The sequence below is a fragment of the Carassius carassius genome, chromosome 24 (assembly GCF_963082965.1).
Source record: "Carassius carassius chromosome 24, fCarCar2.1, whole genome shotgun sequence".
Taxonomy (NCBI): Eukaryota; Metazoa; Chordata; class Actinopteri; order Cypriniformes; family Cyprinidae; genus Carassius; species Carassius carassius.
Window position 1 is genome coordinate 3,348,902 of NC_081778.1, and position 144,179 is coordinate 3,493,080.

The 144,179-nt window shown below is 38.5% G+C and overlaps 5 protein-coding genes across 7 annotated transcripts in view; 2 read left to right on the forward strand and 3 right to left on the reverse strand.

The window, feature by feature from the left end:
- Positions 1-6,086: 6,086 nt before the first annotated feature.
- LOC132103550 (transmembrane protein 158-like) lies at positions 6,087-7,974 on the reverse strand. Its single transcript, XM_059508663.1, has one exon. It carries the CDS (start codon positions 7,794-7,796, stop codon positions 7,134-7,136), a length of 663 nt encoding a protein of 220 aa, XP_059364646.1. The 5' UTR covers positions 7,797-7,974; the 3' UTR covers positions 6,087-7,133.
- A 14,270-nt stretch (positions 7,975-22,244) lies between these two features.
- On the forward strand, positions 22,245-82,216 carry lars2 (leucyl-tRNA synthetase 2, mitochondrial). Its single transcript, XM_059507348.1, has 21 exons — positions 22,245-22,416; positions 26,256-26,445; positions 37,057-37,185; positions 41,515-41,606; positions 41,707-41,767; positions 43,277-43,366; positions 43,460-43,603; positions 54,038-54,145; positions 54,422-54,581; positions 55,379-55,483; positions 56,213-56,328; positions 56,413-56,696; positions 66,128-66,226; positions 67,409-67,546; positions 68,774-68,877; positions 73,058-73,240; positions 74,566-74,735; positions 75,588-75,665; positions 75,766-75,877; positions 78,111-78,238; positions 81,828-82,216. The coding sequence occupies exons 1-21, from the start codon at positions 22,322-22,324 to the stop codon at positions 82,005-82,007; spliced, it is 2,766 nt and encodes a 921-aa protein (XP_059363331.1). The 5' UTR covers positions 22,245-22,321; the 3' UTR covers positions 82,008-82,216.
- A 3,054-nt stretch (positions 82,217-85,270) lies between these two features.
- Positions 85,271-112,120, forward strand: limd1a (LIM domains containing 1a). 3 transcript variants are annotated; one of them, XM_059507349.1, is made up of 9 exons: positions 85,271-85,514; positions 85,813-86,988; positions 93,381-93,482; positions 105,284-105,351; positions 106,494-106,556; positions 107,686-107,816; positions 110,660-110,711; positions 111,680-111,748; positions 111,942-112,120. In XM_059507349.1, exons 2-9 carry the CDS (start codon positions 85,923-85,925, stop codon positions 112,068-112,070), a joined length of 1,680 nt encoding a protein of 559 aa, XP_059363332.1. In that variant the 5' UTR covers positions 85,271-85,514; positions 85,813-85,922; the 3' UTR covers positions 112,071-112,120. The 3 variants fall into 3 exon arrangements, with proteins under 3 accessions (XP_059363332.1, XP_059363335.1, XP_059363333.1); XM_059507352.1 differs by lacking the exons at positions 85,271-85,514; positions 85,813-86,988 and adding an exon at positions 92,799-92,821; XM_059507350.1 differs by lacking the exons at positions 85,271-85,514; positions 85,813-86,988; positions 93,381-93,482 and adding an exon at positions 97,721-97,796.
- Positions 112,121-129,206: 17,086 nt separating this feature from the next.
- Positions 129,207-132,224, reverse strand: mecr (mitochondrial trans-2-enoyl-CoA reductase). The gene is made up of 10 exons (XM_059508664.1): positions 131,946-132,224; positions 131,777-131,874; positions 131,153-131,284; positions 130,935-131,078; positions 130,761-130,863; positions 130,485-130,587; positions 130,282-130,355; positions 129,702-129,762; positions 129,502-129,574; positions 129,207-129,395 (listed from the first exon to the last, which is right to left on the reverse strand). Exons 1-10 carry the CDS (start codon positions 132,140-132,142, stop codon positions 129,232-129,234), a joined length of 1,149 nt encoding a protein of 382 aa, XP_059364647.1. The 5' UTR covers positions 132,143-132,224; the 3' UTR covers positions 129,207-129,231.
- Positions 132,225-134,528: 2,304 nt separating this feature from the next.
- Positions 134,529-144,179, reverse strand: part of LOC132103552 (protein lin-28 homolog A-like) — a 16,407-nt gene continuing 6,756 nt past the window's right edge. Inside the window, exons 3-4 of the mRNA XM_059508666.1 lie at positions 138,910-139,094; positions 134,529-134,990 (exon numbers count right to left, since the gene is read on the reverse strand). Coding sequence (XP_059364649.1) covers positions 134,780-134,990; positions 138,910-139,094 — 396 coding nt within the window. The 3' untranslated portion in view covers positions 134,529-134,779. The remainder of the gene's footprint in view (positions 134,991-138,909; positions 139,095-144,179) is intronic.

Below are 144,179 nucleotides of genomic sequence, written 5' to 3' on the forward strand. Positions count from 1 at the left end.
CTCTTTATATTCATTTGTGAATTTGATATATTTTTGTGAATCTCGTTACATTTATTTGTGGATCATAATCTATTTATTTGGAATAATGCAACAATTCTAACCCCATAATTTCCATTCTGATTTTCGCTACCTGACAATTTATCATCAGAAAAAAGTCCTTCTTGTTGGGAACTTCCTCCAATCTCATCTCCTTTCTCAATATTTAGCGACTTAGCTTCCCCACTATTATTTCCTTCCAACACTGGATTATTTGTTCTCTCACCCGAAACACCACTCGGGCCAGCCTCATTGCCTACTTCGTTTCTGAAGGGGCACGACAATTTCACGTGTCCAACTGAGTTGCATTCATAGCATCTCATTTCCCCAGCGCTAGCATACACCATATACGACTTACCATCAAAAACGCACCTAAATGAAACCTTTAAATTCGGTGAATTCAAAAACATATACACATGTCGTCTAAACGACAACACATGTTTCAAAGCCGCATTCTTGCATCCAAGCGGGACCATTTTAATTCCACTTGCGAACTTCCCAAAACGTGAAAGTTCCCTTTCTATATCCGCATCGGGAATGAACGGCGGAACATTAGAAATCGTTACCCTTGTTGTTGGAGAAACCAAGGGTTGTACTGGAATAAAATTCCCACTTACCGAAATTCCCCTTTCAACCTAACGATTAACGAGTAGTTCGTCCTTCAGGAAAACCACAACGGCCTTATTCATCCGAGAAGCCGATACAATATTTCCATGTCCCACTCGTTCTCCTACATCCACTAGTACATCCTCAACCGCAACTCCCGCGTTAGTAACACATCTAACCCCGTGTCTGACCCGCCCAAACACGAGGCCAGGTACCAAAATTACAACGAGCTGAGAGTTAGATTCAAACTAATTACAAAATCTCTTTTAGGTGCAATTTAAAGAAAACTGAAACAAAGATATCAAGCAAAAGAAAGCAATTTTTTTTTTTTAATTCTCACCACCACCTGACCCCCTTGTACTAACTCCCCACTTCCCAGCATGCAAAGCGAGAGAGAGAGAGAGAGAGACTTTACTATAAATTTTACTATATAGTTATCTTAAGATTTATCTTGAGATTTTACTATAAATCCAGAGAAAATGTTTACTATTGTTTAACTGTGGTAACCAAAAATGTAAAATTATTTTACAAATTTATTTATTCAAAAATAAATACAAATAAAAAACAAAACAAGGTTATTGTATTTTTATATAGGCTAATAAAAGCATGGTCAATTTTTGTAAAGGAAAAACATGACTCGTGTACAGTATTAGGATTTTTCTATAAACATATTGTAGTATTGTAGAGTATTGTATTGTATGTTTCAGGAGTTTATTACACAGAATATGACACATGCTTATTAGATAACTGTATTTGAATTGATATATATGCTTTTATTTTTTATTATTTAATTTTCACAAATTTAGTAATCAAAAAGTACTCAAAAGTAATTAGTTACATTACTTTAATAAAGTAATTGAAAAAGTTACACTACTATTACATTTTAAACAGGGTAACTTGTAATCTGTAACCTATTACATTTCCAAAGTAACCTTCCCAACACTGCTAAGTAGCAACCGGCGTGCAGGCTGAAGCACGCTGGAACCGCGCTCAAAGAACAGTGATGACAAACAGCATGGCTAAAAGCTAAAGCTAAGAAGCAAAGTTAAAAGCAAACTAAAAGCAGACATGACTAATAGCAGAAGCATAGCTAGAGACTAAAAGCAAGATTTTATGGTGTCCTGGGTATTTAAACTGGCCTGTTGGCCACACCTCAAATGTTGTCTTGACCAATCAGATATTGTCTTGGCTCGGGGGCATCATAAATCATATGTTTATCTTACCAAGCATGTGGTCCGAATTTTCCCGCTCTTGTAGGGTATAATTTTGGACATGATTCCTATAACCAGAATATGATACATTTGATCTAAAAGATCAAAAGATCTTGGTCAAAAGATCTTGTGTAGTACTCTCATGGGTTTACATGTGATGTCTGGCGTTGCTTATCAATTACGAACAACAAATTTGACAAATCTCTTCTCCGAATTGAAATTGTCAATAATTGTTCTAGTGGTGTTAATGTTGAAAGCTGTTGTGTGAAAGCTTTGGTTGGTTGGTTATCTTGCTTGGGACTTGTGGCACAGAATGTTTTATGACTTCCTGTCGCCTTACTGAGGAATTCAGCTCGTGTTTCAGCCACAGCCCTGATCGACTCTTTAATTTGTCTGATTCGAGTCATTTCTGCTACAGAAGCTTTGTATCATGTGTTGTTGACTTGTACATGTATGCATTTATTGTGATGCTAACTTTTATACATTATTTTAATCATTTAGACATGTTTTTTTGTTGTCAGTAAATAACATAAATATTTTATCCATTCATGTATTAATTGCTTGACTGAAAATGGATGTATTCACATCGACTGCATTTATTTAACTAGTATATATTCATGTATAGCGTTGTCACAAAAGAAAAAACATTTGGCTTCTTTTACTAAAATGTAATTTTAAGAAAAAAAATTATAGAATTATTGGTTGGCATTTATCGTTATTATTGCATGTTGGGGTGGGCAAAATATGCAATTCATTATGGGGTAATGTTAATTTTCGAGTAGTAATACTTACATTTTTAGAGTGTCAAATCAACAATCTTCTCCATATGTGCAGATATCGCAGAGTCGCTGTGAGGTGTTTGTGCACCTTACCCTCTTTCTTATTGTTATTGCCAAATTATTTAATAAAAGATCATGGTAAGACGGTTGTATCTAACAATAAACAATCATAATGCCATAAAACTAAATAAAAAAAAATCATGTTTTCATCATAGTATGAGATGCTATACAAGAAAAAAAAATTTCACGTAAAATAATTGAAAAAATATTCAAGAGATGATGAGAAATGATTTTGGGTTTTCAAATTATAAAAAAAAATGCTTTAAGGATAACACTTGGTCACATTAGTGGAGTTAAAAATATAACAAATTAAAATCAACACTATTGGCTATACTACAATCACAAAATAAAAAGGCAGCCGTTTCTGAAACATGTTCTTCATTATCAAGATAATTACAAATACATTAATTAAACCTGTCACTTATGTCTTTTACGTTTTTGTGCTTGTTTTAACTTTGTAGGTCACATGATCAACATAGCAGATGATGATATACAATTTGCATTCATACTTCATACATACGCATTTAGGCTGTAGAGTACGTACTCTTTTAGCACTCGTTAAGTTAGTACTTATTGAAATTAAGTGCCTAATTAAAGGGTATGCGGTTTCAAACGCATCCCGACAAAGTCTCGTTTTGAGGTCTCACGTGGTTCTGTGTGATTTGAACAACTTCAAGTTACGCCTCCTACTTCAAGTTACGCCCCGTCTTGCAGTCTGCAGACAGAAGGTGTTTCTCAATGTCAAGGATCCTTCCTTGGCAGGACGTGTCCTTCCAAGTCACTTCCTTCAGAGGCTAGGCGAGACTCCTCTTAAGCATTCGGAGAACACGTAAATGGAACAGGCTTGCAAGTGCACGTAATTGCGTCATTACGTCAGTGAAAAGGTCTGTTTGAATAACGATGTATCGTTAAATTACTTTGGACAACTTAACTAGTTATTTATAAAAGAAATGCCGATGACGCAACCAATTGTTAAATGACAGGTCCGGTTCAGTTAACCATTTGTATTTGTATAATTTACAATATCAATATGGTAGTAATTTGTACTGGCATTTAAACGTTAAACTTTACTTATATTTACTACAGTTATAACAAATGTTTGGTAACGTAAATAAAAACCGTTAACGCTCTGACTCCGCTAACGTTCGACATTTTTGAATTTTTGAACAAGATAGCAAAGCTGCACGCATAGGATTGTGGGTGATTAGAGAGCGCGAAGGATACACATATGCATCCTTTCCTGTGTATGGGATATTCTTCGAACAAAGGACTCAGTCCTTGGTTAAAATTCCGAGGATCCTCGACATTGGAACAGTCCTTCGACGGATGTCGATGACGTAGCATCCTCGAAATACTGGCTTCCGAGGATCCTTCCTTGACATTGAGAAACACCTAGACCCTTCTCGACTCGTGAGGAAAGTGAATCTTTCGCTGCGTGAGGAAAGTGAATCGTTCGCTGAGGAAAGTGAATCGTTCGCTGCGTGAGGAAAGTGAGTCGTTCGCTGCGTGAGGAAAGTGAATCGTTCGCTGAGGAAAGTGAGTCGTTCGCTGATTGGCTTATAAGTAAACAATCCCCCACGTGGGGTGCATTCTTGTGATTGGCTAAAACAAGGGAGATATCTGATTGGTCGCAGATCATTCCTTGTTTAAAAAAAGGCATTTGTGTGTGTTGAGCCAAGTCGGCGGAGACTCAAAATTCACACACAAATGCAGTGAAGTTCACAGACCGCAAGCAGTTTGTAAATCAAGATATATGTGTGTGTGCATCAGAAATACATTTCTGAATCTTGTCCTGTGCATTTGTGAATCTTGAGCGCATTTGTAAATGTTGTTTGCATTTCTGAATTGTGTGTGTATTTCTGAATTTTGTGTGCATTTCTGAATTTTGTATGCATTTGTGAATCTTCTGTGCTTTTTAAATTTTGTGTGTGCATTTGTGAATTTTGTGCGCATTTGTGTATCCTGTATGTGTATTTATGAATTATACGTGTGCATGTATGAATCCTATGTGTGCATATGTGAATGACATATGTGAATGTGAATTGAGACTCTTTTGGCTCCATAGAAATACATTGCTGTTTTTTTGTCCTGTATAAGAAATGTAACCAACTATGTTAGTGAATGCAGTGGACAAGAAAAAATCTATACACAGCAAAGGCATTTGAAAGGTAGCAAACATACATTCACTGCAAAGTAATGCCTTTAACCTTATTAAAATTCAACATGCAACAAGACAATAACCCTAGCAGTTCAGAGTTGAATTATAATTACAGTTGAGGTAGTGATTCAAGGGCATTTGTTATGTCATGTAATGTAGGCTATGTAAACTTTGTTTTTATTCATTCCTACTCCCTCCATTGGTATTATTTCATTTAATCATGTTTTATTTTAAATCTTATTAAAGGATATTTGTCAAAGCATTGCGAGGATTTAAGCCACTGTGGCATAACCCATTTCGTCTGATTTACATATCCTCTCAATGCAATGTCAAAACTTAATGAAACTTGACGTGCATAGACAACAGCTCATTCTATAGAAGCACACCAAATGACGTCACAAAATGTCAATAGGGGGCGCTACAACTGAAAACCTCTCACAACTCTGTAACAGTTTAATCAAGGAAAATCAAATTTCGTCTTCAGGACCAGGGCTGGCACGTAGGCGACGTAGCTAGTAAAGTAAGGAAAGTAAATAAATAATTTTAGTACTGATCAATCATCAAACTCATTAAAATAATGTTAGAATAAAATAAAATTGACGTCAACGAAAAATCATAAGATTTGATAACATGTCATGTTGGACTAATTTAAACACTTTCTGCATGATGAGAATAATACATCATCATAATGCATAATACCATATATGTGCTTTTAAAGTATTATTTCTAAAAAATGAGGGAAAAAATAAAATTATCAGGGCACAAGGCAGGAAGCAATGCAAAGAAGAGGAGTTGAAAAAAAAATCAATGTAGAGGTAAAAATCACAAGTTGATGACTGTGTTTGCAGAAATCTGAAATCTCGTCTAGGGCACCAACTGAGCCTGGACCGGCCCTGTTCAGGACACTTGCTTACCAAATTTGGAAAAATCAGTTGTACAGATCAACAATTAAATTATCAGGAGTAGCCAAATTTCAGCAAGTTCGGCATGAATTAAGGTTGATTGGAACACCTTTTTCCAGTCATTTTAATTGCAAAAAGTGTCCCAATAAACCTGAATTCAGATATAAGGTAGCCATGCAATCCATATGAGCCATTGGTGCTGCTTGGACCCCAATGTTTGCCACTTTCTGCTTTTATTGTGGATTTCTGTGAAATTCTAAGAGAGAGAGAGAGAGAGAATCTGACTATACTGAGCTCTGCTAAATAAATAAATAAATAAAAACCTCCACAAAGGAATATTTGATGCATTTATTGATAGGCCAACTACAAATAACAATTATGACAGTCTATAAAGTATAAACCTTATACAAATTTGTTTACTTTTTACAAATGGATTGCCTCTCATGTTTGTCTCTCAAGCTATTGAGAGTTTTCCACATTAACGAAATGTCTAATCACGTTTTTTTAATTTATACAAACAAATACAATCCACAAAAAAGGTTGTAGCGCCAGACACTCGTCCGAAAATCCAGTAGGCAAAAAACATAAGGTGCGTAGATCCCCAAAAAAAAGAACTATTTTTGGAGTCATGAGATCCTTTATTGGTATATATGTATATTTTGTTTATATAGTTGTATATGGATCATTTGGGATGACTTGTAAATGTATATGCTGTATTTTGTTATAGATCTGAGATGTGTATCTGTTTAAAAGATACTAGGAGTATTACGGTAAAACATGTTTCAATGAGCGCAGGCGTTGCTTGGTAGCACATGGCACTGAGGAAGGGTTAATAATACCCGAAAAAGTTATGCACGTGCACTTCTTTGCACATATTTTTGTGACGTCGAGTCTAAGCAATAAATGAAATAAGTCTTCTGAGCTGTATTTGGAAGAGAGCGGATCTCTTTCATCTTTACAAACGAATACAAACACATGAAGTCTCTCTTCAAACACTTGAGAAACACTGGAATGTTCCTGCGTGTTTTCGTGTTAGTGTACCAACCAGCTAGCCTCAAAATGTCTTCACGCACATTACAAAAGAGCTTTTTGTCCTGAGACATACTCCCTATTTTTAAATAAACACTAGAAATGGTAAGATAAAAACATTACAAACATCTGAATATCACATATAATGCATTTCTGTTCAAATCAGTTTATAAAAACAAATGAAATCTAATAAAATACCTCAATCCGTCAGGAGATGTAGCTATAACAGCAATTTCAAACACGAGAATAGTTCACGAAGCGCATAAGCGTGTGATGTTTGGCAGGTCAAAGGTCAGCTAGTGTAGGATTCCTTCATTAGAAGCTCATTTGAACTCGATCCTGTACTGTTCTATTACCTCTGCCGTCTCTGCTCCATCCCATTGGGCAGAAATCCCGCGATAATGGGAACTGGCCATATGAGGGCAGCGACGCTCCATATGATGATGACTAGAGTCATGAAGCACGCCACCAGAGTGGACTCGATGGGTTTGCGGTTGAGCCTCCAGCTCCGGTCCCCCTTCAGCTCGTCCAGGGCGAAGTCCACGCAGCAGAAGTCCACCGAGTCGCCCGTCTGCTGACCCTCTGACCTGCCCCGTCTGAATCTCCGGTACCGGGACAGCCCGCAACCCACGCACAGTCTGAACTCCTGCTGGCCGCCCGTGACGCCCAGGTGCTCGATGTAGACCGGCGAGATCGCCCGGTTGAAGGCGGCGGAGAAGAACGCCTTGCCGTGGCTGTTGGTGGTGTACATGAGCACGTCGCACTGGAAGCCGAAGTTGCTGTCCCAGCGCGCCACGAGTTTGGTGGGGAGCCTCTCCACGCTCACGTTGCACTGCGAGGAGGCTTCGGGCTCCTCCACGGATCTCTTGGAGTAGCCCACATCCACCTCAAGGCTGGCCAGGAGTCTCCCGGAGGAGTTGATGGGCGGCAGCAGCAGGTCCTCGTCGCTCCAGCTGTGGGCGCAGCGGGCGGCAGCGGTCAGAGCCAGCAGGAGCGCGAGGGAGAGGCTCAGCATGGCAGAGCGCGCGGGTCCTCCAGACTCATGGTGGTCTCGCACTCGCTCTTTATTCCGTCGCAGCTGCTGAGCACTCCGTCGTCTATCTGCTCCATCAGTTACGCGTGTGTCCTGTGCGCTTCCGTGGACGTGCTGCTTCTGCCTGTGCGCGCGCGGAGAGCGAGGGGACCGCGCGCCACCGCTTCACTTCAGTGAGTGACTGTCTGTCTGTGAAGCAGACTTGTGCTCCTTTCCCCTCACCGCCTCAGCTGCTGGCGTGCTGAGATGTCCTCGTCGATAGGGGTAGGAGGATTCTCAGCTGAGTCTTCATATGAAAGTGTGATAATGTGGGCTCATGAAGATCATTTCACACACAGAAGATGTATCTCATGCATTGGAGAGACTGGGGCAAGTTGTCACACGTGGAACTTCCATATATCAGTAACTATAGAGTCTGAATGCCAGAAGTGTAGCAGTGGTCTGCACTTTGGTTTCCAACACTTGATAATTCTTAGTGCTTGTTATTATTTGTTTAAAATGATGCCAACATCATCTTATTTTTGTCATATCTTTTAGGTAAGAAGTTTTTTTTTTACAGTTTTATTTTAATGGTGAATTTCATTCTGAAATTTTACATATAGTGTGACACCATACCCTTACTGGAGGGGTCAGAAAAGGTCAACATCATAAAAATATCAATGGTGTATTGTCTACAGATTCTCTCTGTAATATAATTTACTGTTTAATGGTTTTCATATCACATGAAAACAAAATGCTATGTTTGTTACATCACATCGTATCATGATAATTTAAGACTTTTCTTTTAGAGAAAAAAAAACAATAAAAATGTGACATCTGCTTTAGACTCACCTGTGTCCTGAGGGTACATCTAACCAAATATTAATATATATTTATGGACCTGTCATATGAGGAATAAAAATAAACCCTTTGAAGTTCAGAAGATGTGATTCATTTTAAAGGAATAGTTCACCCAAAAATGAAAATTTGCTGAAAATGTTCTCACCATCAGACTTTCCAAGATGTAGATGAGTTTATTTCTTCATGGGAACAGATTTGGAAACATTTAGCAATACATCATTTGGTGACCAATTGGATGCTCCGCAGTGAATGGGTGCCGTCAGAATGAGAGTCCAAACAGCTGATAAAAACATCACAATAATCAACAAGTAATCCACAGCACTCCAGTCCATCAGTTAATGTCTGGAGAAGACAAAACGTGCTTGTTTGTAAGAAACAAATCCATCAAGACGTTTTAACTCAAAACCGTTGCTTCTGGCTAAAATACTAATACTAATAAAAAGTTGTTGTCTGAATAAGTAGAAATATGCACAGATAAAGCATTACAAGTCAATCATTAATAGATTAGAGTCATGTGGATTATTTGTGGATTATTGTGTTGTTTTTATCAGATGTTTGGACTCTCATTCTGACGGCACCCATTCACTGCAGAGCATCTATTGCTGAGACACTGATGCAGTGCTACATTTCTCCAAATCTGATGAAGAAACAAACTCATCTGCATCTTGGATGGCCTGAGGGTGATTAAATTTTGAATATATATATATATATATATATATATATATATATATATATATATATATATATGTTTTTTTTTTGGAAGGGTGAACTAGTTCTTTAATACAATGAACTTTTCAGGCAGTTTCTTTACAATTATGCTTATCAACAACAACAAAAAAAACATAAGGTACTAAAGTACATTTTATTTAATGATAATATATCAAACATCTGTCAATAGTTGTCTTTAGTCGATGTTTAAATGGCTTAATTAGTGCTTGAATACCACCTCCCGTTTGAAGCGAGAGCCAACTAATGCATCATACATATTACCTTCCATTTGCACCTGAAAGAAGAACGTCTGCCCTGCACCGGATTTAAAAGCAGAACAGATTATTCATCCTCTCACCTTACCTTTCCTTTTCCTTCACACACCGTTCAAATTCCCAAATACTGGACCCTAAAATAAAATATGCTTCACACAATATGGCAGTGAACAGAGGACAAATGTAAATGACTTGTTCATTAATTATGCTATAAAAATGTAAATTGCTCCAGTGCCAAAAATGCTAATGGGACCAAGATAAAAGCCTCCTTTGTCAAAGCAGAATTTATGAAAGATTCAGAATATTTCTTTTCTTTTTAAAATCAGGAAAAAGAGAGAGACGTATTTGAAGAACCCCCCTTTTCACTTTCAAAACACACACACACACACACACACACACACACACACACACACACACACACACACACACACACACACACACTTACACCTGAGTTACTGTAATTAGGTATTGGCTACCAATTGTTTTCCCCTGCCAGTTCTAATTCCTGTGTAGATTAGGCTTTAGATGTTTCATTGATTCCTGGTCTTGCATTTCCTCATTCCCACTAAAGACTGATTGTTCCACTGTCCACTGAGTTCTGCCACTGTGTTGTGTCTGCTGTAATACAGTTTTAACTGTAATAATAAAATTAATACGGAGTAACCTAAACCAAAGTTTATTACTTAAAGCCCTGATATACTTACGACCATGCTTTTTGTCGTTCTTTGATTAGCGTACTATTATCGAACATCCCAACGCCACTCAAATGAATCTTTTCCTCTCAATAATAAAATAAACACACAACAAAGATGACAGTAGTGAGAAAACAGCAGTTAAGACAGCATGTGATTATAGAGATGTGGATATGTTTAAGGCAGGTCTGCAGTTCACCACTTCTGTCAAAATAGTCTGGTCACATTTATTAATATTGCACTTTCTACAATCATTTTTTTAAAGCAAGCAGCTTTACAGTATTCAACATGAAAAGTTTCAGGATTGCTTTAAGTCAAAGTTACAGCTTAAATTACGAATATGAAGCAGCTCTCTAATATGTTCATGTTTTTACTTGCATCTGATCTTGACAGACTGAACTGAAGAAATTAACCAAAGAAGATTTCCCAAGTATAAGAATAAACGCAGGACTTAAACAGACTAAATTAATCAAAGAAAGAACAGCAGGTATGCAAATTAAACAATGAGTAACCAAGAAAACTATATGAAACTAGGTCACAGAAGAAACATGCCAACCATTCAAAACGAAAACGAAGACAGATGAGCCACATCTCATCTGGCCGAACACAGGCCATTGTGGAATCCCCATCATAAGATCCAGGACGCAGACCCAAGGTGGAGTTGAGAGAGGAGGTGACTTCACATGTGAACACAGGGACGACTGGCAGTGACAGAGCCAATGGAGGTAAGGACCCAGGCGAAGCTGAGAAGACAAGAGACCCAAGGTGAAACCGAATGACCTGAGAGGGCCAAGGTGGAGCCACAGACTCGCAGGACCGATGTGAAGACAGGACAGGGCGATGCCAGTGGGACAGAGGAACAAGTTGGAGCTGAAGGGATGGAGGGACAAGGCACAGCCAGAGGATTGGAAGACCAATGTAGGGGCAGGTCAATGGACAAGGGACAAGAAAGCCCAGAGGACTCCGGTGGAGACGAGGTAATGTGTTTAGCCAAGGATAAGCTGAAGGGTCGGAAGGTCAATGTGGAGTCCAGAGCTTGGAGGTACCAGTGGAGACAGGAGACACAGGGAAACATCCTCTTCCAAATAAACAGCAGCGGGAGTGTGGGCTTGGCTCCACTCCATGCCCTCAAACTCCACGAGCATGCCCACTGGAGCACACAGTGTTGCCGGCTCACACACCTGGTCAGACTCTCTGGGAGGCTCATTTGTCTTCTCTGGCTCATTCATCATAGTAGGTTTAGGCTCTCCATTTGTGGTGAGCTCTGGTTTTGCATTCGCTGGGATGGTGGTAGCTGTGACTGGCACTTTTGATATCCTTCTCATTCTCGCAGCTTGTGAAGGAGTACCCACTCCACATACCCTATTAAAGTCCCTAGAGGCTTGTTTCTGGGCAAGTGAAATCTTGTTTCCATGTTGAGGCTTGTCTGGAAAACCACACAGGCAGTTGTCATCTTAAGGGATGTGATTGCAAAGGTCTGGAAATTCGTGTGTGCCTCTTTAAGGACTAGGGATGTCACTTTACCAAAAATTTAATAGTGTGGGACTGATAACACCAAATATACACAATACTCAACACCCCAGTCGATACCATGGTAAAAAACAAAAACAAAAAACAATACTTAAACATTGCCTCCTTTTAACATTACAAAATACAACATAATTGACATTTGGCCTTCAAATAATAAATAAAATGAAATAGTTTAGCATTATTAAAAACATGTGCAATGCAGTCAACTTTTTAAGGCACAGCTTAACTGTTGCAGTACCCTGTCATTTTAAGTCATGGCTTCTTGATAACCAGTGGTGCATAGCACAATGCTGTGCTTAGAATTAAAATTACTGACAGACATTGCAGTATCAAGACTTGAAAACGTAAATTAAAAGGTAAACATATATAGCTTAGTATGTAATCCACCAAATAGACTCCAACTACTAAGTCAGGATCTTGTATATAGTCTTAATATAAGAAAAGCACAAGAGAAGTCAAGGAACTGAATGAAATGTCCAACTCAAATTGTAGTGGTGTCCACAAAACCAGAAATAAGACAGAATACTAGTATGGCTGATGTGCTAACATTTTTGTAGATGCTGGAATCAAACAAGAATGTCATCACATGTCTTCTTGAACTTTTTCTTGACCAGTTCAAGATTCTGGAAAAGCACACCAACAAATCTGTTGTCTTGGGTCAGTCTTGACAATCATCCATGAAGTACTGAATACGCTTTCAGAAGCACAACTTGATGCAGCAATGCAAAGTCACATTCGGGCAAACTTCTGATTGCAGAGATAATGTGCTCCCATTAGATTTCCACCAGGAGATTGGATCCTCCTCAGTACTGAGTTCTGGCATTTTGCTGTATACCAGAAACTCTCCATTTAAACAGTCACTTGTGGAAAGGCCTGGAGTACTTGTGGAATAGCTGTTGCATTACAGCCTTTCTTTTCTCCTTGGATACTCGAAATGAGACATCTTAGATCATTTCACAGACCACTTCGTAGATGGCCTGTCTTGGCTTGAATCCTCTGATCCTTTTGGCACATGGGCTCCACCTCCAATCACCATCATCATCCCTTATTTTATCCAGAATAAGGATTCTTTGACTGAAGAGATTTTTGGTATCAAACATTGCATCACTGACGAATTACTGGCCATCACAAACACTCTATGGAGCATAACATTGTCCCAGCAACAATGCTAATTGCCTCAAACAAAGTGATAACATATAGGGCCTGTTTCAGGCAAAAAATCCAGAAGTTTTACAGTTTGTATATGATGCTTATATGACTTGAAATTCACCTTGAATTCATTTAAAAGATTGGGGTGCCTGTCATTTGGTGCTTCGCCAGATTTGAGGTGTTACCTCCCTTGATTTGTACTGTGTGGTTTCATTGCATACTGGCACAAGAGCATCAATAATAACTTGGTGGTCATCGGCCTCGAATGTCAAGTACTTCCGGATTCTACTCTTAGCACCTTTCTGGCTAACGAGTCAGGGCAGACCTTAACGCGTAGTTCTTCCGTTTGCTTATAGGCATTCTCTTCTTTACACTTTTAGGACCGACTTAAACATTTCTAGGTGTAAGTACTGCCCCCATCAGTTCCGGAAGAATCATTGCCTCACTACAATACCATCAGTACTTACTCTATTGTAGAAAAACAACTACTGTACCATCAGGATTTTTAAATGTTGCTTCCAACTTGGTACTGAAGTATCAGTTTTCATGACATCCATGTTAAAAGGTTCAGTTCTTCTAGGTCACAGAGCAAACATGTGCCAACCATTCAAAACCAAAACAAACACAGATGAACCCTGACATAAACTAATGCCATTGGTTGACGGAGATTTGTTGTGAACAGAGTTCTGTTGTGAAAGTCACATTTACTTTTACACTTGGTCTTATTGTGCTTGATTTACTGGTGTGTGTTGCCTTTGTAATCTTTTATATTATCTTCTGTCTGACATCACAAATATATTCAATATATTCAATTTGCCACATCAAGTCCCACCTTACATCATGTTATGTTGAATATTCATTTGGAAAATAAGTCACATTATGGAAATTGGTTGCCAACACAATTTCATGTTGACTTTAAAATGGGATATGAGAAATGATCTTCACTGAAAAAATGACACACCTGACCTTTCTTGATAGTGTTGCCTGAATAAAATGGCTAGAATCGGGAAGCTGAGTCAACATCACAGGAGTCTTGGGACACATGATCATCCCCTTGTGTGCACCAGCTCTTTACCACATCTTGGAGGCAGCCAAATGATCAGGATGCTAATTAGAAATATGAATTAATGAGAAGCAGGAAAGGGCAGAGAGATGAGACTGATGCACACACAGGGGACTGAAGGAGCTGTCAGCATGATAATCCACAGGAACTGTGATGGGAAACATCAAAAACACAGATCACACAATCACAGGACAATCTCCTGTTTGGAGACTGCATTGAGGAGGGCCATGTTTTTATAATTCTTTCATATTTTGTTTTGGATGATCAGAAAATCTTAGGGCTTTGATAGAAAATGTTTTACAGAACTACCCTTTACTTTCCATATAGACTCAGGCTGCATTTCTGCTAGTAATGTTGCTGACAGCCATTGATTTTTATAGTATTTTTTTTTCATGGACATCAATGGCTAACAGCAGCTGTTTGGTTACCAACATCCTTCAAAAAATCTTCTTTTGTGTTCAACAGAAGAAATAACTTTGAAATAACTTGAGGGTAAGTACATGACGACAGAATTTTCATCTTTGGGTGAACTTACCTTTTAAATGGTTAGTTTACCCAAAAATTAAAATTAGCCCATAAATTACACACCCTCAAGGCATCCTAGGTGTATATGACTTTCTTCTTTCAGATGAATCCAGTCGGAGTTCTTTCAAGCTGTTTAATGGCACTCAGCAGGTGTTGCAGTGCATCAGTCCAAAAGAAGTGAAATAAAAAGCTGTGTTTCCGTGTGCGTCACTTCTGAGCGGCGCATGCCCAAAGCTGACCTCATACGTCATTCCCCTGGAACTGCTTCCATGTACAACAGTGAGCACAAGCCAGATTAAAGTGATTAGATTTAGACTTTGATTTTAGATTTATGCTTTAAATATGGTTATTTTTATTATTCCGTCTTAAAGGGATAGCGTTCCTACCTATCCGTGTCATTAATGTTAACCAACAAAAGATGTTAAATAAATATTTTAAGTAAACCTACTGTATCTGATTTTTTTTACATTTGTATCTCTTTTTATTCTGCTTTTCCAAAAATTATAAATTATATATATATTAAATATATTATATATATGAACAACTATAATTTTTATAAGTTGCTCACGTTTCACTACTGTTAAAGGGATATTTCACCCAAAAATTAAAATTGTCATCATTTATTCAAGTTTTTCCAAATTTAATCCGTTTCAAAATTATCATAAAATAACTACCAAAATAAATGTTGGTAACTGCAGCTTGACTAAAAGCAATGATTAAAAGTTGACAAAAATGCAATGACTTTTAAAACTATATAAGACTCATATGACAAAAATGTGACTAAGACTATTAAGCATTTTCGTCTCAAGATAAAGACTAAGACTAAATCAAAAATCCCTGTCAAAATTAACACTTGTGAACAAAATATGCTTGTAAGTGTATCGTAAGTTTTGATAATATATTAGAAAGTTTGATTGCTTGCAGATTAATGGGTGAATTTCAGGTTGATTTTCCCCCCAGTCATTTCCATGCCAAAAAGTGTCCCAATTTACTTGATTTGTGTACTGCAAACCAGGGACGTGCACAGACATTTTGAGTGGCAGGGGCTTAAGTGAAATAAAGGGCACTTCTCATAATAAGTTTTTTTTTTTTTTAAACAAAAAAGTATATATATATATATATTAACGCAACTCTGACTTCCTTTTAAAAAAAATTTTTTTAAAAAAAATTTAAAAAGTTAATTATTTTTATCTTCCTCAAACTCACGCAATTGTTTCATTTTCAAAAGATGTCTACAAAATAATCAGTTCACAGAAACCATGGTCTCCTTAGTATTCACTAGGTTTATAGAGCAGCAAAGGAAACATTTTGAAAACATTTTCTATGCTACTAGTTTCAAGTATATATGAAGAGTTCAGATGCAAAAGCCTCTAAGTGCCATCTGAAATTTTCTTATGAGCTTTTTTTTTTCAAGCTCGTATTTAAGTTCAGTAATTTAACTTAAATGACAATTAATAGGTAATTTTCATTGCCAGTGATGTGAAATAAGTGAACATAAACATACAAGCTTGATAAAAATGATCATTATTGAAGGAAATTTCAGATGGCACTTAGAGGATTTTTCATCTGAACTCTTCATATTTAGAATAACCTAAATAACTGCATCAAACAGAGGGGCGTGTTTTACTAATAATTTGTTTATTTTTGCACAAGGCACTTCATCGTTTTAATTATTTTGGTGTTATCAGAATACATAACACTTTAAAATTAAACTTACCAAAATAATTGAGTAAAAATTCAATAAAAGCCAATGTCATGTATGTATTTGTGGTGGTATGGAATACTATTTTATAAAGGTTTCGAGGAAATAAAACAAGTTAAATTACTTAAATAGTTAATTTATAAATATTGTTATTTTTAAAGTTTAATGCTAACTTATTTGTACTCAGTTTTATTTATTAGATGCAGTTACTCAGATTTATTACATTTTTTAGAGTGTATCCTCCATCTGTTTGCATCTGTAGATTTCTTCTAAATTCACCAATTTAGATTTCTAAATTTCAGGGGGAAAGACTCTTGATGTCAGTCAATAACTGGGGACGTTCTGTATGCAAATTAGGCGTCAACTAGTTAAAATGCGCACATTTGCATCTAATTGACAGGGAAATGCAGGTAAATAGGATAAACAAAATAACTAAAGCATATCACCTGGTGGTGATATATGCTTATTTTATTAACTTATTTTATTACATGGCTTGGTTGAATTCCAATGTAGAATTGTGCGGAGTATAACAGACCGTTGCCATGAAAAACAGAGCGTTGCTATGGACTCGGAGCGGACTATTTTCTTTAGCGGAAGCAATACAATCGGGTTTAACAATAGAGGGAGAGGGAGCGCTTCAGAACTCCTGACCTGATATTTAGATACTATATTTCAATAAATATATTTGTTTGACAGTGAAGCAGTGTGCAAACAGAAATATATATTATTTTTTTTCAAAAAAAAAAAAAAAAAGCATCCCAGAAAAAAGGGCACTTTCTCTCCAGGAATAAAAAGGGCAGGCGCTCAAGCCCCCTTTCATGTCTATGTGTGCACGTGCCTGCTGCAAACATGTTAAACTAGAATAGAAAGATAAGGACATATAGGAAAGTGCACACATAGAAATGAAAAACAATTTAATAATATTCAAATAATGGAGCATTTAAAGTAAAAAATTCAGCATTATGAAAATGCAAATGGCTGCTTTTAGAACCAAACGTGTTAGTAATTGGGCTAAAAAAACATTTGGGGTTTTGGGACCACAACGAAATGTAGTGAGAAGCCTTATGATGCATGATGTCTCCAAGCTCTTGTTTTCTGAGCTCCCTGCAAGTGTGGCATGCTTTGTGAGCCATGTGTGAGTGTAGCATTTTATCAGGCTTCATGTACGATTACCTTAATCCTTGATTGTTTTAAAAAAAATGTCCGTTTCTGTACAAATCAGAACAAATCGTGCAAATTCATACGAAATCAGCACCTCGTAAAACACTTGTGTTTTCTCATGAGATGGGGTTACAGAGGATGATAATGGTGATCTGTCACTACAAACACACAGCTAAACAGGACAAATAGGAGAGGAAAGTGAAGGAAATGAGAGAGGGAGATTTAATCTCAGATGTTGACTTCATTGTTCTGAGCCCGAGGCGCCACTGAGCATCATTCATCAGAGAGAGAATCACACAGATGCCTGGGGCACGAGAGGAGACTGCAATGAGGAAATGGGATCAGGGAAATGGACATTTCACATAATTATAACCAGTTCCTGATTAAGAGATCTTCATAACATTGAGATCCAACCACATCTGTAGAATGTATGCATGTTGCTTCTTTATTAAGTTATTGTTCAGTATGCAGTATATGGGGTTTCTTTTAATAATTTAAACTACTACTTCTAACACTAGGCAACAGAAAAGTGTTACCTCAGCAAACATCACCAATAAAATGAACGATTATCTTTACTCTTGACTTAGTGCTTATACTGTTTCCTTTTTTTATTAAGCAGAGGAAATTATGCTGGGCAAAATTTTATTTTTCTATTTTTTCTTTTTATTTTTGGTTGTTTTTGTTTCAGGATTAATATAAATGCCCATAAAATTACTGGATAATGTCCCAGCAGAAAACTACAAGTGATTTCTCTTTTTTAAAATTGCTATTCATTTTTTTATTACAGTTTATGTTTGTCATTTATATTAGCTTTTATATAAGGTTGATATTATTGAATTTGTTTTTATTTTTAAGTTAAAGTTTTAGTAATTTTGTTCTGTTTTTGTATATTTTATTTCAATTTAGTTTTTATATTTTCAGTTTCAGTTTTAATTATTTTAATAGGATACTACTTCAGTAGACAAAGCTAAATTTGTTACATTTTTTGTTTTTTTGCTAAAAAGTGTTGCTTTGGATTCTAACTAAAATTAAGTTTAAGTTTTCTATATTTTAATTTATATCAGCCATTTTTAAATATATATTTTTTGTTTTAGTTGACAAATTCAACAATGTAGACACAAAGGTTCGCAAATTTAGTTTGTACTATTATCTGAAAGAAACAGACGCCTTCAGTTTGATGTGAAACAACAGTAATCTAATCATCAGATGCAGTTTCACCACAGACAGATTTTTAAAACATATGCCAGAGCCTTTGGGGATGAAGATATGACTGAACTTCAGTGACCTTACAGTAAAGGAGTGAATGCTCTGTTTGTATCATTTGGTGTGAAAGAGAGCCTGCTTCGCTCTCGATTGAATGCTTCAACAGAAAAACAATCTGCTATTGAGAGATAAAAGGGTTGCTAAGGTAACAGGGAAAAGCATCCAGCACTGAATTTTCAATCCTGGCAGCTACTGTAAGAAGGATGCTGTGCCACTCTTTGTGATGCTCAAGTGTCAGATTCAAAGACTGTAATAAAAAATACAATTATAAAAATATAGCCCTCTAAGAGGCAATCATTGCAGGCCAAGCAGGAGTGGCTCATGTGAACGATTATGTGATACAGTTGAAAGGTATCTTTTCAAATACAAACCTGATTCCAAAAAAGTTGGGACACTGTACAAATTGTGAGTAAAAAAAGAATGGAATCATTTACAAATCTCATAAACTTATATTTTATTCACAATAGAATATAGATAACATATCAGATGTTGAAAGTGAGACATTTTGAAATGTCATGCCAAATATTGGCTCATTTTGGATTTAATAAGAGCTACACATTCCAAAAAAGTTGGGACATGTAGCAATAAGAGGCCGGAAAAGTTAAATGTACATATAAGGAACAGCTTATTAGGTCAATTGGCAACATGGTTGGGTATAAAAAGAGCCTCTCAGAGTGGCAGTGTCTCTCAGAAGTCAAGATGGGCAGAGGATCACCAATTCCCCCAATGATGTGGTGAAAATAGTGGAGCAATATCAGAGAGGAGTTTCTCAGAGAAAAATTTAAAATAGTTTGAAGTTATCATGATCTATTGTGCATAATATCATCCAAAGATTTAGAGAATCTGGAAAAATCTCTGTGCGTAAGGGTCAAGGCCCGAAAAACGTGAATTACTGGATGCCCGTGATCTTTGGTGCCTTAGACAGCACTGCATCACACAGTTCAGAAGCCTGCATCTCTGATGATACTGTATGGGGTTGCATGAGTGCGTATGGCATGGGCAGCTTTCACATCTGGAAAGGCACCATCAATGGTGAAAGGTATATCTAAGTTCTAGAACAACATATGCTCCCATCCAGATGTCGTCTCTTTTAGGGAAGACATTGCATTTCCCATCATGACAATGCCAGACCACATACTGCATCAATTACAACATCATGGCTGAGTAGAAGAAGGATCCAGGTACTAAAATGGCCAGCCTGCAGTCCAGATCTTTCACCCATAGAAAACATTTGGCACATCATAAAGAGAAAGATGTGACAAAGAAGAACTAAGACAGTTGAGCAACTAGAAGCCTGTAATAGACAAGAATGGGATTTTCCCTTAAAATTATACATTTTCTCAGTTTAAAATTTTGATATGTCATCTATATTGTATTCTGAATAAAATATTGACATTTGAAGCTTCCACATCATTGCATTCTGTTTTTATTCACAATTTGTACAGTGTTCTAACTTTTTTGGAATCGGGTTTGTATTTTTGTGGATTTTACAGCAGTCCATCTTGAATCTTCACCAATAGTCAGGGTTTAATGAAACCGGTACAGTATTAAACAAACAAAACTGACCTCCAAATCACTCCAAAGTCTATAAACCGAGGGTAAACTTAATCATTCAGCTGAATAAAAATTTCAGATGTAGCCTGAAAGAGCACGGATTTCAAAGAATATTCTCTTTAACTTCTCAGGAAATATCTAGCTATGATTTGACCCATTTAGTGGTGCCCAAATTATAATTTAAACTTGACGTTCTCATTGACATTAATGTGAAAGAAACATAGTAAAACGCACACACTAAAAGCACCGAAGCGATAACGGACTCCCATGAGGTAGGTCAGTGACGGTAACAAAATGGCACATATTGAGAGTGAGGAGTCACGTGCAGATTTGGGTTGATTTGGGAGGGGTCTGAGCCGGTCGGCCATGATGATATGACACGCTATCGGTTGCCAGGGGCAACGCCTTCAGAACTTCACAGAGGCGCGACTAAACATTTCAGAGCTATTTAATTTTTGCGCATGTATTATGTTGGCGGAACAGAGACGGATCTACGAATACGAGAAAGGAAGGAAGAAAGTAAAGCAATGCAAAAAGATAAGGCGAAAGAAAGGGGACCTTACAGGAACAAGCTCACACCAAGCGCAAAGTGTTTGGAGAAGCTCTCAGGCATCCAAAATATCGACCCATACGAGCTCCCTGCAGCGGCACAGAGACCTGGACCATTTACCTCCACGCACACATATGGACATTGTGAATTATATTGTTTACGATGTAAGTCACCTTCCATTTACGCTGTTAATGGCTTTAATCTAACCAGGACATTTACATCTTGCAATCACAGATTTAACTACCCTAGCCAACCCAGAGCTGGTGTGTCCACTTTGCAGCCCCCAACACAAAAACCTGGTACAATATGTGTCGTTGGGCTAAAATCTAATTATAACTATACACAGCTTTAGCCTACATCAAAACATGTTGGAAACGTTTGCGTACATTGAACATCTCGTTACAATCTAGTGTTTACGAAACAGTCGCAGTTATTTAAGTTACTTTGTCATTTTGGTCAAGAAGTGTCTGCTAAATGCAATGTAACTAATGTTACAACACGCTAAAACGCATGTGAAGAAACTTACTTTGGCCAGTACAACGCAGTTTTCACCACCTGGAGGCTTGAGATGGACCCAGCCACAGCAGAACGCCTCGTAACTTTCCAAAGACTTGTGGCTTTTAAACTCCTGAGTTGTGTAGTAACTTACTCCAAAAACAAGATAATTCACAATGTCCATATATGTGTGCACGGAGGTAAATGGTCCTGGTCTCTGTGTCATTCCGCTGCGGGGAGCTCGTATGGGTTGATATTTTGGATGCCTGAGAGCTTCTCCAAATATCGCTGTTTTGCGCTTGGTGTAACCTAAAAAAAACTGTATTCCATTGTTCCTATGTGTTCCATATGTATCGTGTGAGGTACTGGAGCAGTTTTTAACGCAGCAGTAACTTCCAGGCACGGTAAAACAGTGCGAAATTGCGAGAACCTCCTCTACTAGCGAATTAACAACACACGTAAACAATCATCTTTCGCTGCTGGTGTCCTGCCAACATGGCGGAGACTGTGATATCGAGGGGAGGTGCTCTGTGCTATGACCACAACTCCTCACTCTCAATAGTAAAAGTCAATTCGGCTTTACATACATAGACGCCAGTCCGAATTTCATTCATACTGCCCATATACTGTTTTTAACGGTCACAAATTAAGTTTCAAAGTCAAATTTACTACCTAATCACACCGAGGATTTTTTTTGATTATACATTTTTGGGTGAACTATCCCTTTAAGTGCGTGAATAAATTATTCGTTTACTGTCCAAAAGTGCATTCTTCACAAAAATAAAAATAATAAGAGCCCAAAGGAAGCATTTCCAGCATGTTTGGAAGAGAACGCCAGTGAAGAATGCTTAAGGTTATATAATTACTGTTGAAGTCTACTGTGTGTGTGTGCATCGTTCCTCACGCGCGGGTGTTTAAATAAAGTTTGAGTCATTTGAACAGTATGGCGGCGCCCGTGTGGCGGTGTGAATCTGTCATATGCTGAGTGTCTCGTGTATTAATGAGGCTCGAGAATGAAGCTCTGAATGGATATTTAATATCGATCACACTGAACGGATCGCAGTACATCTGTATATACGTCCCGCTGTTTGTCGTGTAAGTAGAATGTGATCCATGCTCTCTATTCTTCAGCTGCAACCATTTGACATCTGACGTCTTTATATTCGCACATCATGTGCTGCTAGAAATACTGGCTTTATTACTGATTAAAACCGATTGATAACGTTGTGAAGAACGACCTGAGGCTACATTACACATCTAAACGCATTCGACCTGACAGTGGCTCTCCTAACACTCATTATCTCACTGAACATTGTGCTGCCTTCATCAGCATGAGTCTTCATCACTGGGAGGTGTGTAACCATAGCGACGAGACCCTGAGTGTGTGTGAGCTCACAGAAACACCTCCTCTTCCTCAAGAGCCTCTTCATCTGCGTCTGATCAACTGCTGCTTGAAAAGATGCCCAAATATCAGATTAAATGTTAATAACTTGCATTAGATAATGCTGCATTAACGCATTTAAATATATTTTGGGACGAGGGGCAGAGATTAAACTGGTCTTGGGCTACAAAAGACACTGAAAATATTTAAATAGTTAGGGTGAAAAACTAGTAATGAACTGCTGTTTCATGAAGACTGGTCCGATATATTAAAATTACTCTAGAAGAGAGTTTATTCTTACAGCTTGTGCATTATTTACGGCTATTTCAAAGTTATTATTATAATATTTTTTAATAAGCAGTGTTTTTATTTATTTATTTTAATACAATAAAATGCCCTCATAAAGGTAAAAAATAAAAATAAAAATCTTTTATTGCCCCTTAATAAAAAGTTAATTTCAGGGACCGCCTTAATACTAGAAATAAATTTTAACTATTCCTGTGTACTAAATCATGACACAGTTACGGTGAAAAAAAAGAAAGAAAAAAAGGCTAGCATATAAAAGATACAATGATTTAAACTAAAATACCTTTGAACAATTCAGTTTTAATACAGTGCTGATTTTTATTATTAAAATTAGAGATCGACCGATATGGGTTTTTCTACAGCCGATGATATATATATATAAGTCAATCATTTATAAGTCAATCATTTACATACAAGTTTTAGGGCATTTATCAAGCAGAAGTTTTTAAGTTTGTAGGAACATAAATGTAAACTTAAATATACATTTAATTAAAATGAAAAAATAAAAATCAATTAAACTGAAAAATATAAAATATAAATAACAGTAGTGCTGAAAACACACTAGCAACCAGCGTCATTTGTGTTTGGTATAAATGACACAGAACATCTAAAGTGCATTCTAATTTCAAACTTACATCACAGTCTGTTTATTATTAAAATAAAGTACAGTCAACCAAACATATAAAAGGTTACACTGATCAGTTTAAATAGACGTTAGGATACCGGTCCACTCTGCTGTGATGCCAAGGACGTTTTTGCTCATGTGAAGAGGATGATCTTTTCCGTCTAGTTTACATAAAAAAAAATATTATAGTTTAACATTCAGATACATTGCGAATATGGAAACATTTGGATATGTGCAGAACGAGACGTGAGCAATAACCTCCAAATACATCTAGTCAAACCCGCGCTCGCTCGTCCTCGTATGCAAGCACGCATGCACTAATGCACTAATTCACGATGTAATGCACTGTAAATTAGAGTGGCCATTCGTGCCATTTTCGGAGGACACGTCCTGGCCAGGATTTCTATATTGCCAAAAATATCCATGTTTTGGCTTTGTTTGCACTGCACAGACCAATGGCTTCTTGTGCTTTTGAATCACTTTCACGTTACTTTGATGTCATACACCGATCAGTCTGCTCAGTGCTGCTTTCCAGTCCAACAATAAAATGTACACGTATTTGCATCGCTTTGACCGTTCTCTGTAGATCTCACGCACCATGATTGGTCGATTTACATACAATGGCTGCAGGTTATTGGTCAAGTGATCATTACCGTCATTAATTATGTAAACAGGAAACCAAAGTCAAAACCTGGATGTATAGAAATCCTGGCCAGGACGTGTCCTCCGAAAATGGAACGAAAGGCCAACCTACTGTAAATGCCTGTTTTTAAACAAATAGGTTTAGCGGAACACAAAAATTCTAAATCGAATATTTTGCAGAACAGGATCAAATAAAGTACTGGTCATAATACTTGCATAAAATGTTTGATGTGAAAAAAGTGGTTCAGTGACTGTGCAGCACAGCCACAAGCGCCACAGTTACGTTTGGGATAATTTTATTTTTAATACTAGTGTCATTTGAAAGCATTGCAGTTGCGTTTTAAAATACAACAACGAGCATCACGAAACCATTTAAAGAGGCGCATTCAGCGGTCTGCTTGACGGAAAACACACAGCAAAGTAAAATGATCTCAAACGTCTCTTCATTTTATCAAATGATTATAATCTATGATAATCACATCTATTAATTTTACAGTCCTGCTACTAGCATTTTATTCAGAGTAAAACCCCTTTAATTTGGGTGAGAAAGCTTTTTTTCCAAGTGGCTTTTGCACATAATAATAATAAGTTGGAAATGATCGAATATTGACAACCCTAAATGCAAATGAGTTGGATGGAAACCTGGTTATTGTCTGCATCAAACCATGCTTCCGAACAAATCTGATTCACCATTCTGGGCAGCTCCAGGACAGCTGTCTCTCCGAGTGCGGTGCTGTCTGTGAGCGGGGCGGAGTAACGTAGCCCTCAATCACGCTGAAGTGTTTGTGAGAGCTGCCAACTTTTCCACCCCATTTACAGAGTGAAATTCTCTGACTACCTTTATCTCCCAGGACTGTTGTTGAATCTTCCAAAAGTTTTGGCTTGGGGTCCTTCACATGCGGCAGCAGCACTTTCCACCGCACCGTCAACGTGCCTGACTTTAAATCACTACTAAACACGGATATCGGCCGATGCCGATATATATAAAAAAATGACAAATATCGGCCCGATATATCGGTCGACCTCTAGTTGAAATGGTTCATTTAAAAAGGGAACAGTATAATAATCCTAAAATAATTTTAGGATTGACAGATAATCTGATAAATTTTTTTAAGGCGAAACGTTAAGTGCCATTTTCAACATGGTGCATTTTCTGATTTTTGAACCATTAAAAGTGGATTTTTTCTGTCAACTATTCTGAAAGAAAACAGGTTACAGTCTTCTTTCAGACTAGTGGACAGAAAAATCAGATTTCTGATGTTTTTCAGAAATAACTTATAGTGCAGATTTAATTAGAAAATGCCTCATTTGCATATTTAAACATAACATCTCAGAAACGTTGTAATACAAATGTACTGTGATTAATCATCTGCGTGAGTATGGTGAGATTTTGTACTCTATTCATGTAGTGTCTTGCCTTGAAATATAAAAAAAGAGAATAAAGAAAAGCAAACGTATATATTAAAAAGTATATAAAACCTGGATTGTTGAAGCCATTTTATTTTATTTTATTTTTACAACCATTTATATGAAGGACCCAAACGACACAGATTTATTAGAATGAATTATAATGAGATCATTTGTCATGAGAAAATCAAAAGGAAAGTACCTCTTCTTTTTCTTTATTTTTCGAAACATTCTGCGAAACCTCCTACATGATTTGTCTTTGTACTGGTGCTGGGATTATACCAATGTTTAATGTGACCGATTTAGAGGTTTTTGTAGGTGTTAAAACATTTGTTTCCAAGGGGACAGGTTTATTCGCACCTTATACGATCTCACATTGCCATAGTTACAGCACAGATCAGTTTGTTTCTCTAACAGAACACAATACACCATATATCTGCCCTCTCAGTTCAAATGAAGGGGCATTCATCATCCTTCCATGCTGCTGTTCTTCTCTTTTTGACTGTGTGTGCACAGCTGTAATCTTGTGATCTTTAGTTTATTGAGCTGAATCTCTAACCGTATGCTCCACAGAGTAATGCTGCTCTCTGTGTGCTCGCGGAGGCCGCTGCTTGATGCCTGTCTGATCAGGCTCAGCGTCCGCGGTCTGTTCAGTGAATCGGGGGTCTGGGAGCGCGACTATAAGGTGGAGACGCGGCGTCGGGTTGAGCAGTGGTGGCACGGCCGCATACAGGAACAGTGGCAGAGAGATGCAGCAGATCAGGTAACTCACTGACTCATGAGGCACAGCAGATGATGCTAATATGCAAAGATGCTCAAAACGCATCAGCTAACGGACAACAGACAATGTTAACCTTTTTTTAATCTAATCATGGAGATCTAAACTTGTATGAATATTTTAGATAACTGATAATCTTCCCCTCCACTGAAGCTGGAGAGGAAAGAGGGGAAACAAATAATATTAACTTAGTTTCTCTTTTGCATTCAAACACTTGGAATTAAGTGAAATCCACTTAAGTCCTCTTAAACAACGAGACTAATGGTGTGCTCAAGTCATGCCAGAAAGATTGCATTTACTAGTTGAAGACACATGAACGCCGCCACACATTAAGCCCCAAGTTTCTGAGTTGGGTTCATGTCACAGAGAAAACACGGTGGATGCAATCTACGCAACATCTGTATTGATGGTAAATTTGTTGAATTTGATCAAATTCTTATTTTTTTGCCATTTACAGTAAGACTAAGCTAAGTTGCATGTAAAACAAATCTGTAGTACTGTAAAATTACGATGCAATACATAATGATTCAATTATCAGCACCTTCATAATGTTATAAAAACAAAAAAGCACAAACACTTGTGATGCACAATCTTTATTCATCATTTTGTAGAAGTTGAGTTATTTATTTATGTTTTTTGTGGAAAAGGTACACTATCATTTTGCACTGATCACAGTGACTTGGGTGCATCTGATATCCGGACTCATAAATACAAACTTCCCAACAAACCACGAGTGCATGAAGCATAGTCAACCGTCAAACATGAAACACTAACATGTCTTTTCCTTTCTCTCAGTAGTACATGAAAAAACCCTTTATTTCAAGATTTAATCTTCCAATTTAGTCCCCTGCAAATAATGCCAGGAACTAAAAATCCACCCATGCAGTTTCAGTTAATGCAATAAAAATGATTCATGAAGTCCTAACAAAAAATGTATTAAGTAAAAATACATATGAGAAGTGGACTGAACACAATGAAACAAAGTTGAAGTTGAAAACGAAGTGATAAGCTCTTTAGCAATTTGCTTTAGTTAAGTAAAATAAGATGAACAAGCAGCAAAAATATTCTTTTTCAATGTGGGTGACATAGACAATTCACTTTTATGAAGCACTTCTAGTGTTTTTTTGACAGGCGTTATCAGTATGAGAGTCTTTGTATGAACAAGAGCAAGGTGAAAATGCATTAAAATTCTCTTTTTAAAGGCGAGACGAGGGTATTTTCTCCCTGCAGCCTGTGCAGTTACAGTACGCCGTGTTTTACTTTGAAGTGTCTCTCCCTTGAGATTTTCATTCAAAGAATCCCTTCCACCTCACTCAGGAAAACCTTTGTATGTGTGAGAAAAGAGACGTCTGGCTTCTGAAGCGTTAATCTTTTACAGAGAAGCGGCTTTTTGTTGGGGTTTGTTGGTTGGTCCCTGTTGGTTTTTAAGCCTTGTAGTTGTGTTCTGTAGGAGAGAGTGGTCTGCTATCATCTCTTCATCACGTCTCTCACTTCATGTGTTTGCTGGAGCTGCATTTATTAATAGAATCATTCAGAGACTGAAATCTCAGTTCTAGATGGATCAGATATTATCCAAACAACCAAGCAGCTCAGAAATGAATCAAATTACAAGCAATTTAATTTAATATCAGTAACATTAGACAATTTGATTTGAAGAAAATGTTTAACTAAAAGACAAAAGTACAGGCCCTGCTTAAATTCATTTAAAAGGGAATGGACTGCTCATCAACATTGTGAATGGAGTAATTGAATCAGAAATGACAAAACAATATGAAACTGTTGACTGTTGTCATTGATTGCAAGCAGGATCAGAAATAATTGAATTTTTTTTTTCATCAAGGGGCAATGTTTACCAACTGGAACTGATTTTCTTACCTCTTTAGTGACAGTGTTCATAATAACCTGTGCTGTCTTGTATGTCAAATACTTAAATTTAATCCACATTTCAGTAAATCAGAATACGAAAGACTGTCACCAATAAAATGTTATCAACATAAACATTTTTATACTGCAGATGTGGAACAGAAGCTTCACAGACTGTTTAACGCTGCTCGAAGGTGGCAAATACAATCGCATAATGTAAACTGCATATTAAAAAAAAAACAATTTGATGCATTTTTGTTAATATTTGCCCCACGACCCTGTTAGTTAAAAGTAATCTGTAATGTTTATTCCAAAATATACTTCATATATGGGTCAATGATGAATAAGAATGTATGTGATAAAGGACAAATGTAGTTTGTAGTAAAACACTTGTCAAGTTATTAAAGGTAGAAATGTATTCTTTATATTAATGTTAGTTTCTTACTGTTTTGAAAAACTTTTACTACAATTTCAAGAAAAGTTTCAATGTATTAAAATGTCATGTGGTGTAACCATTATGGGGTGCAGGATATATATCGGCCGATGATTAATGCACATCTCTTCAGTAAAGCCGGTTCTCTAATCAGCGGTAAATTCCTTCAGGTGTGTGATTTCACATATGTGCCAGAGCATGTGCCAGAGAGGCTCTATGTGAAATCACGCACTTGATGGAATTTACTGCTAATTAGAGAACCTAGAGTCTGGAGGATAGTTACTTGTTGTATGTGTTAAGGGGGTTCGCTTTGTTGTCGTTGAAAGGGGGTTTCCCGAGGTTGCTGTTTGGCTGGAAGTTCAGTAGTCGTTGAAGTGACGTCTTGGGAAGCCCGTGGTTGGGCGTTGGCTGAAGACGCGGAGCTGTGGGCTGGTTGAAGTTTTAGGCGGGCGCTCGAGGTCAGACTCAGAGACACGGCGTTACAAAACTTAATTCAGAACACGAAACTCTCAACAGAAAAGAAAAGAAACTAAAGGAAAAAACCAGAAGTAAAGTTTGACGAGACTAGGTGGTGTTTCTTCTCATCGTGGCTAAGTAGCAGCAGGCCGAAGCACACTGGAACCGCGCTCAAAGAACGCTAACAGTGATGACTAAGAGCATGACTAATAGCAAAAGCTAAAAAGCATAAGCTAAAAGCCAAATTTTATGGTGTCCTGACTATTTAAACTGGCCTTTTGGCAACACCTCAAATGTTGTCTTGACCAATTAGATATTGTCTTCAATATCTCCACCCCCATAGATAAATCATATGTTATCTTATCAAGCATGTGGTCCAAATTTTCCCGCTCTTGCAGGGTATAATTTTGGACATGATTCCTATAACAAGAATGCTACATTTGACAAATAACTTATGGTCAGAAATGTTTCAAGCAAGAAGATTCAAACACACACATACTAAACATGAATATGAATCCTTAAGCAGTTCAATAGTTATTAAAAAGACACACACAATAAGTGATTATAAACATGATAGTCGAATGTGTGGGTTACATATATGATATGGAGTCAAGCAATGGACTGGTATTCGTTTATAAGTCTTTTTGAGTTCGTTTTGGTGCATCTACATCTGTAAAAGACAGTTTCTGTGCCATTCTTTGACATAAGGACGTTTTGTGGAGACCAGAGGTTAAAAGGTTGCCTTAGGAATTTCAGTCTGGTTCTTTTCTTCTAGGTGGGGGAGTCCCTCATTTTGTTACGTATTTGAAAGTGAAAGTGACGTGACATGTAGCCAAGTATGGTGACCCATACTCGGAATTCATGCTCTACATTTAATCCGTCCAAAGTGCGCACACACAGCAGTGAACACACACGCACACCGTGAACACACACCTGGAGCAGTGGGCAGCCATTTATGCTGCGGCGCCCGGGGAGCAGTTGGGAGTTCGGTGCCTTGCTCAAGGGCACCTCAGTAATGGTATTGAGGGTGGAGAGAGCTCTGTACATTCACTGCCCCAGCTACAATTCCTGCTCGCCCGAGACTCGAACTCACAACCTTTGGATTGCAAGTCTGAATCTCTAACCATTACGCCACAACTTAAAGAGTGTTCTGTTCCTTTGTCTGGTGTATTACGTAATTCAGTGTCTCCTGCATTCCCAGTGTCCCCTGCCTTTTTGTTTGTCTGTTTGTTTAAGTTTACTCCTGCATTTCCTCATCTCCTTGCTCCTAGCTCCGAAGGATCGTGACAGAACACTGAACCCGAAACATACAGTAGGCGGTGCCCCTTCTCCCCATTTTTTTAAAGTTAAAGTTTTTTAAAGTTTTTTAAAGTTTTTCTTTTCCCGTTCCCTGTGGGTATTGAAACCTAGCTCAGAGGGACCTTTCATTTGTGGAGTTCACTCAGGAAATCTGCTGGCTTGTCGTTAAGATGACATTGGATGATGCCACGCTTAATTATTTGTTCTAGAATGGGACCAATTACCATCGCTCCGTGGACCTCATTCATATTATGAATGAACGGTCTTGTTGCTATATCTAAACATTTTTTGCTTCGGCTCAGAGAGAACAAAGATGATAGCAAATAAGTAAAGCTAACGTCAGCAGCCATGGCACTGGATGAGCAATCGTTATTATGATCCATGGACAAACAGTCTATATTATTATGCAGGTTGAGATAAAAAAAAATGCAAAACTGCAAATTTGCATTTGTCATCCGACACCGTGACAGCAAATGAACTTTTGAAGCTGGAATAATGAGTGGATTAAGCATTTCAGTTGGCAAGAGAGGAATAACATGGATGGAACTTTCTTGGCAAGGAGAATTGTTTGCATCACAGTCAGGTAACGTTACAAGGGAGAAGACTTCTTACATAAGGTAAGACAAAAAGTAAAAAAAAAAATTATTTAAGTTTAATAACTTTTTTTTGGACTTGTTAATAGCAATTTGCTGTGGAATATGTGCCTTTCCGGTCCAATCGGGTCTGTGTCTTCCCAGCCGGGTTCGGGTCCAGCTTTCAAATAATTGACTGTGCATGTCGGTACCGGGTAGTAAATTTTTTGACATTTCTCGGTTCTGCAAGGGCCCGGGTCCAACTTTCTAAATAATAGACGGGTCCGGGTCAGTTCGGTGAAGCACATTTACGGGTCTCTTTGGGTTCGGGTTCGAATTTTTGGACCCGTGAAGATCTCTAGTACTCAGCAGTTGTCAGGTCTGCTGGGCAATTCACTCCAAAGCCCTCAGCTTACATCAGCTCCCTCACCTCGAACCAAAGGAGAGAATATTAGGAGAAAAAGACTGTCTGACCCCTGAGTCTGCTCCAGTGTTGGGTCCAGCTATCGAGTCTACTCCAGAGTAGTTCCTGAGTTAAGCCCTGAGAGGGCTCCTGTTCGCTAGTTAAGCCCTGAGAGGGCTCCTGTTCCCAAGTCAAGCCCTGAGAGGGCTCTTGTTCCCAAGTCAAGCCCTGAGAGGGCTCTTGTTCCCAAGTCAAGCCCTGAGAGGGCTCTTGTTCCCAAGTCAAGCCCTGAGAGGGCTCTTGTTCCCAAGTCAAGCCCTGAGAGGGCTCTTGTTCCCAAGTCAAGCCCTGAGAGGGCTCTTGTTCCCAAGTCAAGCCCTGAGAGGGCTCTTGTTCCCAAGTCAAGCCCTGAGAGGGCTCTTGTTCCCAAGTCAAGCCCTGAGAGGGCTCTTGTTCCCAAGTCAAGCCCTGAGAGGGCTCTTGTTCCCAAGTCAAGCCCTGAGAGGGCTCTTGTTCCCAAGTCAAGCCCTGAGAGGGCTCTTGTTCCCAAGTCAAGCCCTGAGAGGGCTCTTGTTCCCAAGTCAAGCCCTGAGAGGGCTCTTGTTCCCAAGTCAAGCCCTGAGAGGGCTCTTGTTCCCAAGTCAAGCCCTGAGAGGGCTCTTGTTCCCAAGTCAAGCCCTGAGAGGGCTCTTGTTCCCAAGTCAAGCCCTGAGAGGGCTCTTGTTCCCACGTCAAGCCCTGAGAGGGCTCTTGTTCCCACGTCAAGCCCTGAGAGGGCTCCTGTTCCCACGTCAAGCCCTGAGAGGGCTCCTGTTCCCACGTCAAGCCCTGAGAGGGCTCCTGTTCCCACGTCAAGCCCAGAGAGGGCTCCTGTTCTCACGTCAAGCCCAGAGAGGGCTCCTGTTCTCACGTCAAGCCCAGAGAGGGCTCCTGTTCCCAAGTTAAGCCCAGAGAGGGCTCCTGTTCTCACGTCAAGCCCAGAGAGGGCTCCTGTTCCCAAGTCAAGCCCAGAGAGGACTCCTGTTCTCACGTCAAGCCCAGAGAGGACTCCTGTTCCCAAGTTAAGCCCTGAGAGGGCTCTTGTTCCCAAGTTAAGCCCTGAGAGGGCTCTTGTTCCCAAGTTAAGCCCTGAGAGGGCTCCTGTTCTCACGTCAAGCCCAGAGAGGGCTCCTGTTCTCACGTCAAGCCCAGAGAGGACTCCTGTTCTCACGTCAAGCCCAGAGAGGGCTCTTGTTCCCAAGTTAAGCCCTGAGAGGGCTCTTGTTCCCAAGTTAAGCCCTGAGAGGGCTCTTGTTCCCAAGTTAAGCCCTGAGAGGGCTCTTGTTCTCACGTCAAGCCCTGAGAGGGCTCCTGTTCTCACGTCAAGCCCAGAGATGGCACCTGTTCTCACGTCAAGCCCAGAGAGGGCTCCTGTTCTCACGTCAAGCCCAGAGAGGGCTCCTGTTCTCACGTCAAGCCCAGAGAGGGCTCCTGTTCTCACGTCAAGCCCAGAGAGGGCTCCTGTTCCCAAGTTAAGCCCAGAGAGGACTCCTGTTCTCACGTCAAGCCCAGAGAGGGCTCTGTGGCGAGTGGGGCGGGGCCGAGGGACGTGGGAGCGAGGCCGGTGGAGTGATTGGAGATGAACTACACCTGTTCGACCCGCCGGTCTCGAGGCCCACGGAGGAGATGGAAGGATATAAAACTGGAGCGACGACAGTGAAGGACGAGAGAGGACCAGGCCTGGGCTTTTAGTTGTGTTTTGGTTTTTATTTGAGCGCACCAGTCATCCGTGAGGGGCTGGTGCGCTGTTTTGGGTTTATTTGGAATTATTAAAGTTTCATTTTGATTGTCCGCCGGTTCCAGCCTCCTTCTTCCCGAAGATTACAAAGGTTGTAACTCATTACAGGCTCCTGTTCCCAAGTTAAGCCCAGAGAGGGCTCCTCTTCTCACGTCAAGCCCAGAGAGGGCTCCTGTTCCCACGTCAAGCCCAGAGAGGTCTCCTGTTCCCAAGTCAAGCCGAGATAGGGCTCCTGTTCCCAAAGTTAAGCCCAGAGAAGGCTCCTGTTCCCAAGTTAAGCCCAGAGAGGGCTCCTGTTCCCAAGTTAAGCCCAGAGAGGGCTCCTGCTCCCACGTTAAACCCTGAGAGGGCTCCTCTTCCCAAGTTAAACCCTGAGAGGGCTCCTGTTCCAAAGTTAAACCCTGAGAGGGCTCCTGTTCCAAAGTTAAGCCCAGAGAGGGCTCCTGTTCCCACGTCAAGCCCAGAGAGGGCTCCTGTTCCCACGTCAAGCCCAGAGAGTGCTCCTGTTCCCACGTCAATCCCAGAGAGGGCTCCTTTTCCCAAGTCTGGCCAAGAGAGGGCCCCTTTTCCAAATTATGGCCCAGGGAAGGCCACAGTTACCAAGTTTAGCCCAGGGAGGGCTGATGTTTCTACGTCAGGCCCATGTAGGGCCTCAGAACCCAAAATTACCCCTAAGGAATTTTTTGGTCTGCTCTGCTATGACTTCCTAGTCTGCCTGCTCCACCCTGGGTCCCCGACCTGCCGAGTACCACCATGGAGGCCTTCCATCCCATGGGGACCTGTCCTTATAGACCTCCAGAGTGGTAACCAATGTTCCCTGCCTTTTTGTTTATTAAAATCAGTTTTTTTGAGTTTACTCCTGTGTCTCCTCTTCTCCTTGCTCCTAGCTCTGAAAAATCGTGACACTTTCATACCTCAGACATCTGTGCTGCAGTCCTGTTAGCACACTGTTAGTTTTCTCATTTTCTCACCACACAAAGGGTTTCTTGTACAGTCACTGTGCTTTTCATAGAAAACAAATATGCTTCTCTTGGGCTCTGAATAGATTTTAGTGGGGTCGATACTCTGAAAACTGACCTCAATTGTTTACGCACCGAATTTATCAGAGTTCCTAGATACACCCACCTGAAGACTGATTCACAGGGTAAAGGAAAAAGCTTCTTGAGAGATGCTGTGGAGATGTGCTGTGTATTCTCTCCCAAAATGGGTCTCTGGCTCTTTCAGCTGCTGAATAATTCAGGCATTTTTGACCTGCACTGATTAATGCTTGCCCAGTGCGGCGCGCTTCTTCAAAGCCGTCATGAATCATTAAAACTGCCGCGGAGAGCGTGACTTAATGTATGAGCCTAACTGGGTCTCGCAGGTCAGCAGCCTGCATTTAAACAAGTCATGTGAATGCTTTATATTAGGACTCTGATGCTACCTGATGATATTGAGTTGTAACCTCAAGTTTCCACTACACTAGACAGGATTGCTTGTATTCGACCAGGACGATCTGGTATGAATATTATTACAGTAACTGGCATACCAAATGTACCATTGCATGTTTTGGAGATGCTCTATGAATGGATTATCATGTAAATATATTATAGTAGATGAATATAATTATCATGAACACCATTGTATATATCAAAAATACCACTAATTCCATTGTTACCGCCAAAGTTTTTTTTGTCTTTCCTAAATTTATTTATTATTGTTTTTTATTTATCTGTTTTCCTTTTGGTTAAAATTAGAAAGCATGTTTAATTAATTTAAATAGTGGAACTTCTATAATTTAACTACAATTTATTTAAATAAATAAAGAAATAGAGCCCTATGAAATCGGTTCTATTTTCTCCCAAATTTGATTGAATTTCTCCTGAATTCTGTGTTTTTCATTTTTCTGGATTCTGTTTAATGGTTCAATTAAACTGCATTAATCAAAAATGATGTCTAATCAATTAAAAAAAAAAAATATATATATATATATATATAATTATTATTATTATTATTATTATTATTATTATTATTATTATTATTATTATTATTATTATATATATTTTTTTATTTTTTGAATTTTTTTTATTAAAATTTGTCACAATAAAAGGACCCTATAAAAGGGTTAGTTCCTTGGAAACATTGTGCTGTCTGTTTCTGGATTTATGACTTAATACAAAGTTATAATCAAAAACGGTGGTAAACAATTAAAGGCATTAAACATTAACAATTTTATTCATATTTTAAAAGGAAACCAAAGGAAAACAATTCCTTTAATTTCTTGGAAAACAAAATGCTGCTCCAAAGAGGCTTACTGTTAAAATTGTAAAATTGCTTAATCATGTTATTTATATTACTATTATTATTAGGGATGTCCAGATCCGATCACGTGATCGGAAATCGGGCCCGATTGCGTGGTTTCAGACTCGATCGGAATCGGACGTTACCTCCCGATCAGGACTCGGATATATATATATATATATATATATATATATATATATTCTCATTAATTTTTAACACATCTTTAGTTATGTGGTGGCACAGAGCTGGTGTGAATAAATATAGATTCAAACTCAAAGAGACATGATAGTTTGCGCATGACCTGATATTTAATTCGGACCCAGGATACAGCGAGATGAACATCACAGAGCGCTAAACTCTCATGCAGTGTGTGTTTCATTTATACTCGAAGCCGGAGCGCGCTCTCGCGCTGATATCAGGAAATTCCTAATATGGACAAAAGCGTCCAGCTATGCTGTGGTGCTCACAGGAAAACAGAAACTTATGCAAACACGAAGACATTAATATACGATCACGACAATAAATTGTTCTTCAAGTCATCTCCAGCAGGTGATAAATAAAGTATGAACAATGCAGTGCTGATTGACATAGTACTTATTACAGTATAGAAACTATTCTGCATTATTATGTGATAAACAGTGTTTGTAGTATATGAACAAATCATTATTATTTGTTATTGTCCAGCATTTATAGATTTCTAAGCCAATTAAAAGCTAGAATTTAGAGAAAAAATAAAGTTGCCTATACTACCAGTCAGAAGTTTTTGAACAGTAAGCTTGTTAAGGTTTTTTTTTTTTTGTTAAGAAGTGCCTTCTATTCACCAAGCCTGCATTTATTTGATCCAAAGTACAGCAAAACAGTAAGATTTTGAAATATTTTTACTAGCCTATTTAAAATAGCTGTTTTATATTTGAATATATTTCAAAATGTAATTTATTGAAGATCCTGGATCTGTTTTTTCGCTTTTCTTTATTCTTTTTTTTATGTATTATAGAAGTATCGGATCGGGACTCGGTATCGGCAGATACTCAAAATCAAATGACTCGGACTCGAGGACAAAAAAACCTGATCGGGACATCCCTAATTATTATTATTATACTTTGAGAAATACATTCAGCTGTTCAATACAGCTCAAATAAAGTTTAATCAGAAGAATTTGTGATGGCTTTATAAAACTATAAGCATTACATTCTGTGATAATCAATTTTTTACCAAAAATGCCATTGTTGATGTTGCCATCATTTACTCACACTCACTATCATTCCAAACCTGCATGAGTTTGTTTCTTCTGTTGAACACAAAAGAAGATATTTAAAAATTTAATTTGATCTTCCATTGACGTCTATAGTATTTCTGTCCATGCTATGGAAGTCAATGAGACCGTAAACCATTTCATAATATCTTCATTGTGTTCCACAAAAGAAAGAAAGTCACACAGGTTTGGAACAGCATGAAAAATCTTCTTTCAAGAAGGAAGAAACACAGAATGACTCATTTGCTTTTCCATGTTTAGAGCTCCCGGAAGAAGTTCTACGTCCTCTCCATGTTCCCGTACCCATCGGGTCGGCTGCATATGGGCCACGTGAGGGTTTACACCATCAGCGACACCATCGGCCACTTCCAGAGGATGAGGGGCCATCAGGTCATTTTACTCTTAAAACCGTAATATCAGAACTTACTGCTGTCTGTCAGCAGCACACACATAGTATAATGATTTATCCTCCTGCCTCGTTTTTATATTCAGCCTCCCACACACTCTCTCACCAAAACACGGTCCCATGAATGTAAAAACTGCAGTCAAGGTCTGCTGAAATGACGTGTGCTTTAATTAGGAGGTGTCTGAATAATGGAAATGGTGTGAATGTGCTCTTAATTAGAGCTCAAAGTTTGTCATGTTCAGAATGTGCTCACATCTTTTGAAAACAGCACTTTCTAAAGTGACCACACAAGTCACTTTATGTCTTGGTAACAGTACGTACAGTAATATATAGAAGAGTCATGTTGCTGGAAATACAGCATATTGTTCAGAACCACGAGACAATGCTTATTTTAACACGGGCTCATTGGGAAAACATGCCTCTACCTACATTTTTGTAAAAACATACCTATACATGCAATACACTCCCATTTCCAGCTGAAATGAAATCCTTTTAAACAAATTATTGGTTAATAAAGACTTATTTTCAATCAGAGCACTATGTTATAACCTCAAAACACTTTGAATTTTGGAATAACAAGTCTCCAACAGAAATCTGAGATATTGCCATATCGTTTAATATAAATGTAAAATTGGCCCTGTATATATTTTGTTTGACATGCTTGATAATGTCATCTTGCACGTATTTAAAACAATAATTGTGACGTTGTTAGTTTTGTCTTGGTGGTCATTTGTGGCCGTTTTGTTATATTTCAGGCATTATTGTAGGTGATATGTGTCGCACACCAGAGTCTGTCCTTTCTTCTTACACTCACTCTTTCGGTTTCCCAGTGTATCTGTCTCTGTCTTTGAGTCTTTAAACCATCCCCTCATCCATCTCTGTCCTCTGCGTGACGAATCTCTCTCTGCTCAAAGGCACAGGCAGCATCTGGTGTGTGTTGTAAGCACAGCAGTTAGTGTGTGATGATTTAATGGAGCTTGACGAAGTGCTGCTGTTGATTGAATTGGAATTGACAGTGTTCAGTTTCGAAGGCTTCTGATCGAGTGAGCGACTATCAATCTCACCATGTTGGCTTTGACTTCAACTACAATTTACCCCATGTTTGTTCTTATATGTTTAGAGAACTAGTAAAAGAAAAGGCCTTGCTGTCTCACTGTCTAGTCCGTCGATGGTTTAGCCCATCCTTTAGTGACTTCCCTGCAGATGTCTCAGTGGAGTTGCGGTCAGAAGGGGAAAAAGGTGAAAAATTAAACATTTTATAAATCCGCCTCTCCATCATATGCCATTTTGTTTTAGTGCATTGCACAAATGGATAGCATGTAGATATACATTAACAATGATTGTTGGGATTACGTATATGTACTATTTGTGGTGTCTTAATCCACCTTTAGTGTAGGTTTGGGCATTTATTTTTTATTTAGTTTTTTTTAGATCACGCTGACTTGCGTGTCATGGCTATATAACTTTTTTACATTACATTTATTAGGAGCTTTTATTCAAAGTGACTTACAGTGCATCTCGGGCTATATATAATAAAAAAAATTTTTACCTAACGTGTTCCCTGGGAATCGAACCCACAACCTATTGTCCTGCTAACGCAAATTTCTACCACTGAGCCACAGGAACTAAATTTAGATTTAAATTTAGATTGCTTAGATCCCATTGTTTTGCGTGTCATGGCTATATAAAATTTATAGTTTTTTTATTATATTTTTATTTTGTTTCGTTTAGCTTAGATCACAATGTTTTGCATGTCATTGCTGTATACATTTATAATATGTTTATTTTATAGTTTTTTAAATTATATTTTTATTTTATTTTCGTTTTCTTTAGCTTAGATAACAATGTTTTGCGTGTCATGGCTATATAAATCCATTACATTTTTTTCATAGTTTTGAGATGTAGTTTAATATATAATACATTGAAACTAAACTGAAACAGTTTAAATAAAGCTAGATGTTTGTGCCTCCCTCAGTAAAATCACAGTAAAATCACAGTAATGCTCTTGCAGTTTATATGTATTTTTAATTGCAGTTTTAGCATTGCATTGATGCCAAACCACCAACATGAGAGTTTCCTGCTTTTAGCCAAGGCTTATTCTGTGATGTTTAGATCCTTCACTGGTAGTTATTTATTGATCAGTGAAGGATGAAATCTGACCATCAAATTCATATCCTATAAGAAAAAAAAAAAGTTTCAAATGCTGCATCAAAGAGAAATAGACTGTATAAATAGACTACATATTGGTTTGTTATAATCTGGTGTTGAATTGGTGTTTTTAACACATGCTGAAGAGTGTGGAAAGTGTGAGTGGTGCTGGTTCTTTAGTGTTATGTGGTGACGCTGTGCTCTTTTAGCAGATGTGTTGCAGTCATCAGTCTTCTCAGCTGTCTGGAGCAGGAGTGTCAGAACAAAAATCTCTATAGACAAGGATGCATTTTCATGGCTGTGATTGACACTTGTGTTTGACAGCTCTGTTAATGGCTTTGTTTTCTCCATGTTTCTGTCAAAAAAAGAAAGATTTTACAGTGTTCACTCATGCACATGCTCAGACACACACACACACACACACACACACACACACTGAGAAAAGAAGTTTACCCGTGGATTCTGAAGAAAGTAGACCTGTAGAAACATGGAGATGCTTGGCTCTGGTTCATGGGAGGTTCAGTCATGCTGCAGATGGAGGAAGTGTTATACAACTATCTGCTGCTTTATTCTACTGCTTTTGTTTCTATAACCATCTACGCCATTTACATTTGACAATAGAAAAGCTTTTATCTCCTGGCCATCTCACATAATACCTCAGAAATATATTATTTTAAGTTATTATCATTAGTAAAACTTAACTAAAACCGTACAAATATATGCATTTTTTTGTTTAAAATAAATGTATTAACTTAAATTTTATGAACTTAATTAAAATAAAATAGTATTTATTTATTTTTTTTACTTTATCTCAGCTAGTTGCTAAGCCAACGTTTGAATATTTGAAAACTCAAACTAAATAAACTAAAGCTGATTAAAAACTATATAGACAAATTTTCAAAATGAATAAAAATGACAAAATTCACACACACACGCACACACACACACACACACAACTAAACCGAAAACTACACATGGAAACATTGCCACTAGATAAAGTGCATAAAATATGAACAGCATCCAAGTTAACAAGTTAATTAACATTTTACCAAAGTATTTTCTTATCAACTGAAACGCTGTTGTCTGATATTTCCCAAGCTTGGTGAGTGCAATAATAATAATAATAATAATAATAACAATAATGTATTATATATTTATATTTATTCACACATTTTTATTATTATTATTATTATTATTGAAATATAACTTTTCAGAATCAGTATATATAAAAAATATACTATACTTCAGTGTATATCTGAAACACAATAAAAAAAAAATACATTTTACAATAATTAGCCATAATTAACTGCTTTTTATTTATTTATTGCAGTCTGGCATGATAAAGGTAATAACTTATTTTCTGGTAATTCATTCAATAACTGCTCCAACTGATTCATAAATATTCCAGATTCTCTAAAAAGAGCCACTCATTCTCACCAAGATTGTAGCTTTCTTTAAGAACTAGTGCTCGTTCTATATTTTTTTTATGTTTATACTGTTATGTTTCCAGCCACGTTGTTCTCATAGGAATAGTTTACCCAAAAATGAAAGTTTGCCGAACATTTACCCACTCATCTACTCAATCCAAGATGTAGATGAGTTTGTTTCTTCATCAGATTTGGAGAAATGGAGCATTGTGTCACTTGCTCATTCTGCAGTGAATGGGTGCCGTCAGAATAAGAGTCCAAACAGCTGATAAAAACATCACAATATTCCACAGCACTCCAGTCCATCATGGTTGCATTTTTGAAAGAAACAAATCCATCGTGAAGACGTTTATAACTTCGAACCATTGCTTATACATCCATAATAATGATTTCTTGAATCAGGATTATTAGTTGCAGTTATTATGCGTTATGGAGTCATATTTTGGCCAGAAGCAACGGTGTAAACTTAAAAACGTCTTAATGATGGATTTGTTTCTTGCAAGCATGAATTACATGATGTTTTTATCAGCTGTTTGGACTCTTATTCTGACGGCACCCATTCACTGCAGAGTGAGCAAGTGACACAATGCTACATTTCTCCAAATCTAAAAACAAACTCATCTACATCTCGGACGCCCTGAGGGTGAGTAACGCAGGTTTGTTGGTTGTGTGTTGAATTCGGAAAGAAGAGCCGCGGTGTTTGATGTTACTAACAGCTGGATGTTGTTTGTCTTGCAGGTGTTGAACCCGATGGGCTGGGATGCGTTTGGTCTGCCGGCTGAGAACGCCGCCATCGAACGAGGCCTGGACCCCGAGGACTGGACCAAGAGGTGCGGAGCCGAGGGCGCTTGATGCTTATCCAAACACTCTCAACTACACACATAACCATCCAATCTAATCACCCTGCACGCCTCTCTCTGTGTCTCTCAGTAACATCCAATCCATGCGGAAGCAGCTGGACAGTCTGGGGCTCTGCTTTAATTGGGATCGGGTGAGTGAGAGCCTGCTTTCAACAGAAGGGGGACCTGCTCTTAACTTGTGTCTTGCATCATTGCATCAGTATACTTTCTTATCTCAGACTTGGTGCCAGAGGTTTTTCTCAGACACACACTGTTTCTGCATCAGACGGTCCAGCACAGCTGTGTTTATTACTTCCTTAAAATTGTTACAACAGAATAAAGATCATAAGGTCACACACTTTTTTGAACCATTGTTTTAAATCCGTTTCCTAAGGTCTGATTTCCAGCCCTATACCTCACTATATTGACCATAATGCAATTTGGAGAGGATTGCTGTACTAAAATATTAATGCTTTTAATAATGAACTATAAACTACTATTCACAAGTAGTTAAAAAAATCTGTTCACCAAGGCTGCACTTGTTTGATCAAAGATATAGTAAAACATAAATATGGTGAAATATTATTGCAATTCAAAATCACTGTTTTCTTTGTGAATATGTAGTAAAATGTAATATTTTGATGCACAGCTGTATTTTCAGCATCATTCCTCCAGTCTTCAGTGTCACATGATCTTCAGAAATCAGAATAATATGATGATTCACTTCTTCAAATTTTTGTGGAAGCCATTATGTAATTTGTTTAAGGATTATTTGGCCAACAGAAAGAACAGCATTTATTTGAAATAGAAATTTGGTAACATTTTAACTGACACTTTATATCAATTTAAATGCACCGTTGCTGAATAAAAGTATTATTTTTTTCTTTTTCTTATAAAAATAAAAATCAATCTCAAACTTTTGAAAAGCAATGCATAAAACCCATAGCTAATGAGTGATTAAGATTTCAGTCAGTCATTTTATTTCTCTAGACTGATTGAATGAGGTTACAGAGATCATTATTATTTTGATTGGTTGAAGAGCCTTTAAATGTTACTGTGGACCTTTTTATTATAGACTTCTTTTTTTAAATTAATTATTTTTCATAAATTGACACAAAGTACTCTTTAAAAAAAATAAACAAATAAATAAGCTTTAAAGGCTCATGCAGTGCGATTCAGTGAGACATTGAGGTCAAACTTTATTCAGAGACCCACACTGAGCAAAAATATGCAGTTTGGTGCAGATTCTGATATTCATTTGATGCTTTGTAATGTAAATCAGTGAGATCTTTACCACAACAATATAGCAGATAGTTACATAAAATATATGAGTCATCACTCAATATCTGCCAGTAATGTGTCTTAGTGAGATGAGATTTAACTGATCCAAACATATAATGCAATGCAATGGTGACTGAGAGATGAACACACAAACGTTCCTCAAAAGCCCTGATGATCAGATTTGAGAAGCATTGATTTCTCTATCAAATGATGTCTGGATAATCAAGTGAAGCCTGAAAAGCCAGAGAACGATCTGTACTGTATCTTTGTTGTTTAACCCTGTGTGTGTCGCTGATGGTTTGGATATTTCAGACATTTATGTTCTAAAGTGAAACTTGCCTTCTTTGATTTAAACGTGGTCTTGTCTAATCTTTCGTCAGGAGGTCACTACATGTCTGCCCGATTATTATAAGTGGACTCAGTATCTGTTCATCAAGCTGTTTGAGGCTGGACTGGCCTATCAGAAAGAGGTCAGAACGTCCTCGTCTTCTACTGATATATTATACATACATATATATATTAAGATCGAATGCAGTGAGGTGAAGTGTGCAGGCGTGTTTCAGGCGCTGGTGAACTGGGACCCAGTGGATCAGACGGTTCTGGCAGACGAGCAGGTGGATGAAAGCGGTCGCTCCTGGAGGTCTGGAGCTCGGGTGGAGCAGAAGCTGCTTCAGCAGTGGTTCATCAGAACCACCAACTATGCCAAGGTACCACAGCCTGATACATTTCACCAAGCATAGAAAACCACAACAACGTCCAATTAAAAATGACCTTTTAAAGTAGAAAGATAATATACAATAATCTGTTTATTTATGTTGAAATGTAATGTTTACATTGTAATGAAGCCAGTTCTGAGCTGCTCTGATCAGTCAAACTAATTCATAAATTAGTGAGAATTATGTTTTAGTGAATTATTTTGAATTTAAATGATCATATATATCTATATATATCTATATATATATAAATATATATCTATATCTATATATATATATCTATATCTATATATATATATATTTGTATGGAATTTAAATGGTTTGTTTATATAAAATTAAATTGCACACACACACACACACACACACACACACACACACACACACACACACACACACACACACATATATATATATATATATATATATATATATACAGTCGTGGCCAAAAGTTTTGAGAATTACATAAACATTAGTTTTCAAAAAGTTTGCTGCTAAACTGCTTTTAGATCTTTGTTTCAGTTGTTTCTGTGATGTACTGAAATATAATTACAAGCACTTCATACATTTCAAAGGCTTTTATCAACAATTACATGACATTTATGCAAAGAGTCAGTATTTGCAGTGTTGGCCCTTGTTTTTCAGGACCTCTGTAATTCGACTGGGCATGCTCTCAATCAACTTCTGGGCCAAATCCTGACTAATAGCATCCCATTCTTTCATAATCACTTCTTGGAGTTTGTCAGAATTAGTGGGTTTTTGTTTGTCCACCCGCCTCTTGAGGATTGACCACAAGTTCTCAATGGGATTAAGATCTGGGGAGTTTCCAGGCCATGGACCCAAAATTTCAACATTCTGGTCCCCGAGCCACTTAGCTATCACTTTTGCCTTATGGCACGGTGCTCCATCAAGCTGGAAAATGCATTGTTCTTCACCAAACTGTTGTTGGATTGTTGGAAGAAGTTGCTGTTGGAGGGTGTTTTGGTACCATTCTTTATTCATGGCTGTGTTTTTGGGCAGAATTGTGAGTGAGCCCACTCCCTTGGATGAGAAGCAACCCCACACATGAATGGTGTCAGGATGCTTTACTGTTGGCATGACACAGGACTGATGGTAGCGCTCACCTTTTCTTCTCCGGACAAGCCTTTTTCCAGATGCCCCAAACAATCGGAAAGGGGCTTCATCAGAGAATATGACTCTGCCCCAGTCCTCAGCAGTCCATTCACTATACTTTCTGCAGAAGGTCAATCTGTCCCTGATGTTTTTTTTGGAGAGAAGTGGCTTCTTTGCTGCCCTTCTTGACACCAGGCCATCTTCCAAAAGTCTTGTCCTCACTGTGTGTGCAGATGCGCTCACACCTGCCTGCTGCCATTCCTGAGCAAGCTCTGCACTGGTGGCACTCCGATCCCGCAGCTGAATCCTCTTTAGGAGATGATCCTGGCGCTTGCTGGACTTTCTTGGATGCCCTGAAGCCTTCTTTACAAGAATTGAACCTCTTTCCTTGAAGTTCTTGATGATCCTATAAATTGTTGATTTGGGTGCAATCTTAGTAGCCACAATATCCTTGCCTGTGAAGGCATTTTTATGCAACACAATGATGGCTGCACGCGTTTCTTTGCAGGTCACTATGGTTAACAATGGAAGAACAATGATTTCAAGCATCACCCTCCTTTTAACATGTCAAGTCTGCCATTCTAACCCAATCAGCCTGACATAATGATCTCCAGCCTTGTGCTCGTCAACATTCTCACCTGAGTTAACAAGACGATTACTGAAATGATCTCAGCAGGTCCTTTAATGACAGCAATGAAATGCAGTGGAAAGGTTTTTTTGGGATTAAGTTAATTTTCATGGCAAAGAAGGACTATGCAATTCATCTGATCACTCTTCATAACATTCTGGAGTATATGCAAATTGCTATTATAAAAACTTAAGCAGCAACTTTTCCAATTTCCAATATTTATGTAATTCTCAAAACTTTTGGCCACGACTGTATATATATCTCACACACACACACACACACACACACACACATATATATCAAACACATACACACATATATATTTATATAAATTTAAGAGACCACCTGAACATTTCAGTTTCTCTGGATTTATTAGGTATGAGTTTGAGTAAAATGTTAATATTTGTTTTATTCTAGAAACGAAGGTCTTTAAAAAAAGTATTCTAAATCTCAAATAATAATATTGTTATTTAGGACATTTTCTTTTATAATAAATGTTTTTCCGCCAAATATTGATTTCTTAACCCTTCTGAAGTGAAAACATTAGTATTGTGCTGTCTGATATCGAATGTAAACATGTCTGAAAACATGGCTTCTTTATTTGTTATTTTAACCAATTGCCATTTCATGCACTAAATGACAACATTTACAATTTAGAAGAACAACTAGAATAAAACAACTATAAATTTTTACTCAAACACGTAACTATACATTGTAAACCCAGAGAATTTTCAAGTGGTTTCTTAATTTTTCCATATATATAGATAGATAGATAGATAGATAGATAGATAGATAGAGAGACACACACACACACACACACACACACACACACACACACACACATACATATATATCCTTATCTAGTATTTACAAATATCTAGAAAGTCTATGGCGAAAGACATGGGATTTTTTTTTTTAATCTAACAGATCTGAACTTTAAAATCTTTTACAGCATGGCATCATAATATTCCAGAAAAGCATGTTTTTATGAGATATTCAGATTCGCCAATCAAATGCTTCATTGTGAATCCACACTAACATGCCTGCAATTTATTATTGTACAACATCTGCTGCAGGGAAGCTGGCTCGAGTAGTCTCCATCTTAATTATACTTCCTCTATTAAAAAAGATATATATTCCACCCACACAATAACTGGTTAAAAGTCCTGTGAGTCTAAATCAGCTGAACCGCTCAAGATCTCACGGAGGAGGCCTGTCTGTGCTGAAGATTTGGAGGCTTATGATGCCCTCGAGTCATTTGCAAATGATCATATTTACAAGATGACCACACATGAACACCAGTGTAGTGTGCTAATTACCAGTGGAGGCGTTGGTTAAAAAAGATGTTGGAAGCAAACTGGTATTGGTCTTAATTAAGTTTAAAATGTGAGTGTTGGCTGTGGAATTCAGTCTAATGTAATGAAGAAGAGCAATAAAATCTAACTCATTTAGACCGTTCAAATCAACAGACCTGTGCACTGAGACTCTCCAGTCATTCTCTGTGGCAGCGCTGAACAGATAAACTACATAATGCATTGATTGCAGGCCGAATGCACTTCCTTTCCTTTTAACATTCTTAAATCAATATACATTTATTTGAGAAAGTCTGAGAAATTTTGAGAAATGACTTGATATTAAATCTTGTTCATCAAAATTAAGTGAGTTTATGCTTAAAGGAACAGTTCACCCAAAAATACAAATTTGCTAAAAATGTTCTCACGCTCTGGCAATCCAAGATGTAGAGGAGTTTGTTTCTTCATCAGGTTTGGAGAAATGTAGCATTGCATCCGTGTCTCATCAATGGATGCTCTGCAGTGAATGGGTGCCGTCAGAATGAGAGTCCAAACAGCTGATAAAAACATCACAGCACTCCAGTCCATCAGTTAATGCCTGGAGAAGACGAAAGCTGAAACAAATCCATGATTAAGACATCAATAATCCATAATATTGCTTTCTTCAGTGAAAAAGTAGTCTTGTCTGAATCAGGAGAGAATCTGCAAAGATCAAGAGCTGTTTACAAGCGAAAACAGTCAAAATAAATTCAAAACAAATATGTGATGGACTTTTTACTTGGAGGAAGTGTTATGGATTGTGGACTCCATCAGTATTTTAGCTGGAAACAACAGTTTTAAATTAAAACATCTTAATATTTGTGTTTCTTGCAAACAAACAGCTTTCGTCTTCACAAGACATTAACTGATGCACTGCTGTGAGTGCTGTGATGTTTTTATCAGCTGTTTGGACTCTCATTCCGACGGCACCCATTCACTGCAGAGCATCCATTGGTGAGACACTGATGCAATGCTACATTTCTCCCAATCTGAAGAAGAAACAAACTCATCCTAATCTTGAATGGTCTGAGGGTGACTTATTTCTTTATTCTTTATTATTTAAAAAAAAAAGAAAGTTTATCTTGTTTTCCCTTTGAGTTATAATTTTTTTTATTACCGCACTGATATACGTTTTATTGTTTTAAGCTTGAACTTAATTTTGATACATTAATGTTTTTAAACAAGACTTAATATCAGGTCATTTTGCTTCTCAAGTAAATGTATATTGATGTAAGAATGTTTAGATATTTGCACACAGGAGAACAAGCACAACAAAACAATATTGAGTAAGAAAATCACTTTTTTGCAGTGTTTGTAAGTGCAAACAGAGGAAAAGGATATGCTCATATTTTATTGATAAATGGAGTCATTAGCTCAGTTTTAAGAGGTAGAAGTTGACAGGAGGTCATTCCAGTTCTCTTCCCTCTTGGTCTGGTTGAATGGGACTTGGACAGTATTTCCTGCTGGGGTAAGTCCCAGCTGAATCAACCCTGTTTCTCCTGGTTCAGACTGACTCCATGCGAGGTGTGAACGGCAGCTGGTTTGCTTGGTTCTCCATCTCTGATTGCACTGGGATTGAGAGCCTGGGCTCCGCTGGAGGGGAAGTGGCACTTCTGGACCCACAAATGTATTTTTTGTTCAGTACTGCTATTATATTGTGTAAAAGCTATTATTATATAACCTATAACTTGCAAGCTTATTCATTCGATGATCCTGAAAAGTACAATGCCTGGCAACCACCCATAACACCACTGTTCTTTAGAAAATAAATAAATAAATCTGCACTAAAGAAAGGTTTGTCATTTTTTACAGAAAATTAACTGGTGGTAAGTTGCTATGGCATATACAGTCATGGCCAAAAATATTGCCCCCCTTGGTATATATGATCAAAGAAGGCTGTGAAAATTAATCTGCATTGTTAATCCTTTGGATTTTTTTTTTTTTAATCACAAAAATCTAACCTTTCATTGGATAATAAGAAGTTTTGAGCCCAGTGACCCATTTCTGTGTTGTTTCTGAGGTTTGTGTTTGAATTATTGTACGGTTGGAAGATCTAAACATGGCCCATTATAAGATTTTTTAATCTGTTGGTATTTGATAGAAATGTGTCTAAAGATGTCAGCAGAAATATAGGCCCACAACATTAAAAATACAGCAGTATACATTTATCTCTGTTTTCACCAAACCCATCTTGAGTGTTTGCTGCTAAAAGCTCATTTTTAGTTTCATCTGACCATAGAAGACAGTCCTATTTGAAGTTCCAGTCGTGTCTGATAACTGAATATGCTTAATTTTGTTTTTGAATGAGCTAGGAGAATTTTTCTTGTAACCCTCCTAAACAACATGTGGTGATGTAGGTGCTGTTTGACTTTTATTTAAGGTTTTCTGACCCCAAGTCTAAACTAATCTTTGCAATTCTCCAGCTGTGATCTTTTGAGTCTTTAGCTACTCAAACTCTCCTTCTCACCGCACATTAGGACGATATAGACACACGTCCTCTTCCAGGCAGATTCGTAACATTTTCTGTTGATTGGAAACTCTTAATTTTTGTCCTGATGGTGGAAATGGGAATTTTCACTGCTCCAGCTCTTTTGTTAAAGTCACTTCACCAATTTGTGAAGCTCAATTCTTTTTCTGCACATCAGAAATATATTCTTTGGTCTTTCTCATTGTGATGGATGATTAAGGGCATTTAGGCTTCGTTTTCCCTTCTATTTATATTACTTTTATCCATGGCTGGATAATTTCATGTTCATAATCACCATGGAGTGCTCAAAATTGTGAATATGACTGGGAATATACTTCAGAGATATTTTACTCATAAGAATTTCTAGGGGTGCCAATAACTGTTTCCAGCATGTATTTGAGAAAAACATTTATTTCATAATAATATTTCCCCCCATTTTAATTTCTTATTATGCAATGAAAGTGAAGCTTTTTGTGTTTTTTTTATTTCATTTTATTTTATTTTGTTTTATTTTTTAAGTAAATGATCGAAAGGATTAACTATGCAAATAATCACAGCATTATTTTATCATATTTACCAAGGGTGCCAATATTTTTGGCCATGACTGTACAATAAAAATGTAACAATTTTTGGTAACACTTTATTTTAAGGTGTTCTTGTTACACATTACATGTACTTACTATCATAATTACAATTTATTATTAGTAAATTTATTATTAGTAATCTTAAGCCAAACCCAAATTGTAACCATAACCATATAGTAAGTACATGTAGTTAATTAATATTACTCAGTACTTATGTTTTATTACACCATAACAACCTTAAAATAATGTGTAACCCTTTTTTGTCAAATTATTTATATTCTACAGTAATAATTTACAATAAGATCTGTTAGTTAACATTAGGTAATGCATTAACTACTAGTATAATCTAATAATGAGCAATACTTTTGTTACAGTATTTATTCATCCTTAATGTTAATAAAAATGCAAACGTTAATTGTTAGTTCATGTTAGCTCAGGTCCATTAAATAATATTAAGAGATACAGCTTTTGATTTCAAAAATTAATGTTAACATTAACTAATGAATGCAAAGTTTACATCCAGTTTGAGGAATAAACTCTTTTTGACACAGATGGGGAGTTTAAAGAGGCTGGCCCTGTTGAAAAAAGCAGCATATGCTGGTTAGGTACGTTTTGAAGCATGAATGCTGGTTTAAGATGGTCCTGAGCAGGAGCTAGTTGTTTAGGATCAGCACATAACCAGCTCAAACAAACAGTCATGCTTCACAATGTACCTAACTAGCATATGCTGCTTTTTTCAACAGGGGGAGTAGCCTAGTTCTGCAGCATGTTGCTACAAACATGCTAAACCATGCTAGCAGCATGCTAAAAAGCTACGAACGTACTGTAAACATGCAAGCAATGCATTAAACCATGTTAACTACATCTAGAGAACATGCTAAACCATGCTAGACACTTGCTAACAATGCTAAACAACACTCAAGAAATGGTAACATGCTAGCATTACTTAGAATCATGTGGTCTGGTGTGGTTTCGCACACTGGACGAGAAGCGTGCAAACAAACATGTTTGATATTTTCATCCGATTTAGAATCACATTGTTTTCATTTGTCACGCATCTGCATCAAGGTGGTCAGTAAGTGTATAATGACTAGCGTTTTAAAATCTGTGCCATGCTGGAATACACTACTTTTAATATCTGTCCAGATATTAAAACACTAGGCATCATATACTCACGACTTTGTAGATAGTTACAGAGGAAAACCTGGTCATCATAAATACGTTTGATCGTTCCAATAACAAAAATCACACGAAATTTGCATCCTCAAATTTGCATCCGCACTGAGGTTCTCCCTGTGTTACCCAGGGTCCACTCAATTCAGAATTTCTGGCCTTGCCACCGGTGCATACACTCGTAGAAAACAAATATGTTTGAATTTTAAAGATGTGGTGCGACGCGATGCATTTGCTATAAAAATACAGTAATATATTTTGAAATATTATTACAATTTAAAAAACTGTTTCTTTGTGAATCTCTGTTAAAGTGTAATTTATTCCTGTGATGCGCAGCTGTATTTTCAGCATCATTCCTCCAGTCTTCAGTGTCACATGATCTTCAGAAATCATTCTGATATTATGATTTACTGTGCAAGAAACATTTCTGATTATAATCAATGCTGAACACAGTTAAAAATGTATATTGAATTTGAAAAATTAATATTTTACATCACTTTAAAGAAGTATCTTTTCCGGTCAAATTATGTAAAAAAATTTAACGCATCCTTGTTGAGCAAAAGTATTAATTTCTTTACAAAATCTTCATCTACCCAGAACTCCTTAGAGATACCCTTCCCACAACTCCCTAACATCATGGTGCTGAGTTTTGTGCAGGGTTATTGTCACATCCAGTTTATTAAAGCGCTCTTTCATTAAACCTTGAACATATAGTCATGCATGTGCATGCAAATAGTTTTGTCTCCTAACAGATTACCAAACACTTGCTACCTTGCATCACTTTTTCCACCGTTTATAGATTTGTGCGTTGCCATGGAGACTCTCTGTATGGTTTCAGAAATGTGCTCTATATGTATATGTAGACCAGTGTTTTTTTTGAAGTCATGGACAGGTTTGAATACAGAGATGCAGCTTTTGCTTTGGCTCTTCTGCCATTCTTGGCTCTTTGAGCGTTTTGTTTGCCTCTTACACCTCGCGGTGTGTCCAAGTCAGATCTAAGCGTGTTTGCAGACTGAATGCTGGCAGGTCTGTTTGGCTGCTAAAATCTTCTTCTGCATTACAGGCTGTGAGAATCCAAATCAGAAATTGCATGGACATCTTTGGTGGTGAACATTGTTTTTGGGTCACTGTAACTGCAGTTTTATAGTCAACCTGAAACAGTGTGATTTTTGGTAGGGTCGTAAACCCAGGGTTGGAAGTTAATGAACAGAAATATCACACAAATTCAAGATAAAGAAGCAAAATGGAAGCACAGTTAATTATGGTTATCAGAATTAAAGTAAAATGTGAACAAAAAAATAAAGTGTTGATGGCAGAATTAGATTTAGATCTGCTGCATTTCTTTTGTGTTTTTTTTTTTTTTTGCAGCGTTGAGGTCTGTTCAGAAACACTTAAGAATGGAAGAGGATTGGCACTAAACACATGAGGTTTCTCCAGAGCAGTGCTTTACACACTTCAAGAAGTCAATCTTCTGGCTTATGTGTGGTTCTTCTGAGACATCAGACTGGAAGAAAGAATGACACTCATGACCTTTACACATCTGAAAAACTGCTGGCATTGTCTGGTTCAGAACTCATTTTGGAGAGCGCTGAAGATTTGAATACTGTGATTGGAGCGCTCTCAAATGAGACGGCCACATCTCAACCCCCTTCTGCCTCTTCGTGCAAGTGTGAAATGTCCTTCCTGACAGTGCGTCCGAGTCACTAATGAGTGAAGTGCTGAGGAAGCCGACAACATTTGGGGCCCTTCAATTATTTTCTATTTGTTTTGCGCTCAGGGAGCGAAGCCTCTTGTGAGTGAGATCGCTAATGGCTAGTGACAGAAGGAGCGAGATGTCAAACCCCGACCGTTAGCTTTTCATATCCCATCCTTTCAGTGCTCGACAGCCCAGCTGAGCCTTTTGGCCTGGACCTTTGTTATTATGCATAGCTTCCTCTTTTCCATCATCTGCCTCATCTTTTCTTCCTCCACCCCAAGAGTTTCTTTTTTCAGCCTGAGTCTGAGTCTGTGTGTGTGTTGAGACTTTGCGCAGTTCATGAGGTTTTCTGTAAGCTTTGCTCTTCACTTGTAATGTGAAGGCGGTTGCTTATTTAATGCCAGAAAAAATGCCTTTTCTTGCCAAAACAGCTGGGGATCAATGAAGTCTATAATACTTGAGGAGATTTGTATATTAGCCTTCCCATTCATTTCAATGGTGGTTAGGACTCTCAGGAAGTGTGCAACCTACATACAGCTTTGCTCAGTTTTTGTCTTGCTGAATGACGTATTGGTGGTGTCTTCCAGCAGGGAATGACCATGCTGATTCCTGACCGCTTGGGGGAAAATATTGCAAATAGGGACCACAAACTGCTGCTCCTGAACACTTTTCTAGATTGTAATGGAGGCGTTGAATTATTCACTTAATCAGTTTATTAAAACATTGCTTCATTTATTAATGGCACTTCTGAGCCTGCAATGGGTTTGGATTTGTTTGTAAATATTTTAGTTGCAAACCAGAAATAGGTAATACATTAACATGTACAAAAGTTTGGGGGGAAATGATATACTTTTATTCAAACAGGATGCATTAAATGTATTAAATGTGACGGTTAAGACATATAATATTTCTGTTTCAAATAAATGTGGTTCTTTTGAACACCAAAGAATCCAAAAAAAAAAAAAAGGATGATGGTTTCAAAATGGATGATAATCAGAAATGTTTCTTGAATTAGACTGATTTCTGAAGATCATGTGACACTGAAGACTGCAGGAATGATGCTGAAAACACAGCTGCGCATCACAGAAATAAATTACACTATAAAACAGAGAACAGCTATTTTAAATTGTAACAGTATTTTACAAGTTAACTAGTTTTATTGTATCAAATAAATGCAGTCTTGGTGAACATGCATATTGTTCCTATAATGTGCCGGTGGCTCAGTGGTAGAGCATTGCTTTAGCAGCACAAAAGGTTGTGGGTTCAATTCCCAGGGAACACACATATTGATAAATAAAATATATATCCTGAATGCACTGTAAGTCGCTTTGGTTTAAAACATATGTTAAATGAATAAACCTAAGTTTAGAGTGATAACTGTTTTTATTTATTTATTTGTAATTTTTATTTAGTTATTAATGCAGATTTCTGTCTTGCAGCCTCTTCTGGATGCTTTGGCAGATCTCCCAGAGTGGTATGGAGTCAAAAGCATGCAGGCCAACTGGATTGGCGACTGCTCAGGCTGCTTTTTCAACCACATAATGAAGGTACTGAGTGCTTCATCTGTGAAATACATTTACAGCTCTTGTGCAACCATACACCGCTCACACGGCACTTTCTATGAAATGATGAATTTCCATGCTGGCGTGTGAGCAGGTGCATTTCATCAGGTTTGATCCAGAGTTTGGCTGCAGGCTGTGTACTGCGTGTACAGCATTGTTTCTTCGAGTCTGTTGTGGAAGGATATTTGTGCTTATTAAAATCATAATTTGATTTCCAGCACAGTGTGCGTTTGCCAGAGTCTGTGTGCATCTGTTTGTCAGGTGGATGGTCGTGACTCAGGTGAGGTGTTGGCTGCATACACCTGTTCTCCAGAGGCTGTGTTTGGAGCGGCCTATGTTTCAGTCCTGCCCTCGCACCGGCTGTTGCACGGCTCCAGTGCCCTCAAAACGGCTCTGCTAAGAGCCCTGAGACCCGGCAGAGGTGACACACACACACACACACACTCCTGAAGGCACAGATGTTAGATGCTTGAAGTGATTCTCTCAGGAACATCATCATCTCATAGACTGAAGGAGTTCAATAGGGTTTAATACAGACACATAATTCATCAGCACTTTTAAAGCTTTTAATAGTGATGCACTGAAATCAATTGTTTACCGAAACCAGGATTTTAGTTTTCCAAAACCAAAACCGAAAATAGTTTATTTTAATCAGTTAAATGCATTTAATCATCAACACTCAAATAAAAACAGTGATGTAAATTTTTTATGAATATGTATTAGAGTGCATACAATACTGGTCAAAAGTTTGGGATCATTAAGATTTTTTAATTTTAATTTATTTTATTATTATTATTTATTTTTTAATAAACAAATAAAAGCACCATAGGAGAAGCACTAATTAGATAAATGATTTTGGCCCTCTACAGAAAAAAAAGCCATTTCAGCCTGAAGGATTTGATTGCTGAAATGTTGTTGCATCACTAGAATTTATTTAATCAAGTTATTTACAGGAAGAAAACAAAATGACAATAAAGAATGACTGCATTCATGTAATGGTGATCTCCAAATGCATGTATGTACTGTTTTTGTGGTGTGTAGGTGTGTTTTAACCCTTGAGGCTGTGGTTGCTAGTTGATTTTATGGTCTCGCACCAATCTGTGAAATAACTGTGTGTCCCAAAGGCTTTGGAAGAGGAAAGATTTCTGTTAATGAGATCTCAGATTTAGCCGTAGTTACCAGCGCTGCTTGATTGACCTTTGACCCCTGCTTGTGCAGACAGCCTGACTGAGGTCACGGCCCTCAACTTGTTCACCGGCCGTGAGCTTCCAGTGGTGATCTCCAGCAAGAATGAGTTCGACGGACATCTGGACACTGTCATAGGTGAGAAGATGCTTCTCTCTCTGTGTGTGTGTATTCCTTAAGGATAATCTACAGTAATCATCAGGGATGTGTATGTTCATTGAGTACATTGCTCTAGTTATTGTCCAGTGTTTTTACGCACATACTTAAACAATTTCCCAGCATGCTGTACTCCGGAATCAAGGATTTCTGTCACAGTTCTTTAACCTCTTCAGTGTGTTTGTCATTGCATGTACAGTGGCTCCCAAAAATAGCATGCTTAAAAATGAATGAAAGTCAATGACATGAGGCTCATTAAATTAAGTTTATACAATGAATACACTCAAGAACATTTTTTAAAATTCATATTTAGAGAAAATGTTCTCTAGAAAATGTTGTGAAACCAACATGAAAAAACATTGTTTAAACCAACTTGACACGTTAATTTAAGCCCACAAATGCAATTGCATTAGATACGAAATATCAAATCAAATGACACATACAAACTTGTATTTACTCTCGTCCACTTCATGCTTTTTCTTTAATTGGATGGCTAAGATTGAATTTGTATTCATTTTGCAGAGACACATTTATGTGGCCAATAATATGTGAAAAGTTTTAACTGATAAGTAAAAGCACATGAAGTGCCCTTTATGGAGAATTTAACACAGGTGTCCTGCGTAGTAACAGTTTTACAACCACAAAGAGTCACAGTTCTTTCATTTAAAATTAGATGTATACAATGCATTTATTTATTTTTCTTTATAACAGGCATCCCAGAGAGCAGTGAGGAGGATGCAGAGTTGGCTCAGTCTCTGGGTTTGAGCTGGACTTCTGTTCTGAAGACAGAAGAAGACGGGACACAGACTCTAATGAGCTCAGATGAGGTAAACCCACCATCACGGTTAAACGTGAGAGCAGAGGTGAAACAGCTGACCGCTTACACATCCTGATCATCTCATCCGCTGTAGTTCACAGGTCAGAGCCGGGCACAAGCTTTTAACTCCATTACCCAGAAAGCCCGGGAGAGGAGCGCTGGAGGATACCTCACTAGTACCAAGCTGCGTGATTGGCTGATCTCAAGGCAGCGCTACTGGGGCACTCCCATTCCCATAGTGCACTGCGGCACATGCGGGCCTGTGCCAGTTCCAGTGGAGGAGCTGCCTGTCATGTTACCTAAAGTACCGCCCCTCTCAGGGAAAGGGGCGTCGCCCTTAAAGACAGCACGGGATTGGCTGAGATGCCAGTGTCCGAGGTGAGCGCAAGAGTTTGAGTAAACAACTACAGTGATAGTCATTCAAAAGTAGCTGTTAGTAGTACTTTTACTAAATATTAGTTAGTTACTGTTGCTGCATCTGAAAACTATCGGCGCTCTCACAGCACACATCATTCTCACGCAGTGAAAAATACATCGCACCGCAAAGAGGAAACTAAAAACACGCAGAACGATAATAGAGAGCAGGTTACGTTTGCAATGACAAGTCCACCGATGATAATCTACTCTCCTGCAGATTCAAGATCCCGGCGAAGGGAGAATTAGATTGTAGAGGAATATTATTATATTTACGTATTATAGATGGTCATAAAAATACATCTAAAGCATTTATTAATCTTAGTTCATGTTCATCACGATATTTAGCAATTCATAACTAAAAGCAAAAGCTGTATCTTTTAATATGATTTAATGGACCTGAGCCAACATGAACTAACAATGAACAGTTATAAAAGTATTTTTATTAACAAAGATTAATAAATACTGTAACAGGTGTATTTATAATTGTTAAAGCTTTAAGAAACGTTAAGTAATGAGACTATATTGCAGTGTGTTACCATTTTTAGTTTAGCTTCTTTCTTTTTTTTTGCTGTTTTATGGTTTGGTCTTGTTTAGCTGTATTTTTTCTTTGCATTTTTGACTTTTGTTTTTGTTTTGTTTTTGCTTTTTGTTGCTTTGTTTGGCTTGTTTTTGCTTTATCTGCTTTGCTTTTTTTCTCTGTGCTTTGTTTTTGTTTTGTTTCTCTTTGATTTGCTTAGTTTTTGACATGCTCATTTTTGTTTTGTTTTCTCGTTTAGGTTTATGCTTTTTCTTTGATTAGCTTGGCTCATTTTTGTTTTGTTGTGTTTTTACTTTGGCTTTGCATTTTGTGTGTTTTGCCTGGTTATTTCTCAGTGTTTTTTGGTGTTTTATTTTTTGTTTTGTTTTTGATTGAGTAAGGACAGGACATACATAGAACACAGTTGAATTCGAACCTGTGTCCCTCATATGAGCACCACGAAGCTGTCTGGAGCGTGTGCACTGATCACTAGGCCTTTTCTCTGTGGAAATTTCTTCTCAGAGGTCAGACAGTTTGGTTCCTTTGACAAGTCGGGTGTATAAATTGAACTCTGAGAAAATCAGAAGTGTTTGATAAGCGTTTCATCTGGTGGCATTGTAATATAAGTGGAATCATTTTCTTCTATTATCTGAGTCTTTGTCCTCCCAGTCTGTCATGTGAAATAATGGCAGACTCCACCAGAACTCATTGTCTCAGATCTCATCAAAACAGAGCCTAGTTCAGACCCAGCCAGACTAAAGTGGCTTGTTTCGGGGAGCACTTGTCCCCTGGAGGCTACAGGGATCATTACCACTGAGTCACGGAGGTGGTGAAGATGTGCGCACAGATAGCACCTCCTCACTGTGAAGGGTATTAATAGACCCTCTCTGACCATGAAGCGTGCTAATGCTGGCAGAGCCACTGAAAGCGGATGACATTTTTACGAAAATCCTCTGTCAGATAGACACATGAATGGAGAGACAAATGAGTCTTAGCTACCTGACTTCATGCATTTGTAAAATGCCACTTTGCATACATAGACACAGAATTGTGAATTAGTAGAGGTCGAGCATTATGGGTTTTTTAATGGCCGATACCATTTTTTAAAAAGCAGCGTGGCAGATGGCTGATTTGATGCAGATATTTATAATGTTCACTTAAGAGCTAATACTAATTACATCCTTTTTAAGCAAGACAAGATGAGCAACAAAATAGTTTCATAAGCCTATACGACTACAATGCATAAAAGGATTATAAAATTGTTTGTTTTCAGATGCATTTCAAATGTACAGTTTCTCTCTTCTGAGAATATAAAAAGGCTCACAATTTATGGATGCACAAAATGTTTTCACCATATTGGTTATTAACCGATATTGGCAAATTTTCAGTTTATTGTTATAGGCCATTATTGGGTATCTATCTGGTAATTTTCGACGTTTATTTTTTTTCTGACTATTTTAAGATTTAAATAATCGTCTAGAACTAATTTAATGAAAAAAATCATTGATTAAGGCAAAGGGCCCTATCATACACCCGGCGCAATGCGACGCTAGGCGCAGCACAAGTGTGTTTGCTAGTTTCAGTCCGGCGCTGTTTGCATTTTCCCATCCAGCACCTCGTCATTTAATTAGCAAATGCATTTGCGCTCATTTTTGTGCCCATGGGCGTGCTGGTCTAAAAAAAGAGGTGTGTTCAGGAGCATTGCTATTTTAAGGAGCTGAAAATAGACTGCGCCATAGACCAACTCAAACCTGGTCTAAAGTCTGGCGCAGTGTTTTTTCTTTGTTATTTAAAGAACGTACGCGCTGCTTATTAAACACAGGGACGCACAGCAGCACACCAACATGCCAAATATAAAAAATTAAAGGATTGCAATGCATAAGATTTTTTTGTAGGATATATATATAGCGCTTTACACTTTGTGTTTAGATCGTTAAAATAGATAGACCTAAAGATTTTACAAGCTCTATCTCCTAAACCGCTCTTAAAACAAAAGTGCTCATGATGGTGTGTACATGTAGCAATAGTGTTTTAATTTTCCCTTTTTTTTTTTTTCTTTACAGAGTAGTATAAATTGGTCACATCTGCCATTTATATGTTATCAGCAATATCATGAAAATAATTATTGTCATATTGGATTTAGTAACATTTTTATAGCGGTTCAACCTTTTAATCACTTTGCACTGAAATATTTTGTTCAGTCAGATGCTTTCTAGAACGATAATGTCTCCTCCCCCTAAGTTATAATCTAAATATAAATATGTCTTAAACTGAACATATGCTTACCATTATAAAGCACACAGATGAGGATTTATTTTTACTGCAGCTACTGGTTTTATGACAGAAATGTTATTGTGTCATATTAAATCTAATATGAATGCACTGTATTAGACTATATTTATACACATTTTTATTTAATTTAGTAACTGCGGCTGTTATGAGCTGTCAAGTGCAGCCAAACCTGATGGTGTTAACTAATTAAAAAACTAATGGATCTTTACAAATGATTCGGTTAAACTATGAATACTGTGCAAACACCGTATATTTATACAGACAAGTACAGAGCAGAATCATGGCCTTTAAGTGTCTGATCCTTTATGAATTATGGACTAAGCTCATATATGTTCTGCTCTGTTTTATGGCCTTGGCTGCCTTCAGAAATGTAAAGAAAGTACTGAAATGGTCTGTTAATGAGGCATAGGTCTATGGAAGCATATGGGTAGCAATATTCAATTTGGAATGTAATATGTAAAATGGCAATGCATTTCTGTATTTACATTTACATTTTCCAATACATTTGTGAAACATTTGGTGCAAGATTAAAATGAAAATGTATTACAGAAATGATTAGATATGTGTAACATGTTCAAGCAAAAACTGTGGCAAAATTATCATTCAAATGCTATTTTTCTTAATTGCATTAACACTCACAGTCAAGATTGCATTTTCATTCAGTGTCCCGCAATGAATGTAGCAAAATTCAATGCGCACATTGAAAATGCATTCCGAGCCGATCACGTTTCCGCCCCCTACCAGCATGTCAATCACTGCGTGAACAAGGCGGGGCTTGCAGAAGGTCAAGAGACTCAAATCTCAAGAAGAGGATTCAAGTGAGAGGACATGGACAAGACAGTGGGTCCGTGTACGTTTTGATCATTTTGGTTTATGGCTTCAATATTTCATTCACACTTGTGGGCGGAGCTGAACCGCTGCTTTCATCTGATTGGTCGAATCGCGCCACCTTCAGCTCTGTCTTTTCATTCTTTCAGGCAGAATAAGAGTCAGTGCGAGTGAAGCACTGTAATGTCTGAAACCACCGCTCACTGTTAATTAGCATAATATTTGAATCAGATGTAGCTGGGCACATAATTCGTGCTGCTGCGACTTGCAAGAGACCCTGTTCAATTATTTCTAGGTTATAGTATTGTATGAATATTGTCCCACTGATAAAAACAGTGTAAATAGTTATGTCTCCTTGGATAACAGTGAAGTGGAAATAAATATAGTTAAATTTATGAAATAAAATTAAATAGGATTTTTTGGGAAGGTAAGTCTGGCCAGTTATACAGCAACACGAGTCAGACGAGTCTGAAGATCTGAGCTGAATTTGGTGAAATATTAAAGTTCTAGTCTGTGTCAATTACTCTCATAATAAATAATAATAATAATGTTACCCGTATTTTTCGGACTATAAGTCGCACCTGAGTATAAGTTGCATCAGTCCAAAAATACGTCACGACAAGGAAAAAAACATATATAAGTCGCATTGGACTATAAGTCGCATTTATTTAGAACCAATAAAAAACATTACCGTCTACAGCCGCGAGAGGGCGCTCTGGGGTAGGCTACAGGAGCACTGAGCAGCATAGAGCGCCCTCTCGCGGCTGGAGACGGTAGTGTTTTCTCTTGGTTCATTTCTCTCGGTTCATTTCTCTTAGTTCATGTCAAATTAATTTTGATAAATAAGTCGCACCTGACTGTAAGTCACAGGACCAGCCAAACTATGAAAAAGTGTGACTTATAGTCCGGAAAATACGGTAAATATATGTTGTCTTTCTCAAGCCCAACAAAGACTAAAAAGAGAAACATCATTCAATTTAGTATGTAATACAACTAATATTACTAATTGATTTCAGAAATACACACACATACCTAGTGCCTTATGACTTAAAAGATGAGAGTGGTAAATGTTACAGACATGGAACTGTTCAGTCTATTATTGATTTTTATTTCCACTTCACTTTTATCCAAAGAGACAGAACTATTTGCACTGTATTTATCAGTGGGACAATATTCATACGATACTACAACCTAGAAATAATTTGCAGGTCTCAGCAGCACGAATTATGTGCCTAGCTACATCTGATTCAAATATTATGCTAATTAACAGTGAGCGGTGGTTTTAGACATTACAGTGCTTCACTCGCACTGACTCTTATTCTGCCTGAAAGAATGAAAAGACCGAGCTGAAGCTGGAGCGATTCGACCAATCAGATGAAAGCAGCATTTCAGCCCCGCCCACAAGTGCGAATGAAATATTGAAGCTATAAACCGAAATGATCAAAACGCACAAGGACCAACTGTCTTGTCCATGTTCTCTCACTTGAATCCTCTTGAGTCTCGAGTCTCTTGACCTTCTGCAAGCCCCGCCTTGTTCACGCAGTGATTGACATGGCGCGAGGGGGCGGAGACGTGATCGGCTCGTAATGCATTTTCAATGTGCACATTGAATTTTGCTACATTCATTGCGGGACATTGAATGAAAATGCAATCGTAAGTGTCTTGACTGTGAGTGTTAATGCATTTAAGAAAAATAGCATTTAAATGATCATTTTGCCACAGTTTTTGCTTGAACATGTTACACATATCTAATCATTTCTGTAATACATTTTCATTTTAATTTTGCAACTTATAAAGTGTTAAAATTTGTATTCATTTTACATATTAAAACTAGTGTATGAAATGGCAAATGAAAATTATGTGATTTAATTTTCATTTTCATTTTGCACCAAACGTTGCATAAATGTATTGGTAAATGTAAACGTAAATACAGAAATGCATTGTCATTTTACATATTACATTCCAAATTGAATATTGCTACCCATATGCTTCCATATGGGTCTGTCCAGCCACTGTTTAATTACTGGGTGTGTTACATCAGAAGTATTGTAGTCGTGTAATTTTGGACTTGAATCTGTGTTTCTGGATGCTCTCAATTATATATTTTAAGGTATTTAATCTCTTTGCTATTTGAGATGTCCAACTTAATAAGTCTGCGTAATGGAGAATAGCACCCAAAACATATAAAAAACACTTTTCTATAAGATTCTATACATTCATATTAGTTCATTCATTTGGTATCATGAAGTATCAATGAATCTTGTTTACTATTATTTATAAATGCTCTATTGTTAGTTGTCATGAACTAGAAACCTCCACAAACACAAATCTCTTTGGTCACACTTTAAGGTCCAATACTCGCTATTAACAAACCAATTAACTATGACTTTTGCTTCAATAAACTCCTAATTACTGCTTAATAATGATTATTATGGTAGTTGTTAAGTTGAGGTATGGTCTATTAGGGATGTAGGATATGGTCCTGCAGAATAAATGCTTTATTAGTACTAATAAACAGCCAATATGTTAATAATAGGCATGCTAATAAGCAACTAGTTAGTAGTGAGAACTGGTCCCAAAACTAGAGTTACCTTTTGGTTTTTGTTGTTTAATTCCAGATCTTTTAAAACATGCTAAGATCTCATGACTGGTTTAAGTTCAGTCTAGTCAAGTTAAAGTAAAGCAGTGTGAAATCGGTCACATTTGTACAGTATTTGATTCAGACAGTGACGGTTTTGTCCTGCTTGTGCCTGTGTTGACGAGGAGACCGGATCATCTCTCATCTGTGAGACCTCGAAGAAGATCACCTTATTTCTTTAAATGATGGCCTACATTCAGCGAAGTGGCTGCGGAGAGAGAAAGACATGGAGAGCAGATAAAGAGAGATGGTGCTTATCTTCCTCGTCCTTCAGGAAAAGAGGAAGTCATTTCCTGAGCTCTGATAGTGTCTCTGGCTTAGCTGTTAGAAGTTGAATTGAAATCTGAGGATAAAAACAGAGACTGATCTCACAGCTAGATGTAGGTGCTGATGATATGTTTGAATGTTTGTTGTGGGACACTAACACACAACGCTCACAAAACGTTCTTTCAACCCCGCCTCGATGGAAAAATGCGCATGTGGTGACATTTCTTCAAAATGTTATTCGGTTTTCTGTGGCTGGTTATGCACTGCTAAATATTTTTGCATGGCACCATTAAACTTATTAACATAACTCTAAATCTAAACTAAATGTTTGTGACCACGAGTAATAATTTGAATAAAACAGCAGATTGATTGAATTGGATTGAAGGTAAATGATGAAATTACTTTACAGAGAGCTTCACCTCAAAAACAAATGGTGCAAACAAAAACAGAATTTGTTAAAACTAGCTAGTAGTTGCAAAGCCTTTAGTATGGACTTTAACAGTATAAACAAGAGCTAATGATTGGATGGTGCAACACTATGTTGGTGTATTACACGTAAAAATAGCAAGCGTGATTTGTTCACTTAATGCAGTTTCAAGGGTAAAGGTAATTTGTTTAATTAGTACCCCAGGAGGACGTCTTTAAAATCCAGTCTCAGGTCCTATCTGAACTCTGCCACACCTTCAGAAAGTGTAAGGTGTACAGCGGGACATTGGACCAATGAGATTGTAGAGTGGGCGGGGCTTTCCAGCACAACACTGCAGAAATGAAAACCCATATAATTGTGTATTTAACAAAAACACTGATGAAACATTACAAGGTCAAAGCATTTGAAAAATGAAAATGTACAGTTTTTTTTTTTTGCAGTGAATGGGTGCCGTCAGAATCAGAGTCTAAACAGCTGCTAAAAACAACACAATAATCCCCAAGTAAACCACAGCACTTCAGTCCATCAGTTAATGTCTGGAGAAGACAAAAGTTGGGTGTTTGTAGGAAACTCTCATTCTGATGGCACCCATTCACTGCAGAGGATCCACTGGTGAGCAAGTGATGTAATGACACATTTCTCCAAATCTGATGAAGAAACAAACTCCTCTACATCTTGGCTGGCCTGAAGGTGAGCACATTTAAGCCAATGATTTATTTTGGGGTGAACTAGACTGACTGGCCGCAGCTTTACTGTAGTTTTCGGACACAGTGTCTCTGTCGTCTGCTGCGATGTTTTCTCTTGTCCGTGTGCATCTAATGGCTTCCTCTCGTGACACTCTGTGTTCAGTCTATCATCAGTCCAGCCACACACACTTCCACCATTTCGTCGATAATGAGTCAAAAACGAAACACAACTGTAAAACTGGTTTAATTTCCCAGTTGATCTCTCTCTGAGCACCTCATCACGGCTCATATGTGGATGCTCGTCTCTCAGATGCACTGGCTTTAAAGGATGAGCCTGCGTCACCTTGGCCCTGTTGCTAGACGAGCGCGAGGCGCTAGGCTCCCGGGATAAGAAACAGGATTGTGTGATTATAAGACGGGCTGGACTCTCTCAGACTGGAGTGAAGGGACGGGCTGGATTCTGCTCACACTGTGTGCGGTTCGGGGTTTGACTGTTAATTAGTTTCTTTTGATGTGGATGATTAGCCGAATGAAGTCTGCCAAGACTCGTTAGTGTAAGTGTGACTGTATTGTAAACTGACAGATGGCCCGGGATGTGTTTGGGATTCACCAGCTGAGAAACCACACTGTGAAAAATTCATTCAAAACTCATTCCATTTGATATTTCGATTTTCAATTTTAGGTTTTGGTAGCTCTAATTTTTTATTTAAAAAGGTATTTAGGAATTGCCTAGCTTTAGTTTTCATCCCTTATTGTGTCAGAATCAGATGCAGGCTGATTCTTGTCTAGTTTATACAGTGGGTAGAGAAATAAATAAATATATATATATATATATATATGTGTGTAAATATATGTATGTATATATATTGTTATTATTATTTTTTTTTTTTGTGGAAACTTGTGGTGCATTTTATTTTTCAGGATTCTTTGATGAATTGAAAGTTCAAAAGAACAGCATACATTTGAAAACTGAAACTAAAACCATAAAGAAACATTTAGAAATAACTGAAAATTACTTGAAATAACTGAAATAAAATAATATACTATATAGTCAACTACTTGCCAAGGCAGCCCTTTTAATTTAGTTGTACTTGATTTACTCAAATAAACTGGAACTAAAATTAAAATTAAAAATGGACATTAATAATAATAATAATAATAATAATATAAAACACAAAAAATAACAAAAACAACTAAATTAAAAAATAATTCTAAATAATAATAAAATTATTAAATAATTATAAAATTTTAATTTATTAAATAATACAATAAAAATAAAAGCTTGAAAATTAAATCAATGATATAAAATAACACTTGTTATAATGTGAATAGATCATAAATTGCATGAATGGTATTGGTTTCAGTCTGTATTGTTATACATTTAATAAAAACATTTGTAGAGTTGGTCTTTTTTTCACTGTTTTTTAAGGAAACATGCTAGATCAATGTGTTTGTATTTGCATTGAGGTCTCGTGCGTTTTTAAATGCAAAAACATGTTCTGTGTGAATGTCCCCTGATGGGATTGAAAAAGATCGAATGGCTTGCTTTACTCTGTATATTAAGTTGGAACATGAGAAAATGTTTTAGCTTTAGTTTGCACATCACCTTTAAACATGTCACACATTACGACCAAGTTCAGTCTTCTGTTAGTTATGAGTCATGGTGGCACAAATGTTTCTTGACCTGAAGGATATGTACCGTCCCAGCACTTACACTCTTCCTCCTGTTGATGTCAGGTGTAATGGGCCGGCGGAGAGAGAAACAGACACCATGGACACCTTTGTGGACTCCTCCTGGTACTATTTCAGATACACTGACCCTCAGAACCCGCTGAGGTAAGGAAACGCAGCTCTGTGTGGCTCTGTCCAGGGGTTTGAGGAGACCGTGTTAGTCTGCGCTGCTTCAGAGACGCTGAGAGAGTGGAAGACCATCTGTCTGGGCTATTTCAGATCAACTACTGGGGTTTTACAATCTCACTCCTTTGTGTCCGTGCTGTATGTTTCAGTTAGCCTTCAGTCTATGCATTAATGCGGATAATGTGATTTCTAAAAGCTGATCTGAACCCTGAGAGCTGACTGGAACTAATTCAAGCTGAGACCCTTATTATGGTTAATTACCCTTATTACTATTAACACTAGCTTTTTAAGCTTGTTTCTGCCACTGGATAAAAAATAAAAAAAGTAATTGTGACTTTTTATCTCAAAATTCTGACTTTGGCTTTGTTCCTTGCACTTGTGAGATTATATCAGAGCTGGGAAGTCAGAGTTGAGAGAGGAGGAGAAAAAAAATATATATAAATATATATATAAAGAAATGTGTTTCCGTACCAATCTGCTAAATGCAGCTGTATTGTGAACATTAATATCACGATTTTCTGTCAATTTGCTTTCAAACGATGTTGATTGTGGAAAGCTGTAAACATATAAATTCGACACAAAATTCAAGCCTAAACTTGCTTCCTAAAATTGTAGAATTAATCATAATTAAATATGCATAACCCATAAGTATTTTAATGTTTAAAAGTACGTAATAATGTCACTTTCTATCATTTCTAATCAGGCACTGAATAGAGTACCTATAAAAGGTTCTTTCAGTCAGTCAGATCACTTTGTGCATCAAGGATGATCAGATTCTGCGAGACATCATGAACACGCTGTAGCTTTACCTCAGTTCCTGAAGACGCTCGGGGAATCACAGTACTTCCTGAGCTCTGGTGTTGTTCTGTGCTGAATGGACGGTTAGTTTAATCAATGTAGAGTGTGACACGTTTGTGTAAATTCACTGATCTCCCTTCAGTTTGTGGTTGACCGTGTGATTCGAGGCTCGTGATTTCGGTATAAAGCAGCGCCAGCATTAAAGTGTTCTTCGAGAGTTTGAGAGATTGTAACACCTGCCGCTCACACACACACACACACACACTAGTCATGTTTCAGTGTTGATGTCTGTGCACGAGCGTCTCCTGGTGGTGGCTCTGGTCTAACACAGTTACAGTGTGAGGTGTTTGTGTCCCCTCGCAGGCCCTTCGAGCGCTCCACAGCGGATCACTGGATGCCTGTGGATGTTTACATCGGAGGGAAGGAGCACGCCGTCATGCACCTGTACTACGCCCGCTTCCTCAGCCACTTCTGCAGAGAGCAGGGCATGGTTTCACACAGGTGCGACACACACACACACACACATCCCTGAGTGTCATGAGAAGAGAGCATAACTTACAGTAATCTACGTTTTTATGTAACTGAATTAAAGAAGTTAATGCAACTGAACGAGCCACTGATTTTATGCATTGTGACTTAATTTGGTAACACTTTACAATAAGGTTAGTTAGTTAGGTAATGCATTAATTATCCTGAATTAACAATGAGCGGTGCATTTGATGCCACTTTTATTAACCATAGTAAATGTCAGTTAATGGCATTAAAAGGATAGTTCACCCAAAAATGACACTTCTGTCATCATTTACTCACTGTCTACTTGTTACAAACCTATAGAAGTTCATTTCTTCTGTTTAATTATATATATGAAAAAGGTATTCTGAAGAATGTTGGTAGCCAAAAAGTTGACAGTAGCCATTGACTTCCATAGTATGAAAAAAAAATATGGAAGTTAATGGCTACCGTCAACTGTTTGGTAAATTATGGCATAATTTAAATTTTTGTGTTAACGATCCCTTTGCATAATATTAACAGATATAACTTCTGTGCTGTTTTTTTTTTCGTAAATGAAGTAAATATTAATTAAGATTAATAAATGAAGCATTATAGAAACATGTTTACTGATGTAGACAATTAACATTATAAATGGAACCTTTTTGTAAATTGTTAACCATAACAAGTAGGCTATAATTTTATGAGATAATATTATTATTACAGTAAATCGTTAAGAGAGATTTTTTTTTGCAGATGAGAAATTTTCCTTTTTTTATAAAATGTGCACTGAGGAATTGTGTAAAGTATTCATTACTGGAAAAGTAATAGTAATTCTGTGATTACTCATTAATTGGTGAGATAATAATCTGGTAAGTTAGTTAATGCATTTATAAAGTGAAACACAACAAGTTGGTAGTTTACAGTGACCACCAGCTTTCAAACTCAAAAACACCAACAAAACACAAAAGCAGTCCAGTTTCAGTTTCAGAAAACATTCCTCAGCTGTGTGTCCTGACTTCTCACATGTCAAATGAACTATTTTTATCATACTTCTATAGTGTTTTCTATGGTAGCTTGTTTCCACCATGGTATAGAAAAATAGAAATTCTGAGAAATTGCCAGAACACAGGTTTGGGACAACATGAGAATGTGAACTACTGACCTAGTTTACATGGTGATTTCCTTCACGCTGGATTCGATGAACACCAGTAATGTACATCCAGTGTGTTGTTTCAGGGAGCCCTTCAGAAAGCTGCTGGTGCAGGGTCTGATCAAGGGACAGACATTCAGGGTGCCAGAGACCGGCCAGTACCTCAAGAAAGAGGACATCGACTTCTCAGGTGTGTGCGTGTGTGTAAGAAGATAGAAAGTACAGTATGTTGCCAACAGTTCTGGGGTTTGTGATGATAATCTGGTTTCACCTGTCTTAGACTCTGACTCTCAGACTGTTCAGAAGTCAGAAATTATGAATATGTAGTATTATAGTTTTGGATATACTATTGGAATTAAAGGGGCAGTCACCCAAAAAATGAAAATTATGTGATTAATTTCTCACCCTCATGTCGTTCCAAACCCTTAAAGGGATAGTTCACCCAAAAATCAAAATTATGTCATTAATAACTCACCCTCATGTCGTTCCAAACCCGTGAGACTTTTATTTTAGATTTAGTCCGAGAGCTCTCAGTCCCTCCATTGAAGCTGTGTGTACAGTATACTGTCCATGTCCAGAAAGGTAAGAAAAACATCTTCAAAGTAGTCCATGTGACATCAGAGGGCCAGTTAGAATATTTTGAAGCATCGAAAATACATTTTGGTCCAAAAATAACAAAAACTACGACTTTATTCAGCATTGTCTTCTCTTCCGTGTCTGTTGTGAGAGAGAGTTCAAAACAAAGCAGTTTGTCATATCCGGTTCGTGAACGAATCATTCGATGTAACCAGATCTTTTTGAACCAGTTCACCAAGCAAACTGAATCGTTTTAAACGGTTCGCGTCTCCAATACGCATTAATCCACAAATGACTTAAGCTGTTAACTTTTTTAATGTGGCTGACACTCCCTCTGAGTTCAAACAAACCAATATCCCGGAGTAATTCATTTACTCAAACAGTACACTGACTGAACTGCTGTGAAGAGAGAACTGAAGATGAACACCGAGCCGAGCCAGATAACGAACAATAGACTGACTCGTTCACGAGTCGAGAACCGGTTGCATCGGTTTTCGGATCACCAGTAGTTCTTTCGGACAGTTCGATTCAATAAATCGGTTGAAGAAAACGGTTCACCGGTTCTTTTGCGCTCGACGTAATGACGTCATTGGCGATGATTGCCCTTGATTCAAGCCTTCGGTTTACCCGCGCTCATAACATTAGCACAGAATCAGTTCAGAATCAATCACCAAAAGAATCAGGTTCATGCGCTCTGTGTGTCAGTCTGCTTCACGCTGAATCACACAAGCGCAGTATCATCAGCTCCTCGATTCTTCTTTTCTGGCTCGGCACGGTGTTCATCTTCAGTTCTCTCTTCACAGCAGTTCAGTCAGTGTACTGTTTGAGTGCATGCATTACTCCGGGATATTGGTTTGTTTGAACTCAGAGGGAGTGTCAGCCACATTAGCCCCACTGCTCTGTATATTTTGAACGTTACTCTTAGCGCTACAGACATTTGTTCTATTCGAACATAAGTGCCCTGCGAAGTGGACACCACAAGATATTCAGCCATGATTCCAGTTCGAATCGAACGTAGCTATATGTTCCAATCAAAGTGCATTGAAGTGTGCAAGACGTGAATTTAAATTGTATTGATTTACAGAGGTATATGATGTCACAGTTGTCCATGTTTAAAGACGCTGCACAGCACAAATCAGTGAATGAATGTTTCGATGTGAGGTAAACTTCAACAGATTTCCCCTGCTCAGAGAGTAGGGAGCAATGAACAATTGGAACACAGTTCATGCACGGAGTTCATTTCTAACGAGCTGATTATCTGAATCAGGTTTGTTAACAAAGAGAAACGTGCAAAATATGCAGAGCAGTGGGGCGCGAGGACTGGAATTGAGAACCACTGCCGTAAAGGATGTCACGAACCGAATAACAGACACGCCTCCCTGCCTCTTTAATTACTGAGCACATTGATTCCAATAACGCGCGGCGCATCCACAAACTCGTTGCATTGTCCCGTCTTTAATTGCCGAAAACATTGTTTCTCATGACTGTATGTGCACTCGCGCCTTTGATAACTGTGCACATCGTTTTGTCTGACTGTACATCTGGCAGCGCGCTGCACCTGCCGCCACTAAATTGCATTATATTTGTCCCATATTGTCATTAATATACATACTGGCTTCAACTTGGACAGCTAAATAAATAGACTGCTATTGTTATGCATGTATGAGGGTTAGATTATTTAGTGTACAGGTAATTTCAAGAGTGATAAACAAAGTGATAGAACATATTTATTTTAATGCATTTTAAATGTTTCAAAATTTGGAAAAACCACTCATTGCATCACACCATCTCCTGACTGCATTATTATTTGTAAAATAGGGACTTAATGGAGAGTGTGTATACATGTTTAAGTTTAACCATTTATATTTCATTAATTAAGGGAAATTAACAAGTGTCTCAGCCCTCAAGGGACTATTTGGCCAACAAGCTTATTCCTGCTTGAAAAGCAAAAGGTTATTGATGGTGTAAAAAACATCAACTTTGAAACTCATGCTGATTGATGGACTATCATTACTCAGCATTACTTACTACCTTCTAGCAACGCTACATTCAGTGAAGGAAAAATAGTAAAAAACATAGTTCATTTAAATGAAACCAGAAGCCGAACCAGAACATTTCTAAAAATACCCCACCCTACTTATGAAGATCTGTACACTGTAATATATGTTGCATTTTGACATTGCCAACCTTTAAATTAAGTTGACAGTAAGTAATAAACAGTATTGAGCATTGAGTAGTTGAGTATTGTACATTTTTCCTTACCACTATTTCTTAATAATTGTTTAATGATTTTAATGGAACCGGAATCAGAACCGGGACCGTTAGGTGGAACCGGAACCGGAATCGGAAAATTTCGAACGATTCCCAACCCTACTCACAACAGACACGGAAGAGAAGACAATGCTGAATAAAGTCGTCGTTTTTGCTATTTTTGGACCAAAATGTATTTTCGATGCTTCAAAATATTCTAACTGACGTCACATGGACTACTTTGAAGATGTTTTTCTTACCTTTCTGGACATGGACAGTATACCGTTCACACAGCTTCAATGGAGGGACTGAGAGCTCTCGGACTAAATCTAAAATATCTTAAACTGTGTTCCAAAGATAAATGGAGGTCTCACGGGTTTGGAACGACATGAGGGTGAGTTATTAATGACATAATTTTGCAAATTGGGCGAACTAACCCTTTAAGACCTTTGGTCATCTTCAGAAAACCAATTAAGATATTTTTAATGAAATCCGAGAGCTTTCTGACCATGCATAGACAGCAATGCAACTGAAACAAACCTATTTAATTAATATGAGTAATTAATGACGAAATGTTCTTTTTTGGGTGAACTATCCCTTTAAAGCCCCACCATCAGCTACAAGAATCAGTCGTCTCACTGGTAAAGACACTGGCATCTCTTTTTTTTACTCTATTATGTGCATTAGCTGAACCAGTTGCTTTGTTTCCTAGTGGACTGATAAAAATATGTGCACTCTGACTCCTGAAAACTGCATTAGGCCAGCCAATCTGACTCGAGTGTAAAATTGTGAGACAGCTTGTGCCATTTTTGTGTGTAAAATGCATCGGTGCTATGAATAGCCCTCTTCACATTTCTCATTCACTTCCTGTTTTGCTTTCTGTGGATACTGGATCTGAAAAGCTCTTTCTTTGTTGCCAGGCGACAAGGTAAACAGACTCACAGGAGCATCAGAATTGGCTCCAGAATCGTGTGTAATTTCAGTGATCTCAGCGATGGTTTTATAATGCATCTGTGTGTAAACACTGTAGAGGAGAGATGCTTATTACAGTAAACACAGCCGTGTCTCTTCCTGAGAGGACATTTACACATGCAAGATTACACCAAACCCCTGTTTACACCTGCGGTTAACATCTTGAGTGATCTGAACACTGGAGGTCAGCACTTTATACCGGTGTAAACAGGGTTTTTCAGAGCTGCTCAGTAAATACACCACCGTTCAAAAGTTTACAGTCAGTATAATATTTTGTGTGTATTTTTCAAAGAAGTATCTTCTGCTCAGACTAGGGATGCTCATATCGGTTATATTTCCTAACCGATAACCGACGCTCCTTAACCGATTATTAACTGTTAACCGACAAGGTTATTTAAAATTAGAATCGAATTTAATTGGAAAGGTTAAGTTACTGTGATCTGTTAAAAATAGCAGAAAAACTAAAAAAAAAAAAAGTAAAATATCGGCCGATATATCGGTTGACCACCAGTCTCAGATCACATGACAGATGTTAATAGCAGATGTAAAGAGACCAAAACCACCTGTAACAGGTCCGGAACCCACTCAGAGGGACACCGGTGGCCGACTGCAGGTCACATGGGAGAAGATGAGTAAATCCAAACACAACGGGCTGGACCCGCAGGAGGTGCTGCAGCAGTACGGCCTCGACACCATGCGCCTCTTCCTCCTGTACGCCGCTCCACCCGAGCAGGACATCTTATGGGACGTCAAGAGTGAGTAGAGCCGCCAGTGTGAGAAAACCGCTCCACCTCAGACACGTGACGCTGATCTTCTAGTGATGCATCTGTTCTGGATGTTAACTGTACGTAGGGTCTGTAATCATGTGTCAGACAGACGCTTTAGCCGCTGTGTTGTGTCTTGCTGTTTTCACCCCCACATATTTAGGACACTGTGTCAAATAAGATACAGCTCAGCTTTAAAGTATTTAGACAGTTTTAAAGAAGTCCCATGAATGTGGTGATGAGATACACATGACATATTTACATATGGACATAAGTGCATTCAGTGTTTGTGCTGTTTGATATTAAATTCTTTTGGGAAGTTCAGATGCCCTAAACAAGTGGTTTTCAAACAACCTTAAAGCCCTTTTTTTCCCCCAAGACTATGTTTAATTTGTTTTATATTTTAAAATATTTAACATTTTATTTTGATTTATTTATATATCTTTTACTATTTCAATTTTATTACAATAATTTAATAAAACAATAATAATTTTTCATAATTCCAGAAGTTTAAAGATTTAGTGTTCTTTAGTGTTTAGTGTTCTTTTATTACTATTTTTGACTCACACAAATAGGAATTTCTCAGTAGCGGTTTGTATTACTTTTTAAATATTTTATTGTTATTTTTTACTAAATAAATTTCTTATATGAAATTATATTAACATGGTAACATTTTGATTATTTAAAAAAAAAAAAAAAATTTAAGTAAGAAATTAGAAATTAAATAGTCATAATTGTATTCAGAATTCTTTCAGCTGCTCATCGTTACAGGATAAGAATTTAATTAATTCATTCATTCCTTCATTCATTCACTCACTATTTTGACCCAATAACATATTTTAGAGCTTGGCCTCTTCAATGTAGTAATTCTTATTACTTTTTAAAATTCCTTTATATATCCAGGTTTTCCAAGATTGTGGGATCCTTTGTTTTTACCTGAAAAAAAATGGTGTCAGTTTACATCTTGATTTTGAGCAGTTTTAATGCTTGTCTTATCATATTTGAAAATATTTACTATTACTATATTAAATTTACACATATGAAAAACCTAAAGGAAATGAAGAGCAGTTATAGGACGTGCATACACTTTTACATATATGTTCATAAAATAATTACCTACAATCCAGATGCTGACTTAAAAAAAAAGTCTTGTGCATCTTGTTCTTCAAGTAAACATTAGCAACCGTCTATGAGAGTTAAATCTCCTCCAAATACACTCCATCTAGAGGTTTGTAGCACTACAGCACATCCTGTGTGAACCCGTTCATGCAGTACACTGACACCTACTCGGTTTTAACGTGATGCTGTGTGTGTAGCGGATGCCCTCCCAGGTGTATTGCGATGGCAGGCCCGTCTGTGGGGTTTGGTCACCAGACTGAGAGCTGCACGCGAGGGTCCAGAGACGCCCAACCCCTCCGTCCTCAACAAGAGAGAACGATCAGAGGCCAAGAAGATCTGGGAGAACAAGAACTATGCCATCACACAGGTGAAGCCACACCACAGATGACTGTGGTGATGATGATGATGCCTATATGTTTTAGAAGTACTAAGGTACTTACTAAACATGTGTTCACTACTAAATATATGAGCGCTGTACCAGTACATGTAGATGGCCCCACATATAAACTCAGTGTTTGCATGACTAATGGTTGGTATTAATTGATAGGATAATAAAAACTATAATATACAGAATTAAATAAGCTTGCAGAAAACTTTAATCACAATACATATAGGTACTTTTGAATGACCATCAATGGAGAAAAATGCATTTTACTCCAGAATGATGTAGTTAGAGCATCTAGCAGCAGAGGCTAAAACAGGACAAACCCTGACCCCTGAGATGACCCCTTTAAATAGGATTCAGGAAACAAACAGCGATGTGTTTCACTCTTAGACCAGTGGGGGTCACTGCATCACCCATCCCTGTTTGTTCCAAATCTTTGTTTGTTTGTTTTTTATATATATATTTTTGACTTTAATTAGTGTTTAAAGTACCCATACAGGTATGTCATGCAGTCTCTCAGTTAATAATAAAAAGTACACCTCTTCTTTCCAATCAAAGCAGAATGCATGTAAGGTACTCTCTGAACACTGTAAAATATTTCCACTTACATCAAACTAAACATTTTGAAATTGGTTAAATTTTTTTCAGAACCCTTTGATGAATAGAAAGTTTAAAAGAACAGCATTTATTTGAAATAGAAATCTTTTGTAGCATTACAAATGTCTTTTAGTGCTTCCTTGATTAATACAAGTATTGGTTTCATTAAACTTGTTACCTTTGGAAATAAGCTGATAGTCTGCTGGATGAAGTTAAGCCATGTTGTTCTGTTGCCAGGTCACAGGTCACTTCACAGAGGACTTCCTGTTTAATGCGGCCATCTCTCGGCTCATGGGCCTGACCAACACACTCTCAGTAAGGCACCAGTGATCAGTCTGACGTTCAGGATGATCTGCTTGGAAATTCAAATGATTGACTGAGCTTTCCCATGATGTTTTCTGCTCTGGTATCACAGCAAGCCTCGTCTCGAGTGGTTCTGCACAGTGTGGAGTTTGAGGAGGCTTTGGCATCGCTCTGTGTGATGGCGGCACCCATGTGTCCACACTTAGCTTCTGAACTCTGGGCAGGTATGACACACACATGTCCACCTCAGTATTTCACAGTTGTGTCATCATTTACTCATCCTCATGTTCCGTAATGAAGGTAATGGTGGATGAACACTGTCAAGCTAGGAAAAAACTTTATAAACAGCATAGGCCTATAAACATCTAGCAATGCAATAAAAATATGTTGTGTGCACGGATATTGTCCTTATCACAGTGGGGAAAAAAAAAAATCTGTCATTTTTAATCATAAATATAGGAGTAGGACATCATTTGAAACTTGTAAAGCATTTACTTTTATTCATGTGTACGATCACCTGCTGCAGCGCCCATGAGCTCCTCCAGAGAGCACTCCCTCCTTGTTCACTGTCTTTCTCACATGGACTTCAATCCCCATAATCCTTTGCACACATCATCACTCATTGTTTGCACCTGTGTCTTGTTAACGGGGTTATTAAAAAACTAATAAGCAAGCCCAGCCCAGGTGACTGAATGATGACCAAATTCATGTACCACAGAATTTATATAATATTTAATACTCTAAAACATATTAAATCATGAATATCAGTGTTGGGGAACGTTACTTTTACTGTTACTCCATTAAAAGTATGTAATCCCATTACTTGGTTACCGTTTTATGGCATTACGTTACTTTTGCATTAAATTTTAGCTTATTTGTTTTTTAATAACAAAAAACCCAAAAGTTATATTTTTGGCAACTGTAAAGTCTCTTAGCAGGGACAGGATTTTTAAAAAGTAAATTTTGTTGTAAATTTAATAGTGTGTTATTTTACTAGTTACTTGAAAAAAGTGATCTGATAACATAACTCCTATCTTTGATAGATATATCGATTTTTATTTATTTAGTTATTATATTTCGTTTATAAATATTTCGCTAAATGTCATAAAAATAATTTCTGGAAATACCCCATGCATTTTTTGTGTAATAACATATTTTGTGTGATAACATATTTATGGGTTATTTGTAAATTCAAATAATTTGATGTTTGCCACATCAAAACGAATACAATTTTGAGAGTTAATTAAAGATGTTCCCAGTTCAGTGGTGTGGATGATACTTCTGGTGACAATACAACATTGGTAGTATAAAAACAAAAAACAAAAAAGTGACTCCGGTTGAAAGTGAATTATTTTGAGCTGGCTGAAAAGTCTTGGAAATACTTGAGGTGAGGAAAAAAGGAAACTCTTGGCCCCTGTAGTCCATTCCATCACATTCCGCTATTGTCACACACACACACACACACACACACACACACACACACACTGTGTGTTTGTCCTGTAAGGAAAAATAAACATGTCCACATGCTCTGATAACAGTGACTGATGCTGACCAGAGGATGTGTAACTGTGTGACCAAACGTTGCTTGTTAAGAGTGTGTTTCTTTGTGTGTGCTCATAGATTTACAGAACCTTTAGGTTCCACAGAAAATATAGTAGTAAATAATGTCAGAACTCATTTTTGGGTGAACTATTCCTTCCTCTCACTCTTCCTCCTGTTCTTGCACACACACGAAGGACAAGCGGAAGTGTACATCCTTCCTGAAGGCCATGTTGAGGTCAGATGCAGGCTTCTACATGTACAGCATTGAGCATCGGTTGTAAAGCATAGCGCAAGGTTGGGGGTTCGATTCCCCGGGAACACATGATAGGTAGAAATTGATAGCCTGTATGCACTGTGAGTCGCTTTGGATAAAAGCGTCTGCTAAATGCATAAATACAATTTTGCTAAATGCATAAATTTACATTTTACATTTAATTTACATTTATAAGAATAACTTTTATATCGTTCGTAATATTTCGAGATGAACACTGATATGCATTGCATTATATTATATGTTTTGATCATCAAACTAAGCATTTAAATCTCCTCTTACTAACATTATTGGCAGATATAGAGTGATGACTGATATTTATATCATTTAATGTAACTATCTGCCATTCTGTTGTTAAGATTTTATTGATTTACATTACAAGCTATTACAATTTAGTCTTTTGGATTAATATCAGCAAGTGCACAAAAATAAAAGCCTGATGTATCAAATATGATACTCAGCAAAAAAACCTAACTTGACTTTGATAAATTGATACTTTTTCATTTAGATCATTTTTTGTGACACGTATTTCAGTGATGTCTTTGAACTACCTTCATTGAGGATCTTTTCTTAATGTGATTCATTTTAACAAAGTCTACTGGTGTTCAGACTATTTCCTGACCGTTTCCTGAAACCCTTGTCAGGTTTGTCTCAGGTGAGGAGTCCTCTAAGAAGTGTGCTGTCTGGGAAGGGAAGTGTCCTTCAGCAGCCGTGGCCCAGTGTGGACCCCGAGTACCTACAAACACCCGACACACTCCAGCTGTCCGTACGGGTATGTCTCTCTCTCACACACACACACACACACACAGAGAGTACTGAAAACACCACAAATACACACATTATTTACAGTGTTCCTCTTGAGGAAATGAAATCCAGCGGATTGGGACAAAAATTAAAGGGATAGTTCCCCCAAAAAACTGAAAATTAGCTGCAAATTTATTCATCCCCAGGACATCCAAGATCTAGGTGACTTTTCTTTCCTTTGGTAAAACAGTAAAGAAGATTTTTAGCTGAAACTGTGGTACTTGGTGAATCGATAAATGCAATTGAGCAGCTGCCATCACTTTGAGAGTCAAAAAAAGCTTATACAGCCAACACAAAATGAACACCTGTGGCTTCTGATGTATTGATGACTTATGAAGTGAAAAGATCGGTCTGTGCAAGAAACTGAACATTATTTACAACATTATCACCTGGAATCCAGAGCCTCAGACAACGGGAAATCTTTTCCACAAACTGGTTCTTTCGGACCGTTCGTTTCAACTGCTGCTTTTTGTAGTCCTTAGAGATTTCTGATCATCAAACATTTTTATTTTCATTTGGCTTTATTCAAATGCTCGGTTCACACATGTGAACATCACCGGCTCTTCGGTCCGCGGCGAAGCTTTTCCTCGGTTCAGTGACTGTTAGAGGAACTGGAGAACTGAATGAGTTATTCATATTTGATATTGTGACTCATTTTGAGTCTGAGTGACTGTCGTGCACATCCAAAAGTGCATTTTAATTGAGTAACTTCTCATTTCTGTGCTGCTGGAGCTGTGAACTGTTGGAGTCTGATTTAGTGAACTGGTTCAAAACACCAGAAATCACTCTGGAGCGTTTTCCTGAGACAATAGATTACATGGAATGATGTTCAGACTCTTTCACAGACCATTTTGCTTCGTAAGACATCAATTTATCGTCAGGAGCCGCTTGAACAAAATTTTGTGTTCCTTGACATGCTTTTATTTTTTTACACAACCTTTCCTCAAACGAATCGGTGTCTCAGTGTATTTGTGATATTTCCATGTCATCAGGATGTTTGTATGCAGAATATTCAGCACAGGATGTCCTCTGGGAAAAGGGCAAAGTGAAAGTGTTTACCTCCTACTTAAAAGGCTGTATTTCAGAGCAGGCTCTCTGTAATTTGTGCGTGTGTGAAGGGATTGGCCTATGAATGTGGTGCGGCGAGTGAACGATTATTACAGACTTGAACTGGCCTGAAATCTTCTTTCCATTACTGTCTTTTAAGGACTTGGTCAAGTGTGTGTCTCTACTTGCCCCCATGCATCTGTCATTGTAAAAAAAAAAAAAATCTTGGTATAAATTGGTATATTTATATAGTTTTGTCAAAAATCAAAAAGGCGGCAATCTCAGAATCCACTGGGAAAACAGTCAAACAAGATGGCAGATGGGAAATGTTACTTATAAGTATTTTATATACAGCCGGCAAAGCATAGATACAGTTTTTTATGAATATGTCTGGTACTACTTGAGCTTGTATTAAGTACATTAAAGTATTGTGTTGTTAGCTATTGAAGCCCATTTCCACTATGGACAAAATTATTAATTCTTGCAAATTCCTAGTTTATACAGTATCTCACAATTTTGAGTTAATGCCTTGCAATTCAGCATTTATATCTTGCAGTTGAGACTTTATTATAACTAGAAGTTTGCTTCTAACAAGTGCTTTTCATCCATCTCAACAAATCAGATGAAAGCTGAGAGTTCAAAGATAAACAAATGAATTAGGAGATAAACTGGATGGACAAACATGAGAATTGCAAGGTGTAAACTCAAAAATGAGGAAATATTAACTTTGTGAGGGAAAAGGTCAGAATAGTGTGATCTTCTGTTGCCAGATGTTTCTTACCAACACTCACCTGAACGCAGTTCATGTCAAACTAGCTCAGCTACTGTAAGTAGAAAAAGAAAGAAAAATGCTACTGTACATTTTTTCAATCAAACAATTTGTGAAAGTCCACAGAAAGAATATTCACCCACATATTTTGACACACACACACACACACACACAGTACACATTATTTGGTAACAAGGCATAAAGACTACTGTAGCTACCATATCAGTAACAAAGAAGGATAAAATCATGAATTTCATATACAAATAAGGAAAATGAGCAAGATTTTTTTAATGCATACTCTGTTCATAAAGTACTACCCAGAAGGCTTTGCTCCACCCGCTCTTTGCCAGGCCTCTGGCTGGCACCAGCCTGCCAGTATTTTAGGGATTGCTCTGCTTTGTGCGGGTGGCTGAACTACTTTGGGAGTCATAATAACAGGGATGATTTTCTCCCATGATGCAGTCCAGCTGTCTGGGTGCGTTTCATTTCACCACAGGCACACAGAGCAGCAGATGCACCAGAAGACCAGCTTCAGTTTCACACCAACCCACACACAAAGCTAACAACAGATGCTAAAGCTAAAATCACTGCTGATCGAGAGGAAAAGCATTTATCAGTATATTGCCCTCCAGCATGATTGTAGAAGAACTTCTGTGCGTGGAGATGCTTACACACTAGAGAAAGCTCGGACGCAGCACTTGACGAATATGCATTTTGAGGATCCGTTGTAAACCAGGCAGGAATAAAGCAAATTGGTTTCTGAAAGCACTTTTCTTATCTTTCAGCTGCGGTGACCGAGTGTCACTTCTGTGAAGCTTTGAGATTTTTCTCTGTATCTTTTTCTTTTTGCCCCATCTTCTTCCCCACCAATACACTACTGTTTTCCATTATAAATAAAGAGACTCATTGCTTTAAAATTCATATTTACATATTTTTTTTTTATGTTGCAATCATTAAATAGCTTATACATTTGATGTTTGTGTATATATTACTCTGTATATAGCTACTGTACAAATGTTTGAGGTCTGCATGATTTTTAAAAATGTTTTTAAGTCTCAAATGCTCATCAAAATTGTGAAATACATTGTGATAATGTGAAATATTATTACAAGGTTAAAAAAATGTATAATTTATTCCTATGAGTTTTCAGAAGTGATTACTGTGGTTTAGGTTTCATGTGATCTTTCAGAAAAATCCTCCCAATGTTTTTGATGATATTGTTATTATTAACATTGAAAACCGTTAAAAGGCATTATGTCACTCTTCATCAATTTTAGTAATCTTTGTTTTATAAAAGTGGTATTTCTTTGATTATTGGGGGTAAAAATCAAAGGTTTTGTCTTAGTCAAGATTTATTTTTTCATTTTATCTATACTTTGAAGTATATAAAATACATTCATCACTAACATTTTCCATCTGTCCATGCTTAACAGTTCTCATCTATTTAAAATTTCCTTGCAATGGATTCTGGGATTGTCTTCTCCATGAAGAACTCTGAGAGCTGGGCCAGTAAGAAAACAACCATTTTTGCCTAATGGACGATCAAATGGGAAAAACAAAACCCTAGACTTTATTTGGAGAACAAACTATTTTTGCGCCATTAACTACTTCTCTTCTTCTTGTCATCATTTGCATCAATCAGACTTTTACCTGTTTTGTTTTTTTTGCTTGAAATAATGTCTAAAATGTAAAACGGCTTGTTTTTCAGTTGGCATCAGTCTTCTCTCGGTTTTGTCCTCAGATCAATAATAAGGCGTGTGGGAGTGTGTCTGTACCTCGTGAAGTGGCTCAGGACGCACAGAAGGTTCAGGAGCTGGTGCTGAACAGCCCTCTGGGAGTCCGTCTGCTCTCGGAGCGTGTCATCAAGAAGGCCATCCTCTCGCCCAGAACGGCCCTCATCAACTTTCTGGTGGACGAATGACGCGATGTGCCTTCCTGGACGTCCAAAATGGACCGTGCGTGAAAAGACGCAGATATCCAAAGAGCCACATCACTCAAGGATTTTTTTTTTTTTAAGTGAACAAATAAGGACATGGTGTACTGACTTTTCAGTTTTACAAGATGTTCTTGTTGAGTTGAAAATGGAAGCGGCTTTGCTCTTTGTTGCTAAATATAGAGGATTTTAGGCGATTTTCAGGTTAATAGGATGCATGTTTTGCCCTTGTCGTCACAGACTCCAGGCCGGTCTGGCAGTGTTGGTGTTTGGTAGAGAGCCATTTCTGAATGGCCAGTTTTAGCCTGTCATGACAACACCAGGAACAGACCTGCATGTGGAGATCATGCTGTGCTTTCAGACAACAGTGGGATTCCTGCTTGGCCTCATCAGACACTCGCTTTGGTGTCTCACTGTCCTGTATTGAGTCTTAGGTCTTGATCTTCCTGGATGTGGTGTTAGATCACATACACATTAAAGAAAACAGAAGATCAAACACTGTGAAGCTAATTATTTCAGTGGGGGGGGGGGGGGATCACAAGTATACTATGCAAAAAAATAAATAAATACAAATTGGTGTAGGACTTACTTTAAAACAATTTTCACTCAGAAATTGCTAGTAAGTGTCACAAATAATGATAAATAATGCATTGAATTAAAATGTTACATTTTTTAGAATGCAAAAAGTTACACACTGTCGTGCAACCAAAATTTAAGAAACGTTAATGCAACTCTAATGTGCCTGAATGTATTGACCAATTAGAATTACTTTCAAAAAATCTTGCTCTAACCATACCCCCAAGACACATATACACATCTATCCATCAAAGAGTTTGAAATACTAAAATCTTCAATAGTGTTGGCTAAGCCTGTTGCAATAATAATAAAAAACATGCCTAAATGAATGAGTGTAAATGCAAATCTGATAAAATGGATTCATAAATTTATCCTAAGTGTTTTTTAAGCTGCTGCATATACTGAACATACATATTAAAGTCAAGTTAGATTTTTTTTTTTCACAAATTGAGACTTTTGCAACAAAAGTAGGCCATGGACTTGATTCAGTGAGGTGGTTGTTGTTTTGGATTAAGGCAGATCTGAATTTGCTTCTTTGAACTTTCTTTCTTTGTTCTGTGGAATATAAAAAAAGATATTTTGAGAAGTCTTTGTTCTTTTGTCTGTACAATGGAGGTCAATGGTAACAACAACAACAACAACAACAAAAAAAGTTAAAATACATAAAGTAAATGTATTTCTTTGTAAATATAAGAAAGATTGTTGCAGTAAGTTTCACAAGAAAATGCCATTTTAGTCTTTCTACTTAAGGAAAAATTTCACACTTATAAGAATAAGATAGCTTTAGGAATACCCATCATTCCCTTTGGAAATGAGAACGGACAGACTTGAGTCATCACATTTCAACACCGGAGTAATTTGGCCCAATTTTCTCAGTCTCGGCGACCCAACCCAATGACACATACACACACACTGAAACTGCTCGAGTTAGCTCCTCACTAACTGGGTTTAGACTGTGTTGAGTGTCTGACCTTCTCCAAATGCATCGGAGAATATTGTTCACTCAAGTACAAAGAGAAAAATAAGTTGCCGGGCATAAAGGAAGCCTTTCATGTCAAATGTAGTGCTATGCCTTTAGGGTATTGATGTCCCGGGACACTCGGTGACCGTACCTCTGCTGTTTACTCAGTAACCACACATAATTGAGTCTGAAATCGATCCCCTCTGCTGTCCCTTATGACCTTATAGCAGTGACTCACTAATTAAATACTAGAATAATTTACCAGAAATCCTACATTCCTCAAATGTGCTGACTTTAAAAGAAGGAAGGGATTTTTTGTGTGTGTCCCAGATGACTTGTGACTTTGATATTTTTAGTGTGTTAATTTCCTGTGTATTGTGTCTTTTTGTACTGCATTCATATGTTCAAGTTTTTGTTGTTTCAGTGTTTGCTAAAGCAAGCAGCACTATTACTATTGCGAATACTTGGTTAAACGGAGAGCTCACCCAAAAATTAAAATTCTGTCATTTACTCACCTTCATGTCGTTCCAAACCTGTTACTGAGTTTCTTTGTTCGGTGGAAATATGAACAAGATATCTTGAGAAATGTCTCCGTTTTGTTTTCCATACAATGGAAGTCAAGGTTAACCAAGACGTTTGGTTGCCAAGAATCCGAGCAAAACTTTATTCTCTAGTATTAATCTTTGGCACACATCTTTGTACAGTTTCTTCAAATCATGTGACTTGTTAAAGGGAGGCATGTTATCATTTTTCTAAAGAAATGTATTGTTGATCATTACTTGACAAGTGATAAAGGCAGACTAAAATCCCCCAGACTATACTATTGACAATCTGGGATTTTTAAAGCTGCTTTTCACTCAGATATATGCTGATAACAGCTCTGAGACTGTTAGAGATAACTGTATGTCAATACTGGTCTACAATAATGCATAACCATTGTCAACAGCTCTACAGTGGCTCCAAGAAGTATTGGGTGACCCTTACACATGCCTGAAAGTTGTTTCAGATACAACAAATCTTTGGAATTTTATTTCTAGCAAGATAATACTTTTCAGACAAAACTTCTCACAAAAAGAACTGGGTTTAAAATTACTAAATGTAATTCTCAAAGTGTAGAGAAATGTGAAACACTGGAGAATGTTCATCATTGAGGCGTTAGGAAAGATCGTCAGTGAATAACTTCAATTTTGGTCTGTTCATCTATTGAATGACTTGAATGACTTTTTCATTTTTTAAGTTTGGCAAGGTTGGGAATTATAGCCTATAAAGGTCAATAAATAATGGCTAAATGTGAAAAGTGTAAATTCCTTTTATTTATGCATTCATTTTTAATCTTTATCCATTCATTCGTAGCCTGAATGAATGAATACGTGATGAATCAGGCTCATTATTTTATTATAACACTGGGGTTTTGCTCGTCCCTGTGTTTTGCACAGCAAAGTCGACTCCTCAAGTAACCACCTCAATGTAAACGTTAGATGTCAAATTGAGTATAATAGGCTATATAAAACGAAGTGCTGGATTATTTCCACATGTCTCGTGGTGAGCAAATTCTCTTCAGACTACTTTAATCATGTGAAATTACAACACAGCCACACAGTCTTTACACGTCTCTCTCAAGTACAAGCTCTCTAAACCGCTTAAAACGTTCTCTGACCGCGAAAAGACTGATGTTGATTATTTAGACTGGGGATCCGTGAGGAGAAACTGCACGCGCACACTTTCCACTCTCTCTTAGCGCGCGGCGCTCGTGAACTGCTCCGTGGGTCGCGCGCTCTTGAGGGTCTCGCGCTTCTTCATTCACGGAGCGGAGGCGGGAGTCGCTCGGTCTGTCTCGGTGAGCAGAAGACAAGAGTTCACCGACGAGCAGATTAAACTCGCTCTCGTCCACTGTGGAGCAGACTTCGGTACATTTGAGAGTTTCACTCGAGTTTCATTCAGCTATACTGAGAGCTACTGTACCTCCGAAAGTTTTGAGAGTAAGTTAGCAAAGTCCCGCTCGCCTCCGTTTCTTATCAGTTAGCCGTGAGGTCGTTATATAGTAGTTTTCCCCCTCCTTTTTGTCGCTGTTTTCAGTTTTTGTAGTTTTACAGTTTTTCTATTTTCGTCGAAATAGCTTTACCTTCACGCTTGGTCACTAGTTATTTTAATTTGTTGTGATGTTTGCTGTGTGAAAACTTCATCTCTTCACTTGCTTTTGCAGTTCTGAGTGATTGTATAAGCGGCTTTTTTTCCACAGGTGAAAAATTCATGCAGAGAGTTTGAGCAGCTGTTCTCCATCAGTTTACCGCTGGAGATCCTCCTCTGACAGAAGACGTTTAAAAACTCACTTTGTGAGCCTTTCACTGCGCGTTATAGTTGCAGACATGGATAAATACGATGATCTGGGACTCGAGGCGAGTAAATTCATCGAGGACTTGAACATGTACGAAGCATCGAAGGACGGCTTATTTCGCGTGAAGAGAGATGCGGGAAACAACCCGGATTTTGAAGAAACCAGGAAAGTTTTTGCCTCGAAAATGACCAAAATACACATGCAGAAGCAGCAAGAGGAGATGGCAAGAAACAGGATCAATGGAAGTCACTCGAAAGTGTCAGATAACACATTTTATACCAAAGACAGACCCATCAATAGTTATAGACAGGGTGGTGAAGCAGCAGCCAAACCACCCATCATGTCTGGACCGGTGGCTGGCACTGCAAATGTGACTCCATACATATCTTATGAAGGACAAAAGCATCATTTTGCCAGCTTACCTGATGGATCCAGCAACAGGGTATATGACATTAAGGAGACTGGGAATGCTGTTAACCCAATACCAGTGCCAGCCCGATCGGCACCCTCTACCAGCCCCCCTGGCACATGGGCATCAAGAAGTGTTTACCCGTCTCAGACGCCATCATCTCCTTTCTCCAACAGTTCCTCCTCTTCCAGCTCACCTGGAGCAGGTCAGAATTATTCTCCAGTGTCTCAGGGATTCCCTCAAACAGGGAAGTCTCCCTCTCAGTCGCCCACAGGAACGTACATGGATGCAGATCACCAGCCGCAACAAGTTAGCCCTGTTCGGCACTGCCAAGGAGACTCTGACCATTGGTCTGCCAGTGGACCGACGTATCAAAACGGGGGAGCTCAAAATATTGGCACCCCCTCCTCTACCCAGGTGACCCAACCTCCATTGTCTCATGGAGGGAAGCAAGGTGAGCCATCCCAACCCAAGAGCCCTGCACCCGGTAACCTGACAGTGCCTGCTTCTGCCCCAGTTGAGTCGCCCCATGATGAGTCTTCCAGCCCTTCTCGGGTGCTCAAGCTGCCATGCCAGACCCTCCATGTACAGACGGATCAGGGGCCATCTGTGGCTGAAATTAAATTAGAAGCTCTTACTGAACGCCTGGAAAAGGAGATGGACGCCCAGCCAAAGGCTGAGTACTTTGGTGAGCACAACGTGATCACTGCCAGTGTTTTTCTATTCATCTTTTTCACATCTGCAGTAGTGTTTAGCAGCTTACTGACTGAAAAACCCTCTGCTTGTTTCCACTTGACCTTCACTCCGTGTGTGTGTGTGTTTGTGTGTGCGTGTGTGGAGGGCAGGGGTAGCTTGCCACAATGAGCTGTATATTCATTTGTGTGTGAAAGAGCAATGTAGATTCCTGTTGGCGTTGCATTTCCAAACTTTTTCCTTTCCAGAAGCTATTCCTGGGCCTGCTTTCTTTCTCATCTGTTGTTAATTTCTTTTATTTCATTACATTTCAATTACCAAAGGCAGGCTTCACAGTTACCCCTTTTCTTTTCTTTTTTTTTTTGAGTTAGGCTCTGTGTTCAAGTTGATTTCTCACACTAAGGAAAGTTTCCTCCTTGACGCACAGTGTCCGCTGTGTATGAAACTACCCTAAACCAACATCGCCACCCCTATTTTCATTCGCTTTCTGGGCAGTGGGTCTGCAACACAGCTAATCTATATTTATCCACTTTTGTCTCCACATAAGACCTACCAACTGTCTCTGGCGGACTGTTACAAAACCAAACAAACATTTATTTTATTATCTTCCACGCTCATCGTTGAATTTAGTTTCAATGTACATTGGTTACAAGTTTATTGACCTAAGAATAAAAGGATTTATGGTTAAAGTACAGGTATAAATTATGGAGCTCAAGGAAAATGGCATATTGAAAGAGGGGAGGTTCACCCATAAATTAATATTGTCATATACTCAACATCATGTCTTTACAGTATGAGTTTCTTTCTTCTGTGGAATATAAAAGAAAATATTTTGAGATATTTTGGAAGTCAATGGCATCAAAAGTTGGTGGTTTTCCAACATTCTTCAAAATACTTTTTGTGTTTCGCAGAAGAAAGTTAGTTCTAGAGGCTTGGAATGATGTAAAAGTGAGTAAATGATGACCGAATTTTGATTTTTGGATGAACAATCCCTTTGCCATTATGCAAAAAAAGTGAATTTCACACAATGTTCTTATACAGTAACTTTAAGCTGGTTAATTTTCATAGCATGTTTTCCAGAGTTTTTTGTCCTATAATTTTTATATTATGTCTGAACAATCAACACCAAGTTACAGAAGTACAACCCATCCAATGGACTGTACTGTGATTTATTTTATTTTTTTCCCTAGCTTCTGCATCAAATTAAATATGCCATCCATCCTGAGTCAGGTCCATAAAAAACTGTAACACCGTGGCGCCTACATAAACTACTAATATTATGGGTGGTCTCTGTGTGTGGGTCACCACATTACAAAAGGTCACATAAGAAGGAGCAAATTATAATTTGGAACCAATTAAATGAGCCCTTGTTCCTAAACTAGTTCAGTATGCCAGCTTTAATGGCTAAAAGAAACAGTTGAGAAGTGTTTACATCTGATGTGCTTGTCTTTAAAGTTTCGTCTGTGTTCTTGAAAGTGCAGTCTCTGATGATGCACTGAGCACAGTTTGACTGTTTTCCTTGTCTTTATATTCATGCCTGTATAGTGGAAGCAAAGGGAATCAGTTTACTCAGAACTGAATGGAGTATTGGTTTTACTGCCACACAGGTGAAGTGCGTTAAGATTTCAATGCAGAATAGTTCTCACATTAAAGTGTGTGATGGTCTAGCAGTCCCTAGATGCACTTGTTTTTTTTTCATTAAGCTCTGGTGAATCATTTTAGTCGTTGCTAAAGGAATTTCCTGCTGGAAAAGCACAGAGCCATCATAGAGTATGTGAAGTATCTTTAGTACGGTATATATACTGCGAGATTGCAGAAGAGATACAGACATGCAGTATAGACACAAACATCAGCATTCTTGTGACTGAGCCATAGACACATAAATAGTTTCCTTTAAGCATGTCTCTGGACATTCGTTGTTTACATGGACTTTATAATGTATTCACTATGGAAGAGTTGGTTTTGATTGAACTAAATGAAGCCGCAGAGCTAGTATTAAACACATGGAGTGTATGCAGTGCAGCTCACATCCTTATGACCTTTGCACTTTACTTTGGCTTGACAGCCACTCTCTCTCTGATTCATGCTAGAAAATAGATTGAGTGACAAATGCTTTCTTTGGCCAGGCATGAACTGAACAAATCAAGGATTTTGGGAGTTATGGCCAATGGACCCTTTTCACAAACTGATGACATGTTTCTACACTTATCTTAAATTATGTTTTTTTAAAAGAAATGTAATCTACATATAGACTATAATTTGTGTTATGTTACCTGGACATTCAATTTCAGAAAACTAGTTCACTATTGTATGCAGTCAAAAGAAAAGCCCAATCGAAGGCACTGAGGGATGTTTTGTGTCCTGTTGATGCGTTCTGGATGCTGAGTTGGCAGTGAATTGGTTAATAAGCCATGCTGGTGTTTATAGCCTCCGTCTGACAGCTGCTACACTGCCGGGTTGTTGAGGAATGTCTGTGTTTTAGTTGCTAAACGAGGACAAAGAGACGATAATAAATTACAAGACACTTTAGAGAAGTCTAATGGCGGTTATGGCTCTGCTGACATCCGAATGGTTGGCGTCCCCCCCCCCCCCCCCCCTGGAGTGGGTTGTGCTGGGTCTCTCCCTGCTGCTGTGTTTTGTTCTGGAAGAGACCGTGGGATGTGAGTTGGGATGAAGGGAGTCCCGCCTTGTGCACACAGACAAACCAACAGCAGACATTCATGCTTTGTGCCCTGCGCTCTTTTGATGAAGGATTCCTTAATCTTCCCGTCAACTATGGCTTTATCTTAATTGTCATCTAGGATTCTTGGCTTCCTGTCCCTTCCATGTCCTGCTCTCTTGAATGGCTGTACGCTGAGTCCAGAATTAACTGTTTGTCCTACATCTCAATGGTGGCTGAACTGAGAATGTGTACCTGCTGTCATTTCTTAAGCCCTATTTTGAGTTTTTTATTTATTTATTTGACAGAGACCAAAGTCTTGTGGTAATTAAATTGCCGTATGAATCCACATCTCTGAGTTTAGAAGAAGGGATCGGTCCCTTCCCTGTTGTGCTTTGAGGTAATGTGCAGGCATGTTAAATATGGACACTTATTATTGAAATTCTGGAAACGGTTAAAAAATATTGCAGCACTGCTTCACTACATCATTCACAGCAGTGTTAACTCAGCGCTAGAGTTACTCTCTCATTTATATGTGCTTTTAAATGTTTCATTCGCGCGCTGCTCTGACCTGTGTTTTTTTCTGAGCGCCGCATTCACCCGACCAGAGTATGTGAGAGGAGCAGAGTATCTGAGTAGAGCGAGGAGCAGATGTTTTAAAAGTCGGAGTGTCTAGGTTCTCAAGGCGCGCTCCAGCACGAGTACAATTCCCTCCGATCAGAAGGTTATAATGACAGCAATAACCGGTTATATACAGGCTAGTTCTCAAGGAGTTTGTCTGTTCCTTTTACTGAATATTTTCAAGGTTAAAGCGTGATTTAAACAGATTCAGCACATTCATACGCAGTCGCTTTCCCAGTAATGCATTAAAAAAATTAATCTTAGTGCTACTTCATCTGTCTCTGATTTTGAATAAGCAGAAATCTGTAAGAAATGCATCGATCTGTAGATAAAATAAATGACGAAAGTGTACTGTTATTTTCATCACAATACAGAGCAGAATGCAGCAATTATACCTTTTAATGCTGACAATGTTAATAGTTTGGCATGTGGTAGGATAAACAAAGTTTGCACACAATAGCCTAAGTCACTTTGAAACTCTCCTGTTATTTTATTTTTTATTTTAATATAGGCTTCGTTATGAACATACACTGAAATACTTTATCCACGGAGTGAGGGTGGAGCGGTGTTTCTGGTGTCAGTGCGCGCGGAGCGGAGGGATTATTAAATGCTCGGAGCAGAGGGAATTTTTTTGTTAAAATACTCCGTCATTTTTGGTCATACAGATAAAAGTAATCAATCTTTCGAATCCATATACGTTTATTTGTGTGCACTCCGAATAACAACGAAACACAGTGCTTCTGTAAAATAAGTAAAGCAAACAAGATGCAGTTTCTGCTGTCTGAGTCATGTGAACTTGAGCGTGACCCGGGTTAGCATGGATGATTTACATGAAATTTAATGTGTGTGCAATGCACATTGTGCATCATTTAAGATGGCTTTCAGTAAAAAATGTAAAGATCTATTTTATATATATATATATATATATATATATATATATATATATATATATATATATATATATGTATTTTTTTTTTAATTTTTATTTTACTAAAGTTGGCATGCTGTGATCTGTAGGCTACTGTATTTTCTTTTTTTTTTTTTTTTTTTTTTTTTACTGTGAGAGATTCCAGCCAAAAATATATACAACCCGGGAGTGGGCGGGTTAATCGTTTATTAACGATTAACGTGAATGAATTGATAAACACATGTTGTCTGATGAATAGCAAAAACAGTTTTTTATTTTTATTTTAGATGTATAGCTGTAAACAAATACCACTGGTGCTGATGGGAATCCACTGACCGGTCATACATTGAACTCATTTGTATCTTTTGTATATCCTTTCTTTAAAATTTTGTAAAAATCATAAATCTTTAATAATTTTGTGTGTTCGACATTGTTTCTTTCTATATGTCTATAATTTTATTTAGTTTTGTCAGTACATCAAGTTAAACTAAATGAAGGTTTTTTATTTTCAGTTAACATTTATTTTAAAGTAACAAATATTTTAGTTTTTTATGGTTTTAGTTTAACTACAGTATAACTACTGAAAATGTTCAGGTATCTGTTCTGTTAAATGCAGCTTTCACACTTGTAAAATACAAAATGCTCTAAGCACAACATATGGGACTTCCATCTGTATTCTGATAGCGAGTAAACCGCTTATTTTCTGCTTTAGCTGCTGTGCGGTGTATGATTTACTTCAGTGCTAGTGCTGAATGTAAATGGAGATGCACTTTATTTATTTGAAAATGTTGTTTACACCAACTTGGAGCTTAACATTAATGCAGATCTACATTGTTTAGTTACTTAAACAAACAGCTTGTAACTTACAAGTGTGCTGGAAAGAGGCATTGCCATGCTAGATATTATCATCAGCTCTCGGGAGTCTTCGTTGAGCTTCTGTGTGAAAGATACTGTACACGGAGGCAAATACAGCTCCTAGGCTCCCAATTAAAGATTTCCTACACTTCTGATGGTTGGGTTCGAGTCTCATCAGCACGCAGTGCATCGACGGAAATCAACATGTTGCAACATCTTGCTTACAGAAATTTTTGACATTGTCCAACTGTGTTGGATCCAGACTCAAATTAAAAGTGAACCGACATGGTGTTTAAAGCAATCTTGTTTCAATGAAAAGGCTTTTTGAGAAGCAGATGTGTGTCTGATCGTGTTTGTGTTAAAAGTCTGACTGTGCTTGGCAGGTTTGGACCAGGCTTTGCTGAGTGGGCAGAACTTGTTAGCATGATGTTTGCTGAATACCGGATGAAACAGAGGCTCTTTTGTGTGAGGCCAGCGCTGGCTAAGAGCAGATCTCTGTCTGTTTAACACTGTTATCTAGCTCAGGCTTGCTTAAATGTTCTCCTAGCGCATGCCACGTCGACCAGCCTGAACCGAACGAGATGGACAAAGAGCCTCTTGTGCTCTCAGCTCACCTTCCTAACAGACAGCCTTGTGATTTCACTCGAGCTCTTCAGCTATCTTAAGCTCATCTTAATGTAATGTTCTCTTAAGGTCATAAGGGTCTGCTTGTTTACTAATTAGCTCTCACATTACCATCTGTGTGTGTGTGTGTGTGTTACACTATTGGTGGGGAGCAGCAAGCATGTAAGAAGAACAAATTATATTTTCAGTTCTTGTACGCCATTTAGAATAGATTTTCAATGCATTGCATCTCAATATGTTAAACCTTTACTATTAAACATACTACACTGTAAAAACATTTTTTAAATATATACATTTATATATATTTCAATAATGCAAAATAATTGAAATAAAAAATGTCCTGTTTAGTTCGTGTTGACACACAGTGACTGTATACAGGATTTCTGCAATAGCCAAATACATGTGGAATTATGCACAAGTAAAAATAAAGTAAACCAAGAAAAATTAGTAGTTAAAAATATTTGTAGTCTTACAAGCTCCATATTTAAAATCCAGTATACTTAAAGCCTTTGATTTTAACATTGATTGCATTATTAGAGTTCATTAAATGTCCAGTTGTGGTTAGTGTCACAACACAGCTGAGCTCTGCACTGATGCTCAGTCTCCTCTTTAGCATTGCCTTCTCTGACACTCAAAGTTCTTCTTTTTAATTCAAGTTGATAATTTGCAGTGTAGAGTGAAATTGAAGCCTGACGTGGTTTGTTTTGTTGCTGGTCTGCAGGCAGCTGTGTGAAGTGCAGTAAGGCAGTGTATGGATGGAGTCAGGCGTGTCAGGCCATGGGCAGCCTGTACCACGACAGCTGCTTCACCTGCAGCGCTTGCAGTAAGTGTCTCATTCAAACATCTCACTCACGTTCCTCGTTTCACTTGTATCTCTTTATGCCTTCCTCTTGGTTACATCACTGTGTTTACAGTGGGCTTGGTGAAATACTGAATGTTCTTGATAAATGAAAGAGGGTTTGCTCACAGTTTACTTCAGAGTATGGCAGAAATGTTTGAAAGGTCTTTGATTTGGTCTTTTCCTCTCACTATGGCTGCATTTAATTGATCTAATATACAGTAAAAACAGTAATATTGTGAAATATTATTGCTAACAGATTTCTATGTGAATCTCTGTTAAAGTGTAATGTATTTCTGTGATGCACAGCTGTATTTTCAGCATCATTCCTCCAGTCTTCAGTGTTACATGATCTTCTGAAATCATGAAAATATACTGCTTTGCTGCTCAAGAAAAATTTCTGATTATTATCAATGTTGAAAACAGCTGTGCTGCCTAATATTTTTGTGAAAACCTTTCAAAAGATGTACAGTATTCTGTTCATACTTGGCAACAGTGTGTGTTTTAAGTGATGGTTCCTCTGACGGTTGAATTAAACCATCAGAAATCTTATCAGTTAAAGGGATAGTTCACCCAATAATCAAAATTATGTAATTAATAACTCACCCTCATGTTGTTCCAAACCCGTAAGACCTCCGTTTATCTTCAGAACACAGTTTAAGATATTTTAGATTTAGTCCAAGAGCTCTCAGTCCCTCCATTGAAACTGTGTGTACGGTATACTCTCCATGTCCAGAAAGGTAAGAAAAACATCTTCAAAGTAGTCCATGTGACATCAGAGGGTCAGTTAGAATATTTTGAAGCATCGAAAATACATTTTGGTCCAAAAATAACAAAAACTACGACTTTATTCAGCATTGTCTTCTCTTCCGTGTCTGTTGTGAGAGAGTTCAAAACAAAGCAGTTTGTCATATCCGGTTCGTGAACGAATCATTCGATGTAACCGGATCTTTTTGAACCAGTTCACCAAATTGAACTGAATCGTTTAAAACGGTTCGCGTCTCCAATACGCATTAATGGCTGACACTTAGGGCAGTTGTGGTCTAACGGTTAGAGTGTTGGACCAAGGGTTGTGAGTTCGAGTCTCGGGTCGGCAGGAATTGTGGGTGGGGGGAGTGAATGTACAGCGCTCTCTCCACCTTCAATACCACGACTTAGGTGCCCTTGAGCAAGGCATTGAACCCCCAACTGCTCCCCGGGCGCCGCAGCATAAATGGCTGCCCACTGCTCCAAGTGTGTTCACAGTGTGTATGTGTTCACAGTGTGAGTGTGTGTTCACTGCTGTGTGTGCTTTGGATGGGTTAAAAGCAGAGCACAAATTCTGAGTATGGGTCACCATACTTGGCTGTATGTCACGTCACTTTCACTCCCTCTGAGTTAAAACAAACTAATATCCCGGAGTAATTCATTTACTCAAACAGTACACTGACTGAACTGCTGTGAAGAGAGTACTGAAGATGAACACCGAGCCGAGCCAGATAATGTCTCGTTCACGAGTCAAGAACCGTTTATGTCAGACGTGTCCGATTCGAGAACCGAGGAGCTGATGATACTGCGCATGTGTGATTCAGCGTGAAGCAGACTGACACACAGAGCGCATGAACCTGATTCTTTTGGTGATTGATTCTGAACTGATTCTGTGCTAGTGTTATGAGCGCGGGTAAACCGAAGGCTTGAATCAAGGGCAATCATCGCCAATGACGTCATTACGTCGAGCGCAAAGGAACAGGTGAACCGTTTTTTTTTCAACCGGTTTATTGAATCAAACTGTCCGAAAGAACTACTGGTGATCCGAAAACCGATGCAACCAGTTCTTGACTTGTAAACAAGTCAGTCTATTGTTCATTATCTGGCTCGGCTCAGTGTTCATCTTCAGTTCCCTCTTCACAGCAGTTCAGTCAGTGTACTGCTTGAGTAAATGAATTACTCCGGATATTGGTTTGTTTTAACTCAGATGGAGTGACGGCCACATTAAAAAAAGTTAACAGCTTAAGTCATTTGTGGATTAATGCTTATTGGAGACGAGAACCGTTTTAAACGATTCAGTACAATTTGGTTAACTGGTTCAAAAAGAACCGGTTTAGGGCTGGGACAACGCGTCGAGGTCATCGATGACGTCGACGCAAAAAATACTTCGACGCAAAATATGCACATCGATTCGTCGACCTGTTTTTATTTCTCTAAAAAACGTTTGCAAAACGTTTACCTTATGTGCGCTGAATATACGCGATGGCCGGATCAACATTCTGTCCAACGTTATATAACCAATCCAGGGGTTTTTCTGCATTTATCTTTTTTTTGGCGGCTGTCAAAGCCTTATTTGATCGGTGAGTGACAGTGACAGGGCGCGTACGAGAGAGAGCCCCGGCTGCGCGTGCGCACTCACAGTCTTCAAACAACACGAGCGCTTCTTGCTCTCTCTCTCCCTTGTGTATATTAATCAAAATCATTAAACACGATAGAAAAAGGGCGAAACACCAAAGTTTCAAGCGCGCTCGTGCACTCACAGTCTTCAAACAACACGGGACGGGCGCTGTCTTGCTCTCTCTCTCCCTCCCTCCCTCGTGCATATTAACCAAAATCATTAGACACGATAGACAAAGGGTGAAACGCCAAAGTTTCACGTGGAGCATTCGGAGATTTTTTTTTCTCCATGACAGGCTGCTGGCTCCCACTGTTAATTTTTTTTTTTTTTTGGAAAAGCACTCTCTGTATTAGCTTAAAGCCCTCAAGTTTACATTGGTTACTGTATTCTTTCAATTGCTCTAAACAAGTATTTTGGGTGACCTTTTTTATTGAATGCTAGACATCAAGTTGTTGTTATTTTCATCTGAAAGAACTTCTTTTTTCAGTAAGCTAGGCCCTATGTGTTCAGTAAGCTTGTTTCAGTAAGCTATGTGTTTTCAAGGCTTCAAGGTTTTATTGAATGCTATCTCTATACAAGTGCAAAGTAATGCATTCTTAGTCGGTCTTTTATTTTGTAATTTTAAGAGCAATAAACATATATTGCAATGTTAAGGAATTGATGTTTTTTTCATTCAGATATGTAAATCAACATGTATAAATTGTTAGTAGTCAATTAATGGGGAGATAATCGAAATCAAATCGGTCTGGAAAAAATTAATCGCTAGATTAATCGATGCACCGAAAAAATAATCGCTAGATTAATCGTTTAAAAATAATCGTTTATCCCAGCCCTAATCCGGTTACATCGAATGATTCGTTCACGAACCGGATATCACAAACTGCTTTGTTTTGAACTCTCTCTCACAACAGACACGGAAGAGAAGACAATGCTGAATAAAGTCGTAGTTTTTGTTATTTTTGGACCAAAATGTATTTTCGATGCTTCAAAATATTCTAACTGACCCTCTGATGTCACATGGACTACTTTGATGATGTTTTTCTTACCTTTCTGGACATGGACAGTAGACCGTTCACACAGCTTCAATGGAGGGACTGAGAGCTCTCGGACTAAATCTAAAATATCTTAAACTGTGTTCTGAAGATAAATGGAGGTTTTACGGGTTTGGAACAACATGAGGATGAGTTATTAATGACATAATTTTAATTATTGGGTGAATTATCCCTTTAAGATATGTTCTTATCTCTCGTGTCTATTCATAATGTACACTCACTTTGTTTCAGCTGTTATGATGGAATTATTTGTCCATGTTTCTTGCTAGTATGTATGTGCACAGATTTATGTTTGACGCTCGTATTGAGGAAGCAGTAGGTCCGGTTTGTGTTGGATGTCAGGCTTCATCTCAGTTTGTCTGTGTTTTGTGATTGATTGTGTGTTTAGCTTGTGGTTCGGCCGTATATGTGTGTGTTCAGAGCATACAGGCTGACAGGAAACAGCATCGGCTCTGAGTAAGCTAAACTAATCAGAGCTCATGCACTGCGGTGAAGTTCAGATAATCCATGCTTTCATCCAGTCTCGTTTCCTCACACTTTATTTAGCTCTGCTCGGGCCCCTGGGACTGGCAGCTATTTGAAGGAAAATGAGCATTCCTGAGTTTCTCCTCTGCATGACTGGCTCTGACTCACGGCGTCGCTCTCCACAACAGCTCTTTAGTTCTCTGTGTGTGTCCGGAGTCTTGTTATGAGCGCAGTAAACATGTCTGCGTGTACCTCCACCTGTACACAGATTACAAGACTGAAGCTAGTGAGAATGCACAGTGCATAGTTGTGCAGGGGAGCGTGCGAGTGAGGTGGACTGATGGGTGCGATGAGCAGATGGAGCAATGTCTGATGTGTTTGGGTCAGCCGGAGCCAGAGAGGGAACGAGAGAAACAGGTGTTCGATCTCTTAGTTCAGAGCACAGTATGTGAATGAAGACACGAATGCTTGGCCCAGTGCATTGCAAGTTCACAGTCCCACTGTAGATACTTATCAATAGAGTAACATAAAAGGAGTTCACTTCAGATGTTACTAATTTTTTCACACATTTATTTTTTTCCATTTTCAATTTCCTCGATTTTGTTTTTACTGGTTACTTGCAGTTCTACACGTGTTGCCATTCGATATTGCGATATATTGTGATTTTTGGTTAGTTTTTTTTAACTCTAGACTCGGGGTGGGAATCTTTAGGCACCTCACGATAATGCAATGCAATGACAAAATGATTATCAATGCATTTTTTTCTTTTATAGATTTTTTTTTTTTCGACTGTGTGATTTCCTGGTACTTACAAAACCAAGTATTTGTAATAACTACAAAAATCTAATTATCAATTTTATATTAAATTTATTTGCGCATTTTTGACTTTTTAAAATACAAATTACAAATTAATAGTAATTCAAAACAGTTGTTAAAAATTTAACCAACTTAAAAAATTACAAGGAAATATAAGGTAATAGAGGGGAAAAGAAACGCATTACCAGTAATAAACAAAAAATATCTAAAAGTTCAGGGAACTACAGTTGTGGCCAAAAGTTTTGAGAATTACATAAACATTAGTTTTCAAAAAGTTTGCTGCTAAACTGCTTTTAGATCTTTGTTTCAGTTGTTTCTGTGATGTACTGAAATATAATTACAAGCACTTCATACGTTTCAAAGGCTTTTATCAACAATTACATGACATTTATGCAAAGAGTCAGTATTTGCAGTGTTGGCCCTTGTTTTTCAGGACCTCTGCAATTCGACTGGGCATGCTCTCAATCAACTTCTGGGCCAAATCCTGACTGATAGCAACCCATTCTTTCATAATCACTTCTTGGAGTTTGTCAGAATTAGTGGGTTTTTGTTTGTCCACCCGCCTCTTGAGGATTGACCACAAGTTCTCAATGGGATTAAGATCTGGGGAGTTTCCAGGCCATGGACCCAAAATTTCAACATTCTGGTCCCCGAGCCACTTAGCTATCACTTTTGCCTTATGGCACGGTGCTCCATCAAGCTGGAAAATGCATTGTTCTTCACCAAACTGTTGTTGGATTGTTGGAAGAAGTTGCTGTTGGAGGGTGTTTTGGTACCATACTTTATTCATGGCTGTGTTTTTGGGCAGAATTGTGAGTGAGCCCACTCCCTTCGATGAGAAGCAACCCCACACATGAATGGTGTCAGGATGCTTTACTGTTGGCATGACACAGGACTGATGGTAGCGCTCACCTTTTCTTCTCCGGACAAGCCTTTTTCCAGATGCCCCAAACAATCGGAAAGGGGCTTCATCGGAGAATATGACTCTGCCCCAGTCCTCAGCAGTCCATTCACTATACTTTCTGCAGAAGGTCAATCTGTCCCTGATGTTTTTTTTGGAGAGAAGTGGCTTCTTTGCTGCCCTTCTTGACACTAGGCCATCTTCCAAAAGTCTTGTCCTCACTGTGCGTGCAGATGCGCTCACACCTGCCTGCTGCCATTCCTGAGCAAGCTCTGCACTGGTTGCACTCCGATCCCGCAGCTGAATCCTCTTTAGGAGATGATCCTGGCGCTTGCTGGACTTTCTTGGACGCCCTGAAGCCTTCTTTACAAGAATTGAACCTCTTTCCTTGAAGTTCTTGATGATCCTATAAATTGTTGATTTGGGTACAATCTTAGTAGCCACAATATCCTTGCCTGTGAAGCCATTTTTATGCAACGCAATGATGGCTGCACGCGTTTCTTTGCGGGTCACCATGGTTAACAGTGGAAGAACAATGATTTCAAGCATCACCCTCCTTTTAACATGTCAAGTCTGCCATTCTAACCCAATCAGCCTGACATAATGATCTCCAGCCTTGTGCTCGTCAACATTCTCACCTGAGTTAACAAGACGATTACTGAAATGATCTCAGCAGGTCCTTTAATGACAGCAATGAAATGCAGTGGAAAGGTTTTTTTGGGATTAAGTTAATTTTCATGGCAAAGAAGGACTATGCAATTCATCTGATCACTCTTCATAACATTCTGGAGTATATGCAAATTGCTATTATAAAAACTTAAGCAGCAACTTTTCCAATTTCCAATATTTATGTAATTCTCAACTTTGGCCACGACTGTACACCTAACCTTTTCAACTGGTGGCACTTGCGCTACTAACTTTTTCAGTTACTGGCGCAAAACATGATTTGGTCGCAGAAATTATTTATAGTAAGCCGCTCTGGATAATAATGAACAATAATGAAACTGTATTGCATACAGATGTGCTTTTTATTTTACTTGCCATCTTTTAAACCACATGTCTTCTTGTTTTATTTCTTACAGTACACACAGTGCATTGCTCCGTCTTGGTATCTTAACCCAGGGGCGTAGCTGGGGTCAGTGGGGCCCTGGTGCAGGCTGTACAGTGAAATTGTTTAATTTGTACTGTATGTTCATTCTATTTATTTATTTGTGCTATTTACACAATGTTTACATTTTTTAAGTTTGTTTTTGTTAATTTAAAATAGCACTGCATAGTCTTCACTGTAAAATAAACGTCCTGAAGCAGAGCTCGGTTCAGTGTTGCTGTCCGTGAGACGCTGCTCTCTCGTGCGCACCGAACACAGCGCGAGTAACCAGCTGCTCAGTTCAGCTTTCCCGCATCTTGTGTTTTAATGCTTTAAACTCTTTTGAATGTTTAAATTGGCAAGCCAACTTGACGTATTGAATGCTCGGAGCACGTTATAAAACGTATCCTTAAAATACACATTTCTATTTTAATAAATGCTCATTTTAAATCATAGCATAACACATAAGTAGGTACAAAAATAATTAGTGATACTTTTGTGACCCCATAAAAATGATGGTCGCAATGGCATTTCAAAAGGTCGCATACACAACCATTTTGGTCGCAGTGTAGTTCCCTGAAGTTTACAGACAGTCACAGTTATGGGTTTTTCTTAGCATTATTGCTGTTTGATTATTCCTGATGACATCATAGACAGCGATCGCTTTAATAGGCTGCATTCACACTAATGCACAGATCTGTTTCGACATATCAGATATTCTGTCCTGTCCTTAAGAATTAACTGACTGTGTTTACTTGAATTTCTTCTCATAAAGTACTTGGAGATGCAAGTGCATTTAATCTCTCACGCGGAGTTATGTGCAGCCACGAGCGAGCTTCAGAACAAACACACGCAAAGCACACATGAGCATCTCTCGAGTTTTGTGTATCCAATGTGTACTCTGTTCCAAACAGCATAAACAATGCCTACGTCGAGCATATCTTAAATAAAACACTGAAGAAAGCACACACTGTGAAGCAATGTGCATGTTTCTCACAGGCATATCCTGAGCAGTGAAGCCCACAACTGTCTCAAAAAGCTCAGAATCATTGAACAGAGAATCACAATCCATCCAAGAATTTAGTTTTCACCCTTAAGGTGAAAAGGTAGCACCAGGTTAAAATTGCATCGTGCAGAGAAATAAATAAATATATGTCTCACTGGAGAATAATAAAAAAATAATGTAAAATACCATTATAAAGCAAAAAGGTTACAAACATTATAAATTGTGTATTTTAGTTCACCTCACTCTTCAACAAATCATTTAAATGTAATCATATTCAGAACAGAACAAGGATGAAATCTGTAAGTTTAAAACAAACATACATTAGAGTAGCATTCATTTATTACAAACGCCAAGCTTAAACAAATGTATTTAAAGCAAAAAAATTTGCAGTACAAATAAACTTGGCTCACGTTTCTCTCTTTTGGGACAAATTTAAATGTGTGCACTTTGCTTTACTTCACTTTGCAACTTATGTTCCAGAAAATACAGTAAATAGACACCAAAATGGCTAAATGTTGGGCTGTAGTTTGGTCATGGTTTTTGTTCGTTTTAGCCATCAGACATTGTAGACACTGTGTAAATGACTCGTATAGTATAGATGTCTTCTGCGACTGTAAGTCCACAACTTAGACAGTCAGCAAGCTCAAGACTACGGTGTTCTACTGTAGTTTTAATAATAATTCAATATCATTTGTTTTGAATAACAGTTAAGTTTTTATGGTGGGGATTGAGCTGAATCAATCCCCTATACTCAAACTGATCCCTCAGTAATATCCCACAGCAGAAATCATGCTGTGTTTAGATCAGAAGGCTTCATCCAGCAGAGAGACTTTCTTAGAAAAAGCATCATAGACTACACAAATGGCCCATATAAGGGAAAATGTGAAGGAAAACATTGCAAAGCCCCCATAACACTTAAAATCTCAACCGGCCAAGAAGAAATGCTTTGATTTTGTTCTTTTTTTGGACACACTTCATGGACTTCATGCACCAACTGGTGCGAGGGAAAGAAATGCTCTTGAAGTATGTTACGTTTCAGACTCCCCTCTGTGTACATCAGATGAGTCTCTGTATGTCATTCATTACTGAACACAAGCTCACAGACAGAAACACAAAAGTTACTGACTTTTTACCACTCCCAAATTCTTCATGGCTTCTCTGTGAAGTCCCGGTGTTTGGCTGAGATGCCAGCATGGTTTGTGTGAAGGGACAGAAGATCATTGTTCTGGAGCTGGGAGGAGGGCAGCCTTGTTCGTGACCCAGTCCACATGCACTCAGTATCAGACCCACCAAGGATTAACTACCATTTGTGTGCTGTACATAAGTTTTTTGCTGAAAATGGATGGTATGGTGGCTTGGTAATCGTGTATCATCCAATGTATTTATAGATACAGTGGCTCTAAAGAGATGTCAGTGCATTGATAACAAAATAACAAAGGCAATGGCATGTGCACACAAATGCTGCTAGACCTTTTCTCAGAAACACCTTGACTTTTCTGAGCAATAAGTCAAATTTGTTGGTCCTAAAAGGTTAGTTGCCTCAAAAGTGGAAATTCTGTCATCTTTTACTCAATCTCATGTCATTCCAAACCTACATGACGCTTTTTATGTAGTATTTTTAAGGAAAACGTCTTTAAAAGCACCTTTTCGTTTGAACTGAATTTGGATGGAATGGAATGTGATTACAATATTTCTCAGGAGTTAATTTGCTTGAAATACACATGTGGTACTGTATGTACACAGTTAAACAGAAAGGGATGACTGAATTACGTGATAAATCTGACAGCTGAATTACAATTAAATTCCGGTTTGCATTGCTAACATTTGGTGAACATCATTGAGATGCTTGTAGCTAAAGCTCTCGAGGTTCAAAATGATCCATATGCTTCACTTTCAGTAAAATATGTCCATTTGTTAGTCTGGTGTCCTCCCGTGAGGAAGACACGTGGGATGAGATCCATTCATCATTCATCATCTTTATTTTCCTTCTGAGGAGACAGAATGGAGTGTTTCTTAGAAATCCTGCACTTGTGTCTCTGCAGAATACAGCTGAAGTTAAACTGGAGAATAAAGTTAACCTCCATTCACAGAGCAGTTTCTCTGTACAGTCATAAATCTGTCATCACGTTCCTCTCCTTTCCCAAAGGTACTCATTCATTAGATGCCAGTGTTCAAAAAATCTTGGCTTGATTAACTTAATTGTTGGTCTTGGGGAAATATAAAACATTCCTGAAAAAAATATGTGCAAGTAGCAGCACGACTGTTTTCAAAATTGATAATAATCAGAAATGATTGTTGAGCATCAAATCAGCATGGCCATCACAGGAGGAAAATAGTTTTTAAAGACGTCTGGTATTTTGAATGTTTAAAGGCAAATTATGTGCAATTTCATCAGTCAACACCCATTGCCGAGTATTTTCTCCTTTAACCTGCAGTGACCCAAACACAGTCTCAGAAATGTGCTTTGAAAATGCCCACTTCCTGTCAACTTGCTTTTAATATCATTAGCAGTGCCTTTCTACCAAAGGATACTGATTTGTAGAAGGTTGATGCCTGATATGATGAATGGGAACGTAGTTTGTGTAATATTAGCACATTATTAGCAGTTTGATAATGTAGACAAGCCAAAAGCTGATGATGTTAATTTATTATTACATGTCTGATGTTGTAGAGAGCGGTACATGAAATGCATTACCATTCTGATACACTGAATTGTAGATGACCTGGTTTAGCTCTTCCTCACCCTTGCGTGTTATAAAGTCAGAATTGCAAGATATGAAACCGCAATTCTGAGGAAAAAAAAGTCAGAATTGTTAGATAAAAAGTCGCAATCACAATGTTTTATTTATTTTTATTCAGTGGCGGAACCAGGCTTCCATATTCAAGCCATTTTAAGACGTAAATTATTTCCCTTTACAAAAACCGTTTAAATATGTCATTGATTATCAAGAATGAGTTTTAAAGGATATAATTAGTGACTAATATTTAAATGGAAAACAGCCGTTTTAAATTAATATTTCACAATATCTGTTTTTACTATTTTGGATTAAATAAATGCAGTCTTGGTGAGCAGAAGAGACTACTTACTGAACCGAACTCAACACACAAAACCGTTTCTGCCGAGCATCATTTGACTATTGAAGCTGAGCAGTGATGGTTTCGGCATGAAAGTAAACGCTCACTGGCCCTGGGACGTGTGTTAGTCTGGACGACAACAGCATGAAGGCTTTCATTGAGCTTTGGCTCATAAGGGTTAACTACATCGGCCTGAACCCCCCTCTGCAGAAAATGTGTGGAATGTTCCCCTTTCCTGTGGGACGGGGTCTGTCTGAATGGGGAGGGTTTGTCTGTCTGTCTGTTTAGGTAAAAAGCCAGAAACAGTCCGGATTGGGACAGGAAGTCCTCACCATGGGCGTTTGAAAATGGCAGCGAGTGTCTGAACTGCACATTTTTCAAAGTGCTGACACTTTCTTAATTTGTTCATTGGATTCAATAAACCTTTCCGTCATGTGCTTCTAGTTTAGTCCCCTGATTTATTCTCGAACTTGTAAACGTGTATCAGATTCAGTTTTAACATTGTTAGGTATTTCTCCGAGGTCTTTGCTGAAGGTTTAAGTGAGAACAGAGATCAGTTAAGATAGTGACGGTGTTTATATCTGCAGTCTTCTGTGATCATGCTCAAGCCGAAAGCATGTGAGGTCATGCCATACGCTTTTATTGGGGAAAGGTAATAAACAGAAGATCCTGTCAACACCTCATTAGCAGGGTTATTAAAGTGAACTCAAACTAGTTTACTTTAAACCATAAAAACACATCTGTTACTTGAAATAAAATAAACATTAACTGAAATAAGATATAAAAAAAAGAAACTTTGAACCATTTAGTTTAACTTGATGTGTTTAAATAAAACTGAAAAAATATATATATATATAGAGACATTTAAAAAAAACAATAACTAGTAAACACAATAAAATTACTAATATAAAAATAAAAAAACGGATATATATATAAACTAGATATATTAATTGACATATTTATGAGTGTCCTGTAATGTCACTGGATTGATGCTAAATGTCTTTGTGTGTTTTCTGCAGGTCGAAAGCTCAGAGGGAAAGCCTTTTACTACGTTTGTGGGAAAGTGTTTTGTGAAGAGGACTTTCTGGTATGCTGTCTTCCCCTCTTCTTTTTTATGGGGTTTTCATGTCTGAAAATGTCTTGAGACATGTCTTACAGTCATAGCTCATAGTTATGTCAGAAGAATTTGTCAGATCATCTAAAGCAGTGGTTCCCAACCTTTTTCAACTCGCGGCCCACACAACCAAACACACATGTTTGCGCGGCCCACTGCAAAACAATTAACTGACCCCGCTATTGTTGGGTTAATAACTTATTAGAAGCTTATTAACTGTCTTTACTGAATAAACTGGCAATAAACAGAAAATAACTTGTGAAAATAACTTGTGCTGGCACCGCTTGGCACTACTGCTGTTCTGTAGCATATGCAGCAAAAATATCTAAGATAAATTGGATTATTATCCAATATGCGAGCTCGAATAGTGGAAGCATAGTTACAGTTTAATATTTAGTTTTTGTAATTTACATATATGAAATAATGTTATTATGTTATGACTTAGACATATTTACATATATGAACAATATAATTATTTATTTTAATAGTAATTGCCATCAGGCCCACAGGTTGAAAACCACTGATCTAAAGCATGTCTGGGATCCAGCATTCTGAGATGTTATTATCTTAGATTTTAATACAAAAAGAAATTGATTATCAGAAAAGTAATTTGTGCAAAAGTGACACGACTTGAAGAATGTCTCAGTATTTGAGAATCTTGAGCTTCAGTGGAAGCTAGAAAATCTGAGTTTGTACATAATCAGTGTCACGGATTTATTCCTTTCATTTGATCAGTAATCTGGAAATAAATGATATTTCTTTACTAAATCCCACAGCTTTTCTCTTTATTTTACAATTTTCTGTGTTTAAGTTTGCCACATTCATGTATTGTGTAGCTGTTTGAAAATCTAATTACTGCTACATTTTCCTTAGACAAGCAAAAAAAAATGGTGCATAAATAGCTTAAAAGAGATTAACTCGAATGGTGCTTCAAATGAGCATTCCAGACAAAAAAATTAATAAATAGAGTTTGTGTTATTATTTGAAGGTTTTTAAATTAGATAAATGATTATATCTGAGCTGTTAATGTTGTGTGGGTTAGAGAAAATGAAGTAACAAAGGTAATGAGAGTCAGCTGAAAAGCTCACGTCTGTCCTCGCTCTTGTCTTTGGTAGTACTCTGGGTTCCAGCAGTCTGCCGACAAATGCAACGTATGTGGACATTTAATCATGGACATGGTGAGTCTGATGGACCTCCACACCCTGCATCAGTCACAATATCACACTACTGAGAATCTCACACTACAGCGCTTGAAGGAATCGGATGGTTTCATCTGTAACCCTATTATACAGTGCCTCCTTAAAGGGTTAGTTCACCCAAAAATGAAAATTAGCCCATAAATTACTCTTAGGTGTATATGACTGTCTTCTTTCAGACGAATCCAGAGTTATATTAAAAATAGTCTTTGATCTTTCAATCTGTTTAACGGCACTCATCGGGTGCTGCATGCATCAGTCCAAAAGAAGTGAAATAAAAAGCACCCATTCATTAAAAATGGTCTCTCACAGCTCCGGGGGGCTGCTTCCATGTAAGTGCCATTAACGGGCTTAAAAGATCAAAGACAGTTTTTAATATAACTCCGACTGGATTTGTCTGAAAGAAGAATGTCATATACACAAAGGAGGGTGAGGGCCTTGAGGGTGAGAGATTTATGACCTAATTTTCATTTTTGGGTGAACTAACCAAGTACAATTTTAAACATGTATGTATACAACATTATTATTGTTAACTAAAACCATAAGTCATGTTTGTTAAATGATAGATATATACGTTTTACTTATTTTTAATTTAAGTTGATTTACTTAACTGAAACTAAAATTAAAATGTTAATTAATAAAAACTATATATAAAATAAATATATATGAAAATAAATGAATAATATTTTCAACAAGTGAACGAGGCAACCTTTCTGATGTTTTTGTATTTAAGTCCTAAAATAACTAATACTAATTAATACAATTATACTATAGACATATTAAAAACATTATTTAAAAAATAACAAAAACATTCAACAAAATTACTAAAACTTTAACTAAAATTAAAGTGAAAACAGAAAATATTAAAATAAAATTTAAATCAAAATGTTAACAAAAACAAAAATAGTATAGACTAAGATATCACTGGTGCACAGTAAGTTCAATAATCAAATTATGAATTTATGTTAGTACATAGTACCCTTCAAATAAATTGTAACTTACATCTAAGATTTTTTTCTCTTCTAACAGAGGCTCGTTGACATGATAGAAGCATGTCACACACAAAATGTGTATGTGTTGGTTGTGTTTGTCAGCATGTTTTCCTCCTCAGATCCTGCAGGCGTTGGGAAAGTCTTATCACCCAGGCTGCTTCCGCTGCGCCATCTGTAACGAGAGTCTGGATGGAGTGCCTTTCACTGTGGACACGGAGAACAAGATCTACTGCGTGAAGGACTATCACAGGTGAGTTTGTGTGGAGCTGCAGGTCCACGGCCAGTCATAATTCTTCATTATACGTTTAAGTGTTTATTCATTGACTGTTCGATCAGACCGCTTTTTATGTCCATAAGACTTTTAAGTTCATAAGACTACACTGGCTGTGTCGTGCGTGTTTTATGTGCAGACCACAAGCATAACTCTACAAAAAGAGGTGTTTTCCTGGTATTATTTTTGCCGTATATTGTCTTTTTGCACAAATGGTTTATTTTGCTGCCTGTCACTGGAGATTTTGCAGTGGCCTTGTTTGTTTTCAGTCATCTAAACTGCCTATTGTGAATATCAAACGTGTATTTGGTGTAACAGAATATGTTGACATGCTTTAATGTTCAAAAACCACTTTATTTTTCAAATACTGTACATTATTGTAGCTCCTCTATGCCCATCTCTCTCAAACACATCGTTTTCTACAAAGTCCATCCTTCAGACAAGAGCAGTCTGCTCTGATTGGCCAGCTGACCCAGTGTATTGTGATTGGCCAATCACCACAAGCACTCGTCAGAAATCTAACGCCTTTTCCATAATCCCGAGCTTCACCTTTGTGTGAACATTTGGGCGGCATTATGCTAATCTCGCCACATTGTGATGTAGACGTGGGGGCGTGTTTAAATGAGCCGTTTTAGAGGGCGTGGCAGAGTCTTAACTTTGATCAAGAATATCTCTTTGGATCTGAGACTTTAGTCTTTGCAGCTTTACAGATCTTCTTCATGCACCAAGAGCTTGTAACACTCCAAAGAGAAAGGAGAAATTGAAATCGCATCATATGACCCCTTTAACCTTCACTTTTAGATACAGTATCGTCATATTTTTGTAGTAACTTTAAAAGTGAACACAATAAACTACACAGTCAGGCAAGAGTCAGCTGTGTACTGAAGGTGGAAAAAAGGAACTGAATGATTGAACTTTGCTCTCAGGACAAGCAAATATTTAATATCTGTTGTTACTTTATATCAAGGGTTTCTTTGTAGCCAAGACTTGTCCTTTTTTGTGCCTGCTGAAGTTGTCTAATAAATCGACCATGAGAAATACTGATTCAAGTATAAAGTGTGACAACTAGCCCAGCTACTCCCCTATTTATTAAGTTTATGTTGGCATTTCCTTATTTTAGACCTGCTTTTGATTCAAGAACTTTAAATTGACCAAAACTGCAAAAAGGGTTCCACCATATACACTAGAGCTGTCAAAATAGCTGAAAAACTAAATTAGAATTTTGTTCTCATCAATTGCATTATCAAAATTCTAATTATATTCTAATTTAAAATGCATAATTTCAGTGAGGGTGAAGAAAAAAGCTTTTGGCTTCTCTCCTGATGCCACAAGAGGGCGCATCGTGCAAAATATTACTAATGCACTTTTATTCAAAGCACAGGAATACTTGACTGTGAAGAAAAGTGCATCATATTTAAAATAATGTTCATAAACCAATTATCATTAATAAAGTTGCATAAAAAAACAATAAACAAAACCGCATCATGTGTGCATGCATAGTTTAATACAAAGGGCGGAAAGCCAATCACATTTTTCATTTAAAAACATGAGATGCAGTGGAATGGGGAAAAAACCCACCATAAAGTCTTGAGATATGTTTTTAAAATGTTGAACTTACATTCATTTTACATGGCTTTCTAAACATGTGGGTCTCTTGTGCTAGACTCGAGTGCAACGGTGATAGAGGATGTCCCTTTTGCATTTTGTGTGAACGGCTTGGTTTCAGTTCTGATGTAAACAAGATCTTCTCCACATTGATGTTGTTTTCAAACTATTGCAGAAAAAGAGAACATCACAGCAGAGGTGCATCTAGTGGCTTATTTAAGTTAATTACATTAATGTTATAAGTTATCTGCTACTATGTAAAAGAAACTGCTGTAAAAAGCACCTTATTCGTTTAAAGTGTTTGCAAACCAAATGTTACTACACTTTTGTTCATATAGCAGTAGGCCTACTTTTAAATGAAAAAAGTGCACAGTACACTACTTTTGAATGCATTATTAGTTTTGTGCATAATGCAATCATTTGCGGAAAAAAAAAGTAATCGTTGCCCAGCACTAATATATATATAGGGCTAGATTGTGTCCATTGGAAATTATTTGATTGTTGTTTGTTAATTGCTGTGTTTCATGTACAGTAAGTCATAATCTTTAATCAAAATTGATGTGCACCAATAAGTCATGTATAATAAATATTGCATTCCATTAAAAAATAAGATTTGTCCATTATGACTTGTGTCCGTGACTTTTGGCTGGCAAACAAAGATTCACTGCAGATGTATACAATGACTTGATGGTAGATGTGTGCTATCTGTTGTTCAACTTTCTCCATAATTTCTTCCACAGTCATTTTGCTAGCAGTAGCTTGATGTAATGCATTTTACTGTGAGTTTATTTGAGTTGAGGGTGTGTGTGTGTGTGTGTGTGTGTGTGTGTGCGCGTGCACTTAGCTGCACTGCAAATTCTTCCCATGCATCCTTTGCCTTGAGCATTGAACTGAGCAATGATTACCCCAGACAGACAGACAGTTAGGTGGTGACCATATGGAAATGAAATCAAGTGCTTTTCTACTCTGTCCTTCTGGATTGGGTTATTCACAGGCTAATCGAAGAGCCAGTAGATCTGCAGTCTGGTCCAGTGGCTTTCTTCCCCTCTTCTCAATCAAACTTTCATTTCCAAGTCATACAATGGCCCAAAAAAGTATTTGTATGTTATTGTACTCTGGATAAAGGGTCATGCTGATATGACTTTAATTGAAAGAAGAAGAAAAGACATTTAGTGGATGATCTGTGGGATTAGTTTTCTTTCTCTTTTCATCTTCAGAGTTCTTGCACCTAAATGTGCAGCATGTAATCAGCCAATCCTGCCCTCTGAGGTAAGACACCAGATCAGACACTCCATAAACTCTCTACATACAGAAACAAATCTCATTTGACTGTTAATAGTAATCAGTAAAACCCCAGGAAATCACTTAGTTACACAGTTACAGAATACATTAAATTCACTATATTTCCAGCTGAAATGAACACTAGAGGCAGTAAAACACCAACAACCTTTATACATTTTCACACAAATGTTGATAACCAGGGCAGATAATTGATTAATGCATGCATGGTTCACAATATTGCACAGTACTATATTATATTATACTTTTACCATAGTGCATGATTTACCTTGATACAGCACCTACAGTTTACCAACATAATAATAATTTCAGTCATGTTTAACTTTTGGAAAAAAACTGAACATTTAGCCCCAGTCACTGGAAATTTCACTTCGAGACTGCAGTTAAAGCATGCTACAATAAAAACGAGCTGAAAATGTCCTCAGCCACAGGCCGTCCGAGATGTAGCTAAGTTTGTTTCTTCATCAGATTTGGAGAAATGTAGCATTGTCACTTGCTCATCAATGGATGCTCTGCAGTGAATGGATGCCGTCAGAATGAGAGTCCAAACAGCTGATAAAAACATCACAATAATCCACAGCACTCCAGTCCATCAGTTAATGTCTTGTGAAGACAAAAGCTGCTTGTTTCTCCAAATCTGTTCCCATGAAGAAACAAACCCATCTACATCTTGGGTGGCATGAGGGCAAGTATATCTTCTGAATATTTTCATTTTGTTATATTCTTGAGTTATACTGTCACCTAAAAGATGTGAGGAAAGCAAAAGCATGCATTTCCTATGAGTCTAGGCTGCATTAACATAAGGAAAATAATTTTTATCAGTTGTTAATAAATGGTAGATGATCTTTCTGTTTGGTTATTGGAGTGGAGAGAGCTTTCGATGTGGTCATATCATTGTGGTAAGTTGTGGTCATCTCACTGGTTGTTTACTGGTTTAGGGATCAGATGAAACCATTCGAGTGGTTTCCATGGACAAGGACTACCACGTGGAGTGCTATCACTGTGAGGTGAGTGACAACGCTCAGTGGTGTCATCTGTGCTGATTTATTGTTATTCTCAATGGTTAATGCAAGTAAAGAGACCTTGTTGATGAAAAACAAATCTCCACTTCCGCTCGAGGCCTGCCTGCCCTGACATTAATAAAGACCTGCTCGTGTCTTAGATCAGAGGAGTCATGTCAGTGTGAATCTGTTCCCGCAGGACTGTCATGTGGAGCTGAATGATGAGGAGGGTCACCGCTGTTATCCTCTGGACGGACACCTGCTGTGTCACGCGTGTCACCTCCAACACATGGACCCTGCTGCTAGCAACTACCACAGCCAGTTTTAAACATCTGCCACCCCCCAGTGAGTGCTCAGAGACATCACCGTTCGCCAAAGACACGCAGCTATTGCACTGCCAGAAATCACAACTGAGACTGAGATTACAAACTCTGAGACACATTATTATCATTATATTGTATTGTATCAGAATTATTTACTTTACTGTGTTTTTTTGTGCATTTATTAATATTTTATTAGTTTGGATACAAAAAAGAAAATAGTTTAGCCTTGTTCGTATAATACAAACGCTGTAAACAATGAGCCTCTGGCTTATGCAAAAATACTGCTACAGATTTCTGTAAGTAGCGCAACCATTACATATATCGTTACAAAACTTCATCTGAATCTCTCAAATGGCACCTAATGGTGTATAAACATTTATTTTAATTAAAACTGTGCTCAGTAATTGTTTTGATGGTCCTGTGCTGGTCAATATGGTCCATTGTTTTAGACACCAAGCAGAGTAGATGCTACATCATACAAAATCTTATTATTTTGATTTTTTTGGTTATTGATGCCATTGCAGGCATACCTAATACACAGTCAGCCACGATTTATTACACAAATGAAATAATACAAAAACAAGAATCTTTTATTTAATGAGGAAAAAATGACACAGTCCACAGTGCAACAGACCAAATAAACACATGCATATTTATGAATGTATATTTATTATAATAACAGTATTTTATTTATTACAAGCCCCAGCTTCATGAACATTAGGAAGTAAGCTTTTAATGGTCTAATGCGATTTCATTTTTTTTTGTTTATTCCTAAAACTAATGCAGATATTTGTGCATGTGTCCGTACTGACTGGATGATCTGTCATTTGAAATCAAACTGACCTTATTTACTTTATAAAAGAGTGAGTTTTGTTATTCAGTCATGCACTCGAGTGCATTCTCACAACTCACAGGGCTGTTATTTCAGACCTAGAGCTTCTGTTAAAGACACTCATTGTTTGTACATTTTGTTGTTTTGTTACATTTTGAGTTGTTTGCCAAGTTTGGTCAATGGGATCAAAAGCTATTCTTGAGAAATGCACAAATGTAACTCCAGCTTTCCTCAACTATATATTGTTTAAAAGTTATTACTGGAAGTACTTCGTAAATTATTTGTATGCCTGTTGCTTTGATTGTTTTCACAGGTTAAACCGTTGATTGTGTGCACTGCCTTGTGCTCTCAGATCTCCCTCGGTATTACTTATCCATCTGTTCCTATTAAAAATTAGGATGTGATGCATTTAATTATTTGATTTTTCTTCTCCGAAGTATACACATTTATTCCATGTATCATCACCCTCTTGCCACATAAAATGTTGCAAATATATATATAATTAAAAAATGTTTTACCTAAAGTATACTAATCCAGAACAGCAATGTGTTACAAATGAACTGAATTGCTGATCATTTCAAGTAATTAAATATTAATTTTAGGGCTGGTAAGCGATTACAATTTTTAATCTAATTAATTACATGATGTGGTGATCGTATTTGGAGAAATTACTCTGAAAAGATAATTTAAAGTCATTGTTGTGCAAAGCATCAAACAGAGATTACAAAAAGTAGGTTCAGCAAGAAATATTTTGTTTGATAAAAATTTATTATATATAACCTACTCTTTTGGAGCATGTGAGTAAATGATGACAGAATTGTCATTTTTGGTTGGGTGAACTATAACTTTAATAATTTATTGTGACATCAAAGAACCACAAGAGCTTTAGAGAGCAGACTTCTCCTTGTGCTTCTGAATCGCTCACGCGGTACTGTGATGTCAAACACCGATCGGTCTGTGGCTGTGCAGCACCACGTCAAAACCAACGTGACTATGGCCAATGGTTCGACGTGCCAAATGGTTCACCAAATTCATTCAAAACTTGGATTAAGAAATGAAATGCCTGTGGGTTGCTCGGGGATTAACAGTTCTGATTTGTCTTTATCTTCTGGTTGGCAAAACAGACAACATTGTGTCTAAAATAAAACAATATGAACTTCTTAATGAACTGTTGTATAAGATGAGTATCATATTTGCACTCATGTGATATTGCACTTAGCCTACAGCTCATGTGATATTTCTTAACTATGTGATGTAAATATGAGACACGATCTCAAACGGGCGTTTTGCCACATATCTTGAATTTTAGGGTTATTCTCTAGGTTCCATCACGCAGTTAGTTGTTGCTTTGTCTCATATTAGTCATCAGTCCATAATTAAATTAACACATTAAATTACCAGCCTGTAGTGTACTGATCAGCCGTATAACACACTCCAGAGTCAAAGAAAACTCCAGCCCAAACTGAAAACTGAGCCCAACACACAGTGGATACTGTTGTCCATCAGCGCTGGATTACACATGGGTCAGATCATCGGTCAGGAACATTAGAGGATATGCAGTGTTGGGTCCAGTGTGACCCGAGATGATGAGAATCATCACAAGACAAAACACACGTGCTTGGCCATTATTAGGCCTCACTGACGATGGACACACAGCAGTCTCAGACTCAAAGCACACAGATAACCTCTAGACCAGAAATATCAGGGCATTTCAAATATTGTGTTGGATAAAGGGGACCCCTCGTTTAAATTTATTTAAATGGTGTAAGGATAAAATATTTGTCAGAAATTAATTTGAACATTTGAATTGATGATTTAAAAACAATACTGAAAGCCATGTATTTGATTTTGTACATTTTATTGTACTGTCTTTATTGTAACTTTTCTAATGCTAGCGGGCATGTTTACTAAAATCTTCATAATTATTTAGGTGTATCATTTGTGGCGATGTAAAGAAAATCCGCCCCTTCCGTGCCCATATCGGGATGTGAAACAATTAAGTCGAAATTATAAAAAGGAAAAATCGCTGGGAAAAAGGGGGGAAATGGTAAACTCGAACGCCAAGTGGCAGGTGAGCAAACCACACAATGGACGCAATTGTTACCTGAGGAGTTGATCGTCGGGAATGAGAAGCACGCTGTATTATGGGCCTTTCACACAGGGCGCGGTATGCACGGCGCTTGCCGCTGGGTTCAGCGTTGCCCTTCAGATGCAACGCGATTTGCGCTGCGCTATGGCGTAGGCGGAGTTTTAAAAACTTTTAGCGGGAGCTCTATCATAGTCTGTTGTTCCCCCTTTCGGTCAGCAGCAAGCATGTATCTGTCCCGTTGTAAGATGCGAGCGATAGCGCTAGTCCTGCTGATGAGAATTAAGAGAGAAGCAAGGAAGAAGAGGCTGGGTGCATGTACAGTACTAGCCGTTCATCCATTTTGATTTCCTTGCTTGTTTGGATCCCCCGATTCTATTGGTCGTGCTGCTAATCGTCACAGAGCGCAGCGGCAAAAGTTGAACTATTTTGAACTTTGCAAATGATGCGCACTGCTGCGCTTGCGCTTGCGCTTTGGTCGACGCAGTAACAAAACGTCCTTGCGCGGCGCAAGCCATTGAGATGAAATGGGTTTTATAGCGCAGCGCCTGTGTGAAAGGCCCATTAGGTCAGGGTGAGTACGGAAATAAAGATTCACTAGGCTGCAGAGAGTGTAACGAACTGCTGAAGGAACTCATAAGATCGTCATTCCATTGTGTTTTGCTAATCCGGAGAAAACGTACTTGGTTACTAATGTAACCTCGGTTCTCTCTAGAAGAGGGAACGAGTATTGCGTCTTAGCTAAGACGCTACGGGAAAAGTCTCTTTTCACGATACACTGAAGCAAAAAATTATCCTTAATTTTGAATTATTGTAAAGCGCATTTGCAGCAGCACACAGCCATAGGCGAGACAGCTCGCTCGCTCATCGGCTGCTCTGCGGCAACTGCATAAGCCTATCGAGCGCAGGCTGATGCAACATCAGACCAATGAGGGCGCTCGCGCCCTCCATGCCATTTCCCGCCGAAACGGGTGTGGCCTAGCCCTATAAAGGGAGCTCGAAAAGGCTGACTCACCTGATTTATTTCATCGCCGAAGCGAACCAGAGTGAATTGTACGCACGGCAGAGAACGCAGTACTCGTTCCCTCTTCTAGAGAGAACCGAGGTTACATTAGTAACCGAGTACGTTCTCTTACGAGAGTTCTCTAGTACTGCGTCTTAGCTAAGACGCTACGGGAACCCAATGTAAAACGTCGTGCGTGCAGAGATCACACACCAATAAACCTGGAAGCGACGCCCAGGATTTACAGTGCACAATCACCAGAGGGATTCACAGAGAGTCCTAGAACAGGAGGGGGAAACCCTCCGTCCCATATCTAGCAGCGTCTGTAGATGCGGCAATATGACATCACATAATCAAGGCAAGGCCTGACCAATGTGGGAATGTGGGTCTTACGCAATACTGCCCATATAACAGTCGGCAGCGCCTCGCTTGCGATCTCAGAGTTCCAATCAGGACACTGATTCAACTATACCGACAACAGCTTAGCTTGCAGAGCGGGAACCTTTAGGTTATAGAACCTGATAAATGTAGACGGCGAGGCCCATCCTGCCGCCGTACATGTATCCTGTAAGGAAATCCCACTAGACCACGCCCACGATGAGGCGACGCCTCTTGTGGAGTGTGCTCTGACACCCAGTGGGCACTGAAGGCCCCTGGAAGTGTAAGTTAACGCTATAGCTTCAACTATCCATCTGGATAGGCTCTGTTTCGAAACATGCATTCCCCTGGAACGTCCACTGAACGAGACAAACAGCTGCTCAGTCTGTCTGAAGACAGCAGAGCGAGACACATAAGTTCTTAAAACCCTAACGGGGTAAAGAAGACTTGAGTCTTCATCCTCTTTTGACACTGACAGGGCAGACAGGGAAATAACCTGAGCCCGAAACGGTGTGTTGAGGGATTTCGGCACATAACCGTGCCTAGGTTTGAGTAAGACTCTTGAGTCATTAGGCCCAAACTCCAAGCACGTCGGGCTCACCGAGAGCGCGTGCAGGTCACCCACACGCTTCCCTGAAGCGAGAGCCAACAAGAACACTGTCTTGAATGACAGATGTTTGAGGCTAATCGTTCGGATAGGCTTGAAAGGGGAACCTTTCATGGCTTCCAAAACCGTTGAGAGGTCCCATACAGGGACTAACGGAGATCTGGGAGGATTCAGCCTCCTAGCTCCTCCAAGGAAGCGGATGACCAAATCGTTCCTTCCTATTGACTGACCGAGCGTTGTCTCAGAAAACGCTGCGATAGCCGCCACGTAAACTTTGAGCGTGGAGGGGGCTCTGCCCTTATCCAACAGCTCCTGTAGGAAGGAGAGAACCTCCGTCACCTCACAACTAAGGGGTGAACGTCCCCGAGCTGTGCACCAGCTGGAGAATACTGACCACTTCGAGGCATATAGCCGTCGAGTCGACGGAGCTCTAGCCTGAGTGATAGTATTTAGCACTCCCTCTGAGAGATCAGTGGGTAACCGTTGAGCGCCCACACATGGAGGGACCACAACTCCGGTTGAGGGTGCCAAATCGAGACCTGGCCTGCGAGAGGAGGTCCCTCCTCAACGGCACTGGCCACGGGGCAGTGTCTGCTAAGTGCATCAAATCTGGAAACCATGGTTGGTTCTTCCAAAGTGGTGCTACAAGCAGTACTGAGCATCTTGTTTCCCTCACCCGTTCTATCACCTGCGGAAGGAGGGAGACGAGGGGAAAAGCATAGAGCGGGCAGCACGGCCACCTTTGTGACAGCGCGCTTTCGTTCTTGGAAAAGAACGCGGGGCAATGAGCGTTTTCGTGGGACGCGAAGAGGTCCACTTCCGCCCTGCCAAATCTCTCCCACAGCAGCTGGACTGTCTGTGGGTGTAGAGACCATTCGCCCGTGGGAATGTCGCTCCTGGACAGTCTGTCTGGACCCAAATGTAGCCCGGGCACATGAACTGCTCTCAGCGAGCACAAGTTGCGCTGAGCCCAAACCAGGAGGCGTTCCGCCAACCTGTACAGGTTTCGGGACCTGAGACCGCCCTGGCGATTTATGTAGGACACCACAGACATGTTGTCAGAACGGACTAAGACGTGGTGGCCCTTGATTCGGGGACAAAAGCGCGTCAGCGCGTTCTCCACTGCCAGCATTTCCAGACAGTTGATATGTTGGAGCTTTTCCCGTTCTGACCACAGGCCAAAGAACGGTCTGCCCTCGAGCAGCGCTCCCCATCCCGAAGTGGAGGCGTCCGTCGACACCACTTTCACTTTCGAGGAAGTCCCCAGGCTTACATCTGATTGGTACCAGTCGTTCGCTGTCCAGGGTTTCAAGGCTGTGACGCAGCTCTGATTGACCTTGAGACGCAACTGACCGGATACCCACGCTCTGCGCGGTACTCCCGCTTTCAGCCAGAACTGCAAGGGGCGCATGCGGAGCAGGCCCAACTGAAGAACTGGTGATGCTGAGGCCATGAGACCTAGCATCTTCTGAAATTCTCTGAGCGAGATGGCCGCGCCGCAGCGGAGAGAGCTCGCTGCGCGCTGAATGCCCAACGCGCGCTGTGGCGACAGCCGCGCCGTCATGGAGCGTGAGTCCAGAGCTATACCCAAAAACAGTATCGTCTGACTGGGGTTCAGCGAACTCTTCGTCCAGTTGACACTGAGACCGAGTTTCTCGAGGTGATCGAGTAAAATGGCCCTGCGTTCCATGAGCTCTGATCGTGATTGAGCCAGAATCAGCCAGTCGTCCAAGTAGTTCAGCACTCGCATGCCTCTGATTCTGAGAGGAGCGAGCGCTGCTTCCATGCACCTTGTAAACGTACGAGGAGCCATGGACAAGCCGAACGGCAGGACTGTATACTGGTATGTCTGGCCCTCAAAGGCGAATCTCAAGTATCGTCTGTGACGTGACGCTATCTGTATTTGAAAATACGCGTCCTTCAGATCTATCGACATGAACCAGTCTCCTCTGCGAATATGCGCGAGGAGTTTCCTGGTTGTAAGCATTTTGAAACTGCGTTTCACCAATGCCTTGTTCAGCTGTCTTAGATCCAGTATGGGTCTGAAACCCCCGTCTCTCTTGGGCACTAGAAAGTATCTGCTGTACAGCCCCCCTTCGCTTTGAACTTGAGATACAGGCTCCACAGCCCCTTTGATCAACAGTTTTGATATTTCGGCTCGAAGTAGGTGTGCTACTTCTGTTTTGACCGTAGTTTTGACGCGCGCTAAAAAGCGCGGAGGGCGTCAAAAAAACTGTAGCGAGTAGCCTCTCTTTATAATGTCTAGCACCCAATCCGAAACCCCTAGAAAGCGCTAACCATGCGTCTGCATGAATGGCTAAGGGTTGGATGCGAAGCGCGCTCTGTTGGCTGGGCAACGGCAGCGCTTCGATGTGCTGTAACATGGGCGTTATGCCTGTGACATTTGAGGCGGGGAGCGCGCTGATCACAGCGGGCAGATCGCTCGTCCTCGACCCTGCCACGGTGCTTAACCGAGTGAGGGAGGGCTGAGCGGGTCCCGTGGGCATCTTTAAAAAGACGCAGCTCTTTTACGAGTGTGTGTCGCAGGGCGAACACACACACGAGGATACGAAAAAAGGATATAGGCAGGAACGGCAGTGGAATGCGGCGTTGGCCAGCGGCTTCAGGAATGGCTCGTCCCGCTGAGATGCTATCGGACGACGCTTGCTTCCTCTCGTGATCCAACGATGCGTGAGCTTCGCTGAAGAGATGAAAAATCAGGCGAGTCAGCCTTTTCGAGCTCCCTTTATAAGGCTAGGCCACACCCGTTTCGGCGGGAAGTGGCATGGAGGGCGCGAGCCTCAGCCTGCGCTCGATAGGCTTATGCAGTTGCCGCAGAGCAGCCAATGAGCGAGCGAGCCGTCTCGCCTATGGCTGTGTGCTGCTGCAAATGCGCTTTACAATAATTCAATTTTAAGGATAATTTTTTGCTTCAGTGTATCGTGAAAAGAGACTTTTCCCGTAGCGTCTTAGCTAAGACGCAGTACGAGAGAACTCTCGTAAGAGAACACTGCTTCCCAAGGAACTTTTCCCTGCCAGACATGGTCAGCGATATTGCACACACACTCACGCACTTAAATCGCACGCACTTCAACCACACATTCGCGAGTCGTTTTGTGACCGATTTATATTACTGACTTTCATTTAATTTCCCTTTCAGTATATCTATGACTTTGGTTGGTCAAGAGAAAAAATATACTAATCCTGTTTTTTTTTCTGGACTGCTGATGAGTGTTTTATTTGGAAGAGAACGCCTCGGATCTGCTGATCTTGTTTACTTTGACGTCTACTCAGTTCATTTAATTATGCTTGAATGAAAACCTTGTCTTTTACAATTGTTGTTTTTCTATTTAATATTATTATTTTTTATGATTATTGTTCGTTTGTTTTGTTTTTTTCTGTCCTCCTGTGTTTATATGGGGTTTTGATTAGTGTCCAGAATTGTGTATAAAGAGGGGAACAAATTAAAAATAAATACATATATATATATATAATAATAATAATAATAATAATAATAATAATAATAATAATAATGAAGTCTTTCAAACTGCAAGTTGTTGTTTGTCTTCTATCAACTAACGTACAAGCAATCCATCTAGTTTTTGTGTAACTGGTTTTAAAAATCTCCCTGGGTTATCACGGTATTTTGAAATTTATTTGGTGAAAGGCCAAAATCCTGTCTGGCGCCTGAACTATGAAATAGATTCTGTTTCCTAAAGGTCATTAGGGCGCGCCACCTTTACAAATTATTTACTGTATATTAAGTGGCCTTTAGTACTATGTACTTACATTTTAATTAATCATTTGCTACAATGCACTTATTGTGTACATGTTTTTACATTGTACTTATATTTTTAAAATACCTGCATATAATTACACTTGTAATTAATTTCTGTAATTACATTTATAATCACACTGATGATCTTAATCCTACCCATAGCACCAGACCTGTCCCTAACCTCACCCGTGTCCCACCTCGATAGCAGCAAAAGTGTCTTGCACTACAATAAGTACATTGTACTTATTTTTGATGTAAGTGCATGCCTGATAAAAAGGCTAATTTTGGAAGAAAATTTCAGATTCAGAGATTTTTGCATCTGAACTCTTCATATATATATATATATATATATATAAATATATTAGGGGTGTAACGGTATGCAAAAATCTCAGTTCGGTATGTACCTCGGTTTTAAAGTCACGGTTCGGTTCATTTTCAGTACAGTAAGGGAAAGAAATGCAAACATTAAACTGCAGGTTGTTTATTACTATAAACTTTTTTTACAATTAGTTTACACTTATTTTTTTAATACTTTTTAATAATATATATATATAAAAAAAAGAATAAGAAATAAAATACTGCTGCAAAGTTCTCCACTAAATAAAATACTCTGTCTCAAACCAATATCATATAATAAAATATAATGAAAAATATAAATAAATAACTGTGATTACAGTGCAGCATTACCAATCCCAACTTGTAGGCCTGCTCATATTTAAAATATATATATATAACTTTTCCAAAGTGTAAAGTGCAGCACCAACAGTTTCAGTTTTTAGACCTGCTCCGATTTCGTTATTGCATTGGACCTATCGGAATTAAGAGCAAAGGTCTGTTTAAATGCCGACGGGAGCTGCGTTTGAATTACAATCGTTTTTTTCCTAGTTGTAGTGATGTTCACACTCGCGTAATGCCTTTTGAAAACCTTAGACCAGTGACACACTGGCATATTGCACCTGTCAAACATAGTCTATTTTGCCGTCAATACTGTTGACGGTGTCCTTTACCAGGCCAGTGAAACACTGGCTGCGTGGCGTGAGCATGGCGTGTCAGTTGCGTGACGTGTCTTTACAGTTGTGGCCAAAAGTTTTGAGAATTACATAAATATTAGTTTTCAAAAAGTTTGCTGCTAAACTGCTTTTAGATCTTTGTTTCAGTTGTTTCTGTGATGTACTGAAATATAATTACAAGCACTTCATACGTTTCAAAAGCTTTTATCGACAATTACATGACATTTATGCAAAGAGTCAGTATTTGCAGTGTTGGCCCTTCTTTTTCAGGACCTCTGCAATTCGACCTGGCATGCTCTCAATCAACTTCTGGGCCAAATCCTGACTGATAGCAACCCATTCTTTCATAATCACTTCTTGGAGTTTGTCAGAATTAGTGGGTTTTTGTTTGTCCACCCGCCTCTTGAGGATTGACCACAAGTTCTCAATGGGATTAAGAACTGGGGAGTTTCCAGGCCATGGACCCAAAATTTCAACATTCTGGTCCCCGAGCCACTTAGTTATCACTTTTGCCTTATGGCACGGTGCTCCATCGTGCTGGAAAATGCATTGTTCTTCACCAAACTGTTGCTGGATTGTTGGAAGAAGTTGCTGTTGGAGGGTGTTTTGGTACCATTCTTTATTCATGGCTGTGTTTTTGGGCAGAATTGTGAGTGAGCCCACTCCCTTGGATGAGAAGCAACCCCACACATGAATGGTGTCAGGATGCTTTACTGTTGGCATGACACAGGACTGATGGTAGCGCTCACCTTTTCTTCTCCGGACAAGCCTTTTTCCAGATGCCCCAAACAATCGGAAAGGGGCTTCATCAGAGAATATGACTTTGCCCCAGTCCTCAGCAGTCCATTCACTATACTTTCTGCAGAAGATCAATCTGTCCCTGATGTTTTTTTGGAGAGAAGTGGCTTCTTTGTTGCCCTTCTTGACACCAGGCCATCTTCCAAAAGTCTTGTCCTCACTGTGCGTGCAGATGGGCTCACACCTGCCTGCTGCCATTCCTGAGCAAGCTCTGCACTGGTGGCACTCCGAAATGAAATGCAGTGGAAAGGTTTTTTTGGGATTAAGTTAATTTTCATGGCAAAGAAGGACTATGCAATTCATCTGATCACTCTTCATAACATTCTGGAGTATATGCAAATTGCTATTATAAAAACTTAAGCAGCAACTTTTCCAATTTCCAATATTTATGTAATTCTCAAAACTTTTGGCCACGACTGTACACACCAGAATCGTGCCTGACATGGCGCTGGCGCGCTGATGCTGCTGTAGGTGACATAGAGGGAGACCGCCGACAGACTAGGATCTTGTCTTCACTACAACAATATCTATACTTCATGTTGAGCATAAAAATAAAGCCTACTGATAAAGGACACAATCAACAGCATTGACGGCAAAATAGACTGTTTGACAGGTGCAATATTCGAAAATCGATAATTATTAATTTATTTTTTAAATTACATTTATATCTGAATAAATGTCAACCTATAGACTTTCAAACATCAAAGTGTCATGAATTAATATGTATTTGTGTACAAATTGACATATAAACATATTTTCCTATTCTATTTTGCCTGGAAACGCTTCCAACATGCTTGTGTGTCGCGTGAAAAATAGGCGTCAGTTCTATTTCTAGCATGCACGTGTTTTCCGCGCGGCTCGAGCCGCACCTGAGACGCGCCTCTAACACAGGTCTGTCTGCAAGCTCTAACCTGTTAACATGGAAGCCGAATTAAAAACGGACACGCCACGCAGCTGAGACGCTTGCGCCACACATCCAATGTGTCGCCGGCCTCAGTAGGCTTTATATTTATGCTCAACATGAAGTGTAGATATTGTTGTCATGAAGACAAGATCCTGGTCTGTCGGCGATCTCCCTCTATGTCACCTACAGCACAGGGCCAGATTAACACTTTGTTGTACCCTGGGCAACAATATTCAAGGGCCCCATCATCACGACCCCAGGATCACCATAATATGGTCATATACAGAATATATTACTGTAATATACAGTAAATATACTCAATACTTCAAATTCTAACTGTCATCAGGTGTATTTTGATTTACAAATATTTAAATGCTCATAGAACTACAAATGCACTACTATGTCCCCTATCAAAGACATTCACTCACATATGATGCTATGAAAACAAAACACATCAGCATCTGTATAATCTGGTAAAATTGACCCACTACATTGAGAGGGAGGGAAATATCCTCCATTTTCACAAAAATGAATAAATAAGCAACCACTTTCAAACCATTGTTTATTTAACAACATTTATTCCCAATATAAATGTATTGAATTGATAGAGCTATAACAGAAGACCACAGACAACACATCAAGAAACATTTTGGTCCTCAGCTCATTTTAAGCAGAAATCACCCTGACAGGGTGACCCTGTCTCCTCAGAATTCAACAAGGCAATCAAGTTATTAGTCCAACACAAACAATTTGAAATCTGCCAGTTTTCCCTCCACAACAATATACAGCATTTTAATAAAGCTGGCACCTCAAGGAAAAAATAAATGAATAAAATGCAGTATCACTGTTATCTGCTCATAAACATTTTTATCCTAAGCTCATTTTAACTTGTTTTAAAATAGAACAACAACATATCACAGCACAATTAACCAGTTAAACATTGTAGTGCTACATAAACATTTAGAAATCTGTCAATTTCTCTGAAGAAGACAAGACAGAAATAAATGCTACATAATCTGGTAAAACACACAATTTTAGTCCTAAATAATGAGGAAGTGCATGTTTGAATTTGAAATGCCTTCATTTGGCAAACACATCTTACAATGGCTTTTTTCTGGACTTTGACTATGCAAACTGGTGTACAGTATAACATCTTCAAAATCAAGGCCACTAACAAGTTCATGTCCAATAGCTAAAATAGAAAGATAAAAATAAATACTTCAAAACCTGGCAAAACACACAATTTTAATCCTAAATAATTAGGGAGTGCATGTTTGCTTTCATTTGGCATCTTGAAGAAAAGTCCTGGCTAGCTGAGTTGTCCTCGTCGTTGACGGAAGCTGACTTAACAGAACTGTCGGCAACATTAACAGGAGTGAAGAAATGACCTATTTTAGGTATATACTTAAAATTTTCTGCGTTTCTGATGTCCTTTTCCTTTTTTAATTTCCGCTTCGCGCTCCCACTTAGCTTCTCCATGTCAGATTTCTTTCTGTTGTAGCAACGCCTGACGTAACCCGCTCGGCGTAACATTTGACCAACCTCATGCGGACTGACCAATGAGGAGAGGGTCTTAACTTGAGGCCCTCTCTTCATTGGTCATTCCGCATGAGACTGACTCTCAACCGCTCTCAACTCACGTTCAAAGTCATAGGCAGCGCAGCGTCTCTCTGTGCAGCGCAAAAGCCCGTGTTGACAGTTTGTTTAATATAAAGCGGGAGATTACCAGATACAGTATTTTGCTCGTGCCCTTGCTTCCCTGGGCCCTTTAGAGGTCTTGGGCCCCTGGGCAATTGCCCAGTTGCCCTTATGGTTAATCCGGCCCTGCTACAGCAGCACCAGCGCGCCATCGCCGCGTCAGGCACGATTCTGGTGTGTAAATACACAGAAAACGCGAAGCAGCCGTCACGCAACTGACACGCAGCAGAAACACCAAGCTCACGCCACGCAGCCAGTGTGTCACCGGCCTTAGAATCAGCTGCAGGGCGGGATTTGCGCTGAACACGGAGACTTCCGCCACTTAATATGTTCGTTTGTAAACACGATCCTTGTACCTATCCGCACAAAAAATATTGCACTCGCAGTTGAACTATCTCCATCGTCTTCTGCCAGACTTCAAACTTCAGGTTCCCATTGCATTCATCAGTGCTCCAGATGTTGTTTGAAAGAAGATTCTATCTCTCTGTCTATTTGTTCAGTCTTCTCCTTCATCTGACTCTTCTGATTCTCTTCCTCAAGCAGTGCAGATATTCGGATCATCTCTTCATCTCGCAGAAACTGATGAAGCCGCTAGAACTGAGCCTGAGCCTGTTTTCACATCACTTCTTCAACTGAATCTTTCTATAAATGCTTTAATATTTCACTTTATAGTTCTCACCTCAATGTGTTGTGCTGCATCATCAAATGCAATTTTTTTTATTAATTATTATTATTAAAAAAATATAGTATTTTGTACTTTTGGTGAAAAATAAATTGTTGAATACTTCGTTTTATTTTACTCAAGTAAAGGTAAAAGTACCACAATTTAATAATACTCAAGAAAGTAGAAAAGAAATGTAAACATATACTCAAGTACTGTAACGAAAGTATTTGTAATTAGTTACTTTCCACCTCTATACCACAGCTGATAGAAAATCCTAGAGGAAATGCTGCCTTTGGTTTGCCCATTGCAGTTTTTACATCGCTTATGTCAGGACCTGAGGCTGGACCATGGATGGAAAGCAAGATGGGGCATTTATATAACACTTTATTGTGCATTGCTTTTACACATTTACGATGTAATCAGGACAATCAGCCCTATAGAGTTGTAATCAGGACAAATCACCAATTGCTGTGAAAATTGGTGGAAGGAAGATCAAAAAAAGTGAGTGCATGGGGCTACATCTTAATATCAACTAAACAAAGGTAATGACAACGGTACAGTCCATGTAACAATAATGATAATGAAGAAATTGAATCAATACAAGATTTCCTTTTCCTTGGATCCAAAACTTTCTGTAGCAGTGACTTGTGACCGGACATCAACAGAAGAATTGCACTTGGATGAAACATGATGCAAGGAATGACAAACATCTTGAAAAGTAAAGACAAAACCATTCCAACAAAGACTTGAATAATCAATGTAATTATTTTACCAGTCTCCATATACGACTGTGAAAGCTGGATACTCAAGACCAAGAAGGGGGACACAAGGATAGTTAATGCCTTCAGACTGTGGTGCTGGAGGCGTATGCTACGAGTGCCTTGGACAATAAAAGTTACAAAAAAAGACAATCTTATAGCATGTTAAAACAAAGATATCATTAGTATGAAAAATTACTAAGCAGCGGCTCTCATACTTTGGACATATCATGCTAACTAATTCTTTGGAAACAACTCAGCGGGACAAGAAGAAGAGGACGCCAAAGAACATGTTGACTGGATGCAATCAAGGTAGATACAAACATGACTATAAAAGAAGCAGTCAAAGATCGTGAATCATGGAGCATGATGAATGAATGTCATCATTGCAGTTTTTACTAGTGTTAGCATAAAAGTTCAGGGTTTGTAATAACTCTTTTGTAGTGCTACAATATATGATGCTTCTGAAATCTCAGAAACTCCGAAAGATGTTATGAATTGACACTTGTAGAAAACTTTGGCACCATCATATTGGCACCCTAAGATCATGATAGTATTGAATCTGAGTATCAGGAATCTAGGTGTATCATCCCAGCTCTATAGAGCAGTAAGTTAGGCTGTCTACCTATAACTTTCTTGAGGGATAGCCTCTCTCCGGACTTTCTTTTGAGGTATCAGCCTCATCAAGGATGGTAACTGTCTGAGGACAGGCTGCCCCATGGCTTTGGGTACAGTGAGATGTCCCTCTCCTATGGGCATGAACATGAAAGGTGAGTTCCTTGCTCCCTTTTGGTCTACAAGTGATAGGACTTGGGCGGTCACCCCCTGATTTAAGGGGTTTTAAGTAATCCTCTCTGTAGGTTAAGTCTCTCTTTGAGGTTCCCTATTTAGACAGAGGTTTTATCAAAGATGGCACCTGTTAAGAATGGTTTCCATTGATAAGTTGTCTCTTTCTCTGAGGGTTTAAAAAGCAATATATCTTTCCCCGATGGTATAAAGAATTAAAGTAGTATGTTTCCTTGCTCTCTTCCCAGGTTAAGCAGGTTTGAGCGCTCCCCTGATTAGTTAAGGAACTCCTTACAGCTTGGACCCCCTGAGAGTTTGATTTACACAAGAAATGGTTGCAAACATTTTATTTGTCATTCTTGTTCTTCAGCCTTCTACATGAATATCTAGACTGTATCTCCCAGAAAGACGTGGTTATGCCCTGATCAACAATACAATAGCCTTATATCATGAAAATACCAGAGACAAATATGTAAGATTATAATTGTGCATTTATTTTGTCTCCTCTCTGTGTCTATTGATGCTGGACTTTTGTATCTGCATATGTAATACGTTTTATATACTCTGTTTAACTCATGTTAACTCCATTTTTTGTCTGTGAGGGCTGCAAAGGAAGGAAGGAAGAATGGGACTTCCCTTGTGATCAGTCTATGGAGCAGAAATATATTCCATAATGATTTGGTTGGAAAGATCACTACTACACTGTCATTGGTTATCTGTTGAGTCAATGTAAGCTTTGCCTACTCTTTTTGGTGCATTTGTTTCACAGACATACCTCACAGCATGGCAGAGTGGATATTTGTTTCCCATAGTGTCCCATAGAGAATGCAGTACGAGTCCACATTCAAAAGGGAACGTCTCAGGTTATGCATAGTTCCCTGATAAGGGGAACAATACTGTTTTTTCCCTCTTTGCCACGCCTGTGGCTTCCCTGTCTACATTAACTTCTTTGTTAGAAGGCTATGACTTGTATTACAGGTGCCCCCTTATACTTCCAGGCTCTCCACTAATGACCTCAAACTGGAGTGTTTTCACACATGCTTCAGACACTGGTCACGCTCAAGGCATTCCCCATAGTGTCCACTAGAAGAAGCAGTGTCCTTTTGCCCTTCTCAAGGAAGCATGGTTACATGTGTAACCTGAGACCATTTCAATCTGCATTCGTCATGGACATCATTGGTCACCAAGGCTGCTTTTATTTGATCAAAAAATACAGAGTAAACTTTGATGAATCGATGGTTGCATTCCTCAACTGTAAGTGACTTTGGATAAACGTGTCTGCTAAATAAATAAATTTAAAAATAGAACTACTGTGAAATATTACAGCTAAAAATAACAGTTTTCTATTTGTATATCTTTCTAAATGTATTCATGTGATTACGAATACGAATCACAGCATCAGTACTCTGGTCTCAAGTGTCACGTGATGCTTCTGAAATCATAATATGATTTGCTGCTCCAAAACATTTTTGATTATTTTCATTATCTGTTGAGGCATCCAGGAATTGATTAGACAAGTGTTTCTGTCATGCTTTCTTACAGAATAAAAAACATTATCCACCTCAATCGAGTGCACAGAGTATTTGTATGCACATTTACTGTTTATTACTGTTGAACTAATTATTATCATTAACAAAATGTTTATTTTTTTACATTTCGTCATTTCTCATTATTCAGTCTGTTATGAATAAATGAATGCAATATCTGCCTTCAACATGAATATGAGGATTTACACATTTGACTGCATGTGAGATAGCAACAGTAATCTGCCAAGATGCCTGACACTAAATAAATGCAGTCTTTCTTGGCAAGTAGTCAACATTTAACAATTACATGTGAATGTACGCGAGACACTCAAATGGGGTCACATGACAAAAACTTGTTTGGTGGACACATACGGCTTCATGGCGTTCTCCAGGGCCTTTCTGAAGTCTTGAAGGCTCACTTCAGTGCAAGCTGGAGCCGACAGCTTCCCGGCACGAATGAGGACGCAGAGTTCATCCAGCATGCTACGTAAGGTGTCTTCATCTATTACAAGAGGCCAAAGGTGCCAAAGAGGATTTCAGATTAAACTCTATTGATCCTCAAACAACAGCACGATTTAAGAAAGCTTCAGTTTCCTGGAGACACTCACCGTGTTTGTTGTCTCTCTTCCATTGGGTCACCCAGAAACCTCTTATTTTCACATCTTTGAAGATCAGTGCACTCTAAAGAACACAGCAGACTTCTATAATTGCTATGTGCACCACATGACAGGAGCATGACTGTATTCATCTTCCACTAGAATTATATAAAAAGGCAGATATCGAGTCTGATCAGAGCAGTTAAACTCACCACTGGGACAGTGACTGGTTGTTTGGCCATCCCACCGTAGGTCACCATACTCCCTCCACTTCTGAGGAACACAGACACCTCATTCGTTCATTTAGACCTCATACACAGTGCTTATCAAGGGTCCTATTAGATCAAATCTAAGTTTGTAATGTACCGCTGACTTGTTTGGTTCACACTTTAGAAAAGCAGTTGATATGAAGGCCTCCTTCCAACTAGGGGTGAAACAGTAACCAGTTTTCATGATAAACCAATGTAAACTTTTACAGTTTTTACATTTTAATTATCATTATAGGGGTACAATGCTGTTTCATGCATCCAGAGTTCTTTACACTGTTGAAGAGTTTCAAAAAAACAATTTGGTTTGACGTATAACAGATAAATCTGTGCAAAAAAATCGTACTTTCGAGTTCATGCAAGTTTGTTCACGTTTTTGAGAGGCATGATTTCATCTTGATGTTTCTGAGCCCCCAAGTAGGCCCCTCTGAACTTTATAAAAACTCTTTTGGGATGAAGGTCACTAAAGAAGCTGGTGGATATTTTTGAATCTTCATTTCTCTGTTTCGGTAATGTAGCCACTTACTGTAAATGACGTAGCAGCTCTGTGGCGCTCTTTCCTCCAACTCCATTCAGAGCTAGTTTAGGCCGAGGACACGACTGTTAAAAGCAAACCCCCGAACACCATCAAAATACAGAATCTCTCTCAAGCTACAGAAGGATTTTACATGATGCTTTTATAACACACAGTTCACTTGTAGATGAAGGAAATATGCTTGTAGGCAAGACCTTGAACAGCTCCTTGATTTCTGGCCGTCGGAGTGTCTCCTCTGTGATGACGTGTGTGGCTCCCAGAGCTGTCAGTCGGTCAGAGAGATGCTGCAGGTCTGGCCTTAAACCACAAACAAATCCCAACCAAGTCACAAACAATACAAATTATATATACAAATGCAAGTGATGCAATGCTACATTTCTCCAAATCTGTTCATCGTCTACATCTTGGATGGCCTGAAGGTGAGCACATTTTAATTTTGGGGTGAACTAGTCCTTTAAGTTTATTTTTACCTGTCTCTGATGACATTGATGGTTTGAATGCCCTTAGCAGCAGCGATCTGGATAACAGCTTGTCCTACGCCGCTGTTAGCTGCGTTCTGGATGACGGTGTCTCCTAACATACAGAGTTAAGTAAAGACCTCTGTTGAACGATGAGTGGTTTGGATAGAGTTAAGTGCTGCCGACCTGGTTTGAGCTCCTCAAAGTCTGTTAGCATCCTAAAAGCTGTACAGGGATTGACTCCCAACGTGGCAGCAGACAGCACAGGAATGTCTTTAGGCAACGTCACCAGATCATCAGCCTTCAAAACAGCTGCTGTTCTCCACGTTCCTGCGCAGGTCAATGCAGGGCTGTTAGAGATTGACTGACCATACCAGGCTTCTGAATGTAAACTGAATGCTCACCGACGCCGGCATCTCTTGGGATCACCCAGTCGCCCACCTTGAGTGCCTTCACCTCGTCACCCACCTCCATGACCTGGCCCACACCCTCATTGCCCCCCACCGCTGGAAGCTCAGGCAGGAGGGCATATGTGCCTGTTACAGAAGAGACAGTGAATGTGCAAAATCAGAGTTGAAAGTTGCATCCAATTCAATGTTTCCTGGTTTAACAGAAATAAATATGACATTTTCCACTCAGTTCTCATTATGTGATGTAAAAAAAAGCAATGGAAAAAAAGATTGAGTAAATGTAATAAAATTATTTTTAACAAATGCATTATTTATTTTTTGTTATATAAAAAAACTTATACATCATGGTAGCATTTGTTGTTGCTGAAATTAACTAAAACAACAACAACAACAGCACAATCATCCAGACCACGTAATGTGATGAGAATTTGGAGGAAAACGTTGTTAAAATAATATCACAATGCATAAATGTCAAAACAGCCTTTACTTTCCTAAGCAATTATTTTTTTTTCATTTGACTTTGAGGAAAATTTGCCTGCATACTCGTAAAGACTTGCATTTGCTCACTAGGAGTCAATGCATTGGTAAAGGTTTATTTATTAAATGTATTGCTCTTGCCTTGAATCATGTTTAAATCAGAGGGGTTGATGGGAGCCGCCAGCATCTTCACCAGGACACTTTCAGGTTCCACCTGGGACAGGTGCAGTGACTCCAACCTGTCAATCATGCAGGGAGCTTTATAAAACTGACAGCATGCTATTACCTGTGGTTATGAGGACATGCTTACTGGACAGCTTGTGAGGGCTCTCCGTGTCTTCTGTACAGCAGAGCAGTGCTGTCTCTGACTGCAGACACACAGTAGCCGTTTTTAATGAGGACAGCTCCAGATCGGGAAACGCTGTGCCCCCGGACTAAAAAAGATGCGACTCGCGATAGCTGCATTTTAAAGTTGTGATATATGCAATATCTAAATATCATGGTCATGCAACGTTTAATTAAGCACAATGGCTCAGAACTCCATGTTTACTGTCAAGTAAGTGGCCATGTTGGTACCGTAGAGCTTGTAGTAGAGGCGAAGCCACTGCTAATGAATATTAATTAGCAACAGTCACGGGATCGCGCACGTCCTGTGCTGTCCAAATCATAACCCAAGCCATTATACGTTTCTTTGTGACCTAAAATTCGTTCATTGGCGAGCCTGACCAGCGCCCACTTACCAACGCCTGTCCTTTAGCCAATCAGGTAAGACTACCGGGCGTTACGTCACATTGCGTAATTAATATTCATAAGGTGACGCTGCACTAGAGTTGGAGTCGTCAAGTTACCATCAAGATGGCAATATGCGCGCACTAATATTTTTGTTCTAGTTCAAAAACGACTGCATGGTGAGGAAAATCAGTGTTAATGTAGCTGTTAAATCAGAATACATGTAGCTTTTTATAGAGATTGTACTGATAAAAACTAATTATGTTGATAGAGATTTCCATAACTTATATATTAATAATTTATATATTTTAATTTTCAAGGCAGTTTTAGGGCTGGAAATTTACGCATAAATAAAATATTGAGAAAATAAGTCACATCCTGTCTTTTTCTTACATTCCACTAAATTTATTACATGAAAAACCATTGAAAACTTCACATTACATTCAAATGTTCAAGGAGTGATTCCCAACATCAACACGATAGTCAAAAACAGCGTGAACACGTCTAAACGGTGCAAACCTTTGTAGGATTCCTTCTTTTATTAAATAAAGGAACTTAAATATTATTGCATAAAGGAATGGATTAGATATCATGTTTCCATCTTATGTAAGAGACAATCACAACAGTCTGGATATACATTCCTGTTTGATCAAATCTCGAAAAGTCATTAATTACAATGATTATGATGGTATGGAACTGTAATAAAATAATATAATTTGTGTCACAAATCATGTCTACCTCACACTAATATAATAATAATAATATAATCTGACATACTTCAGACTCATGATTCAACACTGGTGAAGTAAAAGGCATTTATAGGTCAAATGGTGACTGAAAAATAAAGCATAAATCTTTAAGACGAGGCCGAGTGCAGTCTTCAGCACAGATAGAGAGAAAAAAACAATGCTTCTCAGTAACAAAACCAGTGCAATAAAACACAAACACACACAAACCAGTTTCATCTGCATCAGCTGATTCGTGGCACATGATGATTGAAATAACTCTGAGGTACTTGAGGTAGAGTCTCTTTTACGTTGTGGAGAAGATGCAGAACACATTGCTATAAATAAATACTATGCATAAAGGATAATAATAGGTTTACATAAACAGTATGTATATATATGTATATTAAATAAGTTGTTCAGCTCCTGAAAAATGGGAGTAAAAGGCTGTTAAATACATTCCAAACATTACAGGCAGCTTGAGAAAGGAGCCGATGTCTTCACCATCGACGTAGGAATGGGTTTGTTTAGAAGAATAACTAACTTCTCTCTCCAAGAAAACCCCTGAGGCCTATTGTCAAATACAAATAACAAAATATATTGCTAGCAGACACACAGATCAGCAGCATTTAAGATATGATCAAGCCGAGATTTGACTGTAGACTGAAGTTTAGAGATAAAAGTGTGATTGATTATGTACTTTCATGTCTAATAAATTGAGTTATTGTTTGAAGATAACCGCAGATCACTAGTGACAGATTTGGACACGTATAAAAGGGAGCACTGTGCAGCGGTTTAACATTCATTTGGTCCCTGGTGATCAGGAGAGTCTATTGCAAAACTGGCAATTGCCAAACCCCCCACAACCCAACACACCACCAAAACATTTTTCATAAAAGCATCAAGAAATATAAGAAACATTCATGCATCGAACAGTCAATCTGTTAGAATAAAACTTTTGCTTTGGGTATATTCCTTTCGCCAATCCTAGATGAGCTCAGCAGAGAAAACACTTTGAAAAATAACTTGGGGAGTTTACACAATGCTGTTTTAAAATCAAAACAGAAATTTTTTTATGCGTTTTGGCTGTTCGTTCACAACAATGGCTCTTTTAAAGCCTGAAAACGCAAACTTTCACATTTCAAAGCACACATTTTTTTTAAAAACAATATCGTTATCGCCTCTGTGTAAACTACTAAAACATAAATTTGTGAAAAACAGTGACAATGCGCATACGTATTATGCATTCGGTCTATATGCATGAGTACTTGAAGAATATGTAGGTGAGTAGACGCGTAGTGTTTCTTTACGAAGTGATATCGCCAACTACTGGCCTGGTATGAAAAATGCAGTGTTTTAGCAGTTTACACAGATCCGAGAGAACGGGCATTGTTTTGACTACATTTGTATGCGAAACGCAACTGAAAACTTTTCTGTTTTAGTACTTTGTTGTCATATAAACGTAGCATTAATGAGATAGGAGATTACTTGTATAAACACACCAAACATTGTACTGAAATTCCTGAGTGCAGCTGTATTCCTGAGTGTTAATAAAAAAAGATACATTCTTCGCATCTGTTGCTTTTATAGACCTGAGGGATTTCCAACAGCAGCATTAGCATGTTTTTTTTCTTTTCCAGTATAGTGATATGATTGGTTTTCAAGCGTGGTCCCACCGTCCTCTGCTGTCTCAGTTGGTGGGTGACGGGGAATGACTGTGCTCCGTTTTCTCCTCTTCGACACCGCTAGACCTTCCCTGAGACCCCTGAGACGACTGCTGGGCTTTGGCGGGGCAGTTGGCGACCATGTGTGCGACACTTTTGCAGAAATGGCATCTTTTGGGCTGAGGAGGTAACTTGCACTCTTTGGCATGATGGTCCAGACCGCCACAATTATAACACCTGCCGAACAATTATAACAAGAAACGTACTTAAATTAATAACACAATCACCATATGAACAATATCATGTGAGTGACTTACAGCAGGGTTAGACTCAAATCCTGATCAAATCCAGGACGTGTTTTATAAAACCCTGACTTCAGGGGTGTTACATATACTTCAGTAGTTTTACTCAGTGCTTTAAGTGGGCCGGTACGCACCGGTACTCAGTACCGCCACTTCCAAATATATCTGTTGAGCGTACCGCCACCTCTCTGTGTGCCCAGAACATGCTTTTAGCATACCGCTACGCTCATTTGGACATCTGTTTTAATAGAGGTTTTAATCCTTTGCCTGCGCTGCTGCTTTTCAGAGCGCCCTTCACAATGCACGCTTCCTAATTCGTCCCACCGAGAGCAGAGACTACATTACCCATACACCCTTGAGTTTCACAAGTGAAAAGCACATGCGTCGCTTTAGCCGTTGTCAGTAACAACTCAACGTGATCGGAGAGAGTGTGTGAAACGCGCACACTCGGCTCGGTAAAAATTCAAATGCAGTGAACAACACTTTATATGCTCTCCTGGCTTCAGACTCTGAGTACTAAAACAACACGGTCAGAATCAGATGAGTCGCTGGCTGACACCCCACCAAGCCTGAATGATATCTCTGCAGGTCAGACGCAAGCTAATGAAGTAATGCAGTAGCTCTTTCTAAGGGTATTTTTTCACAATCCTTTTGCACATTTTATTTACGTTCAGTAGCTCTTTCTAGCTCAAGCAAATCCACAAACTAATAAAAGGATTTATTATTTTTTATAAGGTCGTCTGTTGACTGCTGTATATAAAATCCCTTCAATATAGTTGTTGTTACCTCAGGGGATGAGGGGAGGCATCAAAAAAAAAAAAAAACTATATATATATATATATATATATATATATATATATATATATATAGGCTATAATAGAGTACCGGCACCTCTTTTGGGCCACTTAAAGCACTGGTTTTACTGATTAATGTACAGTACTTAAGTATTATTTTTGTGGTATTTGCACTTCATTCAAGTACAATTTAAACTTTTAAATTTTAAACCCGATCTTATACTTTTACTTGATTGCGTTTCTGAAGAAATTAACAGTATTGACTCTTTAAAACTAAAACAGAACTCCTTACATTTGTCGTTTTTATTTTATCTCATGCACATATGGTAAGTAGAAGCTCAAAAATGCTTTTGACATGTGAGAACCAGTGAGGTTTGTTGTCATGCATCAAGTACACACATCTCAGCTTCAGAAACTGCACAAAGCAAACACGACGGTCAAGTTCAAAATAACATTTGTATCATTTTACCTAAAAAGACACAGATTCATCAGCAGGGCTTGTCTGGGTTTCCCTCATGTTCACTGTGTAGTCTTTGAAGCGTCATCATTATATGCAATGTTCATCTGAAGACAGTCAGTTGAATACTAATGGGATGGTATGAAGGTGTGACGCCTGTATTTTTTGAGTTCTGTATGCTGCATTGTTGTTGCACTAGATAGATTGCATTTTTTGACCTACAGTCATTGTGCTTTGTTTTATTTCTTACTTTGACCAAACCTTTGTATATCTGTCTGACAGAAGATTTTATGCCGTCTAATTTAAACCAATTTCACGTTGTACTGAGAAAACAAAATCTCTCGTTATGGTACTTTTTAAATACTCAGTTACAATTTAAAGTTTTACTTTTTCAGGTATGTTTTTGTCCAGATTCTTGTACTTTTAAACATTGCTTTAAAATAAATTAATTAATAAAAATTGTATTCAAGTGTATTCAGTTTTCCTGAATGTCCATTCATGCCGAGGCTGTCAGAGTGCACACAGTTATTTAGAGGAGGGCCATGTGTGGAGCAGTGACATATGGGTGCCTGGTATGGGGCAGTGGCTGCTGCATTGATGTCCACTCAGCTGAGGTCATGTGGGTGACCGCAGGGCACAGGGGACTTCTGGGGGACACTAGAGAGACTTCTGGTGGTTTACAGGCACTGACCCGAGGCCTTCATCACGCAGCACGGACAGACAGCAGGCCAAGCGTGCAGAAGGAAATCACGGCCTTTGTTTGAAAAAACTGCAGCAGCAACCTATGAACTATGACCTTATGCAGTCCAAACACCCCACCCAGTCCCTAAACACATGCAGTTTCCATGGCAATCCTGACCCCTGATCTCTCTTGGGCACCTTCATCTGTTATCAATTAAATAAACTGCAGCGTTTTCTCCTCTGCATCCTGAAGTCAAACATTCAGCTCTCCTTGTGAAACAAAAGTGTGTTTAATTGTACTGAATGTGCACGTGTAGTCTTCTTCAAATCAATTTTTTTTAAAACTGTACTTGTAGACCACATTAATAAAGTAATTGGACACTTAAGTGTACTTAAAGAGACATTTTCATACTTCTTTAGTACCCACTTAAGTACAGGGTTTTTTTTTTTAAGTGCACTTTGTAATAATGTCACTCTATTCGTGCATAAAATAATGTCATATTAAAAGTTTTACTTAATGTACATTTTAAATCATGTTTTAAAAATCTTTTGTTGTGGTTTAAAGATGCACACTTATTTTGATACTGATTAACATGCTTAAGCACATGTAAAATACATAATTATAATTTTAACTGTAGTGCATTATTTGGTCTTATATTAAAAATAAACATATTTTAAATGTGCTCAAATGTCACTTCATCATTACAAATGTGTAAATACAACTATATTTAAAACAATATCATTCAAGTTTGAATATAAATTTCAATAATACAATAGTTTTGAATGACACATTTTTTACAGTAATTGCATATAATAAAATTTTTAACTATAAAACATTATTATTTAATTGTATATAACATGCTATTAAGAGTCTAAAAACATCTGTATGATAAAGTGTGTCTTTTTTTTTCTTTTTCTTTTTTTTTAAGGCTGTTTCAGTAAAACAAGTGCAGTGAGTCGACTGAAATGAATGAATAATCATGATGGACAGATGTGGTTTCCTCAAAGAGACCCTCTGAGGACGCAGTGATCTGATCCTGTCGACAGTGATCAGACCGGACTGACTGATGGGCTAAACCATACGCCTCTACCTTCCAATCGCACCGAGAGCTGAGAAAGGTTTGTTTTGGTACTGTTTGGCTCCAGGGAGCAAAAACAGCATGAAATATTTTCCTCACTCTTCTACAACTGCTTCCCTGCAGTTAATATTTCAAGTGTTTCAGATGTAAATACTGAGTCCTCTCTGTAAACAGCAGCCTCAGGATCCATCAGGTATAAATGCATCAGTGACCAGGCGCTTTAAACAAGTTATTGATCCGGGTCACATCCATGCAGCCCTAACCAAAGTCAGAGGAGGGGGAAGGGGTGAGAGGACCAAACCACATTTTCGGAGAGATCAGAGTAAAAAGTCACCAATCGTCACCTAAAGGATTAATTCTACCTGTAATATAAAACATTGACTGAGTGTGTTTACATGCACAACAAATGCTAATCAGGTTGTTCTAAAACTTTCATTTACATGACATTTTGTTTCATGTGCACATAAAATACACTGACAGAATAGCAATAAAGAGATTACATTTCAAAGAGGCACTGATATACATATTAGACATTTAGTCTTAATCTGTTAATGAATAACACTAGTAAAAAAGTTATTTTTTATTGGCTCTGATGGTTCTGTGAAAAACCTTAAATCTTTCCATTGCATACATAGTTCTTCCTAGTGGAAAGGTTTTTTAGATTATTAAAATGTTCTAACATTTACGCATTTAGCAGATGGTTTTACCCAAAGCAACTTACAGTTACTCTTTTTTACCAGTATGTGTGTTCCCTGGGAACTGAACCCATGAACATTAGCGCTGCAAATGAAGTGCTCTTCCAGAATTTCCTTTTGAAGAGTTACCAGCTCTGAGATAACTGACCTGTCTCCTTTGGGCCGGCGTTTCTGGACACTCTTGCCTTTGGGTCTCCTGTCGCTGCCCAGACAGTGAGCTCCTCCAGGACCCGTCACACGCTGAGACTCGAGACCCTTGGAGGACTTCTTGAAGGTGAATTCAACCGCCTCGCCCTCCTTCAGACTGCGGAAACCCTCCATGTGCAGTTTACTCTGAGAGAGGCAGGGAAGGACAATGTCAGTAAAGTCACTAGACCAAAGAATAACGTAATTATACAAACAGAACACAAGAACTGGCTGTTAGTTTGGAAATACGAAACATCTGTTATCATCAGTGTTTGTGTTACTGCGTAACACTATTTAAGCAAAAAAGTGTTAGGGTTAGGGCTCATTCTTCACATGTTCCCCTGTGAAGAATGAGCTCCCGTTGCAGTGTAAATGAGCACCTGAGTGAATTATCTAAAGGAATGGTTCACCCATCATTAACTCACACTCTCATCATTCTTTCTCTCTTCCATGGAGAATAAAACAAGGAATTCTTCTATCCTGTTTGTTTTCTAAATGCATGTTATTGTTCTTTTTGCGAATGTTTCATCCATGCATGATTTTATTTATTTATTTAAAAAGTAACAACTTAAACACTCACATCTCAAAATCAGTCACTGATGGATAAACCAAGTTCCAACCCTTTTTTTCTTCTCTTTTTCGATAATCTGTTACATTTATATCTACATCAAAATACAGACAAAAAGAGCTGTCTTTACTCCTGTTTAATTGTGACTCTTTCTGTGCAAATTACAATGAAGTGTAAGTGTAGCTTTCAGGCTTCAAATTAAAAATGGCTTTCCCAATGCTCAAACAGTAGAGCAAGCTGCTAGCAATGCCAAGCTCATGGGTCTGAATCCTAGGGAATGCATCTGTTTATAATCTACACCCTGAATGCAACGTACTGTCAAATGTCTGTCAAATGCATAAATGTAAAAAGGATGCAAAAACACATTAAAAGAATGTAAGTAGTTAATGAGAAATGAAGCAATGTTAATCTTGGTTATACTCTTGTCTTTCCTCAATGTGCACCAGTTACTTTAATCATATTTCTCTCTTTTTTTCATATTGCACAGATTTTGCCCTGAAGTCTCTATGCTCTGTATTCTGTACGTTTGTTCTGTGTATAAATATCTATAGTATATGTCTAAGCCTTATGGAAAGTATGTAGTATAAGTTATATGTAGGTTCATAACACCGTGATCTTGTGAGGCATGACATTTCATTCATCTATATGTCTCCACATATGGCAGAACAACAATAAAGTTCACTTGACTTGACTAATTAATTAGATCTTTTCAATTCATTTCCTCAGAAGTTTTTTAACAAATCTGGTCTGAATGAGTTCATCACACGAAGCTGTCATGTGGCTTGAGAAGTCTTGAAATACAGAATAAGACTTGCATGGACACTTTTATGTCCTTTTCGAAGCTTGAAAGCACTCTGTGCCCATTTGTCATCTTTGCATGGAACAGAGTGACTAACAGTCCTAAAAATTCACCTTATGTGTTTAACAAAAGAAAGATATTCATGTGTTTGGAACAAGATGAGTTGGGTTAATGACAATTTCATTTTATGGTGAAAGCCTTCACAGGCCACATTCACAGACACAGATGCTATCCTGTAATTTACAGTATCCCGGATGTTAGAAATCTACCATCTGCACAGAATGGCATTTTATTCATGCATAAAAATGAATGCATTGCATTTCATATTCATCTGGCACCAAACAATGGCAGCAATGTGATGTCATGAAGCAAATGCACTGCAGGCCTTATAGTGATGATATAACTGATCATGTAAATGTGGACCTTTTCATTTTGTATAAAAACATCTGACAAATGCATAAATATTGATGAACACAATGAGCAGATTTAGAAAGTACAGAAATTATATATTGCATATGACCACTAAGATTTTCAGCACCAGTGACCGTGAAATGCATTTTTATCTCAATCCTGCAATTGTCAGCCTACAGTTGTGCAAAACATATCATTTTCATTACTGTAATGTAGAAATGAATAAAGTAATATTAAAAAAAGAAATATTCAACTGATACCATAAATCAGTTTATGAAGTACATAGTTTATGTCAATATTTAGTTGAAAACTGATAATGAAGGAGAAATCTGTTTTATTGCACATCTCCTGAGTGTTTAATATGTGATTTTAAGAAATACCACCAATGTCTCAAGCACACTTTCAGTGGATCATCAGATTTGGCCATAGAGGACTAGTTTTACAGATGTTCATACAGATGTGATGTAAAAGGCCACGCTGGAGCCCAAGAGGATCTGTAGTTATGAATGTTTTGTGGAAACATCAGTTCACAGCTATGTTGTGGCAGATGCAGTGTTCCCTTCCAAATTCTTCCATTGTGTGTCGGTCAAAGTGACCGTTAACCTATTTCCCTAGACACATGTGACCCCCCCAACCCCCAACTTCCCTTCCTCCCACCGATGTCCACTGATGCTCAAAAGCATCTTCCTACAGTAAAACCCTATGAAGGGAGCATGCATGATCCATTTGTGACAGTCACACATGTGATGGAGAAATCACAAGCAAGCGGGTTGTGACAAAACAGGAAGCAAAAGTCCACAAAGACAGAGAGGATCCGTCCTGCTCTCTTTCTTTTGTCTGCTCTCACAGAGAGCAGCAGAGTTAATGTTGTGTATCTGAGACCCGCTGTTACGACCAAGCGTGTGCAGCACGTGGATCATGAATGAATGATATATATGCTACACCAGGCCAAGAGCTGACCATTTCGAGAGAACTGATCACTCCCCGTTGTCAATGTAAGTCAGACATTTTGGGTTTTTATTTGAGCCTTTTAATTAAGTGTTAAATAAATGTTCACTTAACCTCAATTTTGCAAATGCATAATTAAGCTGTATTCCATAAATAATGGTATTATATCAGCCATCTAGCTTTGGCTTTGTCTACTGAAAACCCCAATCAACCACTTTACAAATCTAAAGCTTGGTCACTGACAGACTCACAGCTAAAAGCTTCTACAACAACACAGAAGATGTACTACATGCCCAGTGCTACTCCCAATGTGTTGTTTAAAGGTCATTCCAACCGTGGAGACATGAATGTGTATTGAAAGTGGGTCATATATGTAGTAGAATAGTATCATTTTTTTTTTTTTGGTCCTTCTGGGCCTATAAAAGGCAGAAAATAACTTTTTAGAGCTTGTGGACTGTAGACAACAATCCCCATAGTGCATTGCAATGCTCAGCTCCGCAAGCCACTCCCACTACTCCGCCCATCAATGTGGATTATAGTTGAGCTCTCCTCTACGCTACCGATTGTAAATTATTTGGCACAATTTGTTGTGAAGAGTTATTTTGCGACCCAATTAATGTTTTTGTGACAAAATGGTGTGCACTTGCATAGTACCGGGATGTTGTTCAAGAACAAGGAAAAGTATTCACAGATTCCCGAAAGATACAGACTTGTGCAAAAAGTGGCTACGGGCTAACGTTATCAATAACCCTAAGTTCGGTGAGGACACAACACTTGAAGCACTAAAAAATCAGACGGTATGCAGTTTACATTTCAAGCCCGAAGATTATGCGCCTAACCCCCTAGGATTGAAGAGACCCGCGCTTTTGAAAAACGCAATTCCTTCAGTATTTTCCTTGCCAGACGACGACGACGAAAAGCCAGGAACGTCGGGAACCACCAGCTCTAGCAGCACTAAACGCATTTGCCTGGAGGTAAAGTTATTTCTGACTAGACTCTATTAGCAGCTAGTGGCTACTGAGAACACACACTGACATAGTCGTCTGCTGTAAAGAAACACATCTCCTATGATTTTTCTGTTTACAAACTAAATATCTTGTATGTTTTGCTCGCTTGTTGTTTTAATGTGTCTGCCTCAGTAACTAACGTTACACTTGTCAATAAATGAGTAAGTAAAGTTAGTATGTAACGTAATAATGTAACGTTAGACACTTAGCTAAAAGTTATATATAAGTTTGCTATTATCGATGTAAATCAACCATGTTTTACTGTGTTAGTTTGACGCTTTTCATGTTTTTTTAGCTGCTCGTCGCTGTACTGTGGCTCATAAAGGTAGCCACGAACATCCGTTTCAAACATAACTTCATCTAAATCAAAATCCTCCCCAATGCATCCGTCTGAAAAATCAGTATTTTCCTCCAAGTTTCTCCCGGTGAAATCAAACGCACGGGCACTGATGTGTGATAGGTCTGTTAGCGCATTAGGTACAACCCCCTATGGGCAGACTACTTGTGCTTGTAGTCTTTACAGAAATCCACCCTTTTTACACTTCCTCCTACAATGACGTCAAATGACGATTTTTGCGTCATTGTAGGAGGAAGTGAAAAAGGTAAATAGTGGTTCCTTTTCAGGAACTCGAGCTGCGTCGAAACGCTTTTGGGGAACGTCCCTGACGAGACCGACTCTGAATATCGTGTGCAATCAGTCCATCGGAAAGGCGTGACGTCACGGGCGGGGTGACGTAGCGACCAGGAAGCTATAAAAGCACGTGCCGTGCAGCTGGCTTCAGCTTCGAATCTGTCAGCAAGCGCTCTGTGTGTGCATGTCAAAGTTTGTCCTGTTGGTCCTATTTATTGTTGTCTGTCCCTTAGCCATTAAAAGATCGCTAAAACAGCTCAATATGCCAAAACAAAAGCAAAAGACCTAACATATGAAGGGCGATTCCAAGCCACGTTATAGATTGTGTGTTCCTCCCTGCCCTCGCTACATTACGAGTGGGGATACACACAGTTTGTGCGTGGCTTGCCTGGAATCGAAGCATGCTGAGTCGGCTCTCGAGGGGGCCGACTGCCCGCATTGTGAACGAATGCCAATGCGGACGCTTCGATCCCGCAGGGCTCTCTTCGAGAAGTGAGCCTTCGCAAGCGTTCCTCGCGATGCCGGTTCCGCTTTCGCCGAGGCGAAGCCGCGCCGGCATTCGTTGGGTTCGCAGATCGATCTGCTGGAAGGTATGGAGACGGGCACGTCCTTATCTCCTACCGTTCCCACCAGATCTGCCTGATTCCGGGGTTTGGAAGCCCGAGCTTCGGCTCTTCCCCCCGAGCGTCGGGCTTGACGCTCTGCCTTTCTTTCTCCGAGGAGATTGACACGGAGGGCGTCGGCGAGCTTGTAGTTGAACAAACACAGTTGCATAAGCACAGTATAAAACAAACAGTGTCATTACGGGCAGCGTTAGTGAGCAGCTATTTAATCTCCGAGGGGATTAATATTGTTTGTGTGACTAAGC

Bases quoted from the DNA above. Each gene is read 5' to 3' on its own strand.
- LOC132103550 (XM_059508663.1), bottom strand. From the start codon at position 7,796: ATGCTGAGCCTCTCCCTCGCGCTCCTGCTGGCTCTGACCGCTGCCGCC.
- mecr (XM_059508664.1), bottom strand. From the start codon at position 132,142: ATGACCATGATATTTAGATATTGCATATATCACAACTTTAAAATGCAG. The intron at 130,864-130,934 runs GTCGGCAGCACT...TCTGTATGTTAG, and splicing joins CTTTGAGGAGCTCAAACCAG to GAGACACCGTCATCCAGAAC. The intron at 129,575-129,701 runs GTGAGTTTAACT...TGTGTTCTTTAG, and splicing joins AACCAGTCACTGTCCCAGTG to AGTGCACTGATCTTCAAAGA.
- limd1a (XM_059507349.1), top strand. From the start codon at position 85,923: ATGGATAAATACGATGATCTGGGACTCGAGGCGAGTAAATTCATCGAG. The intron at 105,352-106,493 runs GTATGCTGTCTT...TGTCTTTGGTAG, and splicing joins TTTGTGAAGAGGACTTTCTG to TACTCTGGGTTCCAGCAGTC. The intron at 110,712-111,679 runs GTAAGACACCAG...TTACTGGTTTAG, and splicing joins AGCCAATCCTGCCCTCTGAG to GGATCAGATGAAACCATTCG.
- lars2 (XM_059507348.1), top strand. From the start codon at position 22,322: ATGAGGCTCGAGAATGAAGCTCTGAATGGATATTTAATATCGATCACA. The intron at 41,607-41,706 runs GTGCGGAGCCGA...TGTGTCTCTCAG, and splicing joins CCCGAGGACTGGACCAAGAG to TAACATCCAATCCATGCGGA. The intron at 54,146-54,421 runs GTACTGAGTGCT...TCTGTTTGTCAG, and splicing joins TTTTCAACCACATAATGAAG to GTGGATGGTCGTGACTCAGG.